The sequence below is a fragment of the Pelodiscus sinensis genome, chromosome 1, assembly GCF_052426305.1.
Source record: "Pelodiscus sinensis isolate ZL-2025 chromosome 1, ASM5242630v1, whole genome shotgun sequence".
In the NCBI taxonomy this organism is placed as follows: domain Eukaryota; kingdom Metazoa; phylum Chordata; order Testudines; family Trionychidae; genus Pelodiscus; species Pelodiscus sinensis.
In genome coordinates, this window is record NC_143052.1 from 43,018,312 (window position 1) to 43,162,490 (window position 144,179).

The 144,179-nt window shown below is 44.1% G+C and overlaps 1 protein-coding gene and 1 long non-coding RNA gene across 5 annotated transcripts in view; both read left to right on the forward strand.

The window, feature by feature from the left end:
* Nucleotides 1-40,970: 40,970 nt before the first annotated feature.
* Nucleotides 40,971-107,324, forward strand: LOC149525561 (uncharacterized). The gene is made up of 4 exons (XR_016348666.1): nt 40,971-41,036; nt 53,465-53,619; nt 94,058-94,223; nt 106,679-107,324. It is a non-coding gene; the product is annotated as an uncharacterized LOC149525561 (long non-coding RNA).
* Nucleotides 107,325-130,289: 22,965 nt separating this feature from the next.
* The window catches only part of CADPS2 (calcium dependent secretion activator 2), a 506,811-nt gene continuing 492,921 nt past the window's right edge, over nt 130,290-144,179 (forward strand). Inside the window, exon 1 of one of the 4 annotated variants that reach the window (XM_075928806.2) lies at nt 130,290-131,476. In XM_075928806.2, coding sequence (XP_075784921.1) covers nt 131,111-131,476 — 366 coding nt within the window. In that variant the 5' untranslated portion in view covers nt 130,290-131,110. The remainder of the gene's footprint in view (nt 131,477-144,179) is intronic. The other 3 variants (XM_075928789.2, XM_075928797.2, XM_006122581.5) reach the window with 3 other exon arrangements.

Sequence of the window (144,179 nt, forward strand, 5' to 3'; positions counted from 1 at the left end):
AGAGAGAAAGAGACACAGAGCGAGAGACCAGAGGCTCAGGAGAGAAGACCGACATGGAGGAGAGACCTGGAAATCCCGTCTTATGACGGGCTAATTGGCTAGTAGCCTAAGAATTGTTCCCAGAGATTTTATCTGTGTTTTAGTTTGTTTTACTTAGTTGCTCTGTAACACCTAACAAGTATGTTTTATCAAGTATATCTTTTTTGTTAATAAAAATCACTTTAAGGTGATGATTTGATTCTTGTGTTTTGGAAAGAAACAGGGGTCTGTGTGTATTTGCCTGCCTGAGGCTGGGAGGTTAGCTACCAGAGACAGCAGCTTGTTTCTCTCTTTTCTTTTTTTCAAGCTGTTTAGGGCAAAAGAGTTTGGGGTACCTCTGGGGGAGGAACTCAAGTGTCCTCTCCTCCCCCCATTTTCTTAGGGTAAATCACTTAACAGTGGCTCTTTTGTTTTTTCTCAGAGCCATAGCAGACCCCACCACTCCCTCTGAGCCTCCCACAGCTGCCAGCATTCCCACAGCACCCTTGGCTGCTCTTGGCCAAGGACACAAGTGAGCACCAGCCTGGACTGGTGCAAAGATCCTGGATCTCATTGAGGTCTCGGGCAAGAAGACCAACCTCCAAGATCTCCACATCAGAAGGCACAATGCTCATGTTTATAGGCAGATAGCCTGGCCAAGAAGGGACATACGTAGGAGCTCCAGCAAGCCTACAAGAAGGCCAGAGAGCAGAGTGGGAGTGCTGGGGTGGCACTGCACACATCAGTACTATGAACAGCTCAGTTTCATCCTGGGAGATGGGCCAGTCATCTCTTCCCCAGTCATTGAGTCCAGCCAGGACATGTCCAGTGTCAGCCGCAACAAGGGTGGGGTTGTGGAGGACGACGATGAGGGGGAGGAGGTGGAGCAGGCCATCCAGGCAATCATGCCGACCAGTTAGGAGCTGCTCCTAACCCTTGAGCTGGTCCTGCCTCCCACGATGTTTCCCAGGTGTCAGATGAACCTGGGGAAGGCACTTCCGGTGAATTCTATAACTTTCTCTATCTACATGTGGGGGCACAGGGTGGGCTGCAATGGGCTGCACACTCTCACTCAGCCGACTTGGCCCAGAGGTTGCACAACAGCCTGTGCACCTGAAGCACCAGTCTGGAGCACTCAGGTCCTCGATGGTCTCACTCAGGAACCCCGCACTCCTTCTCACAAGGACTGCTTTGTGAGGAGGTCTACCTTACTCCCGACTCTGTGGTGGGACACCTTCCCACGCCAAGCCACCACTGCAAAAATCATGGAACTACATAGTACAGGCTTATGCCCTCACTTGTGCAGAATCTGCTCCTGGTCAACTGTGGCAACGAGGAGACTGACCCCCTGCATGGGAACCTGCCAGGGGAAAGAGAGGAGGGGACCCCAGTAGCACTCTCTCCAGCAAGCAGCCCCGGCTGCTTAAACACACCTCCTGCAACACCCCCCTTTTCTCCTCCAGCATGCACACATGCACACAGAAGTTCTTTCTCTTCAGGATGCCACCTGTGCTAGACCCAGCATGTCCAGGACACAGAAGAAGGCCAAGCGACCCTCTCCCCCTGCAGACTCCTGGCTTGGCTGGCACCTTCCCATTCCTTCTTGTCCCCAGGCAGTGGGTGTAGCCTACAATGTCCATGCCCCTGCAGGAAAGTGCCCGCTGTCTAGGCAACATATGGCCTTGCTTGAAGCACATTGTCATCATCTGAACTGAGACCTTCAGTGTAGGCTCAGAGTTTAGGGCTAGGCTTCATCCACAGTGTCTCCTGGGGTGACTGCCCTTGTAACTTGTCTTCACAGCTGAGCCAGCTGTGAGCTTGGCGCATCTCCCAGACTCCCATGCTATCTAACCAACTCAGCGGGATCCACTGGAGGAAACACACCCAGGAAGACCTGCTATGGGAGCAGATGACTTGCCTCCAGTCCCTCATCCAGCGGCTTGATGATGAATGCCAGAAGTGGGCCACAGGAGTGAGGATGCCGGGCTGACTAGGAGCAGCAGAAGGTCACCTGGGACCAGCCGTCGAGCCAGCATGCCACCTCCCTGCCCCTGCCCCCATCGGCTTCTCCACTTAACCCTCCAGGGGCCACCAGGGCCCCCAAACATGGGACAGTGGGGCCTTAAGAACAGCCAAAGCCTCACAAGGTGATCAAGGTAGGCACCAGTCCCAATCCCAGCCCCATGTCTAAGAGCCTCTCCCCTCTCCTCCTTCTCCTGCATTCCAGGTTCTTTCCTCAGTCCCTCCCTTGTTTTATATCCTCCAAATAAAGAGACTTGTTTGTTTAAAAAAAAGACTTTATTTGCTCTGCAGGGGAGGGGTGAAGGTGTGAAGGTATTGCAGGGGAAGGATGGGTTGGGGGAGAAAAGGCACATATGGACAATGCTGAGACCCCTTGTGTAGAAGCCCATGGAAGAGTCTTATAGGTGGCCTTGGCTGAAACTCCCTCAAGGCCTCCTGGATGAGCACTGCTCCCTGCTGTGCTCATCAAATTGTACTGGTGTTCGGCTGCCCATAAGCCCAGCTAGCTGTACAGCCTCTACCCCTCACCCTGGCAGGAAAGTTCTCCCCCTTGCTCTCGCAAAGGTTGTGGAGCACACAGCAAGCTGCCACCACGAAGGGGATGTATCTGTCACTGAGGTCCAGGCAGGTGAGGAGACTCCTGAAACTCCCCTTCAAGTGGCCAAATGCACACTCCATGACCATGCAGCACCCCTGCAGCCTGGCGTTGAAATTCTCCTTGAAGTGGAATCCAGGCTGCCCATGTAGGGTTTCATCAACCAGAGGAGCAAGAGATAATCCTTGTTGCCCAAGATGCATTTGGGCATGTCCATGCCCCCACCCCAATAGTGCGGACGTGGAAAAAAGTGTTGGCATGCATCTTCTGGAACAGGCAGGAAAGCCTGTTTCCTCTTCCTCTTTATATTGTCTGAGGCATTGTGGTCAGGTGCCAGATTGGGGATGTAGGTGCCATCTATGCCCCCCAGGCAGTTGGGGAAGCCCATGGTGGCAAAACCATCAACGAAGGTGTTGAGGTTGCCCAGAGTGATGACCCCTTGTAGCAGCATGTTTGCTGATGGCCTTGACTACCTGCAGAAGCACAGTACTGACTGTGGATTTCCCTACACTGAACTGGTTCCCAAGGGAACAGTAGTTGTCCAGCATGGTGAGCTTTCACAGGGCGAGGACAATGTGCTTCTGCAGGGGTTGCCAGATCACAGTCAGGTGTCCTGTCACCTGAGGGCAGGTGCGAGCCAGTCTCAGAGCTCCAGGAAGGTGGCCTTCTGCATGCAGAAGTTCTGCAGCCACTGCTGGTCATCCCATTGCTGCAAGATGATGCGGTCCCACCAGTCAGAACTGGTATCCCTCTGCCAGAAGTGGCATTTGACAGTGTCCAGTACGTTTAGGGGCATTTGCAACAGCACGAATGTCAGGAACTGAGTGAAGCGATCCTCCAGTTCGGGCTGGTAGTCGTCTTGCTGGAGCAGCATGTGGGCAGTCTGAATGAACTGCACCATGAGGCACAACACAAGCCCCATGAGCCAGTCACCACTTTGCAGCAGCTCCAGCTCCATGATGTCAGCACTATGGTGTCCTCAAGGGCAATCAGAGCACACTGCATCCATGAGAGATGGTAAGCAGTGGAGGAGTGACATGTGAGGCGCGGCCATAGAGAAGTGACCTAAAAGTACATGTCTCGGCTTGCCTGATGAAGCAGTCACAGGAAGTGTGTGCTCTGCTGGGGCCCTCCCCAAGTGCTTTTGGGGGCTCTAAATCTGAGGCAAGCTCCAATCAGTGTGGACACACTATTTTGAAATAATTCTGAGCTATTTTGATGCTCCCCTGTGGTGCGGATGCGCTATTTTGATTGTGTTATTTCGGGAGTTGTTATTTTGATTTTACTTATTTCAAAATTATTTCCTCATGCCCAAAATGAACTACATCTGGCAGGGGACAGGAAAAGCATCTCTATTTTATAATAACATTAGGAACAAGAGGAAAAGTGAAAGTGCAACACATTTGCAAATTTGACACCTGGAATGGCTCTCTCATTACAATAGGTAATTTCCTCTTCAGGCACTCTCACCTTCTCTTTACTGTTGAAAGTGAGCCACATCCACTCTGATTTAATTAGCCCTGCTGTTATACTCCCATCTTTGTATGCCTGTCTTGTTTCTTTACTTTTCTCTTCAAGCCTCTGAGGAAGTAAGTTGTATCTCACGAAAACTTATGCCCTAATAAATTTGTTAGTCTTTAAAGTGCCACCCGACTTCTTGTTGTTTTTTCTGAAAGAGACTAACACGGCTACATCTCTGAAGCTTGTGGGTGCAACATTCTTTAGTAGAGAAGATGTGCTAATAATGGATGACATGAAGAAGGCTGAGGTGTTCACTAAGCAGTCTTGCTGCAGTCTTCATTAAAAAAGTGGTTTGTGACCAGATCCTTAACATAAAAAACATCCACAAGGGGGGAAAAACCCACATACCAGAATGGGAAAAGGAACAAGATAAAGAATATTTAGATATGTAAGATGTATTCAAGTCAGCAGGGTCTGATGAAATTTGTCTTAGGGCACTTAAGGAAATTGCTTTAGCTATCTCAGAAAGATTAGCAATTATATGTGAGAAATCCTGGAGGCTGGATGACCTCCCAAAGAGAAGGAGAAGGACAAACATAGTACCTTCTTTAAGAACAGGAACAAAGCAGATCTGAGGAATTGTCAGGAGCTACTGGCACAAACATAAGCAGCGAGGAGTCCTGTGGCACCTTAGGGTATGTCTACACTACAAAGTTAATTCGAACTAATGGATGTTAGTTCAAATTAATTTTGATAGGCGCTACACTAGCGCTCCGCTAGTTCGAACTTAATTCGAACTAGCGGGGCGCTTAGTTCGAACTAGGTAAACCTCATTCCACGAGGACTAAGCCTAGTTCAAACTTACTAGTTCGAATTAAGGGCTGTGTAGACCCTTAATTCGAACTAGTGGGAGGCTAGCCCTCCCCAGCTTTCCCTGGTGGCCACTCTGGCCAACACCAGGGAAACTCTATTGCCCCCCTCCCGACCCCAGAGCCCTTAAAGGGGCACGGGCTGGCTATGGTGCCCGTGCCAGGTGCAAGCCTGCCAGCACCCAGCCAGCAGACCCTGCACCTGGCACGGCTCGAGCCAGCCACCCGATGCCCCCCAGCCCTTCCCCTCTTCCCAGGACCAGGCTGGTGGCTCCTGGGAGCTTGCCCAGGACCGCAAGAGGCAGGCACCTGCCTGGTCCAGAGCAGGCATCGTGGACCTCGTCCACGACCTCCGCACTAGGCACAGGAAAGTGGCAGTCTAGGTCAGGAGAGCTGCCAGCCAGGCCACCCAGGAGCAGGTTTGCATGAAAATCAAGGTGGTCCACTGAGACCCCTGACCCTGAGCTTAGAATAGCCATACTGGGTCAGACCAAAGGTCCATCTAGCCCAGTAGCCTGTCTGCTGACAGCGGCCAACACTAGGGACCCTGGAGGGGATGGACCAAAGACAGTGACCAAGCCATTTGTCTCGTGCCATCCCTCTCCAGCCTTCCAAAACTTTGGGCAGGGACACCACTCCTACCCCCTGGCTAATAGCACTCCATGGACCCAACCTCTATGAATTGATCTCACTTCTCTTTAAACTCTGTTATAGTTCTAGCCTTCACAGCCTCCTGCAGCAAGGAGTTCTACAGGTTGACTATTTGCTTTGTGAAGAAGAACTTTCCGTTATTAGATTGAAGCCTGCTACCCATTCATTTCCTTTGGTGTCCTCTAGTCCTTCTATTATGGGAACTAATGAAGAACTTTTCTTTATGCACCGTCTCCACACCACTCGTGCTTTTATAGACCTCTATCATATCCCCCCTCAGTCTCCTCTTTTCTAAGCTGAAAAGTCCCAGTCTCTTTAGCCTCTCTTCATATGGGACCTGTTCCATACCCCAGATCATTTTAGTTGCCCTCCCCTCTCCCACCCTCTCTCTTCCCCTCTCCCACCTCCTTTTCCCAGTTTCCCTGAGTTTTGTTCAATAAAGAGAGTTTCTATTTTGAACACACGTGTCCTTTATTTTGTACATCAGGAAGGGGGGCTAGGGAGGGGTAAGTGGAAGGAGGTGAGGGAGGAATGGGGTACGAGCCCCCGATGGGGAGGACTGGGCTGGCTCTGTGGGCTTCTCGGGGTAGAAGCTCTCCTGAAGCCCCTTGATTGACCCCTCCTCCCTGGATGGCAGCCTGCGGCAAGTGCAGCCGGGCTGATGGCCTAGTGCTGTGATGTGCCAAGTGTGGGCACTCAGGGCACTCCAAGCCAGGACTGCTTTGCAAGCGGGGAACCCCTGAGAACTGTCTGTCCGGGGTGGGGGTCGGGTCCCTTTAAGCACAGCCCTTGGCTAGCCTGAGGCAGCAGCTCCACACTCTAAGTCCTAATCTGATGCCCTGCCGGCACTGCTTCTGGCCACCCTTAACCTCAGTTCAGGGTCCACTCAGTGTGGACATGCTAGTTCGAATTAGCAAAACGCTAATTCGAACTAATTTTTAAGTCTAGATGCACTAGTTTGAATTAGCTTAGTTTGAATTAGTGCTGTAGTGTAGACATACCCTTATAGACTAACTGAAGTGTTGGAGCATAAGCTTTCGTGGGCAAAGACCCACTTCGTCAGATGCATGTCAGACCAAAGTGGGTCTTTGCCCACGAAAGCTTGTGCTCCAACACTTCAGTTTGTCTATAAGGTGCCACAGGACTCCTCGCCGCTTTTGCAGATTCAGACTAACACGGCTACCCCTCTGATACTTGGCACAAACATAGTAACTAATTCCTTGCTTTAATCATTACTATATATGTAAAGAGCCCTGAAGACCTTAAAAATGCTGCAGCAGGTCAGGTGAGGAATTCCATTGCTGCACATTTTAAGATGCATGAAGGAGAGATACTTCACTTTCACTGGTTTTCCACTGTCAGCAGGAAAAGAGCTGTCCTTTTGCATGCCTTTGGACAAGGGCATGGGGCAGGCATCAGCCATGTTGTGCTCCGAAGTTCCAGCAAAACCAAAACTTCTGCAGTTTGGCTCTACAAGTTCCAGACACCTTAATTTCTCCATCGAAAGTGGTGATAACCAAAATGTACATCATCACTGTTTTGATGCATAAAATGTTAAATTATTTGACAGATGCTGATATCTAACTGTAATCATCCCCAGCATAATTTAAATTACTTGGTTATTTTTTTGTATTTAAGCTAGGTTCTATATGCCTTTATTTAGCTCCAAGTCTGTCTAAAAGATCAAGTGCTGAAACAAAACCTTTTGAAAATTACAGGGGCCTGAAAAAAATTAGGCACTGGGCCTAACATTTTATGTAGAAAGAGACCCAGGTGGGTCTTTCATTGTGCCAACTTCTGTCGGTGAGAGAGCCACGCTTTCAAGCTTACAAAGAGCTCTTTTTCAGGTCTGGGACATGTACTCAGTGTAACTGCTAAATGCGCAGTGCAATGGATTGTTTTGCATGAAGAGCTCACACATTTTAAGGAGCCTATTCAAGGTGATGACAAGTATGTTTCCCAGACCAGGAGGAGAATCCTATGTAAGCTCAAAAGCTTGTCTCTTTCACCAAAACAAACTGATCCAATAAGAGATATCACTCCACCCACCTTGTCTCTATAATATCCTGGAACCAGCTCATCTACAACACTGTGTATTAATAAGAGTAATTTTTAACTCTTTTGGATTCTTGGAGCAGTGAGACATTTTCTCAGAACATTGCAGAAAAATGTGGGCTACATCCTCAACTGGTGTAAATCAGCACTGCTCTATTGGCTTGACACTGATTTACACCACTCAGAATAAATGGTGTAATTTTGGTTATGGTTAAGATTTGTTTTTATGCTTTACAAAAGGTTTAAATAAGCTTTTAACTGGAAAAACTGAACCAAGTTTGATCATGAAGTACTTGTCAGTTCGTCCATAATTAACATATTCACCAAATATTTCAGGACTGGCTTCTCAGCATTTTGAATTTTCTAAGTACAAAAGAAGGAGATGCAACAGATAACTGGATGCCAATTGTAGTAAACTGCAATTAAGATTATTGGAAGATGAAGACCCTCAGGGAACTACAGTCCCACTTAACCGTAAATCTGATAATCAGATAATTCAACTTTCTTCTAAAGAAATGAATCATCTTAGACTATAAAAATTAATGTAAAAGAAAAGTTACTTGTTCAAGGAAATAGGCTATTGAAACAACACATACAAAATCTTCCAAACATCAGGTCTTTTGTCTTCAAAGAAGCAAAAATTAATCTCTGAGCCCCACAGCCATTCTTCAGGCCCACTATCCTCTCCCTGAAAAATATCACGACACTCAAACCTTTCAAGATTTTCTATGAAGGCATCTTTGTGTCTGCACGGAATCCCTTTGACATCAGTGGTCTATCGAGGCAGATCATTTGCAGAATCAGGGACATAGCAACTATGTCGTCTCTATTTCCTTGGCAAATGGCAAAAGTCATGAAACACACAATATGAATAGCTAGAAGTTCTAAGGACCAAATCCTTTTTGTCTCATACACCGGATTATCTCACTGACATCAGGAAAACAACATTTGGCCTAAAGCAGGGTTAGTCAGTAGGCAGCCCACAGTCCAAATCTAGACTACCAGGGGCTTTTCAGTGAACCATGGTGTGTGCGGGGGGACTTGGTGCTGCATGGTATCTGGAGGCTGTGTGCATTTGTTATTGGAAATACTTTAATCATGAAACATACAGAGTTCATGCGTACTGTTATTTTCTTCCAAACTCTGATACTTATGTTAAACCACAGAAGACTAAAGAGTTTTGAGTATATTTATGTAAATATGTATCTACAAGAATTTTATTTCACAAAATGTACTAAAAACTTAGAATAGTTGTCTGACAGTGTTTTGATTCTAATGCTGTTTTCCTATTTCTCCCATTAGTATGACTCCACATTAAGTCTAGAGCAGAAGTGGGCAATCATTTTTGAAGGGACACTTCAAACTTTTTGAAATCGTTGCAGGCTGCCCTGGTAGGGGCAGGGTCTCAGACAGAAGTGGCAGAGCCTTGGGCGGAAGGGGCAGACCTTTCAGTAGCAGGAGTTGAAAGAACTTGTGCCTCCCCTGCGGCTCCCAGGCATCATGTTAGCAGAGGACAGGTGCTGCAAGCCATTTCAATTGCTGCTATTTAAACAGCTCACTGCTCCTGGCCTCGCTGCTAGCATGTTGCCCTGGGAGCCCGAGACACGTGAGCCCTTTCAACTGCTTCTGTTTAAGGGGCTTGTGCTTTGTCCCTGGCTTCTAAGCAACGGGCTAGCATGGGGCTGGGAGCTGGGAGCCCTTTCAATTGCTTCTATTTGACAGCTGCCAAGTAACACAGCCACCTGGCAGGTGCCAGCCCTTTAAACAGAAGCAGTTAAAAGGGCTCGCAGCTCCAGGCACTGCTAGCACCTTGCCAGGAAGCCAGGACTTGCGAGCCCTTTTAACTGCTTCTATTTAAAGGGCTGGCACCTTCCCCGCACATCTCTGACTCCCAGGTAATGTGCTATGGGGAGGGGCCTGGAACAGCTGTGTGGGCCAGATCCAGCCCACTGAGAGGCTTTTGCCCACCCCAGGTCTAGAGGCAAATAGCGTTCCATAAAGCCTACTGAGACAGGTAGTACAGTCAAGGGTTTTCTAATAACTATGTTCTAAAGTGTAACGTTTTCTAATTCCAAGCCTGAAATTGCCTGGACTTAGGCTGCATTCTCTCTCCCTATAACTCAGTCCACAGATGGTTTCAGTGGAAGAGGGAAAGCCATCCTTTCCCATTGTTATGTGTGATTGAATGGAGGTAGGCAGTTCCCTGGCCTTCTCAAAAGATATTGTAGAACTCAAGAGTTGGGGTGGGGACAACCATTTTGTTCAGCAGCTTATACAAGCTTCAAAAATGGGGAAAACACAGCTAGCCAGAACAACACAAGATGGCAGCCAGAGAAGAAAAGTCAGATGGAGGAGCAATGATCAGTGTCCCAGTACTAGAGAAGTTGGACCCAGGTGGTGAGAAAGAACATGATGTTCCTTTGACCATTTTTTTAACTCAAACATGCAAGCAAATTTGAAGTGGCACATTCTGCCTACAGAATTAGCACGACTCTAGCACAGAGGTTATTTCAAAGAACTTGTCACTTGCAGGCTTCTCAAAAAGGATAACTTGCAACTCACTGTCTGACTATGGGCAAGTCCTTGGATGTCTTTACTCTGACATCAATGGAGCTTTATAACTCAGTATAATAGCTTTCATTTAACAAAAAACATAAGAACAGCCATACTGGGTCAGACCAAAGGTACATCTTGCCCAGTATCTTGTCTTCTGACAGTAGCCAATGACAGGTGCCTCAGAGAGAACCAACAGACCAGGTTATTGCCAAGTGATCCATCCCCTGAGCCCATTCACAGTTTCTGACAAACAGAGGTAAAGGACACCATGCCTACCCTTCTGACTAAGAGCCATTGATGGACCTATCCTATATTTATCTAGTTCTTTTTGAATTCTTTAAAAATCCTGGTCTTCACAACAGCCTCCGGCAAGGTGTTCCACAAGTTGACTGCATGTTGTTTGGAAAAAATACTTCCTTTGTTTGTTTTAAATCTGCTACCCATTAATTTAATTTGGTGACCCTTAGTACTTGTATTATGTGAACAAGTAAATTACTTTTCTTTATTTACCTTCTTAACACCAGTCACAGTTTTATAGACCCCTATCATATCCTTCCTTAGTCTTCTCTTTTCTAAGATGAAAAGTCCCAATATTCTTATTCTCTCCTCATATGGAAGCTTTTCCAAATCCCTAATCATTTTTGTTGCCCTTTTCTGAACTTTTTCCAATGCCAATATATCTTTTTTGAGATGAGGTGACCACATCTGCATGCAGTATTCGAGATGTTGGCATCCAAAGGAATGAAGCGAGACCACAGCTAAAAATTCCAACAAACTTTCACAACTCTCACACAGCAGCACCTGCTTCTCCTCAAGCTGACAGCACTTTGTTTCAGTTCCCATTACCCAATATTCCTCCCAAACCATGCCCATGAGCATTCCAACTAATGAGAGAGGGCAAGCCAGTTAAACTATTATGACTATTAAAATATTTTTGCAAAGCTGAGGATCAAAATAGATTAAAAGACTTAATATTTGAAATGGGATCTCCTTTACCTCCTTCCTCCAACTCTGTTCTACATCCCTAGCTATCATGCAAAAGACAAATTGAACTTCCTTTTGAATTTTTTCAAGTGTCTGTAAAAATACAAGTATTGGAGGGGTATCTGTGTTAGTCTGAATCTGCATAAACAACAAGAAGTCCTGTGGTACCTTATAGACTATCAGATTTATTGGAGCATAAGCTTTTGTGAGCAAAGACTCTTTGCATGGGTATGTCTACACTACACCGCTAGTTCGAACTAGCAGGGTAATGTAGGCATACCGCACTTGCAAATGAAGCCCGGGATTTGAATTTCCCGGGCTTCATTTGCATAAGCGGGGAGCCGCCATTTTTAAAACCCCGCTGGTTCGAACCCCGTGCAGCGCAGCTACACGGGGCTCGAACTAGGTAGTTCGGACTAGGCTTCCTATTCCGAACTACCGGTACACCTCGTTCTACTACCTAGTTCGAGCCCCGTGTAGCCACACTGCACGGGGTTCGAACCAGCGGGGTTTTAAAAATGGCGGTTCCCCGCTTATGCAAATGAAGCCCGGGAAATTCAAATCCCGGGCTTCATTTGCAAGTGCGGTATGCCTACATTACCCTCCTAGTTCGAACTAGGAGGGTAGTGTAGACATACCCCAACTGACAAAGTGGGTCTTTGTCCATGAAAGTTTATGCTCCAATAAATCTGATAGTCTATAAGGTGCCACAGGACTTCTCATTGTTTATGTAAAAATACAGCATCTTTATACTCCATAGATTTCCCCACTCTGAATATAGTATATATACCAGCTTAATTTGGAGCAAGTTTTTACTCTATTTTACTTCAATTAGCTGTGCAGAATAGTATAGTCCAGCAGTGGGAGAATTAGCTGGATTCTGTTCTGACTCCTGCATCATTAGAATATTATCTACATTCTAACTAGAGAGAGAAATTCTGCCCTTCAATCCCCATTGATGACACTAGAGTGGCAGGAACTATGGAAGCAAATGGAATGAATGGACAGATTAGCCTGTATAACCCCATTACTAGGAAACAGAGTAGTATCTAGCTCACTCTCTTATGCAGAACGGTTTATTAAATTCTAACAGCAAAAGTTTTATTTTTAATCATGAATAAACCAGAAGGAACCCACTGAATTTCAGAACACAGACCGTTTATAGGTTTAGCAGTTATCAAAATATTAGTTTTTGTAAGTGATCATTGAGAAGTAGCACTTTTTCAGAAGTATCACTGTTCCGTAAGTTGTTTAGTACAGTGGGGAGCTGAAAGAGCTAGAAATGAATAGTTACTGTTAATCACCAGCCATTAAAAATGTAAGTGCATGTGAGTATATATATGCATATTCCAGTGTACTTTGATCTTTGAAACACCTCACCCAGGAAATTGTAATCTTCAGGTTACCCCTACATTTGGTTTTTGGTGAGCCACAATCAGAGTGTCATAACTTATCATTGATGCTAATTGGCAACTCAGAGAGGCACCTTACGAGCTTGTTCTTTATAGCAAAACCAGACAATCAAGGTTCATCTTAAAATTTTCCCTTCCAGAAGAAGATGTATCCTCATCTGTCCATCAGCTATTCTAGTATTGGACAAGGCAGAAATATCGATGTTAAACCAACTCACTTCACTAGCAATGATAGCTTTATGTTGCTCTGGTTGGTCACTGTCTGAGTTGTCCATCAGGGTATGTATTTTTCCAGGTTCCAAAGTTGAACATTTTCTGACATTTTCAACCTCTGGGGTCGTGATCCTGCTAGATGCATCTATCCAGTCAGGAGGAAATGAGGCAAAACTATTTTTAGGGTTCTTTTTCTAGCCCCCTCTCCCTATGTGTGGTGAACAGAGTGGGTCCTAAAGAGGACTGCTCGGTCATGGGTGCAGCTGCCAAGATGCTCGACCTGCTTCAGTCCTCGAGCAAGATGACAATGACACACCCACCCCCTCTCCATGGATCATTGCCTCTCCATGAATCATCACCTTGAGAGGCTTGTGTGTTCCAATGACCCTCAAGAGCAATGCTGCCTGGAGTCACATACTCCCTTAGGGTCACCCATGGCAGAATGGTCAAGGGTGAGATTCCAGACAAAGTGTGATCCAAGAAGTCCTCAAGAGCAGAGAAGACAGAGGATCACTGCACAATGGAGGTGACGCTGTTGTGTCATGTTACAATGGATGTGAAGGCAGTTAAAGGCTGGAGCAGAGAGAGGATCTCCAATTGTCCTGGTGTCCATGCCATTGGTTTCAAGACCTCTATCTGTCAAGGAGAGTCTGGTGACTGTTGTGCTCCAGTCTTCCCACTTTAAAAGAAGTCCCACACTGGCATCTTCCAGTTTTGGGGAAAACAACACCTGTACAAGTCAAAGGTCTGGTGGTGATCAGTGAGTGGTGATGGGAACAGGACAGTGAGATCCTGAAGTTCCTAGTCACAGAGCTGTCAATATCCTCCTTCTGACAGCCAGTGAGAAGATATCTGTTTCCTGTGGCTAGAGGGAAAAGTTTTGAGGCCAAATAAATCTCATTCTGCTTATTCTGAGAGCCAACAACATAAAATTATTTAAACTCTATCTTATTAATACTTTTAAAAATATTTTTGCTTCTTGCAAGAAGAAATTGACCCTTTTTGTTTAAAAAAATGTTATGGGCCTATCCATTCAATTAGTATACGTCCCAAACTCCCTAGGTAACTTTTCCATTATATATTTTTTCTTTTTAATAAAACTCATGAACTAGGTCCATCTTGGGAGTTAACATTTCTGCCTGCCCTCATGCTGCTGATATATTACAATAATACACTATAGACGTTACCAGTTCAGTTAAAATAGTATTGGAATGAAATATAACAGCAAAGGATAGCTGGCTAGCAAGAGATCACTTGTTTCTGAGGTTTCATTTTTAAAAAGTTATAGGCTGATAGGCTGCATGGATTTTTTTTAAATAAACCCAACATTGGAAAAATAGAGAACCTGCAATAGATAAGTTGAAAAGCGGTGTAAGTTTTCCCAATACCAATAAATGTAATTTTTAAGAAATAAAAATTATCTTCCCTTTAAACAACATAAATGAAAGATGAAATTTAATGTTGATAATTGTAAAGTAATGCATATTGAAAAAAATAATCCCACTTATACATACAATATGATGGGGACTAATTTGGCTACAACTACTCAAGAGAGAGATCTTGGAGTCATTGTGGATAGTTCTCTGAAAACATCCACTCAGTGTGCAGTGGCAGTCAAAAAAACTAATAGAATGTTAGGAATCATTTAGAAAGGGATAGTAAATAAGACAAACTATCTTCTTGTCTCTATATAAAACCATGGTACGCCCACATCTTGAATATTGCATACAGATGTGGTCGGTCACCTCATCTCAAAAAAAGATATATTGGCATTGGAAAAGGTTCAGAAAAGGGCAAAAAAAATGATTAGGGGTTTGGAATGGGTCCCATATGAAGAGAGATTAAAAGGACTAGGACTTTTCAACTTAGAAAAGAGATTAAGGAATGATATGATAGAGGTCTATAACATAATGACTGGTGTGGAAAAAGTGAATAAGGAAACAATATTTACTTATTCCAACAATTTAAGAACTAGTGGTCACCAAATGAAATTAATAAGCTGCAGGTTTAAAACAAACAAAAGGGAAGTTTTTCTTCACTCAGTGCACAGTCAACCTGTGGAACTCCTTGCCAGAGGATGTGTTGAAGGCTAGGACTTTAACAGGGTTCAAAAAAAGAGCTAGATAGATTCATGGAGGTTAGGTCCCTCAATGGCTATTAGCCAGGATGGGTAGGAATGGTGTCCCTAGCTTCTGTTTGTCTGGAAATGAGTGACAGGGGAGAAATCACGTGAGGAGTACCTGTTGTGTTCCCTCCCTCTGGGGCATCTGGTATTGGCCACTGTTGGAAGACAGGATACTGGGCTAGATGGACCATTGGTCTGACCCAATATGGCTGTTCTTATGTTCTTATGATATTAGTGACTGAGAGAATCATAGAATAAAGTGTAATTAACCACTAGAACAAGTTATTAAGGAATACTGTGGATACCACAGCACTTGAAATCCTCAGATCTGAACTGGATGACTTTCTAAGGCCATGTCTAAAGTATCACTTATACTGGTAAAACTTTTGCCACACAGGGGTGTGAAAGACATAAGTTTTGCCAGAATAAATGCTGGTGTGCACAGCCCTATGTTCACAAGAGATACTCTATCAGCAATATAATGAGAAGCACTAGCTGAGCTGGTTTTATTATGTCAATAGCAGAGCTCTCGCCTGTCTGCATAACGTATCTACATGAACTCTCTGACAGCAGCTCAGCTGTATTACTGCAGCTGTAAGCTGGTAAGTGTAGACACAGCCTAAAAGATATCCTGTAGCACAACCAGAAGTTAGTTGGTATAATGCAGGAATTACTAGGTGCAGTTTTAAGGTCTGTTCTGTACAGGAAGTTGGATTAGTTGATCAGACCTTTGTGACCTGTAAAATGTATGAATCTCTGAATAGAGCTCACTAAATAAAGATATAGTGTGGGCAGTTTTTCTGAAAGTTCAATCACAAACCTTTTCTGGTAATGAACATCAATCCTTACCTGCAGGAGCTCTGATATTCTTGTCCCTGATATCATCTTAATAAAGTCCATTATGCTTGGTCATGACATGGCTATGGATTTGTATATAGGAATTGAAGTGAGATTGCCAGTGTCACACAAATATCAAAAAATGTGTCAGTTCTAATATGGATATAGTGCACTCATCTTGGTTTTGACCTAAAAAGGAATTAAAGGCAGAAGTCTGAAGATGAACAAAAAAATGTGTATTAACTGCATTGCCCATCTTTTCCCAAACTTTTTCCATTTAATGCCCACTACTAGTCTGGCATGAGTCACTTCTGAGAAATCTCAATTCTAAGCATCAAGAAAACTAATGTAGATGAAGGTTTATTACTTAAATCTAGGTGCAGTGGTTGATGCAACAGTAAGTCATGGAGGAATAAAGACTCTTTCTGAGTAAAAGACCTCAAAGGACTTTTATAGGAGGGGCACAAGAAGGGTTATTGTGTTAAGGGGAAGAAATGGACTTTGTGAAAGAGATGATTGGGGATCCTGAGGAAGGAAGATCAAGCCGTATGTCTACGCTCACGGCTTCTTGTGCTAGAAATATGCAAATAAGGCTCAGAGTGGAATATCGCCGAGCCTCATTTGCATACCTAATGAGCTGCCATTTTTGCAGAAGAGGCTCTTGCGCCAGAAGAAGCTATCTACACTGCCCCTTCTTGCGCAAGAAAAATCCTCTTGCGCAGTGCCACGCCACTGATTATTTTCAGGAATAACGGCATTGCGCAAGAGGGTTTTTCTTGCGCAAGAAGGAGCAGTGTTGATGGCTCCTTCTGGTGCAAGAGCCTCTTCTGCAAAAATGGCAGCTCATTAGGTATGCAAATGAGGCTCAGTGATAGTCCATGCTTGGCCTCATTTGCATATTTCTCACGTAAGAAGCCACAAGTGTAGACATAGCTAAGGAATTCCTGCAGAGAAACTCATTTTCTATGAGAGATAAAGTATCTATCCTTGGTTGATCTGAGTCTAATTTAATATTAATCCATTCTTGACCCAACACAGGAGGAAAAAACAACTGAATTTTTAACTGAATTGTTAGTACATTTATTTGAATGAGACCAGAGAGGTTTTGGTTGTGTAATTGTAACTGATTGGGAGATTGTATGGACTAAATCATTTAACAGTCTATCAAAAGATTAGATTTGAATATAATTATAGTGGTGGTAGCCATTCCACAGTTAAGATTGAATGCAGCTTTGATATAAGCCCAGTTTTCTGTACCCTGGTAATTTCCATCAAAAGAAAGGAATTTCCTTGAAATTTTACAAGTCGTATCTCATCCCAACATAGACATTTTTGCAAAATTTGGGGGGTGAGAGGGGGAGTCAGAAAAGGAACTGTGGTGCTTAAAAAAATGTCTTAGGTAAATCTTTTAATATTTTCGCTGTATCCAAATTGGCTGTGGAAGACAGCATTTTAAATAAGTAAGATTTTTTTTTGAGTGGGAGGGAATTTCTTTAGTAAGCTTGAATTCAATTAACAGCAAAGAATATAATCCAACATGACCTTCTCTGCTATCCTGGACTCTCATTCGAAAATGGTTCACAAATTTGTCGTTTGTCTAAAAATTGGATTAGAAGGCTCTCAGGTTCAGAAATGGGACCGAGAGTCATTTAATTCAGGACATTAGTCTAAATCCTGCCTGTAAGAGGCCAAGAGTCATTGTCATCCCTTGGCTATAAGTTTAATTAGTTGATAGCCTCCATCCAGTTGTGAACATAACTGGCATTTACTGGCAATTCTAAAAGAAAGGCTAAAAACTGAATGAATTAAGCTACTGTCATGTCCTTGGTGTCAAACTCTTCAAAATAGGGTGGACAGACACACACTGTCAATGTGGGGAAGTCCACAGACTAGCTACAACACAAAATATTTCATTTCCCCAACGTGTAAATCTGATTCCTTTAGATACAGCACTAAGTTCACCTGGAAAGACAAAAACTGGGCTTCAAAATAAATATATTGTTTGAAAGAAAAGATGGGTTGTTACTACTCTGCAGCCACAAAATGTTAACCTCTTACTACTGGATTTTCTTAATCTAGAAAGTTATCTTTTAGGGATAAACATACCTCTGTTAACCAGACTCTGGCATCCCATCAGCCACAGAATTATAAACTGGAGCAAAATCAGGCATTTCAGCATTTAATCAATTTAAAGATTCAAATCCCTGCAGCTGTTTGTAATACAGTAAATAAAAGGGAGATACCCACCAAAGTTTTGTCTCTTTTTCAAATTATGTTCATGTAATGACCATATGTAAAATTAAGAGAGGGGCACAAATGCCACTTTTTGTAGTTACATCATGGAACTTGTCACAGAATTGATACACTGTGCAGAAAATAATCCAATACATGTGTTTATTTGAACACAAAATGTCAATTCAGATAAATTCAAGAAACTCCAAAAGCGTGTATGATTGTCCTTTAAACGCTTGAGACCTCTTTCACAGCTCATGCAATCTGTAAAGCTTCTGTAATAAATAGTTTTGCCAAATTCTTATTACAATTTTTCCCTCTCAGCTTAGAAAGAGTTTTGCTCAACTAGTTCCCAAGGTTTTGAAAAACAAATCCAGAATTTTCAACAATAAAGTCCTTAGACCTGTGGTGGATCCTGGAGCTTATGTGGCTGTGGACTGCTGTCTGGTCAAATGGTGCTGGATGACTTCCTTGTTTCCAGCTGTTAAATTATATTAAAAGTATCTAGATATACATTAAATACATCCCCAATTTAACTTTCCATGTAATTGATGGGTGTACTTACCAGAGAGGTTATGTGATCATGACTCAGAGGGAAGATGATCCAAAAGACACACATTAAAATATGATCTATGCTAGGGAAACACTAACAGCCTAGTCTTAGACTAACATCATTGCCGTTCTGTGAAAGAGCACTTTAAATATACTGCCTTCGGTATCTTTCACAAAATGAGCAAATTAGTCATTTTTACAAGGTCTTTGGCATAGTTTAATGGGAACAGTGACAAAAGTATTCTCAATGCAATATTCAGTGACAGATGATAAAACAAACCTTTATCTTGTGATTTTAATCTTTTGGTAAGATGGGGTACTATTTTCCCACACAGTAATCTTCCTGTAGGAGCTGTAGACAGTGAGGATGGCAAATAATTGATACAAAATTAACACTCAAACTGGGGTACGTCTACACCACACCCTAAGCTCGAAAAAAGATATGCAACTGGCGCCACGGTAAATGCGTATCTTATTTTGACTATATTTTTAAATAGGCCATTTCAAAATTTGGCACATCTATACAGAGCCAAATTGTGAAATAATGCACTATTTCAAAATATCCCTTAACCCTTGGGGAACGAGGGTTACCGGGATGTCAAAATAGCATGCCCATTATTTCAAAAAATATTCCAAAATAATCGGGGGCTTGTGAAAATGCAGGGTAGCTATTTCGGGATACCGGAGATATCCCGAAATAGCCGTGCAGTGCAGACGTACCCTTGGTGTTACCAAGCACCGTGTTGTTGCGGATACTTTTTTCAGATATCAGGCCAAAGTCATGACTGGCTTTAAGATTTTTCTGGAACTCTTTGTGGACCTGATCCAAACCTCAGTGAAACAAATAGAAAGTCTACCATTCTTTGACTTCATATGGGATTGTTTGACTCATCTGGACTTGTAAGAAGAGCAGTACCAGTTCCCTTTTTCTGGCCTAGTTCCATCTGGAACTTCTGCCATAAATATGGAATAGTCTTGATATAAGTACCTAAAGAGAGTTTAAATTCCCCATACAGGTTCAGCTGGCAAAGATGTCATTCACTTCCTATCCTAAACTTCATAACTGTGTTACTTGCTCTGTGCTCTTTCATTGGTAATGGAGTGACCCTGATGCTTACTTTGGTGAGTTTATTTATAATATATGTTGGAGGTCAAAGGTGCTATACAAAATATATCATTAATAATAGTGCTTGAAAGCAGATCTGGGACTGGGTCCTGAGACATGTTGAGCGCTCTGTCCTTCATCCAGCAAAGCACTTAAGCATATACTTAAAATTAAACAGCAGAGTAACCCTATTAACTTCAATGAGACTATTCAGATGTTTAAAGTTAAGCACCTACTTAAGTACTCTGCTGGATCAGAACTTAAATGCTCAGAAATTTGCAAAATCAAGACCTTTATGCTTAATTTTCTTTCATTTGAGAATGTTTCCATTTTGGTAGATTCTCCACAGACCTGGCAATGTCAGAGCAGCACTGTCATACTGTTAGTTATGGTCTGCAACTGTGTTATGTCATCCAGAAGAAGCTTAAGGGATCCTGTGTCTTCAGGCTGTTATTTTGGCAGGAGTATGGTGCTGTCACACAGGAATCCTTCCTATCACATTCAGAATATTGGGGATGACCAATTGACCCTCTGATTGGAGTTTAAACATTAGGGATAAACCACCTTTCTTTTCATGCAACAAAAAGGTTATTTCAGCTGCTATGTGTGTCTTGCAAGCAGCTTTATAACTATGAGCTAATTTAAACTTCTTATGTTTTGGCTAAGATTAGCTCATGCAGTGACATTTAAATTTCATTTGCTTGCTGTAATTTTGCTGTGCAGAATGTTGCAGATAAGAGAAATAGCAGATTACGTAAATAACCATTTATAAGAACAGCAGCTTTTTTTCATTCCATTGCCTTGAACATCCTACCCAAATTGCCTTATGCATGTTTTTCATTCTAAAGATGCACTACTAATAGTGGAGCTACTAATACAGAGGCTTTGCTATAACAAATATTTCCAAGTTGCCCCCTTATACCAAACAGAAAAGTTATCTTAAAATAAAAGGTTACCGAAATCGAACCATTTGACCAGACTCAAGTCTTTCCAAATGAAGGACATAAAATACAAAAAAAGCCATCTGCTACATGTGGCAATAGCATTAAAAAGGTGCAAGAAGCAAAACCACTGGCCAACATAGACCAAAGCAGTCAAAAATGTTGCTTATCAGATCACTTATGTGCCTTTTCAATTTAAGGAAGTGAGACCTTGACATGGATAGTCTGTCTGAAGCTTCATAAAAGCCTAAGATGTGCCTCATTTCATACTGCAAAAAAAATCACAGCTTGACTATTTTTCTGTAAGGACTGTGCTTACATACAAATAAGCATTGTCATTTAGTAGAAGCACTACAAGAACTGGAAAAGCATTCATTCTCTGTCAAGGACAAGGCTTTTCAAATCATGTTTGGAAGAAAAACCTATGAAGGATAACTAAATATGATTTCCTTCTTGTTAATAAAGTCCTCTGAGGTTTTTTTTAAAGAAGATGGATGTGATGTAGCTGAAAGATGAAGATGAAATCCAAAGACGGAAGCAGAGAGCTAGAGAGATACTGAAGAAGAGGGAAAAAAGATTTAAAGTCAGTAACTGAAACCAGTTTGTTTGGTAAAGGTGGAGTATCTTTCTGGTTTAAACCCTGGTGCTCCATTTCTAGCATTAGCCTTATGAGGCCTATTTGAATGTGTGAGACACTGCCCTTCTAGAAGCACCAAGTCATACTTGCATGCTAATCCTGCCAGGCAGAATTGCATCCCTGACTCCTGTTGTAGGGCAGGATAAATATTGTTAGTCCTGTTGTGGCCTGATCTGTAGCCCACTGAAGTCAGTGGGGAGTCCGGAGATATTAGTAATGAGCCCAGGAAGTTGAATGGGACATGCCATCTCTTCAGCTGCCTGGGACCTGAATGGAGCAAAATAAAACCAAAATTTATCCCGCCAAACGCAATGGGGTCTCCCCTGGCCTATTATAGTCATCACCGGTGATGCCCTGGAACAATTTTGCCTGTAACACAGTGACATTCCTAGAATTTTATTATATAGATGACATACAGAGTTTTTCCAAGACACCTTCTCTTCAAAATGTTCAGAGCTAAGATATAGGTAAGTTAGTTTAGCTCATATTTTATTAGAATTTTGCACGAACAGTGCATTTATAAACATATATAAATTTTAGATACAAGAATTTTATGAACACACTATCAGTGTAGAAGGGCAGATGCAGAACAAAAAAGTAGTTTAAAACCAGCATAAAATCGTATGATTGAGTTATGATTTTGTTGTACAGAAACCTACATAACAGAACAGTTTTGGTGAGTCCGTGTTCTGTAAAAGAATTTGATTTGGGCTGTAACGTATAAACAAATATTCATTTAACATGGATGTGATGAGCCTGATTAGAGAATATGTATGTGTGTGTGCGTGCTCGCATGCCTGATTAGAGAGAGAGAGAGAGAGAGAGGAGGAGTTGAAAGAGTAAGTATGCAATGCATTAAAATAGGGATGTGCATAGAGTGCATCCTAGTTTGTATGGAAATGCATATTCTGAAAGGAGCACATAAGCTTCCTACAGGCAAACAGATTAATGTTATTAGAATGGTTTCTTACACTCTGGGTATGTCTACACTACAAAGTTAATTAGAACTAACAGACGTTAGTTTGAATTAACTTTGATAGGCGCTACACATGCAAACCGCTAGTTCGAACTTAATTCGAACTAGCGGAGCGCTTAATTCGAACTAGGTAAACGTCATTCTACGAGGACTAATGCCTAGTTCGAATTAAGTAGTTCGAATTAAGGGCTGTGTAGCCATTTAATTCGAAATAGTGGGAGGCTAGCCCTCCCCAGCGTTCCCTGGTGGCCACTCTGGGCACCACCAGGGAAACTCTTCTGCCCCCCTCCCAGCCCCGGAGCCCTTAAAGGGGCACGGTCTGGCTACGGTGCCTGTGCCAGGTGCAAGCCTGCCAGCACCCAGCCAGCAGACCCTGCACCTGGCACGGCATGAACCAGCCACCCGCTTCCACCCAGCCCTCCGCCTCTTCCCGGGACCAGGCTGGCAGCTCCCAGGAGCCTGCCCGGGGCCACAAGAGGCAGGCGCCCGCCTGGTCTAGTGTAGAGATTGTGGACCACATCCACAACCTTCACACTAGGCACAGGAAAGTGGCCATCTAGGGCAGAATAGCTGCCAGCCTGGCCACCCAGAAGCAGGTTTGCATGAAAATCAAGGTGGTCCATGAGACCCCCGACCCTGAGCCCTGAGCTTAGAACATAAAAACATAAGAACGGCCGTACTGGGTCAGACCAAAGGTCCATCTAGCCCAGTAGCCTGTCTGCTGACAGCAGCCAACACTAGGTACCCTGGAGGGGATGGACCGAAGACAATGACCAAGCCATTTGTCTCGTGCCATCCATCTCCAGCCTTCCACAAACAGAGGCCAGGGACACCATTCCTACCCCCTGGCTAATAGCACTCCATGGACCCAACCTCCATGACTTTATCTAACTTCTCTTTAAACTCTGTTCTAGTTCTAGCCTTCACAGCCTCCTGCAGCAAGGAGTTCCACAGGTTGACTATTTGCTTTGTGAAGAAGAACTTTCTGTTATTAGTTTGAAGCCTGCTACCCATTCATTTCCTTTGGTGTCCTCTAGTCCTTCTATTATGGGATCTAATGAAGAACTTTTCTTTATGCACCGTCTCCACACCACTCGTGCTTTTATAGACCTCTATCATATCCTCCCTCAGTCTCCTCTTTTCTAAGATGAGAAGTCCCAGTCTCTTTAGCCTCTCTTCATATGGGACCTGTTCTATACCCCTGATCATTTTAGTTGCCCTCCCCTCTCCCACCCTCTCTCTTCCCCTCACCCACCTCCTTTTCCCAGTCTCCCCGAGTTTTGTTCAATAAAGAGAGATTCTATTTTTGAACACACGTGTCCTTTATTTTGTACATCAGGAAGGGGGGGTAGGGAGGGGTAAGTGGAAGGAGGTGAGGGAGGAATGGGGTACGAGCCCCCGATGGGGAGGACTGGGATGGCTCTGTGGGCTCCTCAGGGTGGAAGCTCTCCTGCAGCTCCCCGACTGACCACCTCCCCGGATGGCAGCCTGCGGCAAGTGCAGCCAGGTTGATGCCAAGTGCTGTGATGTGCCGAGTGTGGGCATTCAGGGCACTCCAAGCCAGGACTGCTTTGCTGTCCCTCATCGAGTTAGACAAGCGAGCAGGGAACCCCTGAGAACTGTCTGTCCGGGGTGGGGGTTGGGTCCCTTTAACCACAGCCCTCGACTAGCCTGAGACAGCTGCTCCACGCTCTAAGTCCTAATCTGATGCCCTGCCGGCACTGCTTCCAGCCATCCTTAACCTTGGTTCAGGGTCCACTCAATGTGGACATGCTAGTTCGAATTAGCAAAACGCTAATTCGAACTAGTTTTTAGGTCTAGATGCACTAATTCGAATTAGCTTAGTTTGAATTAACTAATTCGAATTAAGTTAGTTCGAGTTAGTGCTGTAGTGTAGACATACCCTCTTTGAGTAACTCCTGTTCTAAAAGTGTGATCTGCTCAAGAATGTAAGGGCCAAATCATAGGGCCTTATTCAGAGTAGAGCTGGGTAGCTATTTGGATTCTGCTGCTGTGGAAGACTTTGTGGATCCTGACTATAGGACTGCTACATACATATTCAGTATTTATAAGCACCTCCTAAGTCAGAAAGAAAAAAAAGATCTCTGCTCCAACAAGTTTCCAAACTCAGTTACAATGGATGTAATGAGGAGGAAAAGAGTCAGTTGAGAGGAGGAAAAAATGGAGGCAACATCAATAAGATTATATGATCATTGATTGAGGGCTAGTAAAGGGAACAGTTTAGTAAAAGGATGGACCTCTTTCTTTTGTCAGAGGATAAATGGATATCTTAAATGAATGTAATTAGTTTTCACTAGATGTGGTAGGGGAAATGGGTCTTGAAGGACCAAAGTGAGATGGGGTGTCTTGCTGATCAGCCCAGGGAAGTTATCCTAGGTGTCACAGTTTGTGTGGGGAAAATACTGAAAGATGTTTGAGAGAGACTTGGTAGAATGAGATATTTAGGTTGGCATTGTTCATGGAGCAGGAGGAACATGGGGCAATGTGGAAAGAGAACATCAGTTAAGTATAGGAAGGCAGAGCTAGGCAGGGCCTTCAAGGTGAGGACAATAAATTTAAACTTTATGCAGAAAAAAACCCACAATGAATCAAAGATGGAGCAATGTCAGCTTGATAGGCAGAGAATATGACTTCACTATCGGCATTTTGAATTGCCTGAAGAAGGCAGTATGGGTGCCTGGGAACCAGGAAAGAAGGTGTTTGCAGCAGTATTCAGAATAGGAAATGGTGAGGACATTATAATTGCTGTCTATTGCTATCTGAATAGAAAGAAATGGTTGGATATGAAAGGTGCTGTGGAGGAAGAAGCAGAAAGATTTGGCCACCACCAGGATGTGCGAGATCAGGGGTGGCCAAACCGTGGCTCGCAAGCTGCATGCAGCTTTTCAAAGAAAAAATTTCGGTTCTCACACCCACGGCTCGTGGCTCTTAAAGGGGCATGCGTGGCGAAGCAAAAGGAAGGATTCTGCGAAGAGCTGACACTCCCCCACCCCCTCTGAAAGAGACAGACCCGGAGTCACAGCCAGAGCCGGCCAGAGCCCTTTTGGTGCCCTGGGCCCGGGCACGCAGCACCACCCCAGGGCACACCGCACATGCGCAGGCCCGCCCTCCCCCCGGGTGTGCGGGCCCGCTCCCAGGGCACGTGGCACATGCGCTGCCCAGCCCGACCCGGCCAGTGCTGCTGGGGTGTGTGCCAGGCAGTATAGGACCCCGCAGCCATGGGGGGAAGGGCGCTGCTGGCCAGCACTGCAGAAGCCGGGCGCGTGGTGCCTGATGGCAGCTGTAAGGGACACCACACGCCCCTTACAGCTGCCATCAGGTGCCCCCCATTGGTTTGCGCCCTGGGCAGCTGCCCGGCTCGCCCATGCCTATGTCCGGCCCTGGTCACAGAGTTGTGTGCAGACTTCAAAATGGCCACCTTAAAAGGGCAATGCCTGCTCTGCTCTTTAAAGGGCAAACTGTTTGGGGGCTTTTTTTGATCAACAACTTTTCCCCTTGGGTCTTTGTGCTGTATCCACCACTATTTTGGCTCTTCATGTGTAATGGGTTGGCCACCGCTGTGCTAGATGATGAGCCAGTGATGACATGCACAAATACTTGAAGTATCGAGAAAAAATGACCAAAAAGATGGGAGAACCAGGAGAGGACAAAAATAAAAAAGCCAAAGGAAGACAAAACTTCTAGAATGGAAGTGTAATCAGTCATGTCAAAAACAGCTGAAACCCCAAGGAGAATGAGGATTGGATACAGGCTTTCACATGGGCAGTGGATGAAACTTCTGTTTGGGGAGACAAGCTCTCCAGACTGTGGTCCTGCCCGTACCTGAGCCCTTCTTCGACCAGGGCCTACCCTCTCTCCACTCTTTCCTTCTCTGTGTTTACCCATTCCAGCCAAATCCCAGAACCCAAATGTAGCAAATGACATCTGGATAAAAAACACTCTTCTAAAATTTCTTTCTAAAGAAAATGAAGTGTGTTTTCCTCTGTACGCCTGAATGTGAAAACTGGACATGCAGAAGGTACCTATTTAAAAGCATTAAATATGGGAATAAAAATGTCAGTCACAGATTTTTTTATATGCCCTGAAATTTGTCAGATTTATTTGCAAAAACTTTGTAATAAGGGCAATCAGCTGTCCTGCTGAATACAGCATTGAATATTATGGAATATATGATACTGCCCTTCTCTGTTTTACAATTTCTTCATCAGTATTTTTAAGCTGATTTTATATTTTAAATATACTCGTAAGCCTTCATAAAATACTGATTCCATATTACAACATATGTAAACTCAGTGAAACAAAGATTTCAGAGGGGGAGCCGAGTTAGTCTGTAACTGGAAAAACTTAAAAACAATGAATAGTCTAGCAGCACCTTAAAGACTAACAAAACATGTAGATTGTATCACGAGCTTTCCTGGGTACAACCCACTTCTTCAGATGACTACAGTATTAGAAGTCCAGATCCAAGAATAAATAAGGGAAGGGGGGGAGGGGATGTGAGGGGAAAAGAGAAAAAAATAGTGAATTGGATTGTTCAAGTTACAAGAGTCTGATAAGAACAATAAGAATAAAAACAAAAGACATTATTTTAAATGAATCAGTCAAAGTGGTTTACTATGTTTATAACAAAATTCATTGCTTTTAGAAAAAGGGAACACTAATATATTTTGTGTGATTATCGTAAGACATGTTTATGAAATTTCACTATACGTTTATGTTAAAATGTTTCAAAACATTTTAGGGATACTAAATGATTTTATATCTTAGTAAGTTACTGATTTTGGTGGAGAGTACTTTTAAAACTAGTTCATCAAATACAGGCAGTCCCCGGGTTACGTACAAGATAGGGACTGTAGGTTTGTTCTTAAGTTGAATTTGTATGTAAGTCGGAACTGGTACATATTGTAGGGGAAACTCTAGCCAAACATTTTTTTTAGTTTTGGATAGCATAGGGAAAGGTTAACTCCCCTCTAATGTTTGTTTTGCTGTCTGTTCCCCTGTTCAGAAGATTTCACATCTATTTCTGTCCCTGTGACAAACTCAGGACTAAAGGAGTAACTCATCAAATACCAAACAGCTCTGCACCATGCTTTGAGCTAATAGCTTTATTTCCACACACCACCCAGGGTTCTAGGAGGAGGGTCCTTTTTTTGCTAACACAATGAGGCCAGCACTTTGTTTGTTTTGGTGGAGTCTTTGTTTGCCCAGGGAGCCCAGCATGTATAGGGGGAGGAGGGGCGGAGAGGCTGCTTTTGTCTGCTGTTCGGCAGCCTGTTGCTCAGGGGAGGGGGCAGCCTGTTGCTGGCAGGGAGGGAGGGGGGAGGCGTGCAGGATGCGAGGCCGCGGGGGGGGGGGGGCAGCGGGCGTGGGGAGGCACTTTTCCTCTGCCCGGCAGCTCTGCGGGATCCCTGTCCCTGTGGCCAGCTGCTGCAGGCAGAGGCCAGTTGGAGCCGGCCGAAGAGGAGGAGAAGGTGGATTCTAGGACCCAGGTGAGCGAGCCCCGGGGACGCTGCTGCGCTCCGGGAGCCCGGCATGTATAGAGGGGAGGAGGGGCAGAGAGGCTGCTTTTGTCTGCTGTTCGGCAGCCTGTTGCTCAGGGGAGGGGGCAGCCTGTTGCTGGCAGGAGGGGTGGGGGGGGGGCGGGGGGGGGCAGTGGGCGTGGGGAGGCACTTTTCCTCTGCCCGGCAGCTCTGCGGGACCCCAGTCGGAGCCGGCCCGAGGAGGAGGAGGAGGATCCTAGGACCCAGGTGAGCGAGCCCCGGGAATGCTGCTGCGCATGTGTGGGAGTTGCCTCACCCCGTTCGTATCTAGGGATCCGACGTAAGTCGGATCCACGTAAGTCGGGGACTGCCTGTAGTCAGAAATAAAAGGGAAACTCGTTTGTCCAGATATCTGGAATAAACTGAATGTTGTCCTTTCAAGGGCTCTCTTGGACAGGTGAGTGTGCATAAAAGGATAGTAGGAATGGATAGAAAGGACAGGAAATCTTTGGAAGCAAGTTTTTGTTCTATAGCAATTAAAACTATGTATTTTAGATAAGGCTGATCTTTTTAAAAATGTATTTAAAAAACTACATATCTGAAGATCCAAGCATGTAAGGCTAAAGCTGAATGCTCAAATTGTGCATCTGAATATCTATGCATGGATTTTTTTTAGAGATGTGATTTTATAGTCATCAGCAACAAACTAATGAAATATTTCAAGCAAATTTTAAACAGAAGTCCTGTAGACATAGTAATGCACAACTGTTTTTTTCAGTAAATTCAGGATTGGCACATGCCTATTAAATGGTTTCATTACCATTTAATGGCTCTTTCACATATTCAATTTTATGTTAATAGGTCTAGCAAGTTGGAAGGCTTTCCACTTTTAAGTTAACAGATCAACTTTGGGGGAAGAGTCGCCAGTCTGCAACCTTCAATAGTCTGTTGTGGGAGTCTTCAGGAACAGTCAGAATGGGAATGGGAAGAGGGGAGAGGTTAAGCACTAAGATCCAGGGAAAGTATTGTCTCCGTTTGACTCTTATACCCACTGCCCCTGGGCTCTGAGATTGACCCGGAAGATGCCAGTGGAACCTGCTAGTAATAAACCTGCTAGGATTATTCTAGGAGGGGGTGGGTGAGATTCTGTGGCCTGCATTGTGCAGGGGGTCAGACTAGATGATCATAATGGTCCCTTCTGACCTTAAAGTCTATGAGTGGTTTCAGTGGAAAGCATAGGAAGTAGATACATAGAAGGGGACTCAGGACAGAACTGCAGGAGAAAATTAGGGCTAGATTTCGAGAAGTGCTGAGCTCCATCATACTTAATTTTTTTTAATATTTTTTCTGCACCTCTGAACATCAGGTCTGAGATGTCTCACGTTGGGCACTCAGAACTAATAAACAGTTTTGAACATTTGAGCCCAAACACTTCTTCAATGGAGTCTTACTATGACCAGATAAAAGTGTAGCAAGAAAAAGTATGGAGTAGACAGAAATAAATAGTTTTAAATGGTGTTTTAGGAGGAAACTGATTTTAAAGCTACCATTTTGGACTGCTTCCTGCATTTCTGTGCACCTGTATTTATACAATGTTATTCATGAAGCAATTGATTACACTGTCAAGAAATAAAGATGTGTTTATTGTTTAACAATCAACACTGATCTCTTTAGTAAAAACGACCACTAACTTACATTTCTAATTTCTGCTCTTCTTTGCCATGAGGGGCAGACCCAGATTAAGGCCTGATTCTGAATTCACATTGGCTTTCCCCTAGAGTAATCCTGTTGTCTTTTGTCCTGATTTACACTGATGTAAATCTGCAAAGAATCATGTCACTTGTCTTTTACCGCAGAATGGGGTGACCCATTTGTTGCAATAAATAAGCCCTGCAGCCACTGTAAAGCAGTCTCTGAAGTGGAGTCCAATTTCATTAGCTTCTCAACTGAAAGGTATAGATATTTCAAGGGTAAGGTCAATAAAATGAAGGAAGGCAGGAATCCTAATAGCTCTAACAGATCTGCAGAGGACACCTGATGATCTTGTCTGCTCTCTACACCTTTCAGGTCTAGCAAGAGTAAGTTGTTGTGATAATAACTGTTAAAAGAATGGTATAAATCAGAGGAAAAGTACAAGAAATTATAGTCTTCCTTTTGACTGCAGATGTATTGCATTTTATTGAATTGCAGTACAACATAAAGCTATCTGAATAGTGCTGGCCTATTAAGTCATCTAAAATTTGTACGTGGTTAGTGCTTTCTTCATTATATACTAACACTAGAAAGCACTTAAATATGCTTGGATGCATATAGGAATCCTTGTGTTGCCTTGTTGCAATAAGTAGAGGTATGTACCTATCTTTTTGTCAAGATTCACTAATGCAATGGACCCCATGCAATGAAGAATTATAACTGTGGCTGCCATTGCTTTAAAAAGCATTCAGATCTAACAGGAATTTGAATCCAAAGTGTCTCTGAAATGTTTGTGGTGACTCACTGTGATAGCTATCATGGTGCAAGTGGCGCGGTCATGCCAGGGCTCATGAACCAGAGGAGCAGGAAGTGGTCCCCAGCCAGGCTGCTAAGGAAGTGCTCCCAGCATTTCTCCAGGCACTGGTAAGATTGTAGCCATACTCAGGCTCTGCACTGCCCATGGACTCGCACACGACCCAGCCTAGCTGGCCAGGACTCACACTGCAACAGCAAGGAGTTCATGTGGAAAGCTGAGAGGGGCAGCCTGAGGGATGCAGAGGACTCTTGGCAGGTGTGGGGGCTAGACTGGAATGAGGGCATGAAGTACAGGTACCAAGTGAGGGGTTTCTGAGTCTATAGACCACTAGAAAGAGGGAGATAAAAGGAGCATCGTCTAGGGGGTAAATGTGCCCCCCCCAACTTTTTCCCGCATCCAAACCGGGGCCCCTCACGCTCTCCCTATCACCACTTCATGACACATTACCTGGCGCTCTACCTCTAGCATGAGTACGATTGTGGCCCTACTCTGTCTCCAGCCATGCTGCCTGTCTGGGTTGCTGTTCAGTGCAATAGCAGCTGCCTGAGAGAGTGCAGCCTCTGTATTGCACTGGGCAGCATCCCAGGCAGACAGCATGGCTGGAACCTGAACAGGAAAGGTTCAGGCCCCACCTTTTTACTTCCGACTCAGCTGCTGGTCTCTTGCTCCCCACCCCATGGCATTTTAAGGAGGGGCATGTGACCATATATGCCCCTCCCATGCATCTCCCTGCCTGAGTCCCATTGTGATTGAACTGAATGTGTGGTGTTATCTCCAGCCCTGGAGAGTGTAGGACAAGAAAGCTGGGAGAGGGGATCCTTAACCTATTCTTGCATCAGGTCCCTCTGACGCCTTGTTATGCCACTGTGGATGGCTGTTCACAAATGCATAGTAACAATCTCACTGGAAAAAAAATTCACATGTATAAGAAAACCTATGTGAAGTCTAAAGAGAAGGAGTAATACACAAGCTAAAGGCTACATTTTAATTCTGATATTTTTAGCTCCTGCCAACTGGATCGGCAGATAACAGAAGATGAACTTGAGTCTCCCACTGAAGAGCTTGACACTTTGAGAAATGAAAAGCGAGCTAAACAGTCATTATAGAAATCCCACTGGTAAATTTACAGGGCAGGGGAGAGGTTGAAGCCAGATGCTTCTATTAACTGGCTTGTCCAATGCAGAGAGTGAGAACCAGTTCCTAATCTAATTTTCAGCTGTGAAAATGTTAATAGCAGTCAACAACAGTGGAGTGACTCCAGATTTGTACCATTGTTCCTGAGATCAGACTCTATTTTTGAGCTCTCAATTGTCTATAAGGTGAAAAGAAATTTTTAATGAAATATACTGAATTAGGTGCAATGACAACAGATTTGACAACATTTGTGAGGTGCTTTTGATGTTGTTTTTAATATTCCAGGCAAACAGGTAGATTTTATAATGTTCTGTGTGGGTGCTGCCAAAACCTGTCCCTATTTCTGCATTCACTGAACAGGTGTTGCTTTTATATATCTGCAGATGGCAAAACTGTGATATCAAAGCACCAGGTAAACAGTATTTTCCAGTAATATGGTACCTAGTGTATTGACCGGATCAAGGCTAACTTCTCCAGGAGCATTCCTCAGTGTGAAAGCCTAGACTTAGCATGGACTTCACATGAGTAGTCTAATGGTTTTCAGAGAGTGAGGAACTGTGTTCTAATAAGGTGGTGTGGAGAGAAATATCCCTTACATTCTCAGAATACACATAGTGGACTTTCTAAAGAAATTTCTCTCAAACTAAAGGACATTTTTGGTATAACTATTTTTCTTGATGTTTTTCTTTGATACTTTTCTTTTTATATTTATATATATAAAAGCTTCTCAGCAGTGGCCCCAGGATGCTCCACTTCCCACTGCCATAGAGAAGCAAGGCAAAGCAGCCATGAGGACGGCATGGCAGGGCAAAGCAGGCTGCTGGGCCACTCCAGTTCCCACTGCCCCGACAGGGGTGAGGGGTGGAGGCAAATCCTGCTGATTCTGTGCTAGGCCCCTGTAATCCCCTGGGATTCATTGTTTGGAGTAGAGCAGGAGAGGGTGGGGCACAACAGGGGCTGGGTTTGGGAGAAGGGGAGGGTGACAGTGAGGGAGAGGATGCTCCAGCACTAGAGTGGGGGTGCTCTAGGCCCCACAATCCGCTCAGGATGGCCCTGCCAGAGAAGATCTAGTTAATTTAAGAGTGAGAAAGCCTCCAGGCCTATTAGCAGACCATTGGATCTGTGAAAGAAGCAGCCATTTAACAGTCAACCGCGGATATACACACTCTAAGGTTGCCAGATGGTTTCAACAAAACTACCGGACACACTTGACATTACATCACAATCTACATTACATCTTATTTAGAAAATACCGGACATTTGTATTTTCTCAATTTGTTTCTCGAAAAGAAATCTCAAATACTGGACTGTCCGGTTCAAAATTGGACACCTGGCAACCCTAACACTCTCAGTTTCTGAATTTACTGTTTCAGAGGGGTAGCCGAGTTAATCTGCAACAGGAAAAACTTAAAAAAACAACAACAAATAGTCTATTAGCACTTTAAAGACTAACAAAACATAGATTGTATCATGAGCTTTTGTGGGCACATCCCACTTCCTAGTTTAAAGTTTTCTTTACAAATACATCATTACTGTGGAAGTTCATAGACTCATATTTCTCAATAATGCCTCCCCCTGCACTCCGACTTTCTTCCCCAAGTTGCTCTTTGCTCAGGAGTAGAGGTATAGCTACTGCAGTCCTTTACAGGGTGAAAGCTACTTCCTCTGCCTTGTATTGACTCAGTATTACCAAACTGACTTTGATACATTTGGAATAGAGCCAAAACGCCATCCACTTCATACACCCTTCCATTCACTACATGCTTTAAACCTCCATAAATTCCTGAAAACCCATGTAAAGGCAAGTGACAATTTTGTCCTAGGGGACTTTTAAGTCTAATTTTGAGACTGACAAAAACTCTTATATACAGTAGTGTGTTTTAATTATTGTTTGCAACTAAAGAAATAATAATAAGTTCTAACATGAAGTGTCCAATTCAGTGTTGCACAAACATGAGAACAAAAATACATTTCTGTCATAATAACCAAGGCATGGATGACAATAATTCAAACTAAGTGCAGGAGAAAGAAGGAGGATGAATTCAATCTAACGGTGGTTTAGCGCTATTATCTGCCTGTATAGAAAACTGAAAACAGTTACGAAATAATTTGGCATTCATAGATTTGCTAAGGGACTAAATAGAATGAAGAACAGTATGTTTCTAAGCAAAATAAAATAAAACATAAGTCAATTTGCAATTAAGAAGGATTATAGTTTTGTCATATTGTAAACAACTAAAACACTGCGCTTAACCACACTCTGCACTTTGGATTAGTGAACATTTGACAATATTACATTAACAAATTCCACCTCTTGAACTAAACACTAGTAACCTTCATGATATTGGTCATTATGTCCTGGATTGCATTTCCACAGCAAAGCCTGGGGACATTAACAAGGCCTTTAAATGTGTAAACAAATTAAAATATAATTTTAAAAACCATTATGCAAATCTAGAAAGGTTTAAGGTGATGGGCCTGAGATGTGTTGAGCACTCTCAGCAGTCATTGACTTAAATTACTCAGGATCAGTCACTAAGAAACTAAGTTTTCTTATCTCTAGAACTCCCCGGTGGTATATCTATTCTATGCACAACAATTCAATAAAATATTACTTTAAAATGGCCTAATTCTTCTCCCATTGCAAAATTCCCATTGATTTTAATGGCATAGGGTACGATCCCTACAACACTGTTGCAAACTACACTATAAGCAGTCACTTCATCCATTTTTCTTTCAGCCAAATCTGAAATACTACCCAGCAACAGTTTAACAGCAGATACAACTACACAACAGTTGGGAACAAGAAGCAAGAGAAATACCATAGCCAACTAAAACTGCAAGAAAAATGTATAAGTTCAACATATAATTACCCAAACTGGAACATGGTTGTTAAAATGCTTGCTTTTGAGAAAGTGCAATGGTGAATTTTGTAAGGAGAATAATAGTACCGGACTATTATTAAAATAGTATCCTTTAATTCTGAACATATTTGCATAATCAGCTGTTGTTCAAAGTTGATTTCTATTTATGAACCTGTTGTGATGTACTCAGACATAGATTTAGTCTGTGAGCTTTGCTTAAAGCCAAAAACAAACTTTATTGTTCTATCTAAATATCCATGAACATTCTGAATTTGGTGCTCACTGGTGTATATTTTGTACGGATAGTTTTTGGCCAAGAAACCAGATGAGAATTTTCAGTTGATTTCAATTGGGTCAGATTGATTATGAAACAAAATCATGATCTCTAACTCTGCTAGTTTCTGGAGTTATTCTTCTCCCAGTTTAAACCAACAGCAACCAGTAGAAACTACCTGAAAAAATTGTAATGGCATCCAGGATTTCCAACAAATAAGCTAACTGATGGGAACACATGGGGAATTGAATTTTTCCTGTTGTTTCCTTCACAGTTTGGCAGAAAAGAGCAAATTTCATTCAAACTCAAACCTTCAGCATTTGCAAACTGCTGTTATTCATGACAGTTTTTAATAGAAATGTTTCTGAATCAGACCCCTGATCTGCTCACCTGAAACTTTGAAGAAGTTGGGCTCTCAACTTAAATCAGCATTCTAATTCCCTCTGGACACATCTACACTCCAGCATTATTAAGGTGAGCATCCACACAGCAAGCCTGTTACAGGCAGTCCCTGACTTACGCGGATCCGCCGTTACAAACGGGGCTCGCCCTGGAGGACACAGACTGAGGGAGCTCGCGGTCCTGCCACCCGTGTACTCCGGGGCTTTCTCCACGTCTCCCTGGTCAGCAGACCAGGGAGACTGGGAGCAAAGCCACGGAGGACCCAGGCGGCGGGACCGCGGGGCGTCTCGGTCCACCGCCCGCGTCTTCCTGGTCTGCTGGGGTGGGGGGGGGCGCAGCTAGTATGCCTGCCTCCCCCCCAGCAGACTAGGCTTTTCTCCGGAAACCTGTGGCAGAGCAGCTGGGGCGCTGCCGGTTGGTCCCGCAGCGCCGCTCTGGGCGCTACTGGACCAACCCGGCAGCACCCCAGCTGCTCTGCCCCAGGCGTCCCCAAGTCAGCTGCTGCTGAAACTGACTAGCGCTGACTACAGGAAGCCCGAGGCAGAGTTGCTCTGCCCCGGGCTTCCTGGAATCAGCTGCTGATCAGTTTCAGCAGCAGCTGACTTGGGGACGCTTGGGGTTCTTAAGTTGATTCCGTATGTAAGTCGGAACTGGCGGTCAGTTTCAGCAGCAGCTGAATCTGGACGCCAGTTCCGACTTACATACAGATTCAACTTAAGAACAAACCTACAGTCCCTATCTTGTACGTAACCTGGGGACTGCCTGTACTTCAAAATTATTTTGAAATAACAGGCTTCTTATTCCAGAATAATAAACCCTCATTTCATAAGGAATAACACTATTTCGAAATAGCAGTAATATGGATGCTCCACTGCTGCTATTTCAAAATAGCTCCTCCCCAGAGTCAATCAAAGTAATTACTCCCCAGTGCTTCCTGGGACTCTAAATCAAAGTAGCGCTTCCACATTAGGAGATCCTGGCTTGGACTAATTTTAGGCTTTCCTGTAGTGTGGACGTGATATTTCAAAATAGTTATTTTGGGAGTTATTCTGAAATAACTTATTTTGAAATACCATTGTAGAGTAGACATACTCTCTGGCTACGTCTACACTGCCCAGTCTTGCGCAACAACATATGTAAATGAGCCACCATATTTGCACAAGCGGCTTTTGCGCAAGTAGCAGCAATGTACACTGAAAATAAGTAACAGAACGGCTCTTGCGCAAAAGGGGGTTTTTCCACAAGAAGGAGCAGTGTAAACTGTTCCTTCTTGCGCAAAAGCCGGTTGCGCAAAAATGGTGGCTCATTAAGTATGCAAATGAGGCATGGCGATGAATATCTCCACACCTCATTTGCATATGTTCTTGCGCAAGACTGGGCATTGTAGACGTAGCCTCTATGTATAATGGGCAGAGGTGAAACTAAGCCAGTGTGCTCTAGTGCACCACTCCAGCAAGAAAGAGTTGGCCACTTATTGTGTCTAGACTACAGGGTTTTGTCGACAAAAGTGGACTTCTGTCGACAAAACTATACCTGTGTCTACGCTACTGCTGAGTTCTGTCAACAGTAAGTCAACAGAATGAGGCAGTTTTGTCGATGGCAGTAAACCTCATTCTACAAGAAATAATGCCTTCTTTCGACAGAGTTATGTCAAAAAAAGGTGCTATTGCATCCTCACTTTGGTATATATCCCTTTGTTATATATGGTCATGCCTATTTTCTTTCACAATTTGATCTGAGGAAGTGGGGTCTGGCCCACGAAAGCTCACCACCTAATAAACCATCTTGTTAGTCTTTAAAGTGCTACATAGTCCTGTATTTTGTCTTCTCTGAGGTTACACAGAAAATCTCTGGCACAATCAGGAACTGTACTCAGGTATCCTGCATCCCAGTGCTTTAACCACAAGACTATCCTTCTAAGGCTAAGCCAGATTCTGGCATGAAACAAATGTGAAAGTTCCAAATCAACCCTTGAAGGACTTGCACAGCAATAATAACCAGCGTTCACAAGAGGTAAAGTCTTTTGCTTCATCTATTATTCAAGTGACAGCACCTCCAGCAGCATAATGCCCTTTCATACTGTGCTTAGGCATTGGTTCAGTACCAAATCGGAGGGGAGAATGCTACCTATTAAATTTCCAATACCACTTCAAACAACTGTGCATTCCTTAGAGGATCTGCATCTAAACCTGACCTTCCTAAACATGTGAGATCTGATAAGCTCACAGACTGAGGTGACCCGACAGAATAAAAAAGCAATGTACAATATTACAGAAATAGAAATTGGAATATATTTAGTCAGATCAGTCACTATTTTATAGAGAGTACAAAAATAATTCAACAGTACTTTCTAATCAGCTTTAAGTGTTTAGGTCTATAATGTGAAACACTATTAGATTGTTTGCCAACATAGAGAGGAGCAGCCCCTGCTTCAGCACAGATCTGAGTGCATTTCCTTGCTTTTGATTATGATTATTCTCTACCAGAAACAGTATTCTCTACCAGAAATTGGTTTCTTATGAAATCTTTGTAAGATTCATCCACTGCACTTTTCGTGGGAGATTGCAACCAAAATATACCCAGTAAAAATATTAAGTATAGTTTAGCATCTGAAAAGTACTATTTCTGAATTTTCTTCCTTAGGATTATATGTTTTTGCTGTCAGATGAACAAACTTTAACTGCGACAAGAAAAATGAACTTTACAATATATTCAGTTATATTTTCTAAGAACTATATTTGACAGCAGTCGAAATACATTTCTGGTTGGCACTGTAGAACAAGACTAGACATATGTCTCATTAAGATAAGGGCTTATATTATTTTAGGTATTTAGGAATAGAGAAACCACACACGTACTTTTTCCATCAACACAGGCAGCTTCCATTACATTAATGATTTGTCCCTAGCCATTCTTCACCCAGGTTACTGAGCCATGTGACAGGTGCCACTAAGAAGAATGAGGTCCTTACCACAAAATGATCAGTCATGAAATGTTAAACACAAGGGGCTATATTATCTGTTAGTGTAAATGGCTATAGCTCAGCTGATGTCAATGTTGCTGCACTGATTTACACCAACTGATGATCTGGCCCCCTGAGAACAAGATACAGAAGCTCAGTTTTTCTATTGATATGAAAGTGGAGATAGTCTATATGAGCATTTTCTAATCTGTTCCCTTAATTAAAATACAGGGAGTCCTCAGACTTACAACACCCGACTTATGTTGGACACCATTTATGACGCTTTTCAATTGATTGTTCGTTTTCTCCCTAAGATGCTTGATTCACATTTATGACACTTGATTTGTATAAAGTTTGCTTAAAAATCACGTCCTGGTTCTAGTATACTACTACAGAACTAGAAGGAGTTGCTTCCGATTGGCTTTGAGCAGCAGGATACCTTATTGCCAGGTACGGTTGCCACTTGTTTTTGATTGATTTATAGTCCCAGGTTCTGTCAATCATAAAGTTTGAACAGTGATTGGCTGAGGCTCAGCATGTATGCCATTCTCCCTGGCTTTCTGAGCCTGTGTTGCCTGAATTCTGAGCAAAGCATATGTGAGTTTATATGTTTATTTGAATGCTGTTTACAAAATACAGTGTACAGTAAATACTTTGATGTTGCAACATTAGTCTTCTATAATTCATTTAGCACAAAAATCTGGGTTATTATGGTGAAAATAGTATATCAAGCCTTATTTCAGGAACCAATTCCCTCTTTATGTCACTGATTCCTATGGGAAATGCGGTTTTGATTTACAACTTTTTGACTTACAACAATTCTGAGGAACAAATTGTGTCATAAATCCGAAGATTCCCTATAGTACATTATCTCCTCAGTTATTACATACACTTTGAGGGGGAAATGGTGGGTTTTTCAGGGTTTTACACCCTTTGATTTTAGGGACTCTCTCGTTCCTATTCTTTACTGTGAAGAAATACCAGTCTTTTGGAAGATTTAAACTTCTAAGGCTACGTCTACATTGGCCCCTTTTCCGGAAGGGGCATGTTAATTTCACGAGTCGTAATAGGGAAATCCGCGGGGGTTTTAAATATCCCCCGCGGCATTTAAATAAAAATGTCTGCTGCTTTTTTCCGGCTTTTAGAAAAGCCGGAAAAGAGCGTCTACACTGGCCCCGATCCTCCGGAAAAAGCGCCCTTTTCCGGAGGATCTTATTCCTACTTTGAAGTATCCCCCGCGGCATTTAAATAAAAATGTCTGCCGCTTTTTTCCGGCTTTTAGAAAAGCCGGAAAAGAGCGTCTACAGTGGCCCCGATCCTCCGGAAAAAGCGCCCTTTTCCGGAGGATCTTATTCCTACTTCAAAGTAGGAAAAAGCGCCCTTTTCCGGAGGATCTTATTCCTACTTCAAAGTAGGAATAAGATCCTCCGGAAAAGGGCGCTTTTTCCGGAGGATCGGGGCCAGTGTAGACGCTCTTTTCCGGCTTTTCTAAAAGCCGGCATAAAGCGGCGGACATTTTTATTTAAATGCCGCGGGGGATATTTAAAACCCCCGCGGATTTCCCTATTACGACTCGTGAAATTAACATGCCCCTTCCAGAAAAGGGGCCAATGTAGACGTAGCCCTAGGGTCCTACACTTCAAAGCCCTCCAGACAAGAAATCTCCACTGAAGTCAACAAATTCTGCTAGCAACGTCAGATATTCAGTTTAATTTGATTTTGTATGAAATCAAAAGCGATCTCATGAGAAGAGATCTAGTGAGCATTCATTTTCTGTATATGTAGAATATTTCATTTTACTACAAGGTTCAGTAGTACTTAAAAAATCTATTTTTTTCTTTAGCTGCTTTTCTGTTTTTTTATATCCTATGTTCTTTACTTGTGTAGAACTGTCAGAGCTCTTGCTCCCCATCTCACCTGCTCATCAGACACTTAGGCTATGTCTACACAGCAATATTATTTTGAAGTAGCGTTATTCCAAAATAACATAGTCCATGTCTACATACAAACAGTTATTTTGACATTATGTCAAAATAGTGTTGAGCTGGAGGACTGTTTACTACCAACTCCTGTAGCACCTCATTGTACTGGGAGTAAGGGAATTCAGGGGAAGAGTGTTTTCTCAAAATAACTGCTGGCTAGACACCTCCAAAAGCCGAAATAAGCTATTTCGATTTGAGCTATGCTAATTGTGTAACTTAAGTTGCATAGCTTATTTTGAGTTTAGCCCTGCTATGCAGATGTTCCCTTACTGTCTTTAGTTATGCAAACTACCTAACAGGCAATTATTAGCTGCCACTCAGTGACCTTCCCATTATGACATCCCATATGTTAAAAGGAATATTCTAGACCAGGGGTCTCCAAACTACGGCCCGCGGGCCGGATGCGGCCCGCGAGGCCCTCTCATCCGGCCCGTGGAGACCTTTTTGTCTACGGAAAAAAAATTACGGCAATTTACGTGTATCCTGCCAAGATCAGCCGCCGCTTACGTGGACGTTATGTTTTTACCGAATTAAAATAGAGGCACGCAGTAGTGCGTTATGTTTTCCAACCAATCATTACATTGCAAAACCTTATTTGCTGCTTACTTTTTCTACTTCCGTAGACAAGTTCAAAATAGGACTGGTGGGTTTTTACCAGTTTTTGCCCAAGGAAGACTTTCCTAATGTCAAAACTTTTGCATCAAGGTACCTTTCAATCTTTGGAACAACATACCTGTGTGAACAAACATTTTCAAGAATGAAATACGTGAAGAACAATTTGAGAACAAACTTGTCCGATAATAATCTCAGGTCACTGTTGATGTTAAGGACAACAAATCTAAAGCCAGAAATGTCTGCTATTTTGGCATCCAGGAAACAATTTCACCATTCACACTAATACAGGTGTTCATGTGTAGTGTATCAATGTGTTATTAAATAATAACTGAATAAAATAATATTAAATAAATAATTAAAAACAACATCCATGTTTTGATTGTTTTTTATTTGGACCTCAAGTGTGTAGTCGGCCCCCGAACTGCTGTTTGATAGTTAATGCGGCCCTCGGGCTGAAAAGTTTGGAGACCCCTGTTCTAGACTGATGGCTAGCTTGTTAAAATTCTATTTGTCTTATCTAAACAGCAGCTTATACCACTTACCGGACTTCAGGTATGTTGAATTTTAGCAGATTCTCAGTATTATAATATAAGTCCTTAAAGCAACCTCACAATCTCCAACTCCCATCCTCTGGGACTTCATTTTCCATGTTTATGATGCCTCCGGTGACTCAGCAATATGCTTTCTTGTCCTCAGCTCTTCATTCAGTCTCACCAAAAGAGCTGCTCACCAGACTTGATATTCACCAAGCACTACATTCTCTGAGCAATCTGTTCATGAGATCTCACTCTCTGACTATCACCTGCTCATTCAACATTGCCTAATCCCCTCTTCCCCATCTCATACCCTATCATCACTTGGCCTTTCCATGACCTCCAGTCCATCAAAATTGATGACTTCTCCATCTTCTCTCAACCTTCTCCCTCCTTATCCTCTTTTCCATCTTTATGGCTGTAATTCTTTCCTTGATTCATTCTCCTTCACCCTTTGCCATTTTTGACCCTTTCTCCCACTGCAGGGTCTGTCCTACTAACCCCAATCCAAGCACATTCCCAACATCTGTTTCTGACGTTTCAGTTCTCATGATGTAGCGAGTCTCTGGTGGAAACCCCATGACAAGGTTGAGTTTCTCCATTACAAATTTGTTCTCTCTTCCTTCAGTTCTGTCATGTTCCTAGCTAAGCAACTCGACTACTCCAGCTTAATTGAATCCCCTAGGCCATGATCCCAGCCACCTTTTTGACACCTCTGACTCAAACCCTGCCCTCCTCCTGCCTCTGCTTATAATCTCACTAATTTCTTCCAAGAGAATATTGACAAAAATGTGACTAACTTTACCTCTCCTCTCTTACTGCTTTCCCTCCAGCAATTTTCTCCCTCCTCCCCTGCAGATGCTGAAGTTTCTAATCTGCTCCACTCTTCTAACTCCTCCTTTTGCCCCAATGACCATATCCCATCTTCTGATCTTTGTCACATGCATTCTCATCTCTATTATTCTTCTCTTCAATCTCTCACTCTTCTGGCTCTTCCCCTGCACAATACAAACAGTCTTTAGTCTCTCCCATCTTAAAAACCCCCACACACACTTTGATCCTGCTTGCTTCTCCAGTTGCTGCCACATCTCTTCATTTCATTTAAAAGCTCATTGAACATTCTGTCTTCTATCACTGCCTAGAATTTCTTTACTCCAATTTCACCCTGGACCCCCTTCATTATGGCATCTACCCCCGCACTCTATTGAATACTATTTTCTCAGTCTTTTATGATCCCTTTCTAGCCAAAGCTCACCATCCTCCATCCTTGACCTATTAGCTGTCTTTACTAGGAATGTGAATGGTTAACTGAGCTGTGGGCCTGGCCTGGGCAGAGCAGTATGCCTCAGGAGGGGGAGCTCCAGCCCAGCCAGAGTAGCCTCCACCATTGTGGGTAGGGGGAGGTGCCCCAGCCCAGCCCAGCCATTCTGGAGTGGTCCCACCCCACCCCTGTTTAAGTGGTTAACCGGTTAAACATAACATTTAACTGGTTAACTGATTAAACAGGACTTTACATCTCTGGTCTTTACACAGTCAGTCAATCTCTTCTTTGAGATCTTATCCTCCCTCATCTGCTGGAAATCTGGTCTCTCCCAGTTCACCTTCTGTCTCTTTAATCACTCTCTCTCCTGATCCTTTGGAGGATCCCCCCTCTTCTCCTCTTCAGCTTTCTGTAGCAGTATCACAGTGCTCTGTCCTTGTTTCCCCGCTTTTTTCCCCCTGTACACCTTCTCTCTGGGTGACCACAGCCATAAACACAAATTCAGCTGCCATCTCTGTGCTGATGACTCACAGAACTACCTCTCTGCTCCACACCTGTCTCTTTCCTTCCAAACAATAATCTTGACTCACCACTCTGACAACCCCTTCCCTTTAGACTATGCCCCTTCATGGAAGTCGAACTTCTAAATCAAGCTTACTGTGACTAAAACAGAGTTGTTAATCCTACCCTCACCCATGATTAACTCTCTCAGTCACTATGCACACCACCACCACCCTGCCTGTCATTCAGGCCCATAACCTGGGCTTCGTCTTTGCCTCCAACCTCTAAGTCCTTACATCCAGACTCTCTCTGAATCTTGCAGATGCTTTGTGAATAAAATCTAGAAGGTATGAACTTTCCTGTCTCCCCACACATCTAAAACTCTTCTCTGGCCTGTCATCACTTCACGTCTCCAAGGCCTTCTTGTTGGTGTTAATAATTTCAGTCTTGCCTTGCTCATGCACTCTCAGAATGCCATTCCAAAGATCATTTTCCTTGCTCAAGTTTTGACCATGTCACCCCTCTCTTCAAATCCTTCCAAATGGCTCCCTCTATTCTAATGTCAAGGAACTCCAGGCCTTTCCACACCCCATCTATAATCTCAACCTATGTATTGAAAAGCAATCTGCTACCTCCAATCAGTCCATGATGCTACCTTTGTTAAATTTTCAAACAAGTTCCTTCATTCTTTCTCCCACGCTGCTCCTCATTCTTGCAAAAAGCTTACCATAAACATCCTCAAAACAACTTCAGTATCCTCCCTGTAAACCCTCCTTAAAATTCTGTTTTGCTTACCAAAAAATTGACAGTGATTAAGCTGCCAGCATGCAGAGACTATTGCCTTTCTTCTACTACCACACAAGCACACTGTCCATCTGTTGTCTTTTCTTTTATACCTATTCTAAACTTCATTGTCCATCTGTTGTCTCTTCTTTTATACCTACTCTAAACTCTTTGGGACAGGGCCTGGGTAATGAATGAAGGCTCACTTGGGGAAGGCACCTAAAGCCCCACCCCCTTCACCCGCCGTTATACCCCTTCCCTTGAGACTATGCCGCTTCACAATCTTCCCCCCTTCCCTGCCAAGCCCTACCCAGCCCCAGCTGGGGCCATAGCCACCGTGCATCAAGGCCCCAGCCTTCCACAGCAGCCAGGAAGCTGGGCTGTCATGCAGCGCAGCCCAGCTCCTTCTGGGGAGTGTAGGCAATTTTGGGAAGCCAATGCCTTCCCTTGCCTGTATTACCTACAGCCCATGGGGCAGGGATTGCCTAGCACAAAGGAATCCTGGTCAATAAATAGGACACCTATATTTTGTGGTAATACAAATAGTATTGAAAACACCTGTTTGAAGAAGTGGAGCCTAATTGGCTCTATTATATTGTTTAATTTTAGAGTAATGACTGGCTTCCATAGAATTATTTACTGATTCACACCAGTGGAAAAAAGCAGGATTCAGCCTTTATACAGTAGCTCATTTCTTCACAGAACTGATGAAAATGTGGTTTTGCACCATGCAAGATGATTATAGTAGATCCTTATGTTTTCTTAAATAATACACCTTAACTGGGGAAAAATAAAAAGCTATTAAGTACAGGTATCTTTTCTTATTAAGATAAAATTCATAATAAAATGAGCTGTATTGTTTAACAATATAGTTAGTTATCTGTGCTGATGATCTCGCATTGTTAACTGATATGATCCTAGCTCTGTGGTTCTTTCATAAACTGTTCTACTCTCAACACCTCAGACTTTGTAGAGTTATCAGTGTAGCTTTGCTTAGTGCCTTTAACAGAGCCCTGTTCCATGGTCTATTAAAGCACTTATCACAATCAGCATTGGATGCTCTTAAATGAAATTACAAAACAAAGTAACAAACGAGGGCAAGAAAACAACAAGTTTGTGTGTGATATACCACAAGAAAAACAATCGTGCTCAAATTTATTTTGGATTCTGGATATAAACAAAAACAACAACAAATATAAAAATTCCTTCACCTGTGGATAAAAAGAATACTGTACATGATTTTGCCAGGGATCGTTCTTTCACAGTAGGTCAAGGAGGAAGAGACTACTTTATATAACTTTGAAGAGTAAATTTCCATTCCGTTTTTCAGGGTTACAGCTACTGACATTGACTGAGTCATATGTTTAAAAGCCTCTGTAACCTTCCTGTGTAACCTTGTAACTTTACTTTCATTAGTGTCATGGTGGTAGGTTTAGGTTGAAATGGTTGAAAGAGAAAACCATACACACACACACACATATCTGAAGCCAACTCTATCCTAAAAGAATGGCAGTTTCAGAAGGATCCTTATAGACTTTAAGGTCAGAAGGGACCATTGTGATCATCTAGTCTGACCCCCTGCACAGTGCAGGCCACAAAATCTCACCCACCCCTCCTAGAATAATCCTCTCACCTATATCTCAGATGTTGAAGCCTTCAAATACTTTGATGACCCCAAGATGCAGAGAATCCTCTAGCTGTGATCTGTACCCCATGCTACAGAGGAAGGCGAAAAACCTCCAGGGCCTCTGCCAATCTACCCTGGAAGAAAATTCCTTCCCGACCCCAAATATGGCGATCAGCTAAACCCTGAGCAGGTGGGCAAGACTCATCAGCCAGACACCAAGAAAGTTCTCTATAGTAACTCCTATCATCCCTCCATTGACCTATTTCCCACTGATAATGAATGGTCAATTAGTTACCAAGATCATGTTATCTCATCAAACCATCCCCTTCATAAACCCATCTAGTTTAATCTTGAAACCAGATAGATCTTTTACCCCCACTACTTCCCTTAGAAGGCCGTTCCAAAACCTCTCTCCTCTAATGGTTAGAAACCTTTGTCTAATCTCAAGTCTAAACTTCCTACTAGCCAGCTAATATCCATTTGTTCTTGTGTCCATTGTTATTAAACTTAAATAATTCCTCTCCCTCCCTGGTATTTATCCCTCTAATATATTTTAAAAGTACAATAATGTCCCCCCTCAGCCTTCTTTTGGTTAAAGTAAACAAGCCAAGCTCCTTGAGTCTCCTTTCATAAGACAGGTTTTCCATTCCTCCGATCATCCTTGTGGCCCTTCTTTGTACCTGTTCCAGTTTGAATTCATCCTTCTTAAACATGGGAGACCAGAACTGCACACAGTATTCCAAATGGGGTCTCACCAATGCCTTGTATAATGGCACTAACACCTACTTATCCCTACTGGAAATACCTCTTCTAATACATCCCAAGATCATATTAGCCTTTTTCACGGCCATGTCACAATGGCGGCTCATAGTCATTCTATAATCAACCAGGACTCCGAGGTCCTTCTCCTCCTTCGTTACTTCCAACTGATGTGTCCCCAGCTTATAACTAAAATTCTTGTTATTAATCCCTAAATGCATAACCTTACACTTCTCACTATTAAATTTCATCGTATTGCTATCACTCCAATTTACAAGATCATCCAGATCTTCCTTTTCTGAATTGGCAATAGCTCCCAACTTAGTGCCATCTGCAAATTTTATTAGGACACTTCCACTTTTGGTTCCAAGATCAGCAATAAAAAGATTAAATAAAATTGGCCCCAAAACTGATCCCTGAGGAACTCCGCTAGTAATCTTCCTCCAACCTGACAGTTCACCTTACAATTTGATCCGCTGTAGTCTCCCCTTTAACCAGTTGCTTATCCACCTCTCAACTTTCATATTAATCCCTATCTTTTCCAATTTAACCAATAATTCCCCATGTGGTACTGTATCAAATGCCTTACTAAAGTCGAGGTAGATTAGAGCCACTGCATTTCCTTTATCTAAAAAATCTGTTACTTTCTCAAAAAAGGAGATCAGGTTGGTTTGGCACGATCTACCTTTTGTAAAACCATGTTGTAATTTGTCCCAATTGCCATTAGCCTCAATGTCTCTAACTACTTTCTCCTTCAAAAATTTTTCCAGGATCTTACATACTACAGATGTCAAACTAACAGGCCTATAGTTACCTGGGTCACTTTTTTTCCCTTTCTTAAAAATCGGAACTATATTAGCAATTCTCCAGTCAAATGGTACAACCCCTGAGTTTAGAGATTTATTAAAAAAATTTGCTAATGGACTTGCAAGTTCATGTGCCAGTTCCTTTAATATTCTTGGATGAAGATTATCTGGGCCCCCCGATTTACTCCCATTAAGCTGTTCAAGTTTGGCTTTTACCTCGGATATGGTAATATCTACCTCCTTATCTTTAGTCCCATTTGTTAACTTACCATTATCCCTAAGCTCTTCATTAGCCTCATTAAAGACTGAAGCAAAGTATTTGTTCAAATATTGGGCCATTCCTAGATTATCCTCAACCTCCACTCCATCCTTAGTAATTAGCCGTCCTACTTCTTCTTTTTTTTGTTTTTTTCCTATTTATATGGCTATAAAACCTTTTACTATTGGTTTTAATTCCCTTTGCAAGGTCCAACTCTACCTGACTTTTAGCCTTTCTCACTTTATCCCTACATACTCTAACCTCAATAAGGTAGCTTTCTTTACTGATCCCTCCCATTTTCCACTCCTTATATGCTTTCTGCTTTTTCTTAATCACCTCTCTGAGATGCTTGCTCATCCAGCTTGGTCTAACACACCTGCCTATAAATTTTTTCTCTTTTCTAGGGATACAGGCTTCTGACAGCTTCTGCAACTTTAACTTAAAATAATTCCAGGCCTCCTCCACTTTAAGATCCATAATTTCTTTAGTCCAATCAACTTCCCTAACTAATTTCCTTAATTTACTAAAGTTAGCCCTTTTGAAATCAAAAAGCCTAGTCTCAGATTTATTTTTGTTTATCCTTCCATTTAATTTAAACTGAATTAGCTCATGATCACTCGAGCCAAGGTTGTCTCCTACAACCATTGCATCTATGAGGTCCTCGCTACTCACCAAAACCAAATCTAAAATAGCATCCCCCCTTGTTGGTTCAGCAACTACTTGATGAAGGAATTCATCAGCTATCACATCTAGGAAAATCTGAGTCCTATTATTATTACTAGCACTTGTTCTCCAGTCTATATCTGGAAAGTTGAAATCTCCCATGATTACACAGTTTCCATGAGTATTTACTTCATTAAAAACATTAAAGAGGTCTCTATCCATATCCAAATTGGATCCTGGTGGTCTATAACACACCCCAAGCACTATCCCAGGGGAGGACCTGATAGTTTTCTTCCCTAATGTGATTTTTGCCCAAACAGACTCTGTCTTCTCCATTCTATCACTTTTTATTTCTTTACAATCTACCTCTTCTTTGACATACAATGCGACTCCACCACCTTTACCCTTATTTCTGTCTTTCCTAAACAGCACATACCCTTCAATACCTGTACTCCAGTCATGCCTAGTATTCCACCATGTTTCTGTTATTCCTATAATATCTGGTTTCACTTCCTGGACCAATAGCTCTAGTTCCTCCTTTGTTGTTTTCTTCCCCAATGTTGCCCAAACGGACTCTGTTTAATCCATTCCATCACTTTTTATTTCTTTACAATCTACCTCATCTTTGATATACAATGCGACTCCACCACTCTTACCCTTATTTCTGTCTTTCCTAAACAGCACATACCCTTCAATACCTGTACTCCAGTCATGCCTAGTATTCCACCATGTTTCTGTTATTCTTATAATATCTGGTTTCACTTCCTGGACCAATAGCTCTAGTTCCTCCTTTGTTACCTAGGCTCCTCGCATTGGTGTACAAACATCTTAATTTTTGCTGTTTGGCCGCATGCACATTCTTTACCCAATTTGGCACATACGTTATACCTCTAATATGACCTATTAGACTAGCATCCATCCCACCCTTCCTTATGTTCATTCTCCTACCTCCAGCTATATCCTTTCTTACTTCGTTTTCCTCCCTCTCAGTGTTAAAATCTGGCGTAGAGATTACCTGGGCATCTCCCAACCATCTCCCCCAAATTCCTAGTTTAAAGCTCTCTTAATAAGTTGAGCCAGCCTCCATCCTAGAAGTCTATTTCCCTCCCTACTTAGGTGAAGTCCATCTCTAGAGAACAGTCCTCTGTCCATAAATGCCTCCCAGTGACCATATATCCAAAAGCCTTCCTTATAGCACCACTGCCTAAGCCATCTATTGATCATCATAATCCTGTCACATCTTAGTTGCCCTTCTCTAGGAACAGGCAGAATCCCACTAAAGATCATCTGAGCCTCAATTTCCTTGAGCATCCTCCCCAGCCTAGCATAGTCTCCCTTAATTCGTTCAAGCAAGAATCTAGCCGTATCATTTGTTCCTACATGAAGGATGATCAATGGATTCCTTCCTGCTCCCTTAATAATTCTCTTCAACCTCAGTTCCACATCTCTTATCTCAGCACCTGGCAGACAGCACACCCTTCTATTCTCTGGATCAGCTCTGGTTACAGGCCTATCTGTTCTTCTCAATAAGGAGTCCCCAATCACATAGACCTGCCTTTTCCTAGTGACAGTGCAATTCTCTGGTCTATCTCTAGCTTCCTCTGGCTGCAAGTCCTTGCCATTCCTATTTTCCCTTGTAATCCTAATGCACATTATTGGAGTTGTCTCCATTAAGTCTTCCCCTTTATCTATGGGACTAGCCACTCTTCTCTTCTTCCTTACCCTTCCATCTTCATTATCTACCTGCTGTACCCCTTCTACATTTTCCAGCTCCACATACCTGTTCTTGAGCACTATTTTTCCTTCACTAACCCATCTTTTCCTCTGCCTGGTTCTCTGAGTCACATGCTTCCACTGTCCATTTTCTTCACCCAGCAGTCCCCCCTCTGAGGCCCTTGATCCTGCTTCCATCTGCATATCTAAGCTTTCCCCTTCAGCCACGTCATGCCTTTGCCCCATCATCTGCTCAAACCCCCTTCTAAACTCGACCAGAGTTTCCACCTACATCTCTAGTCCTCGGATCTTTTCTTCCATCAGCTCTATCAGGTGGCACTTCATGCAAATAAAACTCCTTTCAGGTACCCCCTCCAGAATCATGTACATACCGCAGCTACCACACCCAATCATCCTCCTTGTGTTCTCTATTACTTGGGCCATGGCCACTAATGCCTCTGTGTTTTATCTACTTTCTCACCAAAATCCTATTAGTCCGGTGAACACAAAAACAAACCAAAACACCCTCTCCACAGCAAAAACAAACTCCAAACAAGTCCCACAATCCAAACTCCCTTTACAAACTCCCCTGTTTACAGCTCTGTTTGCTTGGCTCCCGTGCCGCTGTAGCTATCTGTGCCGCTGCCTGACTAGAAGGCAACCTTTATAGGACCCCTAATCAGTGAATCCCCGCCCCCTAATCAGGGCTCAGCTTCTCTCCCAGCACACTGCCCCTCCAACAGACTCCCACTCAAACTCCCCTGTTTACAGCTCTGTTTGCTTGGCTCCTGTGCCGCTGCAGCTATCCTACATGTGATCAATTTATAACAGCAACAATGTGGCATTGTTGAAAATATTGTAACATGTATTCATACAACTAGTCCAAATATGAAATATTCATGAAATATTCATCCAGCAAGTTACTAGATGGCACTATTGCTCAGTACAGATGCAGCAAGGGCTACATTTCCTTGTCAATAACAAACCTGAGTCCTCAGCAGGCAGTCTGAGTTTGGATTCATCCTAACTAAAAGTCAATTGAACCTCTGTTTGCTCTGTTATCCTGCTTAATTTTAGAATAGTGCCACTGGCTCCCACAGAATTATGCTTCATTTATAACAGTGGAAAGAAAAGCAGGACTCAGCCCTTATACAGTAGCTCATTTTTTTACAGAAATGATATGGTTTTACACCATTCAAGATGGTTATAGCAGGTCCCTATGTTTTCTTAAGGTGTATTACTTAACTAAGAAAAAATGAAAAGCTATCAATTAAGCACAGGTATCCTTTATTACTTAAATTAAATTCCTAATAAAATGAGCTGTATTGTTTAACAATATAAATAGTTTTCTGCTGATGAATGCATGTAAGAGAAAGTCATTTTGAACATGTGTTTAAATAAGAGAAACTTTGACTTTTTCCAGAAGTGTTTTAACAACTTTATTTTTTTGGTATATTTTTGGGTAACTATACATGAAAACTACAAAGATAGGCTGTGGTGTGGTTTTATGTACAGGCAAATATACACCAGGATAGGACTGGTGCATTAGTGCTCAATAACAAAGCATATTGTTAATGTATTTAAATAGATTCTGTGCCATATTTATTATTCTGATAGATCTCTTGGAAATGTTCTCATCAGCTAACTGCTTTAATTCATCACAGATTTTGAGCTAAAGCCAAGTTGCGGTAGTGATGACGGTTATATTAAAAATACTTTTTTCATGTAAATGTCAATTTTTTTAGACAACCGATAAGTTAATTTTAATATGACTGTTGAAGAGAATACCATCCGAGTGTTCATGGCCTATGGAAAGATACCGGTCAGATTGTAAATGTGACCAAAGGAAAACCGCAGTATTGTAGGTGCAGACAGATACACTAGTGACAAAGATTTGATTATTAAAATGATGAGCTTTTAGGGACCTGCTTGAAAAAGAACAATGCTCTCTGGCAGCAGTATGTGCTAGGACTTAGATCTGCAGCGATAATGACCTTGACGAAGGTTCTGTGCAACATCTCAGATATGTGCAGCATGGAGCTCCCAGCCCACATAAGGCGCTGAGATGGATTTAAGATTCCTTAGTACAGTGTTTCTCAAAATGTGCTCTATGGAGCCCTCCAGGGGCTCCACAAGGTTGACAAACTGGAAACATTGATAGGTACAACACATACAATCAGTGGCTCGCTGGGGCGCCGCATAAATTTTTACGCATGTAAAGGGCTACGGAGCCCAAAAAGTTTGAGAACAATTGCCTTAGTACACTTTCCATCTTGGATTCTTTTGGGAACTAGAAGGTCTCTGGCATAATTTAGGCTCTACTGGGGGCTAGTCCAAGATACAACAGCTATTCCCTGAGCTGTACTCTGTTCTAAGACTTTCTAGATCTCACAGCACTGCAAGCTGCAGTCCATCCCCTTTGCCAGAAGTGGGTAGGGGGTCCTCAGAAGGTAGATTTATAGCTGTATTCCACTGTTCCTGCAGCAGGGACATCCTTCCCTGGACTGATATTGGGTTTCTGGGGCTCCTTTTTGTCTCTTCATTCTTTTTGCCTGGCATAAACAGCCAGGGCTGGCCCAAGGCACATGTAGAATATGTATTTGGGGCACCCCTAGGTCTTAGGGTACATCTTAATTGCACAGCTATTTCAGGATACCAGAGGTATTCCGAAATAACTAACCCACATCTACACAAGCCACCCATTATTTTAAAATATTTTTCAAAATAACAGGCACGCTATTTCGACATCTGGTAAACCTCATTGCAGAAGGGATAAAGAATGGCTCAAAATAGCATGTTATTATGAAATCTGGTGCTGTTTAGACATGCCAGATTTCAAAATAAGCTATTCTGAATAGATTCAAAATAAGTTGTGCAAATTGCATAACTTATTTTGAGCTTAGGGTACTGTGTAGATGCATCCTTAGTGTCCAACCGTCCACTTCTTTCTTTCCCTGTTCTGACCTTCCTGCACGTTGTCACCACTGCAGACTGCTGCAGCTCCAAGAGTCTTCCTTTGGAGGGGCTCTAGTAACTTAGGCTTTGTCTACACTGGCAAATTTTTTTTGAGGAAAAAGTGCCTTTTGTCAACAAAACTGCATGGCATTTACACTTGGAGACACTTGTTGCAAAGAAACAGCCACCCTAATCAACAAAAATCTTCCAGCTCCACAAGGGAGTTTTTCCCCTCACTGTGTCACTGACAAACATCCACCGTAGACACCTCAAAGACATTTTATCTTTGATTCTGGTCTCCCAGAAGCTGCCCACAATTCCCAATCAGTCACTCTGGTCAGCATTCTGAACTCCACTGCCCTGTAGCCAGTTGACCAGCTACCTGCCCTGTCTCCTTGCAAGCCCTTTGAAATTGAAATCCCATTTCCTGCTGCCTGAAACCTGGACTCTTTCCCTCTCCTTCTCACAGGCTGACTCTGGCTAAGTCTAGACTGCAAGCCTCTTTCGAAAGAGACTTTTTCAAAAGATACTTACGAAAAAGCCTCTTTTGAAAAAGCGTCTAGACGACAATCAGTCATTTTGAAAAAGCAAGCTGCTTTCTCGAAAGAGAGCACCCAGGCAGTCGGGATGCTCTTTTTCAAAAAAGCACAGTTTGCATTACATAGCGCCTTTTTTTAAAAAAGCACTTTCGAAAAATGGCATCATTCCTTGTAAAAGGTTCCATAGACACTTTAGAGGGCACAGAGGCAGTACATGGTGGACCTAACCCACATGATGAGGTAGAGGTGGATGAGGACCAGGGTCTCCCCACAGGGTTGCTGAGCATAACTGGCAGCCAGAAAGTGTTCTCCGATGCTGATGGACACAGCCAATCTGACCAGCCACTTTCCAGGAACCAGAGTAAGTGTCTGTAGCTTGTGGAGTGCAGGGGTGAGGGCATGGAAAAGTGGGAGGCTGGCTGCATTTCTATGAGCTGCGTGTATCCATGTGTAGCTAATTAATATGGCTAAGCAGTACATTGTTGCTCACCATGAGCTCCATGGAATCCTGCAAAGAGGCTATCGAAATTTTCTTCCAAGATTCCATGACAATGCATCTATGTCCCTTTTTGCCATTGCAGGACACTAGCCAATACCATTCATCCATCACTTGTGCAGGAACCAAAGTGGACTGCATATGAGCAGGGAATAACCCACAAGTCTGGAGAAGTTGTGCTCTGGTTTCCTTGCTTACCCTGAGCAAGGAGATGTCTGCCAGGGTGATACCCATCTGTGGGTAATTGTGACATAATTAGAACTATGTTCCTGCAAAGGGAATTTTTTAGCCTCCAACCACCCTGATGCATTGCTTGCAAGAGTCAGCAGGAAAAGGAGTAAAAATGTTGGAAGAAGGGTTTGTCAGTGAAATGTTACCATGTAGGGCTGAATATTAACATCTCCTTCTGCATTGTGCTGAACAGAGATCCCACTGCACACTGCCTTGGAAAAGTTGCAACAGATAAGGAAACATCCGGGGAGGGGCGGAGAAAGGCATTTTTGGTTTGTGAAGTGCTAAATCAATCAATGAGTGAGTGGAGATGTAGGGAACAATGTTTGGAAAAAGAAATGAGGAACTGCAAGGACAACCAGGCCTTCGCTATGCATGATCAGGGTAACAAAGGAACAGAATGATTTCCTCAAAAGTTTAGTGAAGCAGCACATTTAGCCAACATGGGTTCATCCCTCCCCCACAGCAGAATTGTGTGTCCAGCAACCCCCTCCCCTCACATTCCTTTTGCCCCTCTAGGAGTACTCATTTTCCCCATGCACTCCACTCCCTCTCCCAACTTTGACTATGATACCTGGACGTACACGCATTTGTCAGGTGTAAACCTTCAATCTTCCAAAGGCACAGTTGATCACCATGTGGCACCTGCACATCCTGATGTTAAAATGCTCCTTACTGCTCTCCAGGGACCCCGTGTACAGTTTCAGGAACCAGGGCTGCAAGGGGTTTCCCAGCAATAGGCATTTCCATACCCCCTATTTTAATTTTGTGGACTGTAAAGAAAATCCCTGCCTGCAGCACCTGTTCAGTTCCTGAAGATGTGTATGTTATGCAGCTTTTCAGGCTACTCCATGTTGGTATCTGAAATGCTCATGGTGATCCACAAGTGCCTGAAGCACCATTGAGAAGTATCTCTTCCTGTTGATGGCCTTGGTGGCAAGGTGGGCAGGGCTAAAATTGGAATGCACGTCATCTACTAACCCTCCCCCCCCCCACTCATTTGGTGAACTCTATGTCCACAAAGCCAGACACTATATCATGTACACATGGGCAGTGGGTATGCTAGGGTGGGGGTGGCGGGAAGGCATTGCCTTCGCAAGCCTCCCGCACTCCCCACCCTCCATCCTCCCCATTCTCTAGGCCAGCTAGGCTGGGGTGATGTGCTGCCCCACGTTCCTGTGATGATGGGAGTTGGGGCTTGGACAGAAGGGGCAAGGGTGGGGCTGGGAGCTTGCCTCCCACAGCCCTGCCTTCACCCACCATCCCTGCATATACATTTCCTAGTGTCACAATCCTCCCTAGCAGAATATAATTTATTGCCCTGTACACTTGCAGCAGTGCAGCTACAACAATAGACTCCTACTGCAAAGTTATTTGCAGCGGACTGGTAGCAAGCAGGAATTGCCAGCTTCTACACAACAACTGTAACACACTTGTCCACCCCAAGGGCAGCTTTCATTCTGGTGGTTTGTCCCCCCTGTTTGGGGGTCAGTTTAGCAGCAGTGAGATAGCTCTAAGAAGCTTGTTTTACACATCCTAAAGTTATGTAGTTACTGATCTTCGTCCCACACCTGCATGACGATGAAATCCTACCAGTCAGTGCTGGTTTCCTTAGTCCAAAAGTGCTGATGTACTCTGTACAGCTGCCAAATGCAATGATGGGTTGCCACGGTCCATATCATGCACACTGTTAGGCTTCTCTGGTCTTCTTCCTCTGTCATTAATTTCAAGATGATCTCTGCTCCCATGCACGAGGTCCTTATGACGGTTAACAGAACATATGCAAAAAGCCTCTTTCTTGCTGAAGATGCACAAGTGCACAGAAGAGAATGGCAGTTAGAAAAAAGCATGAAAGGATGCTGGAAGCCCCTGAATAGTAATAGAGAGGTAGCCATGTTAGTCTGATCTTACAAAAACAAAAGGAAAAACTATGTAGCCCCTGAACAGAGTGATGCTTGATGGGACATTTCGCACTGTCCCATGATTCACAACACCTAGCAACAGATGGTGTTTCCAGGATTTGTGGGATACATACCCACAGTGCATGGCTCCTGCCATCAACATGGGAACTAAAGATATTGTCACAATCTATTAACAGGGAGAATAGTAATAGAAATGTAGCCGTGTTAGTCTGGTGTAGCTGAAGCAAAATGCAGGACTATGTACGATTTTAAAGACTAACAAGATGGTTTATTAGATGACGAGCTTTCATGGGCCAGACCCACTTCCTCAGATCAAATAGTGGAAGGAAATAGTCACAACCATATATACCAAAGGATACAATTAACAAAAATGAACACATATGAAAAGGACAAATCACATTTCAGAACAGAAGGGGAATGCGGGGGAGGAGGAAGGTAAGTGTCTGTGAGTTACTGATATTAGAGGTGGGGAAAGGTAGCTGTCTGTGAGCTAATGGTATTAGAGGTGATAATTGGGGAAGCTATCTTTGTAATGGGTAAGGTAATTGGGGTCTTTGTTCAATTCCCCCCAGAGAGTGTCGAATTTTAGCATGAATGACAGTTCAGAGGATTCCCTTTCAAGTGCAGATGTAAAAGGTCTTTGTAGCAGAATGCAGGTAGTTAAGTCGTTGAGACAGTGTCCTTTCTGGTTGAAATGGCAAGAAATTGTTTTTTCTTTGTGATCCTGTCTGATATCTGTTTTGTGGGCATTAATCCTTTGGCGAAGTGTCTGAGACGTTTGTCCAATGTACATAGCAGACGGACACTTTTGGCACATGATAGCATAAATTATATTTCTGGATGCGCAGGAATATGTGTTCTTGATCTTATAACTCACTTGGTTAGGTCCAATAATGGTATCAGCAGAATGAATATGTGGACAAAGCGGGCAACAGGGTTTGTTGCAAGGGAAGGTACCAGGGTTGGTATTAGTGTGGTATGTCCTGTGGTTGTTGGTAAGAATCATCTTGAGGTTAGGTGGTTGTCTATAGGAGACTATGGTTCTGTCTCCCAGAGCCTCTTGGAGTATGATATCCTGTTCCAGTATAGGCTGTAGTTTATTGATAATGTGTTGGACACAATAAACTACAGCCTATACTGGAACAGGATATCATACTCCAAGAGGCTCTGGGAGACAGAACCATAGTCTCCTATAGACAACCACCTAACCTCAAGATGATTCTTACCAACAACCACAGGACATACCACACTAATACCAACCCTGGTACCTTCCCTTGCAACAAACCCTGTTGCCCGCTTTGTCCACATATTCATTCTGCTGATACCATTATTGGACCTAACCAAGTGAGTTATAAGATCAAGAACACATATTCCTGCGCATCCAGAAATATAATTTATGCTATCATGTGCCAAAAGTGTCCGTCTGCTATGTACATTGGACAAACGTCTCAGACACTTCGCCAAAGGATTAATGCCCACAAAACAGATATCAGACAAGATCACAAAGAAAAAACAATTTCTTGCCATTTCAACCAGAAAGGACACTGTCTCAACGACTTAACTACCTGCATTCTGCTACAAAGACCTTTTACATCTGCACTTGAAAGGGAATCCTCTGAACTGTCATTCATGCTAAAATTCGACACTCTCTGGGGGAATTGAACAAAGACCCCAATTACCTTACCCATTACAAAGATAGCTTCCCCAATTATCACCTCTAATACCATTAGCTCACAGACAGCTACCTTTCCCCACCTCTAATATCAGTAACTCACAGACACTTACCTTCCTCCTCCCCCGCATTCCCCTTCTGTTCTGAAATGTGATTTGTCCTTTTCATATGTGTTCATTTTTGTTAATTGTATCCTTTGGTATATATGGTTGTGACTATTTCCTTCCACTATTTGATCTGAGGAAGTGGGTCTGGCCCACGAAAGCTCGTCATCTAACAAACCATCTTGTTAGTTATTAACAGGGAGAAAGTTTAAACATGATAGGGTGACTTTTTTGGCAACTTATGGCTGTCAACATTACTTTCCTCAATGAAATGTTGTAGTATAGACATACCTTTAAAAGTGAAAAGCCTTCCAACTTGGCAGACATTAACACATTGAAACTGTTAAAGAGCTATTAAAGAGGTAATGAAGCCATTTAATAGGCATTTGCTAACCTCCCCTCCCCAATATATTCAATCAGTCTCTGAATTTACTGATGAAAACAGCTGTGCAATACTGTAATATTTTCCCAGAACATATTAGTCTACATAATCTTAGTTTAAAATATCGCATTTGTCTGTTGCTGAAGATTATATCACAGCTCTAAAAATATCCTAGGATAGATTTTTAGATGCACTGAGTATTCGTCTTTAGGCTTAGATGCTTGTATCCTCAGATGTATAATTTTGTGGTGTTTTTAATAAATCCTTCAAAAGACCACCTTTATCTAAAATAAAGATGTGAGCCTGGACTGCCATCAGGCATAGGGGTATCAGTTTAATAATACTATGTAGGGCTGCATACATTTCAAGGATGGCCCTGTAAAACAGACAGGGTAGTGGGTGAGTCTCTTTCCTCCTGCATTTATGTATCACTTTCTACCCAAACAGAGCTGGAGGCACTCTACAACTTTTTCTATACTGCTGTTTAAAGATCTCCCCCTACTTTGTCCCCCATTGAAGTGCAGCTACCTCTGAGAATAATTTTGGCAATAGTGTAATAGAGCAAATCAGCACCATGTGAAAATATAGGATTGTTATTAAAGAATATCAAATCTAGTGGGAATTGAAGGTGGGATTAAGAGGCTCAGTTTGCAGTTAGTGCTGAACGTGAGATTGTTCCAGACAGCTTTGTTAACCCCCTTACTTTTCTCAGACATAGGATTTGTCATGACAAGTGGTCAGTGTTATGGATTGGGAGCTTTCTATACAAATTTATGACTACTGTATCTTGACTGGGTTATTGGATGTTTATTGTATGCATATATTGAATTCATTTAACAGGATTGTCAGGAATTACACCCAGAAAGGGGGAGGTGGCTGCAGATAAACGCTTCACAGCAAGCATATATACAGCAAAGCAAGCGTTTTTCACCTTGATGTCCTGGCTCAGCCTCTGTTCAGAGCTCACTAAACGAGTTTGGGGCATTAATTCCAGGCCCTGGAAATTGAAAAGAAAGAATTTTAGCTGAATTTAAAGACAGGGACTCAGGAATATGTGGAGAGAACATTAAAGGGAATAGACTGAGCACCAGCCCCACAATGGATGGGGATGTAGGGTGAGAGTTATAGATAGGCCTAAGTTAAATGGAAATGCATGAAGACCTTTTGGTTTTCTATAAATTCTTATATTACCCTTTGTTCCAACTCAAAATTCTTCGGGTTAATTGTAATATCTTGCTCATGGAAGGGAATAACTACAAGTACCTGAATCCAGTCCAACCTGTAGCAAAAGGACAATATACAGGATACTATAGGGTAGGCCCCAGTCTGAAAGTGGAGAACCGCATTGTTCTACCCCATATATGAAAAGTAATAGCGTGAAACCTGAGAGCAAAGGAGGTGCACTGGAAAGATCAGAGAGGCATCAAAGGTATCATGACTACAGAGCTACAATCAGAATCTGATTGTATGTTTCATTGAAAAGGTAGAACCTGCATCAGCACAATGCTCAGTATTGCCAACCCCCAGGCTCCAAACATCATGAGGTTAGATCAATACTCATGAGGGGTTTTTTGATCGATAAATGCTGAGGTTTTTTTCCTGTTTGCTTTTTTGAGCCTTTAGACTGCATGTAGGTCATGTTTTCAAGATATTTCAGCAATCACCAGGGTTAGAAATGTATTAAAAAATGAAATGTGAAATTCTCACTTAATCAGATGAATCTAGGCACCAGGACTTGATAAACACTGAACAGCATAACACACAATGAAACTGTCACCAACACTGAGTGCGAGTGTAAGTGTAGGGATAACATATTAATGTATTAAAAATGTGATTCCCCCAAATGGAAGTGACTCCCCATAATTTGTTCCCCACAACTTAAAGTGTTTAGATTTATTAGGATTCTTATTATTATTATTATTAGTTAAGATTGTTAAATGTTTAGATTTATTATTATTATTGCCCCTTTAGAATATAATGTATTAGGTCATGTAATTTAGAACTGTTAAGAATATAATCCTGTGTAGCCAGAAACAGCGCCCTCCTCCCTCCCCCCAGACTCCAGGGCATGCTCAAGTTTGTGCAAGGGGCTGCTTGAAATTGACATTGCAGAGATACATTGTAACAATGCATTGTCAAGCCACTAACTCTGCTATGGGAGCCAAGCCCTGTAATTGACTAAGGGCATTGTTACTTAATTGATGCCTGTTCTCTTTAAAACATTGTAACTTTACTCAGCACTCAGAATGTTTTAAGCAATACCACCCAGAAACTTTTTGTAACTACAACTCTGATATATGTAAAGTTATTATTATACAAAAATATTGTATGGGAAACATTAATTAAGAAATGTATGTAAGAGAGAGAGTGCTTCGATGATGAATGAATGGTTCTGAGAGGTGCCAGCCTGAGAATACAGCAACAAAGGGCTGAAGAAGGCGTCAGGTGCCAGTGCAACCAAAAGGTGTCAAGTGGAGAAAACCAAGTACTGGAGGTCCACCTGATGAGATCACTGATGAGCACCTGGCAGCCACCCTGGAGACATCAGCATGATGCAGCAATTTCCATAGACTGGCATAGGAAGAAATTCCTATAAGAACTGACTAAAAAACTATGGAATCAGAGTCCAAGGTTCTGCTGCCAGCCTACCAGGAGCTTCAGATGCGCATCTGATCAGGACTTCGCTCCCCACTACCATCACTTGTGTACAGAGTACCTGGCCAGTATTCTGTCACAAGCAACTTCCAGGCTGGTAACTATAACAAATACACAGAATCTGAATGAATGGATGAATGAATGTTTATATGTATATGGGTTAAGTAGTTAAACAATGTTGTTTGCTTCTATCTTTTCTTTATTTTTTTTATTATCTTTACAATAAATGTGGCTTTTTGCCTTATCCCCCTCATAAGATCCTGCTTGCTTCTATTTGGTACAACATAAGTGGGGGAATGGTCCCGCTATTGTGGGGAACTTTCCTGGCTTCTATACCGCCCCGGTGAAATGGACCAGCGAAAGGATCTGAGTCCTCACTCCCATTTCCTTTACCCCACAGCCTCCCTGATCCTGAGGGCTCCCCCTCCACTCTCCTGAGTAGCTGAGCCCTCAAAACCCCAACAAGGCTGAGCCCAGGTTTCCTGGGGCTTAATCCCCGACCTTGTAGTCACTAGGGGCAGGAGTTAGGGTGTCCCCACTCCAAGGTGCTCTCTTTACACTGCAGGCCTTCTTGGCCCAGCGATCACTTCATAAGGTTCAAAGCAAATACAATTTATTAAACATCAACTGATTAAAGAGAAAAGAATAAGAAAAAAATGAGAATGGTTAAATGAGAACACACAGCCCTGCTCTGTAGCACAGGGACATCAAAACAGCAGTCTGCAGAGTGTAAGGACAGTTCACAGTCTCTTCCTTAGAAGCCCTGGATGTGCTGCAGGCTGGACACGCTTGCTCTGGCAGTGACCACACAGCCTCAAGCTCTAAGTGGCCAGACCCCTCTCCCAGTCCAGAGCCTTTCCCCACACTTTGCAGGTCCCAGTTGCTCACCACATCCTGCTGCAGGCTGTGCTGCTTGGCCCGTCTTCAGCTCCTTGTGTTGCTTCTCTGTTCCTTTTGGCTCTCTGAGCACTGCCAGTCTGCTGCTCAACACAGGGTCAGCACTCCTTGAGCTGTGTATACCTGGCTCTGCAGCTGCAAAACTTCTTCTGCACACAGCTTGCACTCCTTGGGCTGTCTCTCAGCTCTCTGTTTGCTCAGAGAGAGCCAGAACAATCCCAGCTCACAGGGAGGACAGCGCCTGGCCTCTCCCCTTCCTCACTGGCCTGTCCAACCTGTCAATCAGTCTGAGCTGGAGTGTTGGCTGCTTTCCATTGTCTCTGGGGTCTGTCAGTCTCATGAACCCTTCCCCTTCCCCTTCTGAAACTGGGAGCTGGCAAACCAAAAAACTCCCACAGAGTTTTAGTAAGGGGTAACAGTCCCCTTACACAAGGAAGCTGGTTCAGTACAGATTTCAAGGAATGAATGTTACACTTTGAATTATCAACTCAGCTTTTCTTCTGCTTTAGTTTTCTCTAGAGAACTTCCATCTAGGTTCTGCTGCATCCCAATCCTGCTTTCCTACTAGCTCTGACAAGAGGAGCTTGAGGTTATATGACCTCAAACAATAGGCAAAACAAAGTTGTGATTGTGATGATTGGCTGAAACACCCAGGGTTATAATTGGGATATTCTCCATGGCAGTTGTGTTAAGTAATGTTGTCTCACTGCTTTTTTTAAATAAGAGGCAGTATGCACAAGCCAAAGCAAAGCTGTAGCAAATTTATGCAAAGAATACAAAAGCAATTAGGAGATGCAGAAAGCTTCAGTACATGGGAAAGCAATGGCCATGCAAGACATTTCAGCAAAGAAAAATAAGCCTTGGAGCATGTGATTGATTAAAAAATGATAATCTAGATTGTTGAAATTGTATAACAATGTGTACAGAATGTGTCAAGTTGTCAACAGAAAAGTTATGATTTGCTGAATATGATTTTGCTATTTGTGTGCATGAATCATTCTGCATCTAAAGGTATGAATGTGATGGGTTAGATCACAAAAATCCCCTTGAGGTGGTCCCCTGGTTTGCTGATCAAGCCACTGAGACCCACTGTCACGATTATGAGGGTTAGCCAGCAGCCTGGGGATTAAGGGGTTATCTACACCTAGCCAGGTGGAGTGACCAATAGGAATGTAGGTGGGACTTTCAAACTGGGATAAAGGAATTTGGGTTTTTCCTTTTCTCCCTTTTGTCTCTCTGGGTGTGCTCTCTGCAGCTACAGAGAGCGACAATTATGTCTTAAAAACCTAGATCTTGGGAATAAAAGTTTCACTGCCACCACCCAAATGTTGATAAAGAAATCAGGAGGAAAGATCATTTGGGAAATCTCACCCCTAAAATAAAAATCAGGACACACAAGTAACCAATGCCAGGTTAATAAGAAAAGAAAGAACTTTTATTATTACAACAATATTCCTGTTGCAAGCATAATGACTAGATAGGAAGGTAACAAAATATACTCATGGAGAAACTCCACGGGCCTAGAACTTAGTTACAAAGAAAAGCCAAAACATCTTTTAAACAGTGCCAGATCTCAGATCCCATACCCAGCCCTTAAAACAATAAAGCCTAACGAAACTACCTAAACTTTACCCTACTTACAGAAAATGAAGACTGGTGTCTAGAGAGAGAGAGAGAGAGATGCTTGTCCCTCTTTGTAGCTGCAGAGAGCACACCCAGAGAGACAAAAGGGAGAAAAGAAAAAAACCCAAATTCCTTTGTCCCAGTTTGAAAGACCCACCTACATTCCTACTGGTCACTCCACCTGGCTAGGTGTAGTTAACCCCTTAATCCCCAGGCTTCTGGCTAACCCTCATAATCATGGCATCCACCCATCTGGGGCTCCCCATCACCCTGTCCTGCTAGGCCAGAAGCTGAGACCTCCCAAGACACAGAATTGGGGTTATTGCCTCACTGCACAGCAACATAGATGCTGAACCAGTTCAGCTTAACTACAAGGGCTCAGCAGCAAGGAAATCAACCCCCCCCCCCCAAAGGAGCCAAAACCCCAAATAAATCCATCTTGCCCTATGTAAAAGTTTTACACTGAGAAAGCTCGTGAGGTCCACCCCCTTTATCAATGGAAGAGATATGCACAGTGGTTGCTTCCCCCTTGATGTAACAATTTACACTGGGCTTGATAAGAAAAGTGTTTTTTATTGATTATAGGAGTAGGATTTAAGTAGTTGAGAGTGAAAAAACAAATAAACTTTAAAAACAACAAATGGTCTGGTAGCACTTTATAGACTAACAAAACATGGACTCTGTCCACAAAAGCTCATAATGACATCTACATGTTGTGTTAGCCTGTACAGGCTAGCTTAAAAAACAACCAATGGTCTGGTAGCGCTTTATAGACTAACTCGGCTACCCCCTGAAGCTTCCGATCATATCAAAGTAAGTCACTAAGTTAAAATAAATGAAAGACTACCAGCTAATTCTAATATACTAAGAAACTTCTTACATGCCAATTTTTACCCTAAAATTGTTGTTTTACCCCCAAACATCTTTCACAAGCTAAGCAGCCTTCTACCTTAGGCCCGATCCTTCCCCTGTTCAATCTTATATGTTTCCAGCTGGCATCTTAGGTGATAGGGAAATGGGGGTGTTTCCTGGTATCTGGCAACTACCCCTATTGTTTGTTTTCCTCCTTATATGCCTTTTGTCCAAGATAGGAATTTTGGGCTCAGTTTAAAAACTTCTTTCAGTGAGAAAGTACAAGATCCAATATGGGTTTCAGCATTAGGTGGCTTGGCCATTTGTCTTTATACAATTAACCATAGTTTGGGCTTCAAGACAAACAAGACTATTCATAGGTTGTTGGCCTGAGTACTGAGTCATCAAAATCCTACAGTATCCCTAATTGCCCACATTAGGGCATTGAGAATTAAAACCAGATTCACACTTCATGGGCTCGTCTACACTGGCCCCTTTTCCGAAAGGGGCATGTTAATTTCACAGGTCGTAATAGGGAAATCCGCGGGGGATTTAAATATCCCCCATGGCATTTAAATAAAAATGTCCGCCGCTTTTTTCCGGCTTTTAGAAAAGCCGGAAAAGAACATCTACACTGGCCCCGATCCTCCGGAAAAAAGCCCTTTTCTGGAGGATCTCTTATTCCTACTTCAAAGTAAGAGATCCTCCGGAAAAGGGCTTTTTTCCGGAGGATCGGGGCCAGTGTAGACTTTCTTTTCCGGCTTTTCTAAAAGTCGGAAAAAAGCGGCGGACATTTTTATTTAAATGCCGCGGGGGATATTTAAATCCCCCGCGGATTTCCCTATTACGACCTGTGAAATTAACATGCCCCTTTCGGAAAAGGGGCCAGTGTAGACGTAGCCCATATGTCTAACTTCACATACAAGAATGATAGAAGTGATTGAAAATAGGATATGCAGATTCAGCAGATTACAACCTTTAAAATGACATCACATGATTTACTTTACATAAAGTGTCTTCAAGTTATGCATATTCATATGCTAATTTTCATAAAGCATGGGGAGGGACCATGACAATGAATGTTAACTACATACCTGTATTTCAATAGCTTGCTCGTGCTTGCCCACAAGGTATGTAGCCTGAACATCTTGAAGGGACTCAAGTTAAATAGCCTATGAAGATACACTTATCTCAAAACGGGCCATGGAAGATGCCCATCCACACCTGATGGACTTTCCTATAAATGTTCTAACTGAGTATGGGTAATGGCCTCTGCTATATCTAAGAGAAGCAGGCATAGACAGGTGACCTGACCATGTGATTCCAAATTCCATCTTATAACTTGTAATTTTTCCAGACTAGAGTATAGGTTTCCCTCCCCATGGCAGACACTGTAAAAGGCACTGGAAGAATCTCTGGACTCTAAGTTATACTAATGGAAGTATTCTAAGCAAGAGAATGAGGACCTTCCAATGAATTGGAAGCTACTAGAAACTTAACAAGCCAGTAGTTTATTCCATCAATACAACTTAACAAGCCAGTAGTTTATTCCATCAATAAAACTACAATCAACTACAAGCCTGAACTAAGAACTTTTCAATGATAGTATGTATTTGATTTCTTTAGCTAATTTTAACTCTCACCTTTCATTCTTTTATAAATATAGCTTTAGATAGATAAGAAAGGATTGGCAACAGTGTGATTATTGGGCAAGGTCTAACATTGACCTGGGTATGTGTCTGGTCCTTTCATCAAAGGGACCTTCTGATTCCAAACTGGTTTTAAATAGCCACTCATCATTAAGTTAAGTGTTTTTGCTGGCAAAACAAAGACCGGAATATCTATGCAGGCCACATTTCTGATTTCTTGCTAGCGAGTGTGGTGAGACAGATGTTTACTTTTGCTGCTGGATTGATATTATTTTATGGGAGAATAACCACTAGCTACAGTTTGTCTCTCTCCTTTTACCAAATTCACGATAAAATGCTGAGATTCTCATCTGTGACCCAATAAAACAGGGGTTTTCACTGCACCATGACTCCCTTCTGGCAACAAAATTTCATGACCACAGGAAGGGGACTGAAGCCTGAGCTTGCCCAAACCCCACTGCTTCTGGCAAGGGGGCCAAAGTTCAAACTCAAGCCCTTTGGCTTTGGCTTCAGCCCTGGATCCCAGCAAGTCTTAGCCAGCCCTGGAAACCTCATTCCAAGGGGTCCACATGCCATTTTGGGCTCCTAATTCACAGTTTGGCCACGTCTAGGCTACGGGGCTTTTCTGAGATACCAGGGGTATCCCGGGAATGCGTCTGCTCTTCTGCTTTTTTTTTTTAAATGGATGAGCAGACATGCTCTTTCGAAAGCCCTTTCTCCCTCCTTTCATGAGGAAGAGCTCTTCTGAAACCTTCCAGTGCAGACGGGCCAAATTTTGGAAAAGCCTCTTTCGAAAAAACTATGAGAAAAAGGTATGCAAATTGCAGAGCACATTTTGCATACCTTTTTCTGATAGCTCATTGTAGTCTAGACAGTCTTTGAGAATCGCTGCACTGAGGCATGGTAACAGGGCATTTGTATTTAAGAGCCGACCAAACTCTTACTTGCTCTTCTCGCATTTGCTAAAATGCCATTAGAGAAAGGTGGAGGTAAATGACCTAATACACAATACTTTCTGGCTGATCTTAAAAGCAAGAGATTTCAGTTCAGAGTACACCAATTTGCAAGTATGACCTCACATGTTTTGGTCACTTGACTGGCTGGGCAGAAGGGGAACTCCTCTGCCCCTTCACACACACTGGAAGGGCTCTGCAAAGCCAGGCCTACTGATGGCAGGGGGGACAAAGAGGACAATTACCCAAGGCCCAGACCCTTTAAATGGCCACCACATGGCACCCTCCGGATGGCTTTGAAGGCTGGGGAGGAAGTGGCATGGTGCGCTCTGGGCAGCAAGGAGAGCTAGCTACCCCCATCTCTGTCCCTTCCACCAAAGGCCTCACCCCTTTTAGGAGCATGGAGCTAGCACTCTCCACTTTGCCCAGGGGTCTGGCAAGTCTATTAGCCTCCCTGTCCAGAGCATATTCAGTGGTGTGTCCTGATGTCAGCGTCAGCAGGGCAAATGGGCTGAGCGTAAGCAGGTACTCTGCTTCACAGGAAGGGTTGGTGAGGAGCATCTAATAAGATATCCCTCACTGATAGGAAAGAGAAACGATTTGACCCCATTAAGAACAATGTTTTTTCTGGACATGGTTCTGTGGACCAACTGCTATAGAAGCTAATTTTAGCTAGAGCAAGCCCTCAGGATGTTGAGGAGAAATGTCTCTTTGTAAAAGAAAACTCAGGTGGGAAACAGGCTGCCGAGCGTACAGATTGTATCCATCATGAACACCATGTATGTTCATGAGATATATAAATTGGACAAGCTGGAGGGGAAAATGACAGTACAGCTATAAATGTTATAGACAGGTAGTTTCTCAAGAAATATCTTTTCTATCTGCCTGCTGCACTAAAATTTTACAATACCAAGCTTGTAACCTAAGGCAGTATTCACAGAAAATATATAAATTACAGTGCTATACAATTTATTTTTGTACAGTGACTTTTCATCCAAACTGTCCAAAACAGCTTTTTCCACAATAAATAACACCATTATAAAGTCAATAAACGAAGTGAGAAAAAACCAGAGGGAGTGATTAAGTGGTAGATGTATTGTCACAAACTATGTGCGGATAGGAAATATTGTAAAAGTATACCATTAATATCCTTATTGAAGATACTATGCACAGAGTCATAATTTTTAATAGCTATTGAAGATGGAAACTCAGAAGTGGATAACCATCACCGTGTGCTCCGACAACTCACGGATGAGTTAGATTAACAGCTAAATGCTTGAAGGTATGTACGTGAAAACAAACAGAGGCTTCAAAACTAGATGAGCTTTTATTCCTGGTTGAGAGGAAGGAATCCTGAAACCAAATGGGTTTCCTTTTGCAAAGCAAAACATCTATCGTTAGGGATGGCACCCTGTCACGGGGCAGACTCACCACCATGGCACCTCCTGCCGGTAGCACTGGGAATTAGCTCTTGTCTGCTGCTGGACGCCTCCCTCTGACTGATGTCTCCCTGCGTCCTCACTTCGCTCTCCAGGCCAGACCCGCATCACTCTTGAACCATGGTGTCATCTCCCGGACACTGCCCTGAAGGCAATGCCCATTTCAGTGTCTCTCAATCCCCTTCTGAGGGTGGTGTTTATCAGTCTTTGCACTCCAGGGTCATCCCTCCCAGGGATCGCCTTCGTGATCGGGGCTTTTTTGCAGAAAAGATTACTGTGCTGTCTACACTAGCTCTTTTCCGGAACAGTTTTTCTGGAAAAGGACTTTTGCCCGAACCGGAGCAGCATAGTTTTTCTGGAAAAACACTGACAATTTTACAGTAGATCGTCATTGCTTTTCCGGAAAAGCAAGTGGCCAGTGTAGACAACTGGCAAGTTATTCCGGAAAAGTGGCTGCTTTTCCGGAATAAGTGACCCAGTGTAGACACAGCCTATCAGTCTTCATCTCACCCCTGACTCAGGGGTAAACTGCAGTCAGTAATGGCCACTCATCATTAGCAAGGGAGTGTGGACCTGCTGCCTTTGCCTCCCCTGTCTGCAGCCTTCCTGCACGCAGCCTGGGAGTTTGCCAGGCCAGAGCTTTCCCTGCTCTACCTCCAGGAAGCCTTCTGCTCTCCAGCTGAAGTAAGCCTTTCTGCAGGAGCCCTTCTTTATATAGTCCCCAGCTGGGCCCTACTTAGCAATAACTGTCTCAGCTGGGGCTTCACTCTCAGCTCAGGGCTGGGTTTTGCCCTTAAAGGGCCAGTGCATGGCAGACACCCTGTCATACGCTCCTAACATGGATCCTCCAGAGAAATCCTCAGCACCAGAGTGTTTTGAATTCACACCTAGATATGGTGGTTATGGAATACATGTGGAGAAGTAAAGACTTAGAACCTCATCTACGGTACCTTGCAACTTGTGTAGTGATTTATACCTATGCAAAGTGAATGTACAGTATAATAATAAAATCAGAATTCTCCACTAATTTACACCTGTGATAATTTTATGCTAACTTTGCCCAAACATAAGTAACTACACAAGGTTTAAAGTAACAGAGCATTAGAACCATGGAAGAATGGAAGAATCAGTCAAAGGAAAATTGGCTGGCTCAGGGTTGAACACAGCTGTAAAATTTAGTGTTGTTTATATTTGTGAGTGATAAATTGCACATTGCTCATGCTGTCTAATATCCCTATTCAAGAGTGTACCTACTTATCAACCAAATAGCCTAGGATACAAGTGGCCTATATTTGTGGCAATTTACTTTATTTCCTTCCAGTGAGGAAATAACCCATACCTGAAGTCTTTGAAAAAAAGGCATTCTTGAACACAAACAGATTGCCTGGGTGCTCTCTTTTGAAAAAATGGGTCGCTTTTTCAAAAAAAGTTGTGTCTGTCTAGACAATCTCTTTTGAAAGAAGCTTTTTCGATAGATTCTTTTGAAAAAGCGTCTTTAAAAAGAAGCATGTAGTCTAGACGTACCCTAGGTGACATACAATGTGGGAAAAGCTGAAGCACTCAATGCTTTCTTTGCCTCTGTCTTCACAGACAAGGTCAGGTCTCACACTTTGGCACTAGGCAACACAGTATGGGAAGGAGGTGGGCAGCTCTCAGTCGAGAAAGAACAGGTTAAGAACTATTTAGAAAAGTTAGACATAAACAAATCCATGATTTAATGCATCCAAGGGTGCTGAGGGAGTTGGCAGATGTTGTTGCAGAGCCTTTGACCATTATCTTTGAGAACTCGTGGAGATAGGGGGAGGTCCTGGAATACTGGAAAAGGGCAAATGTAGTGCCCCATCTTTCAGAAAGGGAAGAAGGACAATCCAGGGAACTACAGAACAGTCACCCTCACCTCAGTCCCTGGAAAAATCATGGTGGGGGATCCTCAAGGAATCCATTTGAAGCACTTGGAAGAGGAAAAAAAGTGATCAGGAATAGTCAACATTGATTCAACAAGGACAAGTCATGCCTGACCAACCTGGTTACCTTCTATTATGAGGTAACTGGCTCTGTGGACATGGGAAAGTTGGTGGATGAGATATACCTTGACTTTAGCAAAGTTTTTCATAGGGTCTCCCACATAAATTCTTGCCAGCAAGTTAAGAGAGTATGGCTTGGATAAATGGACTATAAGGTAGATAGAAAGCTGGCTAGATTGTCGGGCTCAACAGATAGTGATCAATGGCTCAATGTCTGGTTGGTGGTTGGTTTCATGCAGTTTCAAGTGGAGTGTCCCAAGGACTGGTTCTAGGGCCAGTTTTGTTCAACATCTTTATTAATGACCTCAGTAGGGAGATGGATTGCACTCTTAGCAAATTTGTGGATGACACTAAACTAGGGGGAGAAGTAGATACATTGTACAGTAAAGATAGGGTCCAGAGTGACCTAGACAAGTTGGAGGACTGGGCCAAAAAAATCTGAGTTTCAACAAGGACAAAAAGAGTACCACATGAGTTGGGGAGCAAATGGGCATAATATGCACGTGTCAGCATTATAAAATTATCCAGGTAGAAGGTTAAATGTGCAACCCACTTTAGTTAAGTATAGTAGTGAAATCCATGTCCTCTCTTCATAGGTCCAAATCTACCAATGGCTACTGTTGATATAAAAAATCCAGAAATTACAACTGATAGATTTTATAGTTCTCAAGTCAACAATATTTCATATACCAAAGAGGAAAAAAAAGAGATTAAAAAATCCCAAGCTCTGATACAGGCTGGGGACTGACTGTCTAAGCAGCAGTTCGGTAGAAAAGAACCTGGGGATTACAAGTATCAGAGGGATAGCCATGTTAGTCTGGATCTGCAAAAGCGACAAGGAATCCTGAGGCACCTTATAGATTAACAGATGTGTTGGAGAATAAGCTTTCGTGGGCAAAGACCCACTTCGTCAGCTGAATGTGACGAAGTAGGTCTTTGCCCATGAAAGCTTATGCTCCAATACATCTGTTAGTCTATAAGGTGCCACAGGACTCCCTGTCGCTTCTGGGGATTACAGTGGATGAAAAGATGGATATGAGTCAACTGTGTGCCCTTGTAGCCAAGAAGGCTAATGGCATATTAGGGTGCAGTGGGAGGACCATTTCCAGCAGATGTAGAGAAGTGATTATTCCCCTTTATTCGGCACTGGTGAGGCCACATCTGGCGTATTGCGTCCAATTCTCGACCCCCATTTCAGAAAGGATGTGGATACAATGGAGAAGGTCCAGAGGAGGTCAACAAAAATGATTAGGGGATTGGAGCACATGACCTGTGAGGAGAGACTGGGGGATTTTGGCTTGTTTATTCTGCAGAAACGAAGAGTGAGGGTGGGTTTGAAAGCAGCCTTTAACTACATGAAAGGAGGTTCCAAAGAGGATGGAGAGAGGCTGTTCTCAGTAATGACGGATAGCAGAACGAGGAGCAATGGGCTCAAGTTGCAGTGGGGGAGGTCTAGGTTGTATATTAGGAAAAACTGTTTCACTAGGAGGGTTGCACTGGAATGGGTTGCCTAGGGAGGTGGTAGACTCTCCATCCCTAGAGGTTTTTAAGTCCCAGCTTGAGAAAATCCTGACAGGGATGATTTAGTTAGGTTGCTTTGGGTAGGGGGCTAGACTCGATGACCTCCTGAGGTCTCTTCCAGCCCTGATTCTATGAGGTGACCACATCTGTATGCAGTATTCAAGATGTGGACATACCATGGATTTATATAGAGGCAATAAGATATTCTCTGTCTTATTCTCTTTCCCTTTTTAAATGATTCCTAACATTCTGTTTGCTTTTTTGACTGCCATTGCACATCGAGGGTGCATCTACTCAGCACCCTAAACTTGAAATAAGATTCGGAATTTGTGCTAAACAAATTGTGTATCTTATCTTGAAGATATTTGAAATAGCTTATTTTGAAATTTAGTGCATTTACTCAGCACCACATTTTGAAATAACGTGCTATTTTGAGCCATTTTTTATCCCTCATGCAACAAGGTTTACCGGGATGGCAAAATAGCGTGCCTATTATTTCAAAAAATGAAATAACAGGTGGCTTGTGCAGTGTAGATATACCATGAGTCAATGTTTTCAGAGAACTATCTACAATGACTCCAAGATCTCTCTCTTGAATAGTTATAGCTAAATTAGTCCCCATCATTCTGTATGTATAGTTGGGATTATTTTTTTCAATGTGCATTACTTTACATTTATCAACATTAAATTTCATTGGCATTTTGTTGCCTAGTCACCTAGTTTTGTAAGAACCTTTTGAAGTGCTTCACAGTCTGATTTGTTCTTAACTAACTTGAGCAGTTTCGTATAGTCTTCAAATTTTGCAACTTCACTGTTTGCCCCTTCCTCCAAATCATTTATAAATAAGTCAAATAGGACTGGTCTCAGTATGGACCCTTAGGGGACACCATTAGCTACCTTTCTGCACTCTGAAAACTGACCATTTAGTCCTACCCTTTGTTTCCTGTCTTTTAACCCATGAGAGGATCTTCCGTCTTATCCCATGACAACTAATGTCACTTAAGAGACTTTAATGAGGGACCTTGTCAAAGGCTTTCTAGAAATCTAAGTACGCTATGCCCACTGGATCTCTCTTGTCCACATGCTTATTGACCCCCTCAAAGAACTCGAGCAGATTAGTAAGGCATGATTCCCCTTTACAGAACCATGTTGACTTTTCCCCAACAAATTATGTTCGTCTATGTGTCTGACAATTCTATTCTTAACAATAGTTTCAACTTATTTAACCAGTACTGATGTTTGACTTACTGGTCTGTAAGTTTCAAGTGGTTTCATCTTGCCTTTTCAGAGAACTATACACGATAACTCCAAGATCTCTTTCCTGATTAGTTGTAGCTAAATTAGCCCTCATCATATTGTATGTATAGTTGAGTTTATTTTTTCCGATGTGCATTACTTTACACTTATCCTCATTAAATTTCATTTGCCATTTTGTTGCCCAATCACTCAGTTTGGTGAGATCTTTTTGAAGTTCTTCACAGTCTGCTTTCGTCTTGACTATCTTGAACAGTTTAGTATTGTTCGCAAACTTTGCCACCTCACTGCTTACCCCTTTCTTTAGATCGTTTATGAATAAGTTGAATAGGATTGGTCCTAGGACTGACCCTTGGAGAACACCACTAGTTACACCTCTCCATTCTGAAAATTTACCATTTATTTCTACCCATTGTTTCCTGTCTTTTAACCAGTTTTCAATCCATGAAAGGCTCTACCCTCTTATACCATTGCAACCTAATTTACACAAGAGCCTTTGGTGAGGGACCTTGTCAAAGACTTTCTGGAAATCTAATTATACTACATCTACTGGATCCCCCTTGTCCACATGTTTGTTAACCCCTTCAAAGAACTCTATTGGTATGTCTAGACTACATGGCTCCGTCGACGGAGCCATGTAGATGAGTTTACTAGACATAGGAAAATGAAGCGGCGATTTAAATAACTTCACAAAGCATAACGGAGCAGTCAACAAAGGCTTCCCTTGTTGACTGTGGCATGTCCAGACTGCCCCACTGTGCCGCCAAAGAGCTGACTGGCACACCACGGTGGCCATTTTGATATAAATGAAGCGGCGATTATTTAAATCGCCGCTTCATTTTCCTAAGTCTAGTAAACTCATCTACATGGCTCCGTCGATGGAGCCATGTAGTCTAGATATACCCTAATAGACTAGTGTCAGGGGGTATGCCCCTGACGGGGGTCGCGGCCCCCTTCTACTGGCCCGTGTCTTGGTCCGGGCCCCTCTCTCCGGGTCTATACAGTACCCAAAGGTCCAGGTCCCTCTATTAGGGTATATACGGTACCCAAAGTCCCAACCTAAAAGTACAGGTCCCTCTATCAGGGCATATATGGTACTAGAGGCATAGCCCCTCCGAGAAGCCTCTCCTGGCCCGGAGTTTGATTATCCAGAGCAGGGAAAATGGGTGGTAGGGGGACCCGGGCCTCCCTCTCCACCGGTCCCAGCCCAGGGCCCTTTAGGCAGGGCCTATGGCTCCTGCCCGCTTGGCGGGGAATCCGGCCGATACACGCCAAGCCAGGCTTTTAGTCCTTTGCCCTGGGCTGCTTTCTACCACGCCCCGGTTCCCCTGGGGTCCATTGGCCTCTGAGTCAGTACCTACAGGGGTTGCAGCCGCGCTCCTGCCTCCCTGGGGTCGGCGGCCGCTCGCTCTGTCTCCGGGTGTGGCACAGGCGGCGACTCCAGTCTCAGCTGCCACAGCAACACTGGCCCGGCCTGGTCTACTCCCTCATCCTGTAGCCTCCCTGACTGCAGGGCTCCTTCTGCTTTTATACCCAGCCTCTGCTGGGAGCATGCCCAGCAGGGCCGGAGGAGCGGGGCTTTCTCCACCAGCTGGGCCTGGGCTACCCCCTGCCCATCAGTGCGGGGTCTGTCCGCCCCATCACAACTAGTAAAACATGATTTCCCTTTGCAGAAACCATGTTGACTTTTGCCCAACAAATTATGTTCTTCTACATCTCTGATAATTTTATTCTTTACTATTGTTTCAACTAATTTGCCTGGTACTGACGTTAGACCTATTGGTCTGTACAGGCAGTCCCCGGGTTACATGGATCCGACTTACATCGGATCCCTACTTACAAACGGGGTGAGGCAACCCCGCACTAGCTGCTTCCCCCCAGCAGACCAGGGAGATGCAAAGCTAGCACCCCCCCCCCCCCCCCAGCAGACCAGGGAGACGCGGAGCAGCTTTTCTCAGCAGACACCTCAGCTTGAGAATAAAGGACTGAGGGAAGTGAGATGTGGGAGAATAAAACTGAGCTCTGGAGAAATGTTTGGCTAGAGTTTCCCCTACAATATGTACCAGTTCCGACTTACATACAAATTCAACTTAAGAACAAACCTACAGTCCCTATCTTGTACATAACCTGGGGACTGCCAGTAATTGCCAAAGTCGGGTCTAGAGCCCTTTTTAAATATTGCCATTATGTTAGCTGTCTTCCAGTCCTTGGGTACAGAAGCTGATTTAAAGGATAGGTTACAAACCACAGTTAATAGTTCCGCAATTTCACATTTGAGTTCTTTCAGAACCCTTGGGTGAATGCCATCCGGTCCCGGTGATTTGTTACTGTTAAGTTTTTCAATTTGTTCCAAAAGCTCCTCTAATGACACTTCAATCCAGGACAGTTCCTCAGATTCATCACCCACAAAGGACGGTGCAGGTTTGGGAATCTCCCCAACGTCCTCAGCCGTGAAGACTGAAGCAAAGAAATCATTTAGTTTCTCCACAATGGCTTTATCGTCCTTGATTGCTCCTTTTGTATCTCGATTGTCCAGGGCCCCCACTGTTTTTTTAGCAGGTTTCCTGCTTCTAATGTACTTAAAAAACATTTTGCTATTACTTTTTGAGTTTTTGGCTAGCTGTTCCTCAAAATCTTTTTTTGCTTTTCTTATTACATTTTTACACTTAATTTGGCAGTGTTTATGTTTCTTTCTATTTACCTCACTAGCATTGGACTTCCACTTTTTAAAAGATGCCTTTTTATCTCTCACTGCTTCTTTTACATTGTTGTTAAGCCACAGTGGCTCTTTTTTAGGCCTCTTGCTATGTTTTTTAATTTGGGGTATACATTTAAGTTGGGCCTCTATTATGGTGTCTTTAAAAAGTTTCCATGCAGCTTGCAGGGATTTTACTCTAGTCACTGTACCTTTTAATTTCTGTTTAACTAACCTCATTTTTGCAGAGTGTTGGACTGCTGATGTGTTCTTCCCACCATAGGAATGTTAAATGTTATATTATGGTCACTATTCCCAAGCAGTCCTGTAATAGTTACCTCCTGGACCAGATCCACTCAGGACTAAATTGAGAATTGCCTCTCCCCTTGTAGATTCCTGTATCAGCTGCTCCACGAAGCAGTCATTTAAGGCATCGAGAAATTTTATCTCTTCATCTCATCCTGAGGTGACATGTACCCAATCAATATGGGGATAATTGAAATCCCCCATTATTATTGAGTTTTTTATTTTGATAGCCTTTCTAATCTCCCTTAGCATTTCAACATCACTATCACTGTCCTGGTCAGGTGGTCGATAATATATCCCTACTGCTATATTCTTATTAGAGCATGGAAATATTATCCATAGTGATTCTATGGAACATGTTGATTCATTTAAGATTTTTACTTCATTTGATTCTACATTATCTTTCACATATAGTGCCACTCCACCACCCACACAACCTATTATGTCCTTCCGATATATTATATATCCTGGTACAATTGCCCCACTAACTGTCCTCATTTCACCAGGTTTCTGTGATGCCTATTATGTCAATCTCCTCCTTTAATATGAGGTACTTTAGTTCACCCATCTTATTATTCAGCCTTCTAGCATTTGTGTAGAAGCACTTTAAAGAACCTCATCTTTAAATCCTTTGTGTAAACAAATATTAGACTTGAGTTTGTTTGTTTTGTTTGTTATTAAACTGAAAATATATTCAGGCTGAAAACCTTGGGGATTCCATAATTGTACAAAACTTCAATAACTTTTCAAAAAGTTGTGTTTACAAAGCCTCTTTGGATGTAAACAGCATGCTAAATTAAAAATTCATGAAGCCATGCAAAAATTTTGAAATTGGATTCTCCACCCAATTAATGGGAAAAAACCATGTATTTATTATAGAAATTTTTAGCATGCATCAATGTAAAAAACTAAGCGCTGGTCCATCTGCTGCACTTAAACTTAATATTTCCCTTTAAGGTTCTGATTCAGGAAAACAAAGCATGTGCTTAAATCCATCCTCTTCACAACCACATTTAAGTATATTCTTATCTTTAGGTATGTGCTTTATGTCCCACTAAAGTCAAAGGGATTTAATTACATGCATAAGTGGCAACTAGAATAGAGATCATGGCTTATAATAGCATTTTTCTTGTATGTCTTAACTTCTATAATTGTGTCATATGCATTTAAAGGTCACCGATTAGTCTTTCAAATACAGACAATCTCATTTTAGCCAAATTACATAGACAAACAACTGTTTTCAACTACAGTTCCTTGCAAAATAATGAGTTTTTAATGGCCTTTAATAACAATCTTGCAGATTCAAACTATGCCTGCTATTGCCCAATTTTAATAGTTGCCAGGGGTGGAGAGATTAAATTTAGACATACTGGCAGTTCATGAATCACAGGCCATTCTTATCTAATTCTGCATTAAAAGAAAGGCCTGACTACCTCCAGTTTACTATTAAATCACCAGAAATGCATTTTCCTTAGCAAAATACATAATGAAATACAATATATTACCAGTTTATCATTTCAACAACTAAACTACATTTTACAATGAAAATGTAATTTAATCTCGTCAGGTTTCATAGTGCAGAAATATTACACTTATCAATAGTTGATACGATATGCTTCAAATTAAATTGGACTGCTGCAAACAATGGGCTTATTCAAAGGTTGGCCATAACTAAATATGTTTTCCATTTCAGTTTGACCATGATATTATTCATTATATTGCAGAGAAATCATTAAGTCTGATGACTTTAAGCAACCTCAGTAATGTGCAGGTTAAATTAAAAAATAATCAACTTAACTTTTTTTTGTTTTGTTTAATTAAGGTACTTATTTAAGTTAACACACAAGAAATTTCTGCTGAAGTCAAGGAGACAGACCCAGAGCCACAGAAGTCAATGACAAGACATCTATTGACTTCATTTGCATTTGGATCAGACCCAAGGTCCTACATATTTTGAATGAAGGTTAAATAGCATTCAGAGCAACTGGTTATCTTGCATATCATCATGTATGCTGGAAAGGCTAGATACAAAGGAATGATTTTAAGTTAATGATCAAGGGCTAAATGTTGCTCTCTGCAGCATAGTGCAGAAGAGAGTGAAGGAACAGAAATACTAGCAGACAGGAGGATGTATGTGCATCCTTTCCCTAAATTGCACTATTTCTGACCTATAGGATTCTGTGGGATTTTAGGGGTGGTGAGCCTGGCAATGGAGTATCCAGCTTTGGATGTTTAATAAGCTCCATGCAGTCCCATACCTCTTCTGACTCACAGAGGGGATGCAGGCAGTGTGTGGTTAGCATACTAGGAGCACTCTTGAGCTGGCAGAGGTGCCTTGTGTATGACAAGTAAGCAGTATGGAGGAAGCATGTCATCTGGGGCTCCTGAGAGCCACAATCTAGGACTTTTATGCTGTGCTGTTGTACCTGTGGTGGTTCCTGAATATCAGAGAGACAGTGTGGTTGAGGTAATACCTTTTTCTGTTGGGAAGAGTAACTAGCTTTTGAGCTTACACAGAGCTCTTCTTCAAGTCTTCAGGAAACATTTCCAAATCTGAAGAAGAGTTCTGTGTAGTTTCAAAGCTTGTCTTTCTCATCAACAGAAGTTAGTCCAATAAAATATATTATCTCACCCACCTTGTCTCTCTCCTAAGTCTTTGCAATTTTCCTGCTTCACAAAGCGATGAGTACCACCCTTCTTAGAGGAAATGCAGCCATTTCTTCTGTGAAGTCAATCTCACAAGTCTGCTTTAGTCTGCTTTTTCCAGGAGAGGGGGAACACATGGCTGAGATATATAGTCACTCTGTAGTAAAAATGACAGAATCAAGCCACTGAGATACACAGTGACCATATTAATGTTTTAATTAACTGTTTCATTTTACTTCCAATTATAATTAAAAATGAAACAAGAGACATCTCAATCTGCAATCAATATTACATGCTTGTAAATTTCCATTCTGTTGGTGTACTTGGCAAGTTTTGTTATTTACAATTTTTAAAAAACTCCACAATGCTGGAGAAAATTACCCAACATTATTTTTTTCCTTTCAGAGCTTGACTACTAGCCAATTCCTCCTTACAAAGACTTCCAGATGGCTTTGAGTTAATTCCAATGCCAACAGTCCAATTCCTACATATCTCTTTTGAGAATATTGTTGATCTTCATTTGTTTATTTTTGGAGTATCCCTGTGGTAAAATTTATGGCCTAGACCATCCCATCCCATGGGAAAACCTATGTGAGCAAGCAAAGGCTGAAAGAAGGAAATCAGAAGTTCACCTCATGGGGTTTCCCTACTTCTTCACTTAGAGGAGTGGAGTTGGATGGCTGGATGGGATTTGCTACCCATATGACAGAAGGAAAAGATTCAATTCATGAGCCCACAGATTTCAGCACATTTCAAAATTCAGCGGAGGCAAACGAAGTGAAGGTCCTACCTCTGTCTTGACACTACAACATAACCTCATGGGATTCTCTAGGTTTTGACTGTCCTTGGACTGTCCATTGTTCTGATAAGGGCTCAGCTCAGAAGTTAATACAGGTTCAGAATATATTAACTTCTGAGCAGATTCCCCACGGACTTTAGTGGGGGAATGATGTGAGTTCCTTTCACATAATTCACCACAGAGGGACCCAGGGAGAGCAAGCTGATGCCAAATTGCAACTGGTTGAAGAGGGGTCCTATACGTACTTAAAGAAATACCATTCTATTTCTTTGTCCTGGGGGAATTCTGCAATTGTTTCATTTGGAGTCATAGTCAAATTGCAGAATTCCTCCAGGACTGATTTATAGTTTTAGGCCATGCTATTTAAAGTGTGCTTGGCTTGGCCTCCCTTTTTGTGTGTGTAATAGCATCTTCAATTGATACAAGGTGCAAATTCTACTATTTTTCAGTCTAAAAGGATGTCCACAATGCACATTTCTTACAGATACAAATAGAGTACATACGGGCTACGTCTAGACTACATCCCTTTTTCGTAAAAGGGATGTAAATTAGACGTATCGCAATTGCTAATGAAGCGGGGATCTTTTGGAAAAGGCTTTATTTTCCTCAAGATCAGCGTCTAGACTGGCACTTTTTTCTGACAAAGCTCCGTGCGGAAAAAAAACGACAGCCATTTTTATGCTAATGAAGCGGGAGAGATTTAAATTGCGATACGTCTAATTTACATCCCTTTTACGAAAAAGGGATGTAGTCTAGACGTAGCCTAGTTGTACATCCATCTGGTAGGGATAAATAATATAGGTGTTGACTCCATGAATGCTCTGGTGCTGGATAAAAACCTAATGGGCACTCAGCACTCAACAGTCATGGCTGTTTGGTGACACTGCCACCAATCATCTCTTTAGCAGCACCCCCCATGAGCTAATCAGGATGCTGCCAAACAGCTCTTTGGCCACACAACCAGAAACTTATTTGGTAACCAGAGGAAAGATTGGAAGAGGGCAAAGAGCAGCAGGCAAGCAGGCATCTCAGGGTAAGGCTACGTCTAGACTACACACCTTTTTCGAAAGAGGCTTTTTCGAAAGATACTTTTGAAAAAGCCGCTTTTGAAAAAGAGCATCTAGATTGCACTAAGCGGATCGAAAAAGCGATCTGCTTTTTCGAAAAAGAGCATCCAGACTGTCTGGACACCCTGTCGAAAAAAGGGCACCTGGAACCACTTCTGCCAGGGCATGGGGGTAGCCTTTACTTCCGGGTCCTGCAGCATACTCCTTGCAGAGACACGTGCTTAAATGGACCCCCATGAACAGCTGTTCCTCTGCTCCTGCAGCTGGTTTGCCTTCCTTCTAGAGGGACAGAAAAGCTTCTGCAGTGCTTGCTTTGGGTGCCCTGCTTTCTGGGACACCACAGCAGTTTGGTTTTTTGTTGTTTTTTGTACTTTCAATTGTTTATTTTGCCATGGAGCCAGAACTGCCCCTGGGCAGGCGATGGCCCCACACTGTAGTGCTTCAAGTTCTGCTGCACCTCCACGAGACCTTCATGATGCTCATGCCAGGACTGGATCCAGAACCCAGCCTTGAGCCCGTCCCTCGGGCTTCAGCCACACTGTTCTTGCAACCGAACTTCTTCCAGGAGAGACGATTTTGGAGGCTGAAGACAAGTTCAGACTGGTGGGAGCTATGTACCTGGCTCGCCCCTGCTCTGCAACAACAGGACACCCACCTGCGCCCTGCCATACCCCTGGAGAAGGGGGTGGCTATTGCCTTCTGGAAGCTGGCCACCCCTGAGAGCTACCGTTCAGTAAGACACCAGTTTGGCATGGGGAGATCTACTCTTGGCGCCATGTTGATGGAGGTAAAAACCTCTCAGGGGACAGCCCATGTGAGGTAGGGGGAGTGTAACAGGAAAGGGTGGGGGGGGGGGATAGAATCATAGAATCATAGAATAATAGGACTGGAAGGGACCTCGAGAGGTCATTGAGTCCAGCCCCCCGCCCTCAAGGCAGGACCAAGCTCCATCTACACCATCCCTGACAGATGTCTATCTAACCTGTTCTTAAATATCTCCAGAGAGGGAGATTCCACCACCTCCCTTGGCAATTTATTCCAATATTTGACCACCCTGACAGTTAGGAATTTTTTCCTAATGTCCAATCTAAACCTCCCCTGCTGCACTTTAAGCCCATTACACCTTGTCCTGTCCTCAGAAACCAAGAGGAACAAATTTTCTCCTTCCTCCTTGTGACACCCTTTTAGATATTTGAAAACCGCTATCATGTCCCCCCTTAATCTTCTTTTTTCCAAACTAAACAAGCCCAGTTCATGAAGCCTGGCTTCATAGGTCATGTTCTCTAGACCTTTAATCATTCTTGTCGCTCTTCTCTGTACCCTTTCCAATTTCTCCACATCTTTCTTGAAATGTGGCGCCCAGAACTGGACACAGTACTCCAGCTGAGGCCTAACTAGTGCAGAGTAGAGCGGCAGAATGACTTCACGAGTTTTGCTTACAACACACCTGTTGATACAACCTAGAATCATATTTGCTTTTTTTGCAACAGCATCACACTGTTGACTCATATTCAACTTGTGGTCCACTATGACCCCTAGATCCCTTTCCGCCATGCTCCTTCCTAGACAGTCGCTTCCCATCTTGTATGTATGGAACTGATTGTTCCTTCCTAAGTGGAGCACTTTGCATTTCTCTTTATTAAACCTCATCCTGTTTACCTCTGACCATTTCTCTAACTTGCTAAGGTCATTTTGAATTATGTCCCTATCCTCCAAAGAAGTTGCAACCCCACCCAGTTTGGTATCATCTGCAAACTTAATAAGCGTACTCTCTATCCCAATATCTACATCATTGATGAAGATATTGAACAGTACAGGTCCCAAAACAGACCCTTGAGGAACTCCACTTGTTATCCCTTTCCAGCAGGATTTAGAACCGTTAACAACAACTCTCTGACTACGGTTATGCAGCCAATTATGCACCCACCTTATCGTGGCCCTATCTAAGTTATATTTGCCTAGTTTATCAATAAGAATATCATGCGAGACCGTATCAAATGCCTTACTAAAGTCTAGGTATATGACACCCACTGCTTCTCCCTTATCCACAAGGCTCGTTATCTTATCAAAGAAAGCTATCAGATTAGTTTGGCATGACTTGTTCTTCACAAACCCATGCTGGCTATTCCCTATCACTTTATTACCTTCCAAGTGTTTGCATATGATTTCCTTAATTACCTGCTCCATTATCTTCCCTGGGACAGACGTTAAACTGACCGGTCTATAGTTTCCTGGGTTGTTCTTATTCCCCTTTTTATAGATGGGCACAATATTTGCCCTTTTCCAGTCTTCTGGAATCTCCCCTGTCTGCCATGATTTTTCAAAGATCATAGCTAAAGGCTCAGATACCTCCTCTATCAGCTCCTTGAGTATCCTGGGATGCATTTCATCAGGACCTGGTGACTTGCTGACATCTAACTTTCCTAAGTGATTTTTAACTTGTTCTTTGTGGATCCTATCTTCTAAACTTACCCTCTCTCTGCTTGTATTCACTACGTTAGGCACACCTCCAGACTTCTCGGTGAAGACCGAAACAAAGAAGTCATTGAGCATCTCCGCCATTTCCAAGTTTCCTGTTACTGCTTCTCCCTCCTCACTAAGCAGTGGGCCTACCCTGTCCTTGGTCTTCCTCTTGCTTTTAATGTATTTATAAAAGGTCTTCTTGTTTCCCTTTATGCCTGTAGCTAGTTTGATCTCATTTTGTGCCTTTGCCTTTCTAATCTTGCCCCTGCATTCCCGTGTTGCTTGCCTATATTCATCCTTTGTTAGTTGTCCTAGTTTCCATTTTTTATATGACTCCTTTTTTATTTTGAGATCGTGCAAGATCTCCTTGTTAAGCCAAGCTGGTCTTTTGCCATATTTTCTATCTTTCCTACACAGCGGAATTGTTTGCTTTTGGGCCCTTAACAACGTTCCTTTGAAATACTTCCAACTCTCCTCAGTTGTTTTTCCCTTCAGTCTTGCTTCCCATGGGACCTTACCTACAAGTTCTCTGAGCTTATCAAAATCTGCCTTCCTGAAATCCATTACCTCAATTGTGCTGGTCCCCCTTCTACCTTTCCTTAAGATCATGAACTCTATTATTTCGTGATCACTGTCCCCTATACTGTCTTCCACTTTCAAGTTCTCAACTAGTTCCTCCCTATTTGTTAAAACCAAATCCAGAACAGCTTCTCCTCTGGTAGCTTTTTCAACCTTCTGAAACAGAAAGTTGTCTCCAATGCAGTCCAGAAACTTATTGGATAGCCTGTGCCTCGCTGTGTTAGTTTCCCAACATACGTCTGGATAGTTGAATTCCCCCATCACCACCAAATCTTGGGCTTTGGATAGTTTTGTTAATTGTTTAAAAAAGGCCTCATCCACCTCTTCCACCTGGCTAGGTGGCCTGTAGTAGACTCCTAGCATGATATCACCCTCGTTTTGTACCCCTTTTAGCTTAACCCAGGGTACGTCTACACTACAGCGCTAGTTCGAACTAACTTAGTTCGAATTAGTTAATTCGAACTAAGCTAGTTCGAACTAGCGCATCTAGAACTAAAAACTAGTTCGAACTAGCGTTTTGCTAGTTCGAACTAGCGCGTCCACACTGATTGGACGCAGGGGGGCATTTAAGGGCAGCTGAAACCGGTTCTGGCAGGGCATCAGGTCAGCAGTTGCTTTGTGTGGCTGCTGTCTGAGGCTATCTGAGGCTCGTGCTTAAAGGGACCCCCCCTGGACAGCCGGTTCTCAGCTTTTCCTGCTTGCTTGCCAACCTCGCCGAGGGACAGCAAAGCGTCGGTCTCTGTGCCCGTCTGTGTCGGTGCTTCCCTTCGGGGGGGCCGCCGCAGGTGGCAACATGGAGCCACGGCTCGCCCTGCACCTTCTGGTGCACGTTCTGGACTTGCTGCTGCAAGCCTGCCAGCAATGGCTCGAGGCTGCCTGGCACCACCTGGGGAACGTCAGCCCCCTGCCTCTCCGCCTGGCCGCCCTGGGGGCCGTGGAGGAGCCGCGGCGGCGCCCCGGCACCGGCGTGCCCCGCCGCATCTGGCGTCTGGACACCAGCAGCGACTGGTGGGACCGCATCGTCCTGGAGCACTGGGACGACCGACAGTGGACCCAGAACTTTAGGATGAGGAGGGACACCTTCCTGGAGCTCTGCGAGTGGCTCGCCCCTGCCCTGCAAAGAAGGGACACTCGCATGAGGCCCGCCATCCCCCTCCAGAAGCGGGTGGCCATCGCCCTCTGGAAGCTCTCCACGCCGGACAGCTACCGATCCGTCGGGAACCAGTTCGGCGTGGGGAGATCCACTGTCGGAGCAGTGCTCATGCAGGTACGGCGCTCGTCAGCCACCGAGCCGGGGGGAGGGGGCTGCGAGGAGGGGATGGGCCGCCCCAGGGACAAAGGGGGGGGGCGGGAGGAGGCGAAGGCGCCCCGCACCGGAGGGGTCGGGCTGTCCCGGCCGTACTACACGCCGCCAGGGGGGTTGCTTCCGGGAGTGGGGCGCGGGGCACTGCCAGGGCATGAATGCTCCCAGCCACCCGGGCGCCCCACTGATTGACGCTTTGCTGTGTCTCTCTCCGCAGGTGGTCAAGGCCATCAACCGGGTGCTGCTCCGCAGGGTGGTCCGCCTCGCCGACCCGGACGCCGTCATCCGGGGATTCGGCGCCCTCGGCTTCCCCAACTGCGGGGGGGCCATCGACGGGACGCACATCCCCATCCGTGCCCCGGAACACCAGGCGTCCCGGTACGTGAACCGCAAGGGGTACTTCTCCGTCATCCTGCAGGCCGTGTGTGACCACCGGGGACAGTTCACGGACATAAATGTGGGCTGGTCCGGCAAAGCACACGACGCACGGGTGTACCGCAACTCCTCCGTGTGCCAGCGGCTGCAGGACGGGACCTTCTTCCCCGACCGCCACATCAGGGTCGGGGACGTGGACATGCCCGTCTGCCTGGTGGGGGATGCCGCCTACCCACTGCAGCCCTGGCTCATGAAGCCCTACACGGGGCACCTCAATCCCTCCCGCCAGGCCTTCAATAACAGGCTGAGCAGGGCCCGCATCGTGGTGGAGGGGGCCTTCGGGCGACTGAAAGCCCGCTTTCGATGCCTCCTCACCCGTCTGGACCTGGCCGAGCACAACATCCCTCCCGTGGTGGCGGCATGTTGTGTGCTCCACAATTTGTGTGAGCGGAAGGGGGAGGCTTTCCTGCCAGCCTGGATGGCTGAGGCTGACCGCATGGCTGGACACTACGGTCAGCCCCGCACCGCCGCCGTCCGGGAAGCCCAGCGGGGGGCCATCCGGATCCGGGAAGCCCTGCGGGAGAGCTTCCAGGTGGAGGAGGAGGAGGACTGACCTCTCCCTGCATGCCCCACCGGGGCCTTCTTCCACCCTACCCCCCCCCTTCCCCTTTCCCCTCCCTATCTACTGTACAATAAAGACACCTGTTTTTCAAACAAAAACGTCTGTTTATTTCAGAGAACTGGGGTGGGGGAGGGAGGAATGAAGGTGGGAGAAGGGAGGGGGAAACCTGGGACGAGGGAGCTGGAAGGGGAGGGGAGGGAAGGGAGGAAGGGAAAGGAAAGCTCAGGGGTGGGAGTCTGGGTGCCTCTCCCGTCTCGCCACACTGCGGGTCCGGGGGCGTCGGTGGGGAATGGTTGTGGAGGGGGGGGCAGAGAGGACAGGGGGTGTGGAGGAAGCAGGGGGAGCAGGAGGGGGAGCAAGAGGGGGAGCAAGAGGGGGAGCAGGGGGAGCAAGAGGGGGAGCAAGAGGGGGAGCAGGGGGAGCAAGAGGGGGAGAAAGAGGGGGAGCAGGGGGAGGAGGAAATGGAAAGCGGTCCAGCAGGCTCTGGAGGTGGCCTCGCAGGGCACGGCCCTGCTCCTCCAGGGCCTCCAGACTCCTCTGGCGCAGCCTGAGGTCCTCCTGGACCCAGTGGTCCTGGAGACGGAGCTGTCGGTCCAGGAACCGGAGATGCCGCCTCTGGTAGTCCTCCTGGTTCCTGGCTGTCCTGCTTGCCCGGGCGCGGGCGGCTGCTGCAGGCGGGGTGGTGCGCCCTGCAGGCCCCGGTGCTGCAGCTGTGGTGCAAGAAGACCAGCGGTCAATTACCCCAGGGGCCCAGGTGTGTGAAACCCATCTCCCCTCTGCAAGGCCAGGGCCCCTGCAGGATCCCCAGCTGCTGCTCCGTGGTGGGCAAGGCCCAGGCGCACGGTCCCGGGGCTCCCTCTCGCCCCAGCCCCCCGTACATATAAGGGGAACACGAGGGTACTCACAGGTGGACGCCTCCCCGGCCTCTGATGATGCAGGCGAGCGGCTCTGTGGGGTGCCTCGGGGGTCCCGGGTCCTGGGAAGGCTGGCGGCAGGCTCCTGGCTCTCAGAGCCCTCTTCCTCCTCCTCGGTGTCCAGGAGCGGTCCCTCTGCCCCGGGGTCAATCACGTCCCGGGGGGCAGGGACGGCATGAGGCCCCAGGATGTGGTCCAGGGCATGGAAGTGGGGGCAGGCCTCCGGGTCAGCCCCTGGCAGGCAGGCCCGGGAGTAGGACTGCCGCAAGTCTTTAATCTTGCAGCGCACCTGCTCCCGGCTGCGCTGGTGGCCCCTGGCGGCCAGGCTGGCAGCCATGCGTCCATAGACGGCCGCGTTCCGGTGGCTAGTGCGGAGATCGTGGACATTTGAGGCTTCCCCCCAAACCTCGATGAGGTCCACGATCTCCACACTTGACCAGGCGGGCGCCCGCCTTTTGCGCCCCCGGGCAGGCTCCCGGGAGCCGCCAGGCTGGTCGTGGGGAGCAGTGGAGGGCTGGGAGCCCTCGGATGGCTGGCTCATTGTGTGGCAGGTGCAGGCTGTGCAGGCACGGGTGCTTGCAGCCTTGCAACTGGCACAAAGTGAGTAGCCAGCCCGTGGCCCTTTAAGGGCTCCGGGGCCGGGAGGGGGGCAATAGAGTTTCCCTGGTGTTGGCCAGAGTGGCCACCAGGGAAACCTGGGAAGCCTTAGCCTCCCACTAGTTCGAACTAAAGGGCTACACAGCCCTTAGTTCGAACTAGCTAGTTCGAACTAGGCGTTAGTCCTCGTAAAATGAGGTTTACCTAGTTCGAACTAAGCGCTCCGTTAGTTCGAACTAACTTTCTAGTGTAGACATACCCCCAGAGACTCTCTACACAGCTATCTCCTACGTTCATCTCCACTTCAGTCCAAGTGTGTACATTTTTAATATACAAGGCAACCCCTCCTCCCTTTTTTCCCTGTCTGTCCTTCCTGAGCAAGCCATACCCTTCCATACCAACATTCCAATCATGCGTCCCATCCCACCAGGTTTCTGTAATACCAGATGGATGGAGTGGGAGTGGGAGTGGGAGTGGGAGTGGGGGAGGGCTCCTGGCCTCACCCTGCCCTACTGTTGGGAGGAGCCACTTGAGGGGGGGTTCCTGGGGCCTTGGGGGGGAAGGAATAGGGGGGGCACCTACCAAGGACTCGAGCAACCCCTCTAACTTCATATTCTGTGTGTTTCTATGTGTGTATTTCTGCAGGTGGTGAAGTCCAACAATGTGGAGCTGATGAACAGGATTGTCCACCTCAGAGACCTGGACACCATCATGGCTGGCTTTGCTGGGCTGGGATTTCCGAACTGTGGAGAGTGCTCTATGGAACTCACATCCCAAACCATGCACTGCCCCATCGAGCAGCCCAGTACATCAACAGAAAAGGCTACTTCTCTATGGTGCTGCAGGCCCTGGTTGACCACCGTGGACAATTCACTGACATTTGTGTGGGGTGATCGGGCCAGGCACATGATGCTCAAATCTTCAGAAATTCCTACCTTTAATGCAGGCTGCAAGCTGAAACATTCTTCCCACAGCAAAGCTTTGCTGTTGGGGACGTGGAGATGCCAATCTGCATTGTGGCCAGTGCGGTATATCCCCTTATGCCCTAGCTCATGAAGCCATACACTGGGCATCTGAATGTGAGCAGGGAACAATTTAACGCACACTTGCCCAGGTGCACTTGCAGGTGGAATTCGCCTTTGGCTGGATGAAGGGAAAGTTTAGGTGCCTGCTCACTTGCCTCGACATGAGGGAATGCATTATCTCTGAGGTGGTAGCTGCGTGTTGTGTGCTCCACAACCTGGTGGAGAACAAAGGGGAGGCCTTCCTCCCAGTGTGGGGGACACGGGCTGATGTTGAGGGGAGGCAGTTCAAGCAGCTCCAGAAAGCAGCCATCCGCCAGACCCATCAGGTGGGGATCCACATCTGGAAAGCCCTGCGTGAGAGATTCTCAGCAACAGCCCAATGACTCTCTCCAGGGTCTCCCCAATGAGGCCTGTGGCTTGGGTCCCACCAAGATCTTTCCTCCCACAACCCATCCCTGCACAAGTATCGGACAGTTAACATACATACACCAGGTTTTATGTAAAAAATATTATGTTTATTACCAAACCATCAAAAAATGTGCAAAGAATAACTTTTTGTAACAAAATAAAACTGTGCAAAATGTTTTCAAAAACAAACTTTCTTGTTAAAATAGCAAAGTCTCTTTAACTGGGGAGGAGGGGGGATGTAGACCTGGAGGAAGGAGGGAGGGAGGTTTAGGGCTGAGGGTGTCACTCTGTAGCTGGGGAGGTGTGGGGATGTAAACCTGGAGGAGGGAGGGAGGGAAATAGGTTTAGGGCTGAGGGTATCACCTGGCCTGCAAAAGTCTGCCACCTCAGGTCCGTGGCCCTATACATGTTTGGGGTCGAGTGGGGCCTGGAACAGTGTGGGGGCTGCAGCTGGATCTGAGATGGCAGGAGGTGAAGGGAGGCAGGGGTTGAGTGGGAGCAGGGGGGTGAGGAGGAGCAGGGGGTGAGGGGGAGGAAGGGGGGCAAAGGGGGCCGGAGCAGGTTGAGCAGGAGGAGCAGCAATGGGGGCAGGACTTGAGACATCCATGGCTTCCCGGATAGTCCCACAAATTTCTATCTGCTGCTGGAGGAGCTCCTCCAGCAAACGGTCGTGCCACTGAGCCTCTTCCTGTGTCCTTTCTGCCATGGTCTCCTCCATTCTTTCAAGGGCCTCAATGTGCTTGCACATGAGGTCACTGTAGATGAGGTGGGTGGTGGCACGGGTGTTGCACGCTAGTCTAATCCAGCAAGTCCGACTATGGAGGAGAAGAGAGAGAAGTGATCAGTGTTATGAATGCTTGGGGTCGAGTGAGTGTCCCACCTTGGGATCAGTGAATAAGTTGTTGGAACGAGGGATGGCAGTATTCTCACTGCAAGCCCATGTCTGGCCTGGCCAGCAACCCCGGCCTCACAGGGGCCCCAAGGTGGCTAGGGCAACATCCCTCCCCACCATCACCTCCACCATGGCCATACAGCCCAGGAACGTGTCAAGCCACAGTGGATCACAAGACATAGGACAGGGGCCTGGAGTAGCTTGGGTCTCCCAGGGCCCCCTCCCAACCACCCACCATCTTCCCGTGGCAGCACTGTCTACGGGAGTGATTGTTGTGTCGCTTGCACGTACATGCCCGAGTGCTATGTGTGACACTTGCAGTGGTCTGTGTGGTGTTGTGCGTGTGCCTGGCGGAGGGAGGACAGCCCTCCCTGGGGTCCGACATGTGTGGGGCCCTCCCCGAGCTGTGAGTAGCTGCCTATGTGTGCCCTGGGACTAAACATGCTTGCACATGCACAGAGAGGTGCAAGCTGTCCAGGAAGAGCATGATATGTGAAGATTGGCCCGCATCCCCTGTGCTCTCACCTCCCCAGTTCTGTGTGTGTGAACCTGACCACACTCACCTGATGTTCCTTCACCAGTATCAGAGGATGCCTGCCAGGCCTCCTGGGTCTGGTGGACTCGCTCCAGGGTGAGGGTGACCAGACTCTGGTTGGGGTCCTCCTCCTCCTTTTCCTCCTGCAGCTGCTGCTCTGGGTTGTCCTCAACCACCTCCTGGCAGTGCTGCACCAGTCTCTGCAATCCGGACTGCACAAGAACCAGGGCAGAGAGGGGTTCCCCACCACCCAGGATTCTGTCCAGCTCCTGGAAGTATGCACAGTTGTGTGGAGCTTCCCCATAGGTGGCTCTGCACTCACGGGCCCTGGCATAGCCCTGCCTGAGTTCTTTTACCTTGGCCCGCACCTCGTCCAAGGTACTGGGATGATGGCCTTTTCTTGCCAGCCCCTCGGCCATGCGGCCGTAAATGTCTGCATCGTGGTGTCAGGAATGCAGAGCCTGCAGCGATTCCTCCTCTCCCCAAAGTTCCAAAAGTGTCAGGACCTCAGGCCCTGACCACGCTGGAGCTCACCTCCTCGTGCCCCTGGATGGGTCATGGGATGGCTCCCTGGAAGGTCCTTGGGGGCCTCAGGGGTCTTGGGTTTGTGACATGCTGACTTCTCACAGAGAGGCAGGGAGAGCTGTGTGGTCAGTGGCTTCCTCTGGCTGCCTTCCTGTCACAATGGCTGCCCAGGGTGCCTGTGCCTTTAAGACATGATTACAGACAGGAACAATGAAGATTTTTCCTACTGATGGATTGTCCACCAGGGCTTTTGCCTGGAGGTCTGTTTAAACAAAACAAAAAAAAACGCATCCACACATGCCTTTTTTTGACAGATCTCTGTCAAAAAAGGCGTTCTTCCTCATAAAACTAGGTTTACTGTTGTCGACAAAACCAGTGTTCTTTCGATTTACTGTCGAAAGAACACAGCTGCAGTGTAGATGTGGGTAAAGTTTTTTCGAAAAAAGTCAACTTTTTTCAAAAAAACTGCGTAGTCTAGACACACTCTAGTTGAGGAGTAGCGGCAGGAAGAGCCAGAGCAATCTCAAGGCCTTGCAGGAGGGGGAGGAATAAGCAAATTAAGGTCAGGGACTCAAGGGATAAGTTGCAATGAGGGAAGAGCCTCAGGGCAGAGCACCCCCAGAGAAAACTAGAAGTCAGCACCTATAGTATAAGTAACAGTGGAGATGGTGAAGCACTTCTGCTTAGGTGAATAAAGAAGCATCTGAAACCTGTGTGGGTATCTTACATCAGTTTCTATAGCCCATGCACTGGCTCCCCAATCTAACCTGCTATTTTTAGCAATGTAGTGTCCCACTTCTGGAGTCTCTCCCCGCTCCTGCAGTCTTTCTTTGCCAAAGGGGAGAAAGGATTAAGCAAGAGGCAAAGGCTCCCACTGCTGGATCCTTACCCCACTGCCTCCTGATGCCAGTCTTTCATTGACACAGCACGGATGCAGCTTGCTTTTCACTGTGGTGTGTAACTACACCTACCTTACATGTTGCCAACATTGAAGATGTAGCCTACATGACTGATTTGTGGGTGCAATCAGGAATTTAGGTAAATGGCAGAATTGTGTGCATAAGTAATTGCAGGTGCTAAATTGGATGCACTAAAGAGGGAACCACACTAAAATTCTGTCCTTATTGTCTCTCTCATTTTATGGCAGTAATTGTAATGCATCCATTAGTGATTTGATTGTATTAGTCTTATGCTCTGAATTCATAAATGATGCCTCAGTAAGCAGAGAGTAGCTAACGAGGGGGAATGCAAACTGCACACTTATAGCTCCTACTGGTGTAAGCATAATGCCTCTGGAAGCTCATGATGGGGTAGTGCACTATTATTATTATTCCTACCATGTGGCCATGGCTTAGAACCAAAATTTTTGTTCTAAGCTATATATTTGAGGGAATTTGTCTATGCATCCATCTGTTCATCTGTCTGTCTGATTGTTCAAGAAATCCTAAATTATAAGAGCTAGGACCACCAAATTCTGCATGCAGCTTCCTCTTATAAGAACTTAAAGCAAGGTAAGAGTTTGGTTGTGCCAGGAAAATGGGAAGTGCCTGGAATGGGATTGCTTAACATAAAACTATATAGAAAAGAGACAGAATCACCAAACAGGTGAAAGGGACAGGCTGGAGTCATCCCTTCAGCCTCCCACACCACAGAGACATTGCCGGCTGTTCCCCTTCATCAGGGAACCAGGAGAAAATGCACATTTTTCTGCATTCCTCACTCTGGTTGGGGAGCAAAGGAGGCAAATGAACCTGGACCTGCCCCAGCCGTGGGATATGCACCCCTCTCCTAGTTGTGCCTGATGAAGCTGCAGCAGCCATGCAGTGGCTCTTCTCACCTGGCCCCAAGCTGCAGTGGTGAAAGAAGGCTGGGGTAGTCCTTTCTCCCGGACCAGCCTGCATACAGAATCCCTCCTCACCATCCCTACTCTAGAGCAGTGATTCAAAAGATGCATGTTCATTTTCAGTTTATTTTCCAAAAAACACCTAACAAAAATTACTTGAGTTAAGAACCCAAGCAATGCCAAGTAAATCCTCTAGTTGACACGTCTAGCTGGAATGGACATCAGTAAGTCATCAAGTCCAACCTATTAGACAATAATAATAATGCATATTTCTTATAGCCTGATTGATTTTTTTTTATTTCTAAAAGAATCAAAGTAGATTAATCCAATCTGGAAAAGTTAAAGACCTTTCTCTTATTGCCCCTTTCCCTTATGCTGTTGATCTACAGGGCAATGGGTATGTATTAAAAGCCCATCAGGTAACGTACTTCTCTTATGCAAGGTTTGACCATGGTGAAATGATTAATTGAAAGAGCAGTTTTACCAATATTTAACTTTGTGCCAAAAAAGAAATAAATTTTAAAAGTGGTGCCATGGGTTTCCGTAATTATCATGTCTCAATGGCTTCCAAATCAAATTTCTCAGTGCACAAGTAAATAGATTGGGGGGAAGGGGTTCTATCTGCCAGCCCTGGAAACTCGAGCTGGTATTTGACAATCAGGTTGTGATCCTTTTCCCTTGTGCGTAATTGCTTAATACCAAATTTCTGCTAGCCAAATTCTGACTCAGTTACATATGTGCTTCAATGCTTTGGAAGAGTGTAGGTACCAGAAGTAGTGGAAGTGAAATGAAAGCAGAGATGTAATTTGGGGCAAAGTGATGCAGGGTTTTATGAGGCTCAGTTTGATGTACTAAGGCTCAGGCGACTACAGTACAGAATCAGAGGACCATAATGTGTTTGCCATGTCTAGAGATGAAGATAGTTTTAGAAGCACCATTTTAGACAGATCGGAGTGAGTATAGAAAGTATCAGAGTGAGAAATAACCTTGCTTTGAGCAAAGATATTAATGGAGGGTAAAGATTATATTTTGGCAACACTAAATAGGAAGAAACTACAGAAATTATAAAGAGGTTGTATCTGTCAGAAAACTCAAAGCCAGTAATTAGGGAATAGGACCATAATTTGATATAATTAATGAGGGATATTTGCCCTGAACTCAGACATTTTGTGTTTAATTAGTCATTATTCATCAACACTTTCTATTATAGCATAGAACTGTATGAAGTTTCTCTAGTGATTAACATCTGAAAATACATAGTTATGGGGTTTTCTAATCAAAGACTTTTAGTGCCTCATGATTAAAAGAAATTGTCTTGAACATAGAGGGCAGTAGTTTTGTTTTGGTTGCTGTGACTTTGGGCAAAGAGGACACACTGCACCATAACTTATATTAGGCCTAACAAACTCATTGCCCCCAACATACTGTTGTCATAATCTGTAGCTAAAAGAGGTTATGTAAAGTGTCAAAATTGGTAATGTGCAGGCCTTGAAAATCATTGTTTTGTCTGACCAGCTTGATCACAATGGAATGTATATTTACGTATGAGGTAAACAAAACAACCAAGCTAACCAATAGGGGAGCTGACCACTTAAGCATCCTGATGGGCCTGGAGTCTGCACCCTCAGGAGGTCTTCCTAGTTCTTGAAATGGAAACAATAACTTTGTAGTAATGTAAGGGAAGCACAGAAACATTTGAGTCATCCATCACTTCGGTTTCATCTATTCTACCACAGAACCCTCAACCTAAAGTTACACAACTTCAGCTATGTGAAAAATACAGCTGAAGTCGACATACTTAGGTCTGCTTACCATGATATCTTCACAGCGATAAGTCAACACCTGACAGTCTCCTATCAATTCTCCTATCAATTCTCATACTCTTCTTATTTTGGTGGAATACCAGAGTCGATGGAAGTGTGCTCGGCAATCGATCTTCACTACATTGATGGCTGCCTGTCGATCCAGAGGGGAGTGAAGAAATATCCTTAGAGGATTAAGGGGAGAACCACCCTTTGAGTTCATGAAAAGTGGATCCTCTTGACCTGGGAGGCAAAGGAGACTCACTAGAGGTGAGACATCTACTTATACAAAGATTATAACATGTTGAAATTAAGTTTTAGTCACAGGAGGGTGCGTTTTGTTTTGCTTATTGTAATTATACCTGTCTCGTGCTAACCTATTATCACCTAAGTAATTTGTTCTTTGTTCAAAACTTTATTCTTGTTTTATTATAAAATACCTCAATGCTGCGTATTAAATTGGAGAGCTAATCTAACAGAGTGATGTACATCTGGTTTCTCTGGGGCAAGAGAATTTAATTGCTTCTATGAGTGTCCAGTGATAAGGATTGGACACAGCAGAAAGACACTTTAGGAGAACTCAGGAGTTGGGGGTTCCCTGGATGTTACTTGCAAGACAAGGACTGGCAAAGTCCTGTACATTTGCTGGCAGGGCAGACAAGCTAATGTTTCAGAAAGCTGACACAGAGCTTAGCAGGAGCAAAACTCCCAGTTGCTGAGGCTGAGAAGGGTAACAGTGGCTCACAATTCTGGGTACCCCAAAAGAAGCATCACAATTGCATCAGGGGATCATTTAAAATTCAATTTTCAATGTGATCTACTGATAAAAAGCATTAGATAAGACATAGCTATTACTGCTATTATCATCTCAAAGTGATACGAGTGAATAAATCCACCGCATGTGGCACCATTTAATTTTAATAACTAATATTTAATGCTAACAAATGCAAGGTAATACACACTGGAAGGAATAAACTGTCCCATTCATCTATTCTGCTGGATTCTAAATTAACTGTAACCATTCAGAAAAATAGACCTCAGCATCACTGTGGACAGCTCATTGCCGACTTCTCCTCAGTGTGCCACAGCAGTTAAAAAAAGCAAACAAGATTTCAGATAAATAAAGAGTGTGATAAAAGTGAGACTGCAAGTAGAATCATGTCATTCTCTGAATTGATGAAATAATACCAATGGTTCTGATCTCCCTAGCTCCAAAAAAGATACAGCAGAAATAGAAGAGGTTTAGAGAGGAAGACTGAGAATGATTAGGAAAAGGGAGATAGAAAAGATTAGCACTCTTTACTGAGGAGTCAAGTAAAAGAGCACATAGCCCAAGTATTCAATGTACTGAATAGTCCATTTCTTTTTAAATTTATTTATTTATTTATACTATAGTTACAACTGAAGAGTACCCACCCCGATCTCTCAGCTCTCTTGACAACGTCCTTACAATATACACTTTAATAGATTCTAATCTACTTCCTCGATCACAGGCCAGCACAGGGAATATGTAATGAAGATTAATTTAAACCAACCCTGTGGCAGTATCTCTATCCAAGTCTCATTTTAGTACTCATCTCTTACCTGCCTCCTGTCCCCTTATGAGCCATTACCATATGGTTGTTGCTTGCTATAGATGTAATTGAAGATCTACACCAAGCATTCTTGAAACTACAATACCCACCTGAGGAAATGAGGAAACAGATCAACAGAGCCAGACATACACCCAGAAGCCTCATGCTACAAGACAGGCCCAACAAAGAAAATAACAGAACACCACTGGACATCACCTACAGTCCCCAGCTAAAACCCCTCCAATGCATAATCAGCTATCTGCAACCCATCCTGGGCTCTGATGATCCCCCACTCTCACAGACCTTGGGAGGCAGGCCAGTCCTTGCCCACAGACAACCTGCCAACCTGAAGCAAATTCTCACCAGCAACTATACATCGCACCACAGTAACTCTAACTCTGGAACCAATCCCTGCAATAAACCTCGGTGCCAATTCTGCCCACATATCTACACCAGTGACACCATCACAGGATCTAACCACATCAGACACACCATTATGGGCTCATTCACCTGCACATCTACCAAGGTAATATATGCAATCATGCACCAGCAATGTCCCTCTGCCATATACCTCGACCAAACTGGACAGTCCCTACGTAAAAAAATAAACAGACACAAATCAGATATCAAGAACAACAATACACAAAAACCTGTAGGAGAACATTTCAGTTTTCCTGGACACACAGTAGCAGATTTAAAAGTACCCATCCTGTGTTGCAAGGTGATGTGGATTGCAACTGCTTTAAACACTAAGGAGAGGGGATCACCACATAGGAGTGTAAAGGATTTGTTTATTCAGTTAAAACTGGGAAGGGAGGGGAATCTCACTCGTACACTCAACCACACTTACAGTCCCAGGCAGGATGATCAGGTGAGCAGAAGGCAGTTCATGTTGTTTGATCTTCCCAAGTTGACTCCTAAGCTGGTCCGCTGGCCAGGCAATCCGAGCAGAGGGCATTCTGGGAGGCTCCACTTGATGGTCAACCCACTGTGTCTCTGTCCCTCTCTCCTTTAAGGATCAGCCACATGCAGCTTCTGAGTCTCTGGGCCTCTTGGGGCCAGGTACACTCCCTGCAGGGGGGCCGTGTACACTGTTGTTTACTTCTGCTGTTTACCTCAGAGTTTTCCCGCCTCTGATATCCATCTCAGACATTCTTCTGCACTCACTCAGGGAAGGGGTAGGGGGTTAACAGGTAACACTTTAACAGTTTAGGAAACCAAATAACATCATTAACAGGTGAGAAGGAGAACAACATCCATTTTAACTCTCCCCTTGCTCCTCCTTTGCCTCCAACATCCTGCAACAAAAAAACTTCAAGAACAGACTTCAAAGAGAAACTGCAGAGCTACAATTCATCTGCAAATTTGATACTATCAGTTTAGGATTAAACAAAGACTGTGAATGGCTAGCCAACTACAAAAGCAGTTTCTCCTCTCTTGGTGTTTACACCTCCACATCAGCTACTAGAAGTGGGCCTCATCCTCCCTGACTGAATTTACCTCGTTATCTCTAGCCTTACTCTTGATTGGAACTTTTTTCTTATGGCTGCATATTTATACCTGCCTCTGGAATTTTCCACAACACGCATCTGACAAAGTGGGTCTTTGCCCACGAAAGCTTATGCTCCGATAAATCTATTAGTCTATAAGGTGCCACAGGATTTCTCGTTGTTCTTGCAGATTCAGACTAACATGGCTATCCCTCTGATACCTATAAAAGGCTTGGTTCATCAAATCAGCAGCATCTACACTGCAACACTATTTCGAGAAACCAGAGTATCCTGAAATAGCTATCTCATGTCTACTCAGCAAGCCCATTATTTCGGGCTCGCTATTCTGACATCCCTGTGAACCTCATTCCATGAGGAGTAAGGGATATTTTGGAATAGTGGGTTATTTCAAAATTTGATGCTGTGTCGACAATGCCAAATTACAAAATAAGCTATTTTATAAGATGAAAATAAGGTATGCAAATTGCATATCTTAAATTGTGTATCTTATTTCAAAGTACAGTGCAGTGTAGACGTAGCCTAGATGAACCAGTGGCATGGACATACAGCTCTACCTATCCTTCAGCCCACATGACCACACCACTATCACAAAGATAGCTTAGTGGTGGGAGGAGATCAGCTCAGGACACAGAACAATTGGCTCAAGCTGAACCCCAACAACAAGCGTTTGCAGTAAACAATGCCATCTCCTTGAAGGTACTCACCTATAATTGGTTAGTTCAGCGTGTAGTTCAGGAATGCTCTTGGATTGTCCCCCCAGCTGGCAGACATCTTGACGAGCAAGGACCTGGGGTCCCAATTATTCAAGCCTTCATAACCTCCCGCCTGGCCTACAGAATGCAGTATAGCTGGGCATGAAGCCATTAGCTGTTAGACTATTCCATTTACTACAGTACACTGCAGATTACCATGATCATGTCAAACCTGTTCTTTGCTCTTTACACTGGCTTCCCATATAACACTGAATCAAGATCATAGTCTTAGTCCTCATAAGGATATGTATAAGTCAGGACAAGTGATGGCACAGGGCCTCCAATCAGTGGGGACAGAGAACTCCTCCAGGACCAGGGCAGGTAGAGTGAACTCCTCCAGCCCCAGGGCTAAGGAGAGAGGGAGGAAGAGCCAGCTTCACCAGTGCCAGGGCTATGGCAGGGAGAAATAGCTCTTCTGGCTGCCAGTGGAGAACCAGCTCCACCAGCCCTGGGACCATGGCGGTGGGGACAGCCACCTGCACCTGCTATAGTGGAAAAAGCCAACCTCTTGGCCCCAGGTCAGGGCAGCAAATGATAGCTCCTCTCATCAGCAAACTGGCACAGAATAGCTCCAGGACTGGTTGAAGGTGCAAGAGCTGAATACGAGCTTTTGTGTTGTAAGGATGGATTTTATTTTAGGACTTTGAGAACCACTATTAACTGTTCAATCTTTTTATCTGTCCCTAGGCACCAGTACATTTAGCTGAAAGAAAGCTTGTGTCATGTTTATTAAGGAGCCCTGAGAGAATTTCACCCTACTCTTCTCATTTTGGTGGAATACCAGAGTCGATGGGAGAGTGCTCAGCAATTGATCTTCACTGGATTGATGGCTGCCTGTCAATCCAACGGGTAGTGAAGAAATATCTTTAGAGGATTCAGGGGAGAAGCACTCTTTGAGTTCATGAAAAGTGGATCCAATCCAGCCAGCAGGAAGCCTCACGAGCAAAACCCCTCAGATCTCCCTGTGCCACAATCAGCCCCGGGCCTAACACACAGGTGAGGGGTTATAGAACCCAATCTTACCTACCCTGAATGGGTTCTCTCTGCCACTGAGACGGACCGGGCCAGTTCTGGGCACAGTTGAGGGCGTCTGCTCAGGGTGACTGCTTAAAAAACAGGGCTCCTTACAGCCCCAGACTGGAGACCATTCCCAAACAGGTCATAAAGCAGTCACACAGAGCGCTTCAGCTGCCAATTTCAAATGCAAAACCCCTCAGACACTCCAGCTCTCCCTAAGCCACAATCAGCCCCGGGCATAACACACATGTGAGGGGTTATAGAACCCAATCTCACCTACCCTGAACGGGTTCTCCCAGTCCCAAAAAACCAGCCACAGTTCCCAGTCAATTTACACTCTGGATCTTACCCACAAGACCATACTGGGCCAATCCTTTAGAATCTAAAATCTAAACGTTTATTAATAAAAGAAAGAAAAGCATGAGAGTAAGGTTGTTAAGGAGAATACATTACAGGCATTGAATCACCAAGTTCTCAATGCAGGCTCTCAGCAGAGATGTTACAAACTGCTATCTTAAAAGTCTCTGGTGAACATCCTATGTGAGAATGGGTCCATAATTCTTCCCAGCTCTCTGTCCCTCGCAAGGCTGCATCTTGGATCAGGAGCAGAATTGAAGACAAAATGGAGATTGCCACATGGCATTTATATATCTCTCCTGGCATCTCCCTGGCCAGAGTAGGTCACCTGGTCCAGCGGCCTATCCCTGTTTCCTATGTCAGCAGCCATTATTTGCAGGTTCCCAGACACATTCCTCAGGTGTGTATTGTTCACCTTGAGAGTCCTTGTCTTTGGAACTGTGCTAATTAGCATAGTCATTGACTGGACATTCCAGGCCCCTTGCTCTGTCTCAGACAGAAAACATTCACAATATAAGCAGAGTCCATATTCATATCTCTACATACAGCTATCACACAAGTACATGAATATCATACAAAGAATCAGTAGAACACAAGCTTTCATTTGAAACCTCACACAGCCCCCTTTGTATAGATTTTGGGGCAAACACTCCCTTGGGGCACAGCAGTGATCTGGCTGCTCCCTTTAAAATCCAGTAATGTGACTGGGGGATATGGAAGAGCATGAATCTAGTAGGCTAAATGCCCCAGTGAGTTCCAGTTTTTTGGACCAACTTTTCAATCTGTTTCATTTTGCCTTTGTATAGGAGGTAGGTACCCCCAATTTATACTTATGCTGAGCACAGAGTGGTTGGATGTGGGTGGGGCTGCGCCCTGGCTGCTGGCTGGGAGAGGGAGTTGTACCCTGATCACCTGAGAGTGAGGCGAGGGGCTGCAAAGGTGCCTACCACCAGTGCTCTGGGGAAGAGGGGCTTCACAGGTCTCCTACTGGACCTGGCCTAGGAGCACCAGCACAGACTCCCCAATTCTGGGGAGAGGCCCTGAGCCTCAGGGACCAGATCCAGGCTCCATGGCCTGAGGTTCCCCACACCTGCTCTAGCCTAACGATTGATATCTATTCAGTGGTACCTATGGGAATCCAGCGAAAAAAAATTAATTATGTATTCCACTGATCATCGTTCCTGGGCATATAAAGAAAAACAACACTGGAAAACCACTAACATGTTTCAGAATGTGAAAATTTGGGATATGTGTGTGAGGATCAAAATTTACAAGAAAGGGATGAATTTTTCTATGTAAAAGACAAAGGAACCCAAAGATGTATGTTTGATATATCAGTCCTGTTACAGGGGGTGGGGGAGGGAGGGAGGTGTGCAAAGGGTGTGAACACAAACCCCCATGTTCCCCCAAGTAAGTGTGCTCTGGATGGCTGAGAAAGGCAGAAGTGGTACGCTGCCTGAGTCTTCCTCCCTCATGCTCTGGCTGGCTGGGGGAATGCTGGAGCTGATTTCTCCCCTCCCCCAGGAGTGAGGCCAGGGCTCGGCCTTGCTCTTTGTGGGAGGGTGGGGGGGTCAGCCCCAGCCTTCCCCAAGCCAGCCAGAGCACACTTACTTGGGGGACCATGGAGTGGAGGTGTTCACACTCTTGCAGTCCACATTTACCAAAAAAAAAGCACCTCCCTCCATAGAAATTCTTGTGTACAGACCTGTCTTGCTCCCCAAAAGTCAGAGGAAGAAGAGCAGCAGCAGTCTGGTATGTGTGGCTGCAACTCCCTCCCCCACCCTTCCAAAATGTGCCCTTCCCCCGCACACACCTTACAGCCACCCAGGACCCCTCCATCCCCAGCCCTGATTGCTGAGCCCCCCCCCCCCCCACACACACACACATTCCCCTGCCCTGGGCCCTGTATGCACTAAATGCAACCATCCTCTATTCGTGAGGTACCTTGATGTCCATCTGACACATAGGCCTCCTGCGAGCACTCCCCGGGCCTGGCCCCAGGGTGGTGGTGGTGGGCCTCACAGGCCTCCCACTCACACTCCCAGGTCTGGCCCTGGAGGCTGGGGGGACAGTGGGGCTGCACAGCGGCCAGCAGCTCCTCTCCAGGGCAGGCCGGGTTATCGGCTACTGTCAGTCACTTGCTGCCCCTCTGTGGTCATTCTGCAGTATAACTCCCTCCTACCAGGCCCCTCCCTTTCCATTTTATGAAAAACAATTGAATTCCAGGCACATCCCATTATCCTCACACAACCAAACCGTAACATTGCCTTTAGTTAGGATAAGAGGAAACTGCATATCTAATTTGGTGGTCCTAAGTCTTACCATTTAGGAGGAGTTCTTGAACAAATGGACTCAAAGATGGACAGACACACAGATGCACATTTTTAAAATAGATACATTTTTCATATTGCAAAATGAAAATAATTCACACCACTATACTGTGAAACATTTTAAATGCTTATATAGATACTGTGGTAGTAGGTTTGCTAAAAATACAAGTGAATCGAATGTTGCAAAACATATCTCATTTTTCTGTAACTTCCTTATAATCAATTTTGTTCTAAGTTTGGGTACGTCTAGACTACCGCGTTTTGTCGATGGAAGTTTTGTCAACAGATACTGTCGACAAAACTTCCGTCGACAATTTGCGTCCAGACACATGGAGTTCTGTCGACAAAGCAAGCCGCTTTGTCGACAGAACTCCGTAGTCTGGACGCAACGTTACAGGCAATAACACCTTCTGTCGACAGAACTCTGTCGACAGAAGGTGTTTTGCCTCATAAAATGAGGTATACCAGCGTCGACAAAACCGCGGAGTTCTGTCGACGTTATGTCGACAGAACTCCGCAGTAGTGTAGACGCTGGTATTGTTTTGTCGACAAAAGTCCACTTTTGTCGACAAAACTAGGTAGTCTAGACACACCCTTAGTAATGGAAATTTCTTTCCTTCACATAGTGCTCTTTTTCTTTAAGTATCCCTTTAAACCTCAGTCATAATCAGTTTCCTCACAAAATTTCCAGATGGCAGTTTCATCTGAAACAATCTGCTATCTCAAGTACCTCTCTCTGAAAAGCCGGGTGAGGATCAAGTGCATCTATTACATTCTGACACAACTTACAGTGCAAATTCTGTTTACTTTTTATCTAATAGTTTAACAAACATTTTACATTGTAAGTATTGATGCAGTGATTGCAAAACTACTATGGATCGGAAAACTAGCTATTACAAAACAACAGTGGAGCATTTGACTATATTAATATCTATCATAATACTGACAAACTCACACTATAAATTCTCCTCATGTCTTTGCTCACAAGCAATCCAGCAAAGACACTTTCTGCTGTTTTAGTACTTTGTTATGGTAAAGTTAATGAAAAACAGTTCTCAATTTGGTTTTCAGATGAAACTCATTGTGACTATATAAAACAGCCACATCCAGTCGGCTGCCCCCTGCACTATCTCTGACACTTTATTAACATATGCTAAATGTCACTGGATCTTTGTGCTAGTCAGTTTTTATCACAGGCCAACACTGAAAGAAAATGCAGGAGGTGGAAATCCTCTTCTCATTAGTTTTCCTTAATAGCAAAAACTAACCCCTATGTAAGTCATAGGTCCTTTGGGAGGCAGCTCCATTGTATTTTATTCTAATTGTTTGCTTCAGAATAGTTTTGCTTTGGATACACAGGATCAGATTCTGCCTTCATATATGTGTATTTATGATGGAGGCAGACCTGCTCCACATTCTACAGAAAGGAGTTAACCTTATACTGTGGGTGGAGGAAACTATACACACACCCTTACCTCTGCTAGTCAGGCACTACTTGGAACCACAATATAGAAAGGAGTATTTCAGCTCAGTTGCCTGGACTGATGAGAAGAGATAATGTGCTTTGCAGAATCTTACTGGGAGCTGTTGTAGTCCTGGGGTGTAGAGGCCAGGCACACCAAGACCCTGGCAAATAGTTGCATGGCCATGGAAGCCAATGTCGGGAGCTTCACCTGTATGTTACCCCAGAGAACCCAAGTAACTGCAGTCCACAAAGCAGGAAGACAGGGTAGAAAGTAATTTTAGGGAACCAGACTTCGATCTGGCTGTGGAACTAGAAACAGAGTCAGCATGTTTTGGAGGGAGCCCTGCTGACTCAGAAGCAAATACATTTGACACTGCTAGGGCCATGTGCTAGGATCCAGTGAAGTAAAGAGAGCCCACCTTCCAATCCACCTTCTTTGCGGCCTGCAGGTCATATTAATCTGATCAGAAGGGCAATCCTATAAACTTTGGCTGCCAGGGCCACACCATCTCATCTTGAAGGGTGGTTCTAATGACCCTGGCCAAGAGACCACACTTCCCGGCACAGAAGGACAGCCATATTGACTCTGGCTGTTCAGCCATACTATCACGTACAAAGAAGAATGATCCTCTTGGTTCTTACCACTAGGTTCTACCGTCATGCATTGAAGGGCAGTTCTACTGGCTCCAGGTTTTAGGCCATACTGCCCTAAATCTAAGGCTTGACCTTGGCTATTGTGCTATACCACCGTGAGAGGAGGAGTTGTCCCTAAGGGTCAACAGAGTATACCAACCCTGTGACAATATGCCATTGAATTCACTAGTGTTAATTTGCATTTACATTGCTGTAACTGTGGGAAGAATTTGTCCCTAAAACAATTGTTCAACTGTTGAGAGCAGAATTTGGTTCATATTCTTCACTATCTTTCAAATCCTCTGCTTTATACATTATGCTTTACATGTTTCCAGTTCAACTGAGGCCCTGTATTCTGCCACTGTATTAAGTACTGTTGTATTAATTTAGATGAAATACATGGGCCCAAAGAGTGAAAGGTATTAACATAATCCAGCTATTATTTAACATTTAATAGTTTTAAGCAAGATTCAGGGATAAAGAGATCTTAACCTGCTTATTACCATGGAAAACACACTATTAACAATTCTTTTTGCCTCTTATCAAAGACGCAGAAGGGGAAATAATAAAAGCATTGAAATATCAAGTATTAAGTAAGGTTTATTTTTAACAACATCCCTGCTTCCCTATGCCTGTAGCTGATGAGAGTTATAGAAGAAAATCCCCCTTGTTTGTTTTACATGGTGTCAATGACAGTAATAACTGTCCTTTTCTTGGGGTCTGTGGTGGGGGAGTTAGTTAATAAGAGATGGAGGTGTCACTGTTGTTGATTTTATTTTCTATAAATCAAAACAAGTCAAAGATGCAGCTTCTGTCTCTGGTGTTGATGTTCATTTGCAGCTTTATGGCAGAAAAAACTCATGCGTGTGACTATCATCTCAGGCACTCTGAAACCTGGCAGCCTTGTTAACCAGCATTTAACATTTAATGCTGTTTAGGGAATTGCTTTTAGTTGCCTTTTTTTGGCTACAGGCTTGCATTAGTCTTACAAAATATAGCGTCTTGGCCGACTACACCAACATCTTGTTACAAGGAAAAGGGGGAGAGGGAAGAGAAAGCAAAAATGAAGTGGGGAAGGAAAAGGACCTGGGGTTGGGCAGGAGGGAGGGAATCAATGTCTCACATCCCAGTCCGTAAGGGTATGTCTACACTACCCCGCTAGTTCGAATTAGCAGGGTAATGTAGGCATACCGCACTTGCAAATGAAGCCCGGGATTTGAATTTCCCGGGCTTCGTTTGCATAAGCGGGGAGCCGCCATTTTTAAAACCCCGCTGGTTCGAACCCCGTGCAGCACAGCTACACGGGGCACGAACTAGGTAGTTCGGACTAGGCTTCCTATTCCGAACTACCGGTACACCTGGGGTTTTAAAAATGGCGACTCCCCGCTTATGCAAACGAAGCCCGGGAAATTCAAATCCCGGGCTTCATTTGCAAGTGCGGTATGCCTACATTACCCCCCTAGTTCGAACTAGGAGGGTAGTGTAGACATACCCTATGAGATTTAACTGGAGCCAGTGGAGATGGTGGTGCCCCAAGAGTCCCAGGCTATGTCTAGACTGCAAAGAAAAGTCAGAAAAAGGTAAGCAAATTGAGAACCGCAATTTGTGTATCTTTTTCTGCTTTTCTTTTGGAAGAGGCTTTTCTGAAATTTGGCCCGTCTACACAGGAGGGACTGGGGGCAGTCAGTCCTCAGCTCTGTCTGTAGTGCATCATGCTGGTTCTGCCCCCCACCTCCTCCCAGCCAGCCCTCAGAGCCACCCAGAATGCATCATGCGGTGCTCCAACAATGATTGCGAGGGCCTGGGGCTTGAGCCACTGCTGCTCCTGAGGTAGCAGCGGCAACAGCTGAGAGCCCCAGGCCCTTATGAATCACTGGGCCCCAGGACAACTGCCCCCTTTGCCCCATCCAGTTGGTAGGCCTGGTTTCAATTGACAGACGAGAGCTGATATGGGAAATGCTCTCTGTGGCCCTCTCCTCTGTATAGCATGGAACTGTAGCACTTCCCTCTGCTCAGTTGCAGCAGGCAGCATGGCTCCCACTGTAATCCACAACCCCAAGATGACTACTGTCTCCATAGGGAAGGAGCCCTGGGACCCTGTTACCTAACTGTATGTCTACACAGCCTGCAGGAACAAGCCTTCAAGCCTGGGCTAATAGATTTAGGCTGGTGGAGCTCATGGTAGCACATTATACAAACTGCTGTGTTGAGAAAGCTTTGAAGTTATAGCTCAGCCTGGAGCTTACGCTCTGAAACCTAACCTTTAAGCCCTCTGTTGCCATGTCTCCTCCCCTTGCTCCATCAGCTACCCTGGTGCCTGCTGCCCCCCAACTCTTCACCCCCCTCTGCTGACCTGACTCCTGCCCTCAGCCCTCCTGCGACCTGTCCCCCTCCACCATCCCTTCTCTCCCCCCTGTGCCCACTCCTCCAGTAGCCCCATTCTGATCAGGTGAGCTACCCCTCCTCATCCCCTCTCCTAACACCTCCCTCTACACACCAGCCCTGCCTCTCTCTTCTGGTGCTGGTCCCTCCCCTGCAGGTGTCTGCCCTTCTGCTTCACCTCCAGAATCTCCTGGCACCTGTAACTTCCCTTAGCCCTGCACCCTCCTGGTGCCTCCCCTTCCATTACTGCCCCTGCCCCCTTTGCCCTCTTTTTCCCGGATGCCCACCCCCTCACCACTCTCTGCCCCCATTCCCCTCATGCCCCTCTGTGCCCTCACACATGACTTGTTCCATCCCCACCTTTCTCATGCCCACCCCTTCTTTCAAGCCTTCTCCCAGCACCTCCCTCTCCCCCCTCTAGCCCCCAATGCCCTTACTCTTTCCTCTCCCAGCATCACCCTGTCCCCCCTCCCACTGACACCTCCCCTCCTGCCCTTTTCCTCATTGTCTGCATTTGGCCCCCTTGCATTTGCCTCTCCTCCACGCTGTCCCTTGGTGCCTTCCCCTTTCTTCTTCCTTCCCCTCTCCTTTCCCCTCCCCGTCTGCACAAGCCCCTTCCTCTCCGACCCCTTACCCCTAATTTTCCCCTTTCTCCTCCCCTCCCCTATCCTACCTTACCTTACCTTCTGCCTTCCACTTTGCAGGGCCGGAGTCTGCGCTCGAGCCCCAGAAGTCCCTGGACTCCCGATCCTGAGGTAGGCCGTGCGGCGCAACGCCGCACCGAGAAGTTTTAAAGTCCCGGGCCATGATGTCATGTCACACCTGGTGTCTCCCCGCTCACCTGTAAATGCTGAGCATGGCAGCAGCAGCCGGCAGCATGCACTGGCAAGGGGGAGCTGGACTGAAAGCTGCGTACGGCAGGGACGGGATGGGGGGATGCTCTGGGGCCAAGGTGGTAGGACCTGCGGAGGGGCCAGCAGGTGGAGGCCAGGGCCTGCTCCAGGCAGGGCTGGGGGAGAGACCCAGCTCCAAATATTGGTGGAGCAGGGCCCCCAGCTCTGAATATTGCTGAAGCATGGGCACCACAGGCCCAAAAACTCACTGCCCATGATCCCTTGAACTTTATGTGAAATGCTGTGGGAAGCCAGTGTAAAGAGGGAAGGAAAGAGTGACGTGCTGCTGGGAGATGCATTCTGCACTAGTTGGAATTGCCCCACATGCTGAAGGCTTCATGGCCAAGTATGCTGCATTGCTGGAGTCCAGGTGAGAGGAGGTGAAGATGCGAACAACTGAATCCACACCTTCATCCGCATTTGTGTTCCTTCCCAGCCATAGGTGCTTCCAATGAGATGATTTGGCTCTAACTCTGTTTAAATAAATAGTTTCGAGGTAAAATGCCTAAGTGAGCTGAATTCTATTGTGAGCTGGAACCAGGTTAGCCAACTGGGGGCTGGGATAAGAGCAAAGGGGACAGTTGCCTGGGGCCTGGTAATTCAAAGGGACCTGAGGCTCATAGTCTATAGTGGCAGCGGCCAGATCCCCTGGTCCTTTAAATCATTGCTGGAGCACCATGCTGCATGCTCTGTGTGGTCCTGACAGGAGTGCAGTGTGCTCTGAGTGGTGCTGAGGGCTGGCTGCCTCCGGCCCCACCCCTTCAGCATGAGGCCTCCCCCTTCCAGGATTGCAGAGCCACTCCCCCGCACTTAGCCCAAAGGAGCCCCACAGGGGCTGTCAGCATCTCTGATTGAAGCCTGAGCTGATCTGAGAGATAGGAAAAAGTGTAAGGAAAACTATACTTACGCATTAGTAAATAGGTGCAGGTCATGCTGAGAACACATTTCCATCCTAAGTGTTTTTTACAAATGCGTTAGACAGAATACTGATGTTTGGAAAATGATATCTATATTGATAGTTATTGGCATGGCATTTATGCAGATTTTATTTAAGATGGCAATGTAAAATAGCAATGAGAAAGCAGAATATGTTTAATTATGTTAAACAGGATCGATTTTATATTAATTAAGGGACACTATTATAGTTATAAAAAAGATAGCATGCTAATTTTAAATTGGGGATGGCCATCTATCATCAAGGTACCTTTAAATAAAGGGTGATATCCATTCTTCTAATCAGGGCTGGCTCAAGCCATTCCTGCGTCCCGGGCAGTGGGTGCGCAACGCATGCGTGGCTTTGCCCCAGGGCGCACGGCGCATGCACAGCCCCGCCCCCCCAGTGCATTCCACACCTTACAGTTGCCATCAGGCGCCCCCCATAGGTTAGCGCATGGGGCAGCTGCCCGGCTAGCCCTCCCCTTAATCCGGCCCTGCTTCTAATTTAGGGACAGATCACCCCAAATGCATCATTTCATCTTAGACTATGAATATCAATGCAGTGTATGATTTTATTGTAATACCTATTTGCTTCACTAACTATTTCATATTAAATAAAGACAGTTTTTAATTTTAACATTCATTGTGTCATTCATAGTCTTCCACTAAATTAAATTATCTGTAACTGTCTTGGCAGCTCAGACCTTAAATAAATCAGTTTGGTTTTATTCGTTATTTTGACCACTTAATTGGAAACACATTAATCAAAGGTTACATGGCCCAGAGACATCTGTGTGCTATCCCAGCCAGGGCATTGTGGGGGAAGTTAATTATTGCTAGATATTTCACTGGAAAATATACCAGTATCAAAGGCATAATACTGTAATTTGCTGCCCTTTAAACTCCTTTGAATTGCCTTTTCCTCGACAAATCCCCCACAAACCATATGTTAGCAGCACAATACATGCTACTGACTTGGGCCTTGTCTACATTACGCAGTGGATCAATGTTGCACCGATTGATCCACCAGCTGTCAATTTATTGTATCTGCTGTAGACATGATAAATTGATTTCTGAGCAAGCACCCATCAACACCGATACTCCACTAGGATGAGAAGAGTAGCCAGCATCAACAACAAGCGAGTAGCCCTTGCCAAGCTTACTACACTCAAGATTCTGCAGTAGGTATGTCAACTTCAGCTATGCTTTTTGTGTAGCTGAAGCAGATTGACAGTGCCACATAGTGTAGACAAAGCCTTGGTATGTGTGTGTGTGGTATTGTGCTAATACTTTGGTTGTGTCTTTCCCACACCTTTTGCACTTCTGAAAGGATTTGGCCATTATCTTTGTCACATCTATCCCCTCTGTGCTTCACACCTTTAAGTAGAACCCCTGGAGTGCAATTTTTTCCTCTTTGCCCAAGCAAATAACTGTATGAAACTTTAAGATGATCACAAGTCTTTAGCAGAAATGAATGAAGTAGAACTTAACTATGAAAAGGAATCTACTGATAGCTCATAGAATGTCAGCTGAAATGAACATTTCAGCTAGTTTTTCAGATTTACAGCCTGGCACTAAGTCATGAGCAAAGTTCCTATGACTAATATTCTAATACATTTAAATTAACACATTGGAATGATTTTGAAACCAACATTTGCAATATTCCTGACAAAAAAATTGTCACCAACCTTCAGATTATAACAAGGGCTTTTAGCGACAAATGTAACTTACATTTTATTTTTCAATTTAAATTACTCTGGTCAAATTAAAGATACAGCACCATCTTATGGATATTTCTGTATAAATTAACGAATGCAACAGTTTCTCTATTGGCAAACAAATTTTAACAGTTTAAACATTCTCTGTCACACAGAATGTAATATCCAATGCTATCAATCGCAAAGCACTTTCTATTTATATTAGAAATCACAATTAACTTCAGGAATGAGAGATGTGAAGTATAATCTTGAAATTCATACTTAGGCAAATTTCCCCTTAGGAATCATGCAGTCTATGGCAACAGTGTCAATATAACACATTCAGAAATCATAAAACAGGCATCAAATACACTGGTCAGGTTTAGGAATCATGACATTTTCTTTTTTTAAATAGTAAGTTTTGGGATTCATTTTATTTGTCTTCTGATTTCTGAACTAATCAGATGCACTCGGGCAGGGCTGCTCAACATGCAGCCCATGGCTCATTTGTTTGTGGCCCGTGGTGCAGTTTGGGCTTACGCGAGACTTAACATACAACTCGCGGGTGAGAGCCAAAACAAAAAAGTAATCAATACAATGATCTTCTGTTGATATGCATTTTAGTAGTTAAATTCCTGAACTGTCATTGCTCATTAAAAGGAGTAACGGTAGTTCGGAATAGGACCCTAGTCCGAACTACCTAGTTCGAGCCCCGTGTAGCCGCGCTACACGGGGTTCGAAGCAGCGGGGATTTAAAAATGGCGGCTCCCCGCTTATGCTAATGAAGCCCGGGAAATTCAAATCCCGGGCTTCATTAGCAAGTGCGGTATGCCTACATTACCCCGCTAGTTCGAACTAGCGGGGTAGTGTAGACATACCCTTACTTTGGTTTGCCACATCTGAAAATGCTCCATTTTTTAAAGTGGGACATAAAGAAGAGAAAACAACATCTTAATAATGACTCCATCTCCAGTCCAGCCTTCTCTCTTCCCCAGGAAAAACTGAGTATCATCTGATGTAGCCAACTAGCAGCTTTGTACCCAACTGCAGGACAGAGCCTATTGAGAAAGGCTCCCATTGACTTCAATAGTCTTTGGAACAGGTCTGCAGTTTGCAGGGTCTACATTCAAAAGATGTGTCATTAGAATGCTGTGAAAAATAGGCAGGGATAAATAGATTAGCATATTGTATTTATCAAGAGCACTATTCATACATATTGGATTTGTGCCTGTATCCATATTTGTTCTAATCTTTCTTTGGGCAGTAAGACAGGTGAGATGTTTGCATGGTATTCAGATAGAACAAAATCAATTAAAAGCATACAAAAGAATACAGCCATCTGAGCAATGTTTGAATGACCAACAACTTAAAATGCAAATTTCGAATATGGCCACAGGGATTCCTTTTGCTTTGACCATATGCTGTAAGAGAACTGCCAAAGTGTGTACAAGCACTTAAATTTCTTTACAAAACAGAAAATGTCATCACTTCGTAAGGGTCAGGAACAATCTGGCTTCATTGCATATAATGAGAAGGTCTGTTCATAGCAACAGCACTCTTTTTTATTGCCTGTTCTGATTCTATAGAAGTGGTTGTTCACCATCTGTGGGTTCTGGGCAGGGCCAGCCTTAGAGGTGGATGGGCTGAGCTATAGCTCAGGGTGCCATGCTCATAGGGGCACCATGCTGGTATGCTCCACCTACCTGACCTGCTGACAGCCAGCGGAGCTTAGAGGCAGCAAGGCAGGTATGGCAGTGACGGGAGAGGGCAGACTCCAGAGAGGGTGGATGGACTGAGCTGAGGTAACTCTTCCAAAGCAAGGGTACCCTGCCTCACCTGCTATCTGCAACTGCTACTGCTCCTGCCTGCGCCCCCCCCCCCCCCCCCCCCCCCGCACACACACACTTTTGGAGTCTCCCTGGGTCAAGCTGCTCGTGACCTGGAGACTGCCTTCTGTCTGCTGTGTACAACAGGATGGGGGTGCTGATGTCAGGGTGTCCTCCTCCATCACCCATGTACCCAGGCTCTGCTGAGCTGGAATGTGGGTTCTGGGGGAGCATGCCTGGGCTGGTGCCTCAAGATCCAGCCAATGCTGCTCTTCAGGCTCCTGCTTAAATATAGTGTTCCAACACACTTTCTCTGGCGCACACACACATTCTCTCCACACATACTCACACTCCCCCCCAACAATACACGCACTCTCACTCACACACAAACACCCTCTCTCAACTGCCTCTCTCACCTTACAGCCGATGAGCACAGGAAAAGGGAGTCTGGGGTGATTATAGGTTCCTTATCTTCTTTTTCACAGAAATATTCCTAATAGAAGTATGGATTCAAATATTTTAAAAAATGTACTGGTGCCACTTTTCCTGTCCTCCACTGTAACCTCAGATTGCTTTAATTACCACAGCTCAAGGTCCTTAATAGAAGCCACCATTTCAGGCAAGGGGAATAAGGAATAGCACCAAATAAAAAGTTTCTAATTATTTTAAAATAGCTTTTTTCCATTGCTATTTGATGGTGTGATGTACATTTTAATTTGGTCTTCTTGTGGTAACCTGTTAATTGCACCGAGGTTCCACTATTTGTGTGAAGTACAATCATCCTTAAGCTGTGCCTCTAAAAACTTTATACCATCGCACATTATTATGCATTCTTTCATGTATTTATGCCCCTCCCCCTCCCACACATACACACAGACACATTATTTCTGTCTCACTGTCACCAACACTAGATATAACTGAGCTGCAAAGTTTGGATCTATGCAGGTCCACTGATAGGGGAGAAGAGGTCACTGCCCCAGGGCCTAGCAATTCAAAGGGGCTCGGGGATCTGGCTGCCGCCACCATCACCACTCAAGTAGTAGCAGTGCTGGCCGGACCCCCAAGCCGCTTTAAATCACTACTGGAGTGCCAGGCTCCCAGGAGCAGTACGGGCCTGTGGAGGGGTACACTGCACACCAGGTAACAATCCAGCCAGCTGCCCTCAGCCCTGCCCCTTCCATGCGCGGAGGTCCCCCCAATACCTTGCCCAGAGACCCGCGGAGGCTGTTGACTCCACTGGCTCTGTTTATAGGATTGTTTGTATCCTCTTTAATATATAAAGTCATTCTCTGGTGTGCTGCATGAAAGTGAATTTGGGGCCTAAGAGGTTATTTTTTCTATAAACATGAATTATTCTATGCCACTGGAATACTGAAAAGGAATATTCAAAAACAAGTTATAAGCATGTGAGAAAAGTCTCTATTTGATATCTGGAAACAGATGCAAAATCCCTACAGGGCAAAAATCACAAACAGAAAGTACAATTTTCTTTTATTTCGCACTGAAAGTCAAGAGTGGTTGCACCTCATGCAGCTGAAAAATTGTTTTGGCCTTATAGAAGGGCTAGATGCTTTTCCTCTAGGGAGTGAAAACTTGCAGTACCCAGCTCAGAAGGAATAGAGAGCAAGTGCTGTCTCCAAAGCATTCCCTTGGCTTTGGCCCAAGCTTGTAAGAACTATTCTGTAGGGTTCCAGCTGTACATGTATTCAGTTTACTGCATGGGGATATTCCACTGCAGTATGCAATCTTTTAAAGGAATACCCAGAGTTTGCAGGGACTCGGTGAACACTCTGCAGCATGATTTCTTTAGGATCATGGCTGTCAAGGTATAATAGCAGGCATGGGATAAGGCACCAAATGGCCTCAGCACAAACCTTTGCCACTTAATTTGATGAAGAATTGGAAATCCCCTTCCTTTCAAAAGAAGGCTTAAGAGAAAGGTCTGTGGGATTTCTACCCCGTACTAGACATTCCTGCGAAGAGGAGCTTTGGTCTATAGTTTATTAAGATAAACTAGTGAATAAGAAGACATGACATTTTAATAATCTAGGAAATCTCCTTGTATTTGATTGTTTTATTGATTTATGTAATTCGCACTGAAGAACTTGCTCCAGCACACTATCCTTGCATAACCATTATTGTGTCTTGCTGCCGAACCAAGAATGTTAATTCTTTCACACTGGTCACTCCTGTTTCTTGGCTTCTTCTCACCACCATCAATTCAGCTTTTTGATTTTGCATAAAAAAACCAAAACCAACTGAAATGTCGATTTCATAATGTTGGTCAGTATGCACTAGTGAGCAAATATATATCTATATCAAATCAATATGGGTTATCCTCACCATATACAGTATAGAGTAGTACGATAATCTTGTTTCTAGGTATGTGTCATGTTTGTATCATGGGCTATAAATGTGTGCAATATGACTGTATCTCAAACTTCTGTTGTGTTTCTGGGTGACACTCCCAGACAGATTGGCAAAAGCACTATCCATCCTGCTTAATGGCCCATTCAAGGGCAATGAGCTGTAAAGTGAACCTGCTGAAAGAAGTCAGGGATATGCCCAGGTGTCAGCAGGACATGTAGGTACATGCCTGTGCACAGGGGACTCCAAGTGCTTTTCCATGCCCATTGCTATGAGCTTGTGTTTGGGACAGAGCAGCATACAAGTGACATGGCAAAGGATTACAGTTGCCAGGGGTCCAGTTTTGTACCAGAACATCCAGTCAAACAGAGCCCAAGACAGGTCTGGTCAGCACTGCTGATGTGGCTATTAAAAGTCTGATTGGCTGGGCTGACAGGCTCCCTTCTGGCTATGCAAGGCTCCCTGGAAGTGGCAATATATCCATGGGTTCTAAACATAAGAGCTGCCAGGCAGTATTCCATGTGCTGCCCCCATCTTAAGTGCCAGCTCTGCAGCTCCCAGTAACTGGGAGCCATTGCCAATGGGAGCTGTGAATGTGATGCCTGTGGATGGAGGCAGGGTGCAGAGCCACCTGGTCACAACTCCATCTGGAAGCTGAGGGACTTGTTGCTGCTTTTGAGGAACCTCCTGAGGTAGATGCTGCCTAGAGCATCTCTCACCCCTCTTGCACCCAAATCCCGTCCCATCTTTGAGCCTTTTCCCACACCCAAACTCCCTCCCAGAACCACACCCAAACTCCCTCCTGCTGCAAACCAACCTCTTCCCCAGCCCTGAGCTTCTAGAACATGCAAACTTCCTCCCATAGCCCACACTCCCACTTCCTACCCCCTCCCACACTCTGAACCCCTTGGTCCCAACCCAGTCCCTACTCCTGCATCACAAGCCTCTTATCCCTGGCTACACTACAGAGCCTACATCCCCAGCCACACCCCTCACCCTCCTGCAACCCAACCCCATGCCCTAGCTCAGAGACCCTTCCTGCATACTAAACCTTCATTCCTGGCCTCACCCCAGAGGCTGCACTCCCAGCCCAAAGCCCGTACGCCCTCGCACATCCCAATCCCCTGCCTTAGCACACAGACAGGGCTGGCCTTACCATGAAGTGAACTGAGGCGGCCGCTTCAGGTGCTGGGGGAGGCGCCCCTAAGACTCAGAGAATTGAGACCTTTCAAAGTTTTGGCCCAAGAGAGGAGACATGGGGGCATCATTTGAGCTCCCCGCCTCAAGTGCTAAAATGTTGTGAGCCAGCCCTGCCCACAGATCCTTCCATTACTCCAAAAACCTCAGCCAATCCGCCCAGGCTGGAGCGCCCTCCTGTGCCCTATCCGACATCCTGAACCCTTCATTTCTGGCCCTAGCCCAGAGATTGCACCCCTAGCCAGAACGCTTTACTCCAGCCTGATGAAAATGAGTAAGTGAGTAAGGGTGGAGGAGAACAAGCAATCGGGGGAAGTGAGGGTGGGCAGGAGAGAGGCAAGGCCTTAGAAAAGTGGCAGGACAGAGGCAGGGCCTCAGAGAAGGGCAGAACAGGGCAAGTGTGTTCAGTTCTGTGCAATTAGAAAGTTGGCAGCCCTCCAAAGTATATAAAATGGTAGTTGCATCCTCTCTAAGCAGGTCTGCTCTCACATCTGGAGCACATTCTTTATAAACTGAAGCATTGAACAAAGGACTGATAGACCTATCCAAGCTTTGGATGTGTTTGACTTTACAAGCCAGCTAAGTCACTAATGTTGTTAAGAAGCTAATATATGGATGCTGAAGTCATATGCATGTACCTAATTGCTTTGACCATTTCACAGTTCTCTTCTTTTTTTTCCTAATAAACTGTTAGTTTTAGATACTAAAGGATTGACTGGCAGCATGATATTTGGGTAAGTTCAAAACTAGGATAGCTCTTGTAATGTGACTTGCTCTCTGGGAGTCAGAAGAATATATTTGGTATAGTGAGTAGAGTTTAGCATCTTAGGGTATGTCTACACTACCCCCCTAGTTCGAACTAGCAGGGGTAATGTAGTCATTCGGAGTTGCAAATGAAGCCCGGGATTTGAATTTCCCGGGCTTCATTTGCATGATGCCGACTGGTGCCATTTTTAAATGCCGGCTAGTTCGGACCCCGTGCCGCACAGCTACACGCGGCACGGACTAGCTAGTTCGAATTAGGCTTCCTATTCCGAACTAGCTGTATACCTCATTCCACAAATGGGAACCGATATGCACAGGAAACTGGCTTTTGGCCGTCTCTCCACACGTGCTAACTCCATGTTCCCACCTGCCCCTCCCCCCACTTGCTGCCTCATAGTTGAGACCTAGGAAGTGCCTTCATGCCCTTTGCTATCTTTAATGCCTGTGCTCACAACAAAGAGATAAGGTGTACAGCATGGTACCAGAAAAACAAGCATGGAAAGCTGATTGGTTGAATTTGGTTTCAGATAATGTACACAGTTCCTTATATTTGCAAATAGGTAGGCTATAAAAAGATGGATTTAGGCAAGTAACTTGTAATCACATCTTCTGTGTAAGGTGAATACTGCATGAGACAGCTTCCTGAAGATTGGAAACATATAGAACTTTTTTCCTGGACTGTTTCTCTATTGACTTATAGCCATGCGCCCAACTGGCATTGGTTATTTGATTGAGTATAACTCAAACAACTGATTATACAGTTTATTAACACGTATAATATTCCCTGAGGAGAAATGCATTACAGGATAAACCATGATCCTCTCCTACTTCTTAGGCAATGCCTATTGAGCACAAAGCTCTCATATACACACAAGGGCTGTGTGTAGACTGGCATGATTTTGCGGAAATACTTTTAACAGAAAAGTTTTTCCGTTACAAGTATTTCTGCAAAAGCGCGTCTAGATTGGCACAGATGCTTTTGCGCAAAAAGTGCTTTTGCGCAAAAGCATCCGTGGCCAGTCTAGACGCGATTTTGTGCAAGAAAGCCCCGATCGCCATTTTAGCCATCGGGGCTTTTTTGCGCAAAACAATTCTTCCCTATCTACACTAGCCCTCTTGAGCAAGTATTCTTGCACAAGAGAGGTTTTTCCCGGGTGGGAGTGTGAAAGTATTTGTGCAAGAAGCACTGATTTTGTACATTACAAAGTCAGTGCTCTTGCGCAAATTCAAGCGGCCAGTGTAGACAGCTGGCAAGTTTTTGCACAAAAGCAGCTGCTTTTGCACAAAATCTTGCCAGTCTAAACGCATCCTAGATGTGTTCATCATAAGATCCTTTAACACTTTGCAAGGTATGGCTGATGCTAGTTCAAATAAGTAGAGTCCTTCAAATCTGCAGATATCTGCTTCATATCCACAAGTATCTTCACCCAAGGATGTAGATGCGGATAGCCAAGGCTCATTTTTGCAGATACAGATGTAGATATGGGTACAAATTTTGTATTTGTACAGGGCTTTACAAATAAAGTATTTTACACATCATATTACCTAGTAGCTGAACATATATCACACAGTTTAACATTCCATCTCACCCTTTTAAGTTCTAAATTTCTACCATTTACAATATTCACTTTATCACCCTGTCTTTGAAATTTGGTATGTATCAGTCTGTTAAGTGTATCTGCATCATACTGTTTTTCTAAGTAAATGACTCAAATGCATAATAACTTGGTTATTTGGATTAGGGACATCAGCAGCTAATTGGGTAATGTATTAATCGATTAATCAATTAATTGATGGCCAGGCTGGACTAGGGCAGCCCCCTGCCCGCACCAAGGGTTGAGGTAGTCCAGCCTGGCCCGGCCTGTTGCACCATGGATGGGGGATGCTTTCACCTGGCCAGGCCACCCATGTCATGGGTGGGGAGCTGAATGTAGCTCCAGCCTGTTCAGAGCAGCCCCTACCCATTGGGGGCTTAGTCAGGTCGGAGCAACTGCCTACCCGCATTGCAGACTGGGGTGCTCAAGCCCAGCTGGGTCCGCTGAAACCTGGGTGGGAGGCCTCTCCAGCCCAACCGGAGCAGCTCCCACCCACAGGATCTCATTTAAGTGGGTAACTGATTAAACACGACATTTAATCGGTTAACTGATACAACGGGATTTTATATCCCTAACTGGGATGTCCATTTGTTGCAATGACTGGCTGTGGTTGGTTTGGAATCTGTAAGTCTTCTTTTACTGCATCTTCCATCTGTTGATTGTTCTTTCTGAAAAATGAAGTGTAGTTACTGCTTGTGTTGAACTTTCTATTGCTGATCTCAATCATATAGGATCTGAGCAATTAATTCTTTCGCTTTATGATAGCTGGATGTGTCCATCCCTTTTCTCCACCCATTTTAACATGAACACAGTCACCAGGTTTTAGACTCAGCAGTTCTCTTTTTATCTGGTTTGGTTATTCTTTGTTACCTGGCCTCCTTGGAGCTGGACATTTTTCCAGAGTTGGAATGGTAATTGAGTTGTATTCACAGCAGGTGCTGTGCTGAATTACATCCAGTAGCTGATATTGGTATTGATGTGTAACTCAGAAAAGCAGAGAATGGGTCTTCCTGCCATAGGATTTTCTTGACTGTCTGTACAGCTTTCTCAGACTTTCCATTCACTTGTGGGTAATGTAGGCTGATAATAATATGATCAAAATCATATTTCATTTGAAATTACTTAAATCTGGCTGCAGTGAATTGTGGTCCATTGTCCATCACTAGTTCTTCTAGAATAGCAAATTGAGCAGAAGTGCACTTCATTTTCTGTATATCAATGTATTATGTCTTTCAAGTACATTATTTCTATGGATTGGAAAAGTAGTCCAGTATGACCAGCTAATGATAGCTTGAATTTGCATAAAGTTGCAGCTAGACTTTTCCAAAGTCTCCCTGGGAGGGGTGTGTGTGTACCATATGGTTCAGCATTGTTTCTCAAGTTTATTTACACTAGATTCCTTTCAATGTCCAATGTTGTAAAATCTCCATCATGTACTTGTGCCATTCTCACTAGGGACATCATGGCTGCTACACTGCAGCTGAAGTTGTTGGTCTGTGATCCTTTGATCATATTCAGTCAGCATGCAAAGCTTTTGTCTTTGTAAGTTGTTTTTGTGCTGAACTGGCCCATAAAGTTCAGAATATCTCCAAGGCGTGTCAGGACTGTGTCAGGGGACTTCAAGGACTAAAGGGGATTGTAAGTCCTATCAGCTCCTCAGTGAATTTCAATGTCAATAGCCTTGCCATGAATATTCAGTTTCACTCTCCAGGCAGACTGATGTCATCACCAGTGATAGAGCCCAGAAACAATGGCTCCTGTTTGTAATAGGCATCAATTACCTAATATGGTAAATAACAGCAAAATGTCCATATTTCATGCATGTATTACTCTGTGTGCATCTGGCTGGACATGTGTAATCTCTTAGAATATGATTTTGTCCACACTTATTTCAAGTAGGCTAGATTTTCACCCCCTTAGCCTGGGGGTTCTCTTTCCATCCCTCAGTAGGTTTACGATAATGACTTTTTACTCTTTAAGGTCTGTTTATAGCTTCTAAACTTGTTTCAGGTTTTTCAAGTTGCTCCTGCCTTTTGTTCTGTTTGACTGATTCTGACTGCTTTGCTATTTGTATAGCTGTGTAGAGGATTAAATCTCCTTTCACTTGTAATTTCTGTGAAAAGCTTCTATTAGGGTCCTACCAAATTCACAGCCATGAAAAATGCACCACAGACTGCGAAATCTGGTCACTTTCCTCCTCCTCCCACCCCATGAAATCTGGTGTTTTGTGTGCTTTTTCCCTATACCAGTGGTGTGCAACCTTTTTTCATTCACAACCCCCACAGGGGCCGCTGAATTTGGTGGAGAAAAAAAAAGGAAGCGGGCCCTTTAATTGTCAGGCTGCGGCCACTCTCCTGCCACTTCCCCCACCCCCACCACATTGGACACCGAGCTGAGAAGCCAGGAAAAGCGGCCGGTCGGATCCAAGCGCTGCGACCCCATAGGAAGGCAGCTACAGGTTGCGCACCTCTGCCCTATACTACACAGATTTCACAGGGAAGACCAGCATTTCTCAAATTGGGGACCCTGACCTAAAAGGGAGTTGTAAGGGGTTAGAAGGTTATTTTAAAGGGGTCATGGTATTACCATCCTTATTTCTGTGCTCTCTTAAGAGCTGGGCAGCTGGAGAGCTGTGGCTCTTTGCTGGGCACCCAGCTCTGAAAGCAGCAGCAGACAAGTAAGGATGGCAATACCATGTCACACCACAACATCCTTGCTTCTGTGCTGTTGATGGTGACTCTGTTTTCAGAGCTGGGCTCCTGGCCAGCAGCCACTGCTCTCCAGCTACCCAGCACTGAAAGCAGCACCATCACCACCAGCAGTACAGAAGTAAGGGTATGTCTACACTAGCTCATTAGTTTGAGCTAGGTAGGGTAATTAGGGCAAGCGGAGTTGCAAATGAAGCCTGGGATTTAAATATCCTGGGCTTCATTTGCATGTTCCCGGGTGCCGCCATTTTAAATCCCACTTAGTCCAAACTCCGTGCCGGCGACTACACGCGGCACAGAGTAGATAGTTCAAATTAAAGATCCTAATTTGAACTACCGTTACTCCTCATTCCACGAGGAGTAACGGTAGTTCGAACTAGGATCTTTAATTCGAACTACCTACTCCGTGCCGCGTGTAGCCATGGGCACGGAGTTCAGACTAAGAGGGATTTAAAAATGGCGGTGCCCGGGAACATGCAAATGAAGCCCGGGATATTTAAATCCCGGGCTTCATTTGCAACTCCGCTTGCCCTAATTACTCTACCTAGCTCGAACTAACGAGCTAGTGTAGACATACCCTAACAATACTGGTACCTCTACTATAATAACCTTGCAACTTCCCCTAAACTCCTTTTTGGGTCAGGACTCCTACAATTATAATGTCATGAAATTTTAGATTTAAATAGCTGAAATAATGAAAGCTATGATTTTTAAAAGCCGATGACTGAAATTGAGCAAAATAGACCGTGAATTTGATAGGCACCTGGTGTTTATTTCATAAATACAGTAACAAACCCATCTCTGATATTTTCATGTTTTACATTCCCCAAATTACAGTTTTAAGACAACGAATGAAGAACTCTTATAAAACTTTCAGGATTTTCCTTTAGATCTTGAATTCTCTGATGAAAACATGCTATTTTTTATACCATGTTTTTTTCTGGGATATAAGCTATACTTCAAACATAGCCACAACTCTTTCACAACCATCTTTGTTACTGTCTTTAGTAAAGGATTTAAAATATGCTCTGCTTTCTTCCCTATAACATACATTAAAGGTACCTTCACAGCTCCCATTTTTATGGTGTTTGTTTGCAACAGAAAATCTTACAAAATTATTGTTTCTAATCTGTCCTTTCTAAAGATTTATCAAAGCAGACATCCTTTGAAGGCATTGAAGAGTGGCATTTTGAAGTATTGCAACCTTTGTGACTGTTTTTCTTCTATTTATTTAGTTTACTCCTGACATCATGTCATGTTCTTCTGCTTTAGATATGGACTAGCACAGAGCTTCTTATACACACTAGCTGTGTTCATAATCTCTAATGCTCTGCCAAATATGGGTGAGGCTAGTTTTTTAAAAGGTATTTTATACACAGTTCGAATGTATATCTAGTTTATTATTCCATTAACAATCCCAGCCACATCAGGAACAAAGAGACCTGCTGCACTGGGAAAGGACAAGGTTTAGGGAACTTTTCATAGGTGTGCTGGAGCACATTACAGTGACTGCATCTATGTGATTTGCATCTATGAAAATCTATTGGTGTTGCCCATCATAGAGTAAGGAACAGGAGATGTAACTTCAGGGTTGTGAGGTTAATAACGTATACATTGCTGTCATCACCATGTTGGTCCCAGGCTTTTAGAGAGGTAAGTGGGGGAGTGGTAAAGCAATATCTTTTAATGGAACAACTTCTTTTGAGAGAGACAAATTGTCAAGCTTACACAAAGCTCTGTTTCATGTCTGTGAAATGTACTCAGAGTGATACACTAAATAACAAGGTGGAACAGATTGTTAGCATAAGTGGTTGACACATATTTCACAGGACCATTCAAAGTGAAGTGAACCATTAACATGCCTCCAGTCATAGAAGGGAAAGGAAATGGGGAAGAACAAGCAGCTGTGTGTGTGTGGAGGAGGAGGGTTAAGTGGGTTGTAGATTTTGAGTTGTAATATAAGCTATAAATCCAGTGTCTCTATATGGTCCATGATTTTTCATATCTAGCCAAGCTCTGAATGCTCATCTTTTGAAAGCACTATGTGGTTTCTACGGAGGATGAGGTCTGATAGGTGAGATATAGAGTGACTGCTTTGTGGAGTGTTCACCCACAGGTGATGTTTTTGTCTTTTATCATTTTCCTGTGTGAGTTAATTCAAGAATGTAGTGATTGTCTGGTTTCACCCATATAGTTGTTATTGGGGCATTTAGCACTACATGTTGTGAGAGCTGTGTTAGATCCATGAATCTTCAAAGGTGTGTTGTGGGGGTTGCTAACCACCAAATAGTAATTAAACCAGCACATAATGAGGTGCCATCTTAGTAATCAACTGTGATAACTGCATTAATGAGGCCAACTAACAATTATCCAACATCACTTATTAAAAAGAACTCAAAGAAGATGCAACACCACAATTCAAGGATACCATCAAATCCTTCCCCAAACAACTCAAAGGGAATTCTACAACCTCATTCTTTAAGAGCCCAACACAACAATTTTCTGCTTTTTTCTGTGACAGCTCAGCTTTTGAACCCAGACCTGAGAATCCCCAGACAGCTGTCACATCCTGGCTGCCACCCAATACCTACTGAAACAGGGTGGGCTGAGAAACTAGTAAGACTCTTGCTTCAGCCTAGGCACCACTCAGGGGAGCCCTGTTTGGGGCAATCCCCCAGCTCCAGCAAAATACTTTCTGGTTACACCAGGGCTATATCTACACTACAGGCTTTTTGCACAAGAATGGCTGTTCTTGCGCAAATACTTGTAGAGCACCTACACTGCACATGCGTTCTTGCGCAAGTAAATTTACAGTAAGGTGTCAGAAAAGAGGGCTTCTTGCACAAGAGTTATTCCTCTCCCCACGAGGAATAAGCCCTCTTGCACAAGAGCTCTTGCGCAAGAAGGCAGTGTGGACAGGCAACAAGCTATGGCTAAAATGGCTATCAGAGCTTTCTTGCGCAAGAAAGTGTCCACACTGCCATGGATGCTCTTGTGCAAAAGCACATGGCAGTGTGGACGTGCTCTTGCACAAGTCCTTTTGAACAAAAACTCTTGAGCAAAACAGTTCTTGAGCAAAAAACCTGCAGTTTAGATGTAGCCTGAGAGTCTAAAAGGGCCAGTGTCTTTTGACTACTTGCTTGTACTGGAATTGTGAGTTTCCCTAGGACATTTTTGGGACCCTGTAGGGGCAGTAGCAAAACCGGTATCCTTGCTGTTCAGGAGAAACAGGTATCAAATCTTCCCCTTGTCTTCTAGTGGCTGGAATGTCCTCTATCTAAGCTTCACTGGGCCCTTGTTCCTAAGGGCTGGTAGGGTGTTTAAAGTCATGGGCCTACTGTCTTGGGAAAATCTTACTCAGAGAACCTGGGAGGGCTACCTGTACCTACTTAAGCAAAATGCAGGACAATGTAGCACTTTAAAGACTAACAAGATGGTTTATTAGATGATGAGCTTTCGTGGGCCAGACCCACTTCCTCAGATCAAATAGTGGAAGAAAGTAGTCACAACCATATATACCAAAGGATACAATTAAAAAAAATGAACAAATATGAAAAGGACAAATCACATTGCAGAACAGGAGGGGGACGCGGAGGGGGGGGGAGGAAGGTAAGTGTCTGTGAATTGATGATATTAGAGGTAGGGAGAGTGGGATGTTTGTGAGTTAATGGTATTAGAGGTGATAATTGGGGAAACTATCTTGGTAATGGGTGAGATAGTTCAAATGTTTGTTGAGTCCTTTTTGGAAAGTGTCGAATTTTAACATGAATGACAGTTCAGAGGATTCCCTTTCAAGTGCAGATGTAAAAGGTCTTTGTAGCAGAATGCAGGTGGTTAAGTCATTGAGAGAGTGTCCTTTCTGGTTAAAATGGCAAGAAACTGTTTTCTCTTTGTGATCTTGTCTGATATCTGTTTTGTGGGCATTAATCCTTTGGCGAAGTGTCTGAGATGTACCTACTTAGTCAGTTGTGTTTAGTTCCTTGGGGTTTAACCAATATGGGCCACCACCACTCTTGGATACTGTGATGGACCGGGCTGCCTGTTGCAGCTTCAAGCCATTCAAAGCTGCTCCATGTAGGGTTACCAGGTAGCTTCAGAAAAAATACCGGACACACTTGATGGGGGGGGCGGGGAGAGAAGGGACCAGACGGGGAAGGGGGGAGAGAGAAGGGACCAGCAAGGAGGGGAGCAGGGCTGGCCGGGAGGAGGGAGGGGGATAGAAAGCAGGGTTGGCAGGGGGAGAGGGAGGAGTCAGGGGCAGCAGGGCTGGCTGGGGGAAATTGGGGCAGGGTGTCAAGGGGTGTCGGGGCAGGCTGGGGGAGATCGGAGGAGCGGGGGAACCGGCCCGCAGGAAGCAGGGCTGGTTAGGAGAGGTCAGGGGGAGCGGGGCTGGCCGGAGGTGGGAGCAAGGGGGAGAGAATCAGTCGGCGGGGAGCTGGACTGACCCGGGCATGTGCAGATCCCAGGGCCCTGCCCATCCTGTGCACTGTCCCGGCGAAGCATGAGCGAGTCTGGCTACGGCTCCACAACACGCTTGAACAGCGCTAAGGAGCACGGTCAGGGCTTCTCCTTCTCCCCAAAGCATCACTCCTACGTCAGATGCAACCAGAGGCTCCCAGCCCCGATCGCGCCCCTCCTCCCAGCCACTTCCCCCACCCTCGCAAGGCTTCCATCAGGCACTCAGCTGGAAAACCAGAAAATGCACGTCTGGTATTTTCTGAATTTTTTTTACTAGACAGAGGGCCCAAAAACCAGACTGTCCGGTTGAATACTGGACACCTGGCAACCCTAGAAGGCTCCATGTGCCTGTTTGCACCTCCTTGTGGGGAGGGAGACTTTGTGCACTGACCCTGCTCCCAGCACAATCATCACATTTCCCATTGGCCAGTTTCTAACCAATGGAAGTTGCAATGATTGTGCTGGGAATGGGAGCAATGCACAAAGCCTCCTCCCTCCCCAAAGGCATATGGCACCTAGAGTCACATGGTCCCAATAGCTGGCTGCTTTGAAGAGTTCAGAGCTGTGGCAGGCAGGAAGCCTGCCTGAGGGTCCTGGCAGGCTGCAGACCAGTCCCAAAGGCTTGGTAGGTCATATCTTGCCTACCGCTGATCTATCATCATCTTGAAAAACATCAGGGTCTAAACCATTCCCATAATTATGGAGGATATATTGCTTTTAGGGGCAGGGCCCTGAAGAATAGCAGCTGGTATTAACTAACTCTGCCAGACATTGTAACAACTGTTGCTGATGTGATGCTTTTGGCCTAAACAGTTGTAGCTATCTTTTACTGCTGTACTTGTGAGTCATCCAGCTATTGCAGGAGCTGATTCACCTCCATGGCTCTCCTATGTATATATAAGAGAAAGCTTTGTTTGTTTTTTGTTTAAAGTCTCCCTTTTCTGCAGGGACAGCTAAATCCACCCTTCTTCTTGTACCACATTCTCAACTGCTCTTGCTGCAGTCTCTCTAGGGTTCCTATATTTCTCCTAATTGGTACCCTTCAGTTTGTCTGAAGTTAAACTCTTAACTTCAGTTGACTCCATAGACTGGTCGATCAGCCCTTAAACTCCAGGACTAGATGTTTTCTTTTATTTCCTTGCCAGTTGCTTGCAGGCAGCTTGGCACGGTGCTTTTGCCATTGCCTAGTATCCTAATGTCTTCTATCCCTCCCATTCCTCTTTATTTTCCCTCTTCTGTAGCCTGGATAGTTTACTTTATTGATCACATCTGTGAGTGTATGCCTCACTGACTGGCAGTTCTGGCAGCTGATGGGTATGTGGTCAGCTGATTGCCTATAAGCAGGGAAGACTCTTCTGCCTGTGCTCAGTATCGGGTATGTAAAGCCTACTGCAGTCTCCTTGCTGCTCAGTAGATAGAACCAGAGCTTTAACTAGTGATAATTCTTTAAAGTAAATAAGGATGACTATAACATTTAAAGGGTGGAGTAAGCATGACTTAAAAATAAACCTGCCAGGTCAGCAGGAAGTAGAGAACAAAACAGGACAGGTTAGATTACATTGATAAAAAGCTGCAAGGGTTGTTGCCTTGCCAAGAGCAACTACTCATGCAGCCTAAGGGAAGATTCACTTCATTTTCTAGGTGTTTAAAAAGCATGAAAGGAAACTAAGATATCCTATCCCCCCCCCCCCCCCAAAAGGTATAGGCAGCAAATAGACCAAATTAAACTGTACTACTAAACAAGAAGGCTACGTCTACATTGGTATGATTTTCTGGAAATGCTTTTAACGTAAAAGTTTTCTGTTAAAAGCATTTTCGGAAAAGAGCATCTAGATTGGCACGGACGCTTTTCCACAAAAGCACTTTTTGTGGAAAAGCGTCCGTGCCAATCTAGACGCGCTTTTGTGCAAAAAAGCTTTTGCGCCATTTTAGCCATCGGGGCTTTTTTGCGCAAAACAGTACTATGCTGTCTACACTGGCCCTCTTGCGCAAATGATTTCGCAAGAGGGCTTTTGCCTGAACGGGAGCAGCACAGTATTTCCGCAAGAACACTGACGATCTTACATGAGATCGTCAGTGTTCTTGCGGAAATTCAAGCGGCCAGTGTAGACAGCTGGCAAGTTTTTCCGCAAAAGCAGATGATTTTGCAGAAAAACTTGCCAGTCTAGACACAGCCGAAGTGTTGTAATCCACTGTGTGATAATACAGTATATGAACAACCTAGGGTTAATATGGCAGTAGTTGGCATTATAGATTTAGGACTAAATCCTGCAGTGCTGATATAAGTAAAACTCCGACTTCAGGATTTGGCCCCTACATTAAAAATACTCAGCAAAAAGGGAACTACTGTGGATGTTTAGAAGTGCGTAACAGCTCTACAGCTGGAAGCAGAATTGCCTGGAATGAGCATGGTCCACTGAGCTGCCATGGTACTCAAAGAGTTAAGAAAACATGTCGTCGATTTCTGCAAACCTGAATAGACTAATTGGTGTGTGTGTATAGCAGACAAGGAATGACTCTTATTTATGACTTTCAAATCTAAAGGTTTCCTGCCAGCTATATATACATTCGACTAATGAAAATTCATAATATTGCATATAATTTACTTATCTTTAGATGCCCTGTGGCCTCTCAAGTCAGAGGATGCAACAAGTTTGGTCTTAAAAGCATAGAAGACCAGAATAGGTTAAATTGTAAGCACCTGAGGGCAAGGGTTAGCACCATGCATGTTGATGATGCTTAATATACCATGCATTTCAGAGAGTTTGTCTGTCTAAGAACTTCTCCTAAATGGTAAGAGCTGGGGCCACTAAATTTGCTATACAACTTTTTTTTTTAATCAAAACTTAAAGGAATATAAGGGTGTGGTTGTGCCAGGAAAATGGTATGTGCCTGAAATGGGTTTGCTTCTCTTAAAACCAAACAGAAAAGAGGCAGATGCACCAAATCATAGAATCCTAGGGCTGGAAGAGACCTCAGGAGGTCATCGAGTCTAGCCCCCAGCAGGACCAACCCTAACTAAATCACCCTGGGCTTTGTCAAGCCAAATCAAGTACAGTTCTTAAAATAGACCACTGAGTGAATGTTGAAAGAGACTGTACCAAGATGAGCCAGGAAACTGGAAGAACCTGGAATAGGACTGCCTCCCAATAAACCTTACAGAAAAGAGATAAAATGGAAAAATCCGTAGTAGTGTTCTGTTTTGGCAGAGCACATTCAATGATTACGGTTTGAAAGCTAGAAGACAATATTATTGGAAATCAAATCGATAGGATTCCCATTTAAAAATACTTAAATTAACTTCATAAAAATAACATAAATCATAACAATTTCTGAAAATACAATTTCAATAAAGCATGTCCATTTTTATTTTATTTAAAAAAAATTTAGTTAAGGACCTGAGCAACACTGACTAAATCTGCTAGTAAATAATAAAGTTACCTGTGTTCCTGTTCCTCCAGCTCTGAATCTGTGCAACCTTTTGAGCTGAAAAACACCTCAGACCAGCAATCTGTTAAAAAGAACTTAAAGATATTTGTATTTGTAAACATACTTTGCATGGTAGCTTGAATCATTTTCTTTTTAAAATGTCATCTGTGGTAAGTAGAGATGGGGCCAAGCTGTGAAGTTCAGATTTGGATCCAAATTTTCCTAATGTTTAAATCTAGGCCTGGTCTAGAAATAGACCTCTACCACAATGTTTGAATACAAATTCTCAAAGCTTAAATGGGTTCTGGGTTGGGCCCATCTCTTTCACAGTGGTACCAATATAGTGCTTGGGAAACACAGAGAATGATAGGTCATCACCAGCTCCTGTTTCCAACTGTAAGGTCGGATAGGACTCTGGTTTCTGTCCATTTCTTGCCTTGATTAAGTATCTAGAATTCCAGCCACCGGAAAGGTAGGCCTATTTCAGAGATGGGGAACCAAGGCACAGAGATTAAGTTATTTGCCCAAAGTCACATAGGAAGTCTGTAGTATAGCAGGGGCATGATCCAGTTTCCCATATCCTAAGCTTGTACCCAGACCATACTCCCTATCAAGAATGACAGATTATAGCCACAAAAGCATATATTGCAAAAATACACCTGCAAATCTGAGTGTGCATACAGTAGTTCCCATGGAGAAAACTCATGTGTACATGAACAAATATATTCTCTCAGTATTAATAGTTGTGTTTGTCAAGTCCCCTTCTGAGATCCTTTTTCAGTTTCTCATGCCTCCACTCTTTTTTGATTGGATTGTGGGGTGCCATGCCATTCTCCACCTAACTCTCTGTGTTACATGCTCTGGTTGCCACCATCATATTTAGAAGGCCCTATACACTTGGTACCTATGAGAATTTCCCTTTGATCTCACTGGCACAGTAGTAGTATATCTGGTGAAAGAAAAAAAAGTTTCTTCAAAACAAAGTATGACTTATTTTTCCAAAAGGAACATAGCACTCAGACAATTGGATTTAAAATAACAGAGGCATACACATTCTATCTTTTCTATGCTTGGCTTCCTTCTCAAGCCACTAATAGACATGATTTAGCTGATGTGCCTCCTATTCTCTTGGGGACCATGAGTTACAACCTGGCTGCTGCAGTTCCTCCATCAGTTGGTGTCAGCCTGCAGCTGCTGACAACTTCCCCTGCCCTCTTTCAGAGGAGATCTTAGTGCCTTGTCTTCAGGTCTACATGTTCTCAATTTTGGCAGAACAGTCATGTAACCAGCATTAGGACTGAAGAGCTGATTCTTCACAGCTGTTAATCTGGCTGTTGTCTTTGAGTATGTGTTAGGTTGTTCTTTATCTAGGCCATTGTGTTGCCTTTCTGCTTGGTTCTCTAGCAGCTAACTGTCAATCTAACTCTGTAACAAGCAACTCATTATAAACACAGAGAGGCACAAACAATATTAATAAAAATAAGACAAATGTTTCCTAGTTCTCCACAGATGTCTAAAATCTCAAAATCTGAGAATGGAAGAGCCACTTTATCAGTCTATAATACCTGCAGATGCAGGCCTAGATTAATCAATGTGCTATTGGTGCTCTTACAGTTGACCCCCATCACAGGGGAAGTCCCCTATCAGTTTTTTGTGGGTGATGTGACCTTGAACACAGGGTTGCCACAATGATCAGTTTTGGTCTGGCTACCCCTCCATCATGATGGTAGTGAACCAATTCTGAGTGAATAGCATTGGGACCTGATAAATGGGGTTACAGTGTACCACTCAGTTTTGGGCTGGCTGCCCACCCCTTTGTCATGATAGTGAAGGAGAGGTGTGTGTGGCCAGGACAAATGTAACAGAAGATCACAGGCTTCCAAGTTTCACAAGCATAGGCTCCATAATTATTTAATATGGCATGGTGCAGGGTTTTTTTTAACTTGACTAGAAGCAAAATCAAATTTAATGTAGCCTACAAAAGTCTCTGGCTATTATGGTTGGGAAAAAAACTTCAAAAAATATGAACCATATTACAGCCATGATGAACAATGCTGAGAAGAGAACTGCTGTCTTCATCTCAGTGAAATGCTAATGCCTATGTCCAGTAATCATACATTTAAATGTCACCATGGGTAAATATTGTATTCCTCAGCTAAGAGAGAAGAGGGAGGGTCACAATTCTACACAGGTTACTATGGGTGATGTGTCCTTTTCTTATCACAAGAAGATAGCTCTTTGTCAGATTTATTATTTCCTCCATTTAAGGAGACAAGCTCTAGGCGTGGGAACATATTCAGGCTCCCCAGAAGGCAAGCTTAAGCTCAGGGAACCTTGCAGAGTCTTGGCAGCTGACCAGTGAATGATATCTAGGACATTGCCCAAGCGTGCAAGGTGTCTCGTTTTGGCTGTTTACTCAGGCAGTTTATTTTGGGGGTGTAGTTTAGAAGAGTGGCATTCCCCCAATCGGGCCCTTCTGGCAGGGCTGTATGTTCAGGAAGTACAGCTTCACCGGGGAAGCCAATTGGATTTCTTCACTACCACTAGAGCCACAGTTAAAAACAAAAGAAAACAAAAACCTTTGTGTGTTGTTACAGATCAATGACCGTATTAACCGACTTGCCTATTTCCCCCCTGAAAGCTCCCGACAAGTGGTAACACGAAACTGGATCCTCATGCAGGATCCTGGGTTTGGGGGGACTGCAGGGCACCAGGGGAGTTTCTGTGTTTTGGTGGCGCAGAAGTGGCTGCATTCGCTAGTTGGGCAGCGGCGCGGGGAAGGCGGAAAGTTGGCCTGATCCGTGCTGCTGCTGCGGCGCGGCTGCCCCCCTCCCCCCGCCGGGTTCTTCCTGGTGTAACCGGAGCGGCGGGACCGCTGCAAGGGGGGGCAGCTCTGTCGCGTGTTGTTTTCCAGCGGGCGGGCGGGCGGAGCGCGCGAGCCCCATTAACATTCCGTTCCACGTGCGGCTTGTTGTGGGCGCTACAGGTTCCCCACCTGTGCGGCGCGGCAGCTGGCGCCTCCGGCGGGCGGAGCCAGCGCCCGTCGCGCGGGGAGAAGTGACAGGCTGGCCCGGGCGCTGATAGGAGCCGTCCGGAGCAATTCCCAAGGCAACCCAAGCTCGACCCCCTCGCCAGGCCCCGCCCCCTCCCTGGCCACGGCCGCCGGGAGGAAAGAGTCGGTGGAAACTCGACGTGTCCGGAAAGGTGCGCGCCGCTTTCCCTTTCGCTCCGCGCCCGCAGGCAGGGGCCGCGCGCCGCCCGCACCATGCTGGACCCGTCCTCCAGCGAAGAGGAGTCCGACGAGGTGCTGGAAGAGGAGAGGCGGGACGTGCTGGTGGCGGCGGCGGCAGCAGCGGCGGCGGGGGGCTGCAGCGGCAGCTTGCCCCGAGCTTTGCCGGCTTCCAACCGGGAGCCCCGCGCTAGGGAGCCGGGGCGTCAGAGCAGCGGCCCCGCCAGACCGGCTAGCCCCAGCCCCTCGGTGCTGAGCGAGGGCCGGGAGGAACAGGAGAGGCTGCAGAAAGAGGAGCGGGAGAAGCGGCTCCGGCTGCAGCTGTATGTGTTCATCGTGAGGTGTATCGCGTACCCGTTCAACGCCAAGCAGCCCACCGACATGGCCCGCAGGCAGCAGAAGGTGAGTCGCCGCAGGCACCGGCTCACCCCCCTCCCCGCCCCGCCTGGGCACTGCCCGCTCCGCCCCACCAGCCCCTGTTGCTTCCCTCTCCGCTGCATAGTCCGTCAGCTTTGGGTTTGTTTTCTGCAATGCGACCCCCATCGCATGTGATCGTCACTGGCAGCCTCGGCCGGGCGTCAGCCTCAGTCAGTCCCCGGGATCCCGCTGCACGGCTCTCAAGTGCCATAAAGTCTTAAATCGCCCGTAACTACTTCTGAGCACGCCCCAGAGCGGGATTGCGAGCTAGCCTCTGCCCGCCTTCCCTGCGAGGCGCTGCATCGATCGGTTCAGTGGTGAAGTGTTTTTGTGTCAGTGGGTCACACCACACTGCTGAGAGTAATTTCCAGCTCGCTAGCGGAGCAGGGAGAAGCCTGTTTAGACAATACCGTTCTCTAGGCTAGGCACATCTCTGGTTCCTGCAACAGGTTGATCTCTTTAATAGGCGTTTGTTCAATGAACCCTCCCCACGTTTGGGAGGCAGAAAATGCAGTCGGTCAACAGACAGATCAATTTTCAGTTCTTTCTGCGAAGGGAATCAATTTAGTTTGTATTTTGAGTGTCAGTGTTAACAGGTTTACCTTTGCGGACGGTACTCCAGTGCTTTTATTTACTTAAACAGCATGGTACTAGAAAAAAAAGCAGAAGAGAATTTCTTCACAAATGATAGGTTTTCAGGGTGATAGTTAAATCCGTCTCCAGTGTCAAATAGGAGTATACAGAATTATTTTCTATTTGGGGTATGATAGATGTCTGTCTTTGAGAGGTAAAATAGAGACTGTGCATTCCAAAAGGTATTTCTTGCAAAAAAATAATTTTCTGACAAGGTACACCTAAAGATAAATCATGGAAATAGCACAAAGGGAATTGTTGGGTGAATGAGACAGTCTGTCTTTTTTTGTTTGTGATTATTACTAAATGCAGTCTCCAGATAAAGAGAAATAGTGTCTCAACAACTCAGGGAATGTGAGGGTGGTTGCTTGTCTCTTAATAAAGGTAGAGCAAAGTTTTCTTTGCTTTGCAATATACTTGGGGCAGGCTTCCAAGACAGACTGTTACTCTGTGCTTTTTGGTTCTTCAATTCCTCAAAAATACTCAGTTTAAAAGTGTATTTTAATTTTTTTTAATTTTATGCTTGGGTTTTGTAAATATCTCATAATAAATTCCAGGAAGGATATTAAACTCACTCTTAATGATTTGTCTACATTCTAATGTGGAGGATCTCTTAAAGTTCAGTCTCCAGACAAAATATTTTTGATTCTGACTCTTGATATTTTTTTTAATAGTACAGGCTACTGAGAGAGAGGGTTGTCTGGTTATTGTCTTGTGTATATAGATTCAAATCTTCGTATATTTCAAAATTATTTGCATTTACTACACAAAATGTATTGAATTCCATTTGGTTGTTTCTGATATTAGAGCTGTTGCTGTGAAGACTGGTAAATGGTTAGTTTAAGTGTTTACTGTTTTGGGGACATGTATGCTGCCAGCATGAATTGTACATTGTCACAAAAATCCAGTAGGCACCAATGTAATGTAATAGTATCTGCAACAAAATAGCATTTCATAGTATTTTTTCTTTAAACAGAGAAACCAGTGGTCGGACTCTTTCAAAACCAAGTGCCTAAAGTTAGGCTCCTAAACCCATATTTAGGACCTAAATAAGAGATCTGAGGTTTTTTTTCCAAAAAGTGCTAAGCACCTAGTTGCTCCTACTGAATTTAAGGACTGTAGTCAATTAGTATTTTGATAGCCTTAATAAAGGTGTGTGAAAGATCTTGAGGATTTCTGAGGTCCAATATAGGGCACTTATTGGTGTTACCACCAATCTAAAAGTATGACCCTTGTTGGATCAATGTGTAGCCTTTGAGCTGTAAATCACCCACACTGACATCTCACCTCCAATCAAACCCTACCTGCCATCTTCACTTGTGACACATGACATTCAGGGTACAGTAACTTAAAATGGAACATTTTCATTTGCTTTAAAAAATTTAACATTGCAACTAGAATGTTTTATGTCTTTAATCACGCTGAAAAACCTAGTGCTTTTGTGAGAATGAAAAATAGCATGTTTTTCTTTGTGTCCATAACTATGTTAGAAGTAAACAACTATCAGATGTTGTTGTTATAATAATCTAGTAAATGTAACATACTTACATACGGTATATCTGTTAGGCTGCAGCTGCTCAGCTACAATGTTTTGTTTATCAGGAATTGTCTGAATTGTAAATACACCTGTTTTCAGTACATGCCTCGACCATTTAGAATGTTTTCTGTTACCAGACAGCAATATCCCACTTCGTACCAAGCATGAATGTAAGATTTAGTCATACACTCTGTAACTTCAAATTGCAAGTCTACTGAAATTACTCATTACTTCGATTGCAGCAGCAACCCTGGTGTTTTAGGTGTTTTCCAAACATAAAAGTTACAAACCTTGTCACAAACCAACCCATAATTTGAAATCTGAATCTTTTGTATATTTCAACATTAGCCTCTTAAAACATCATATGTATTAACTTTACTCTTTAAGACTATTTAGATATGTTATCTTGGTAATTTTCTTACTTATTTCTTGTCCACAAAATGTTTAGATATTTGTTCACAGGAAAAATTAAACATCATTTTGAACTTTGGATACTGATATTTGATATATTAATCAGTCACTAGACAACTAGGAATGTTGTCACTGTTAAAAGAGAGGATTGGATAACCTATATGGAAATCTACATATTTTATCATTTGGAATATATAGTACATCGAGCATGGGGAGGGGGTTGTCTTGTTTTTAAATGTGTGGCTAATTACTATAGACAGCTCCTGTTGTATAGGTTCCTTTCTCCTCGTGGTACACAAGCTGATGAACCATATTTAACAATAGGTAGGGGTTTGCTTATCTTACTATTTCTCTACCCGCTAGGCCCTTTTTCTACCTCTACTGCAACATGCTGTCATCTTGCTAATGTGTTAAGTGATCTTTCTCTAAGGTAAATTACCCCAAGAAAGCTTCATTTTCAGATATGTGACTCTGTCTCATGTTTTCTTATCACATTTGGAGGGTCTTCTGATTTCTGGCCTCCTGTATCTTAGATAATGGGGCGTCTGAAATCCAAAAATATTTTAAAAAGTTAACATGCTTGTTGAAAGCGCCACTACTTTTATGATTTGGGTAGCAAGTGTGCAAGATCCTGCCAATGTGCTGACTAAGGAATTTGTAGGATTTTTTTTTTTTAAGATTAAAAGAAACCGGTGTCACCCCCATTTTACAAATGTGCATATAAAAAGTGTGATGTAGTAGAAAAATGAATTAAGATCTTCCAAGTTACAGGGCAGTTCCTCCACTGCAAGATGAATTTTCTTTCCTACCACATCTAAGGGTTAGTCTTACTCATGCATATTTAATCCTTGAAGTTCTGATACATGGACACTTAATGTCTCCTTTAATGATAATGTCTGTGGTCCTATCCAATGGGAACTGGAATGAGATCATCTTATGTCATACGACACAGACCACTCAATAGTTCATGTGATGTCCACTTGTGGTCACTAATGATTGGGAGTTTGTACTAGTTACCTACATGTGGCAAATCTTCAAATTCTGGCATCTCAGGCTTCCCAAAAACCAGATCTCTGTTATCAATAGTGTTTTTGCTTGTAGGTTTCTAGAAGTCTTGCTGATCAACTAAATTATCTAATCTCTCTTTATTAGGCCTTGATCATTTTATTTTTTTTCCTGCTAATTCAGTATTAGTATGTTGAACAAATACTACAAGATGTGCCAGACTGTTTGCTGTGAATATATTATCCAGTAGTGAATGTGATGGAAATCACATATTGAACTAAGTTTGTACAGAAACAGTATTATGAGATGGGTTTTTTCTTGTAAAAAAGCAGTGCATTGAAATCTCTCTGATATTCTGAGATCACAGTGCTTAATTTTATAGACTGAGTTGCATTAATCAAATCAAACTTTTTAAAGTGTGATTAGCATTTATTTCCTCTTACAAAAAGGAACTGTATTCAGCTCATTTATGAAGATCAGGAAGCAAAGTATTGGAATATTTTTTTTATAAGAACTGCCACATGGAATTAGATTAGTAGTTCACCTAATTTTCTTTGTGTGTGGACTGAGCTGTCAATCAACAGATTTCATCTTCTGCAATACCTTTGGTGAGTGACTAAACCAATCCTCTACTGGCAAATCCAGTCACAGATGACCTACAAATCCACCATCTGCTGGTGATGTGCACTCTTTTCAAGTCTTGTGCTTTTTCTTGTAATGTCTGCAGATGCTGACTCTCAAAGTGTTCAAGAGCATATGCAATAGTTTGCTGCCAGAGCAATCTGTCCTGAGCTATCCTTTCCAGATCACTAGGAGATATGCCACATAACGTCTCGGTGGCATTTAGGATATCTTTATAACCTTTGCACTGATGACCAATAGAGCACTGTCCACATGCAAGCTGGTAGTAGATCATCAACGTTAGCACTAGCATGTCCGCCATTTGCATAATATAACCAATCCAGCAAATCTGTTTATTCTTAAGCATTGGTTCTGTGTCCATGATACCACACAGCTTCAGGACTTCTGTGTTTGAAGTTTGATTCCAACAATTCATAGGCAAGCTTCCTGACGCAGTACATGTGGAACTGATCAAATTTCAAAACTATATATGGTCCATGACTTCAAACCATATAGTAGAATGGTTAGGACAATTGCTTGATAAACTGCTATCTTTGCATGAAATTTAACATCATGGTCATTCCACAGGCATTTAGGTCAGTCTTCAGAAGGCAGCACTGGCTTTGGCTAATCGAGCAGTTACATGGCTGTCAGTGTTTTTACTGGAAGATGGCATGCTTCTAAGGTAGCAGAACTTGTCAACAGCCTAAAAGATCATATCAGTACCAGTGATCATTAGAGTGCTGGGCTCTTTTTGAACAGGCTGAAATATAAGCTCTGTCCTTTTGAGCAGAGATAGTAAAAATGTTCAAAAAGCTCTTGTGCATCCTTGACTGAATAAGTCAGTGTCAAGGCTGACTTAGAAATACCCTGCCCCGAAATGCTTCTGGTTTTAAAAACTTCCCACGGTCACACAGTTTCTGAACTTGGGAGGTATGCTGTTGCCACCAAACTGAGAAACACACACACCCTTTCTTTTTGAACCCAGAAAGAAATTACTTGGGAACTTCTTCCAAGGGGGTACCCCAAGCTCTTTTACCACAAGAGATCTTAAGAAAACAAACTAATCTTTGACAGCTCTCATTTTTAGCCATGCATACACAGATCTCCTATTACCTTCCAGCACACACAAATCAGATCCTAGGCTTAAAAAGGTGTGTTTTTAATTAACAAAGCAAAAAGATAAACTTGTTAAAGCATACTTGGTTGCTAGGTGTTAGAGCAACTGAGAAAAAACAGATTAAAACACAGAGAATTTATTCTCTGGGATTCAGCTTTTTTGTGCGTGCACGTGCATGTGTGAGCGTGCACAGGGACTTGGCACAGAGGAATTTAATCAACTACAAAACAAAGAAAATAACCGGATTGGGCCTAAATAAACATTCCCTGCCTACTTTTATGTATTATATCAAGCTTTTGTTTTCCTAGACATGGTTATTATTGTAAACTTCATTTCTACATCCCAGGCTCATTCCATCTCTCTTCTCTCACACAAAGGAGACTGAAGCAGATAACCTGTTTTTCAATTCAAATCTTACCACTTTCTTCCTATTGGTTCTCCTGGCTCCTGCCAATACTTCCTGGATTTTTTTCAGGCATTCTCTGAATTTAACCCTTTATAGGCAGTACTCCTCCCATCCATCACAGCCAACAATGCATAGTCGTCAGCAAACGGGAAGCCATGGATTAGGGATGTTAATGATTAACTAGTACATCTCATCTTTAATAGATGAGGCTTATTAGGTAACTGTTAACTGGTACCCGGAGAGCACGTCCCTTTCTCCTCCTCCCCCCACAGCCTGATGGGGGTGGAGGACTGTTCTGGCTCCACTGAGCCCCTGCATGGGGCTGAGAGCAGCCAGTCTGCAGCAGCCCCTTCCTCCAGGGTCGGGGCACCTGCCCCAGTTTAATCAGTTAACCTTAACATTGACTGACTGACTAAATGGGATTTTACGTTTCTATCATAGATAGTTGTAGTAGACACTTCTGCAGTCAGTTTGGAACTGAATAGATATGCCTAAATCGTAATCCTTGAAAGAAATGTAGAACAGGAGAGGGGCAAGGACACATCCTTGTTTTGTACCATTTGATACTTTAAAAAGGTACCAAGAACATGATCAAGTGTACCATCATGAAAGGACCGAATTATATTGGTTTTTTTTTTTTTCAGGATAGCCAATTTACCCAAGTTACCTTCCAAAGCCCAATTTTGTTAACTGTCTTGAACACTTAGCACTCTATAGAGTAACAAAACATGTAGCTACCAGACCATTTGTTGTTAAGTTTATCTTGAACACATAGGTCAGGTTGATGAAAATCATGTAGAGATCCTATTGCTGCCCTGCATTTTTCTTGGGTCTTCCTAGCTTGGCTCTTCCTTCATGTTGGCCATGCCTTGAGCGGCACAAAATCCACACTGATTTTTAGTGATAATGCCATTTTGTGCACACATGTAATGACAATCAGTTATGGAAGATGCAAGCCAGGATTTTACCAGCTACAGAGAGCAGCAAGATGCTCTGGTGGTCATCACAGCATGCATGGTCACCTGTGAGTGAGTCAGACAGACTCAGGACATCTTTAAAGCCCTGTAGAACTTTCTTGCCTTTTTAGTTATCATTTTGGAGAAAGAGAGTGTACTACAACCAGCTTTGTAAATCTGATGGAATTACATCCCTGCCAGGTGCCTTTCCAGATTTCATCTTCATGACAGCTCTTTGAACTGCATCAAGAATTGGTGGTACAGTATAACCAACTGTGAATCACTAGCCTGCTGAGGAATCTCTTCAAGAAAGCTGCTGTCAAAATTGGATGTATAATATATGTTGAAAATTTTTAGCTCAGCAATCAAGGATTTTAGTACTAACTGTAATTAGAGTGCTTCCATCTTCAGAGCACACTGAGAACCATCTTCATATCCAGCATCATATGGCTCATAGACTGCCTTCAGCCCATCACAGAATGCTTTAAATTTATGTCTGTCAGCTATATCTTGAAGTGTGACTGCTTTACATTTCCACCAATTTTCTCTTGTTGGCTGTAATTTGACCGTAGCCTTCTGCTTAGCTCAAATGTATGCTGATTTCCTGGAGGTATTCTCTTGATCCAAACCATGTATGTTGCATGCATCTTATCAAGAAGAACATGGGCTTTGTCCTTGGCATCCAACCAGCCTTTGTATTTGCATGTTCCGAAACCCAGTACTCCAACAGCTTTGTAAGTTGTTTCTTTGATGTTGCTCCAGTCCTCCTCAATAGTGACCAGAGCCAGTCTTAGGGGTTGGCAAGCTAGGCAGTTGCCTGGGTCCACCATTTCAAGGGGCCACCGACAGAGCCCGATGGGAGCCTGCTTGGGACACGTGACAATTAAAGGGGCCGTGACTGCATTTTGTGTTCCCCCTTTTTTTCTCAACAAATTTTCTCTGGTGGTCACCTGGGGTCACCAATTGGTTAGGACCGGCCCTAATAGTGACTACTTGTTCTGGCCTTTCATTGTCCATTAAGATTGAGTTGAAACAATGCTCTTCTCAGGTATTCAAAGATTACCTGCATCTAACTTCTTCCAGCATACAGCAGAATAAGGTTGCAGTGGGCAGAGGCTCAAAAAGACACTACAGACCAGGAGTCAGCATCAAGCATTGCACAAGTCAATTTACATTGCAGATGTCTTGATTTTCTTTTTCTTTTTTTTTTGTAATGATGTAATCAATCATAAGCCAGTGCTTAGACAGAGGATGCATCCAAGCCACTTTATATTTTTTTGCCTGTTGAAAGCAAATGATTGCAATAGTAAGCTCATACTGCACGCATGTTCGAAGGAGGGTACCATTTGAGTTTTCACTTCCAATACTAGGGATGCTAAATTGTGTGCAATCAGATAATTGAGTATACAGTGGAATTCCTAACAACTAGTTGATAAGGGGAGAAACAGCAGAGCCACAGCAGGGTTAGTTCCCAGCCCCAAGAGCTAACCCCTCTGCTGCTCTGCCTTTTAAGAGTATTAAGAGTTGCTAGGCTCTTGGTACATTTAAAAGGCAGAAGCACAATGGGGGACCACATGCAAGCTGGGAATCAGCTGATTCCTGGCTCACATCTGGTTCCCTGCTAAGCCTCTGCCTCCCCTGCCCCCCAACATGGTGCTTGGGGATCCAGTTTGTAAGCCAGCTTCCCCCAGCACCTGCCTCCCACCCCTGCCTTGCTGCCTCTTTCCAATAGAGGCAGCAAGGAGTTGGGGGGAGGAGAGCAGCTAGTCACTTACATCCCTATCCAATACCATAATATCTAAGCACTTTGCAATATGGTGAAGTCTTGACATCTCTAGCATTAATTGCCAAGTGTATATATAGTTTGGAATGAAAAGGTAATGAACAGATCACTGAATTCAGACTCCAGCAGAAAGCCTCCCTTCCATCATCTGCGACAAGCAATGTGTATATATTACCAGGTATAAAGCACTGTCCATACTTCAGTCTAACCTTTGCAGTCATGAAGCTAGGACTGATGGTATGTGCCTGGAATACATGCCGGGATGTCCTTATGGTGAAGCCAACTCCCACTTGTCTTTTATGCCCCTCAGGATGGTCCACACAACAATATGAATAGTCTGCTCTAAATTCTGTGAACTGGATGGTAGCAGAGATGCGTGTTTAGTTTAATGGTGCAACATCCATGTTTATAATTCACAAGCTCTCTAGCTATAATGGCTGACTTGTGTTCATGGCAATCATCGCTTTCATGAATAGTATGTTCACTCCAGGATGCAAAGTGCAGTTTCTATTTAGGTGTCGATTTTCTCTTATGACCGCAAATTAACTGCAGCGCCCCCTCGCCATCTGGTTACCTTCTTTAATGCCAATCTGCTTACAGGTTTTGATGGATAGGTCTGGGTTCTTCTGGATCCTGCCACTCACTCAACTTTATTTTTTTTCCGATGGATTTATTTGGCGGTGTCTCCACCCCTCACTCCTTCCTGGCAGGGTCACCAGGGCAGCTTGGGAGGAAAATTCTAACCCGGTGGAATTTCCACATACTTGCCAGATAGTTGGAGACTCCCAGAAAATAACACACACACATACACTATAATAAACACAATTATATTAAACAAACAAATATAACATAACAGGGTAAAACACTATTTTTAGGGTCACCGGTGCCCAGCAACTGTAAGGTTAGTGTCCCATTGGTACGTATACTGTGTTGGGGCCCTTGACTTATGACCACACATTTCTTCTCTGCAGTGGTTTAGCAGTGAGGCTGACTGGGTCCAGTACAGCCCAAAGGACTCCCAAGTGGTAAATCCCTCCATAGGTTTAATATGCAGCAGGTTATAAAATCATCAAACAAATTCCCTGACTGACTGACTAAAAGATGGGGCACTATTCCAGTTCAGCAAACAGATGATCATTACACCCAGGCTGTGTGCATGCAGGTTTGTGGCTAGATGTGGTATCCTCCACCTGCATTTGACATCACTTGCCCATTCTTATAGGGCTTTTGTCAATGAGAGGTAAAAATTAATGTCGAGAGAGATGCCTTCGTGTGAAACTTGAGTTCCATCCCCTACTCTCTCTTCTCATACGGACCATTTTACACTGGTACAGGAACGGTAACATGCACACTGAAAAAGAGTGAGCGCGGTTTTGAGACCAGAATCTTCCTTCTCTTAGGAATATGTCTAAAGGTACATCTAGATTTACTTTTGAAAAAAGATATGCATAGATATGTAAATTACGCTGAATTTGCATATGATCTTCCAATCGTTTTGAAAAGTTTATTTTGAAAAAGCAAGCAGTTTAGACGAGGTTCTTGGGGGGGGGGGAGAACCCTCTTTTTTCAAAAGAACCTATAAACCTCAGTTTTTGACAGGTTTTCGAAAAAGGTGTTTTTTTCAAAAGAACCACGTCTAAGCTGCTTGCTTTTTCAAAAGAAACTTTCGAAAAAGGAATCAGAAGAAAATGCAAATTACTGCTGAATTTGCATATCTTCATTCTAAAGTAAAAGTAAATCTAGATGTGTACCCTAAGAGAGCTTAGCAAGCTCTGTCTACCCAGTTTGAAATCAGTTCTTCTCCTAGATACTGTTGGTCTGCGGTGCCTTAGTCCATGTTATTCGATGCAACTCCCTCATGATTACTCTGTGGAGGACTTTGTCAATCCACCACCTTGAGGACATGCCTCAGAACTATAGTACTCCAACACGAGGACCTAATGCAATAAATTGCATTTTTTTTCTTTCATAGCTTGTTCTTAAATAAAATTAAGGGATGAAATTACAGTCCAAAACAGGTTGCCTAGTCTAGTAATGGAAAACTACTTTTAGGAGTGGGCCATTTAAGATGCTGAGACCCTGTACTTCATTCAAGTTTAATGAAATCTTTCTTTGGCTTAAGACAAAAGTTAAAACAATGATCAAATGTGCTAAAATGGTTGAGGTGTTAAATTGGAGGCTATCTAGCACAAGACAGGTAAGAAGTCCTCAAAGCTTCAGGGCAGGATTGTACCCTTAGATAATATGTCTCTCGAATCCATGTGCTGAGGGATGGAAAAACCTTCCAAATTTCAGGTTCTATCTTGACAAAAGTATTGCTGAAGAGGAAATGGAAATAATGAAAAGCTGCTGCAGTGGTTGCTGCTATTCATTTTGTCTGTCACCGTATATACACCATTATTGTAGCATCTCAGCATCTTCAAGTATTTGTTTTCTCCCCCAAATCCTCTGTAAGGGAGGGCAGTATTATTACCTTCACTTTACAGATGTACACCTGAAGAAAAGAGAGAGAGAGTGATTTTTCTCAAGTTGACACACCAAGTCTTCTGCAGAAAGAGTTGAATCTAGGCCTCCTGAGTTATATGTGCCTGGACCAGCAGTGCATCTTTCCAGTGTATATTTTTGGAATGTTAATGTCACAAGTGTACGTAAGTGCACTGAATGTGGCATTCTGTTTTCTATGAGCAATAAAGCCTAATTTAAAAGAAGTTGTGATCTTGTTCTTTGTTCCTGAGAATCCACTGAAATGTATGCTAGTATCTTCCTCCCCCAATACTGCTGAATTGGTTTATATTCATGAAGCTCATGGAATAAGGTGTGTAGACAGAAATGGATTGTTCAGTAAATTGAGTTCAGTCTAGAAAAATTTGTGCACATGCACCCTCAGTGAGCTGGGAATTTACATTGTGCCCCAATGATTATATTTTGAACTACATGAGTGGTAAAATATTGTGACATTTATAGTATTAAATTTTATTCATGGACTACATGCCATAAGAACATTCTCTGTCTGGGTGAGAGATCAGGGGAGTGAATTGGGGGGTAGGTTTCCAGAGGATACAAAGGAGAGTAACATGGTAAAATTCAGTGCTTAAAAATATATTAAACCACTGTTTCCCCCTCTCCCCTCCATATCTATAATTTTACTTTAATCAACATTTGCATATAGTAAAAATCCAAAAATGGGGTCAGAATTTAAAAATAAATCAATAAAATACACTACCAAAACCAGAGAGAACTATTCACAATCATAAGTAGTCATACAATGCCAAGAGTCAATAAAATATGCCTTTAACTGATTATAAAGAATGAACACGAATATAGCTGAACTAAATCAGTCTGTCTAAACCAAAACCAAATTAGTCTAAAATCTGTGTAGTCAGCAGGACATCCTGAGGCTTTACCATTAAAAAGGGGTTGGTCTTTTTCATAATGAGATTATCCATGGAAGGCCATGCCCCTTTGTTACTCCAGCTCTGTAACTGGCTTGAGGGAGAAATTATTGTTGTCCAGCCCCAGGACCTTCTCTAGGCTGGAGCCTATATGGTCCGGGGACTGGGTCCTCAGGCCCATTGAGTGCAGGTATGGGGCAAAGTGTTTAGGGTGTGGGAAGAAGTACATTGCTGATAATTCTCATGCTCCCTGCAAAGGCGGATCAAACTTAATCAGAAATGGTTTGTAAAAAAAGCGGTAAAAAGTAACATTGATCTGCTCCCTCAGTACCCTCAGGGAGATCTAACATTCCCAAATTACAGCTCTTAAAGTGATTTTCCACCATGTCTTTATTTTTGATAAAACTCAGCTTTATCCTTTTACAAGCAACCCAAGGCCCTGTCTTGATGGGCAAATTGTTTACTTTACTTTCAGCCGTGTTAGATCCAGTTAACATACCATGATTTGATAAGCCCTGTGAATGCCCAAGATATAGATTAACACAGCTTCACGTGTTTAGAAAGCTATTCAGTTGTGTGATGCTAATTTTTTTGAGAGATTTCCCTCTTTTTGTTCATTGGAAGGGCTGTGAGGTTTCATATATATTTATATATTTTTAAACTTCTTTGCACTATAAAGTTACCCATTGTGGGGCATGGGTTTCCTCCATGGAGGAGGTAGAAGAAATGTTGATAGCCATTTTATAGCAAGTGAAGCCAGTAAAAGGAGCATCCAGAACTGTTTCAGAGAATGGTAATTAAAGCAGATCTTCATAAATTAAAAC